The sequence below is a fragment of the Rhinolophus sinicus genome, linkage group LG02 (genome assembly GCF_036562045.2).
Source record: "Rhinolophus sinicus isolate RSC01 linkage group LG02, ASM3656204v1, whole genome shotgun sequence".
Classification (NCBI taxonomy): Eukaryota; Metazoa; Chordata; class Mammalia; order Chiroptera; family Rhinolophidae; genus Rhinolophus; species Rhinolophus sinicus.
Window position 1 is genome coordinate 186,552,253 of NC_133752.1, and position 144,179 is coordinate 186,696,431.

The 144,179-nt window shown below is 45.3% G+C and overlaps 1 protein-coding gene and 1 pseudogene across 1 annotated transcript; one reads left to right on the forward strand and one right to left on the reverse strand.

Moving 5' to 3' along the window:
- Window positions 1-35,116: 35,116 nt before the first annotated feature.
- On the reverse strand, window positions 35,117-108,969 carry NUAK1 (NUAK family kinase 1). Its single transcript, XM_019728450.2, has 7 exons — window positions 107,800-108,969; window positions 75,626-75,746; window positions 58,512-58,663; window positions 55,785-55,850; window positions 44,544-44,663; window positions 42,589-42,721; window positions 35,117-39,693 (listed from the first exon to the last, which is right to left on the reverse strand). The coding sequence occupies exons 1-7, from the start codon at window positions 108,055-108,057 to the stop codon at window positions 38,540-38,542; spliced, it is 2,004 nt and encodes a 667-aa protein (XP_019584009.2). The 5' UTR covers window positions 108,058-108,969; the 3' UTR covers window positions 35,117-38,539.
- A 15,548-nt stretch (window positions 108,970-124,517) lies between these two features.
- Window positions 124,518-125,888, forward strand: LOC109445820 (non-POU domain-containing octamer-binding protein; annotated as a pseudogene).
- The last annotated feature ends 18,291 nt before the right edge of the window (window positions 125,889-144,179 follow it).

The window sequence follows — 144,179 nt, forward strand, 5'->3', positions numbered from 1 at the left end:
CAATGCCGGAGACGTAGGCAGGAACCAGAGAGGCCAGAGGCGGGGACTAGCCTAAGAATACACAGAAGTTAGTGGCACAGCTGGAATTAGACCCTGCCCCTGGGAGAGCCGGGCAGTTCTTCTCATTAGGCTGTACTGTACTAAGAAGTCAATAAATAAAATCTATAACTTACAGTTGCCTCCAAAACAACTTGTGATTCTTCCTACAAATGATCTCACCTGAATTCTTACTTTTCACAGCTTCTTCCCACCTCACAGCACCCACCACAGAGCATTTCTGATACTGACACTGTCAGCTAAAAACAAACTGGAAAAGAGACTCATAGGAGTAAGGAGAACCTTACAGGTATGTTCACGTCAGTCAGCTTAAAGTAGAAGGAACAGAGCACTTGAAGTCAAACAGTCTCTGCTCAGTATAGGTCTCCTCCACTTCCTAGCTGTGTGACTAAGGGCAATTTTCTTAACTTCTCTGTGCCTCCTCTGTAAACAGAGGTATGCCCATAATGCTACCTTGCTGGATCATTTCAAACTAAAATGGATAACATGGAAAGTGCCTAGGGCATACCTGACACAGAGTAGGTGCTCCGTCATGGCCAGTTTCCTCTCATCTCTTCCCACACACTCTCCCTTTCACAACAGAATGAAATATCAAGTAAAGATGTATTGGCCAAATAATCAACTCCATTCGTCTGGCTTTTCTCAGCCCACTTGCTTCACATGATTATTTCTACGAGGCTAATACCTCATTACAATAACACTGCACTCTAATACCAGTGGGTCCATAAACAGGGGCCCAACTAAAATAAAACCATTATAATCATGGCTCAGATTTAATCACTGGCTAGTGGGCTCTCCAGTGGTTTGACCAAGAGCCAGGCAATAGTCAAATAATCACACTACAGATGCTGGGATAGCAAATCGGCTTATATTTAAACAGTGGCAAAGACCCAAACTACAGTGGGGAGAAAAGAGAGATGAGGAGGGGGCGATGCAGCCTTGTACAACCTTGGAATTTCCCTTCCACAGCCTCCCAAGTTAATTGGCCCATAAAATAACCAGGCTTGTTAATGAATAATGGGCTCATTCCCGAGAGGCACCTAGGTCAGGCGTTTGCTCGGGGCCTGCTGGCTGTTGACTCTGCTCTTAGAGCTGAAAAGGATCCCAAGGGTGACATGAAGGCAGAGGCAATGATCTCCATCCCACTGATCACTCACAGACACGCAGTTACTCACGAAGCAGATCCTGAGTCATACAACCAATAATGATAAGGAAGGAGAGGCAGATCGGTTTGGGGGATGGGGCTGAAGCTTTGAGAAACACAAGACAAAACTGCGTATATAAAATATGCTCGGCCATCCAACACCACCTTGCATGGAAGAGTGCTCACCCCAATACCACCCAACCCAAGAAGTGGCTCAGGGGGAGGTGAAGTAAATGGAGAGAGCAGTCTTAGCCACTGCAGTTACAAAAGCATACGGCTATGTGACTATGAAGCTAGAGCTGCTCCTGGGCCAAGAAGAGGCCCCAAAGCTTCGTTCACTTCATGGTAAACCCACCTCTCATGAGGAACGAAGACCATGAACTTCTGAGTTTTCCACAGTTTGCTTCCTGATTTCATTCCATCAAACCAAGAACCCTAGTGCTTCCTAACTTTGGAGGTGGGCCTCCACAAAGAACATGGCCTAACCAGGCATGGTGAGCATAGTACACCTGAGGCTGAGTGTCTGAGGGCACATCAGACTGTTTCCAAAACCAAAACATCAATCGCTTTTTAATTATCCAGGTTTCTTCAGTCCTCCCTGATCTCCACAAAATATTGTGTATTTGAAAACTAGGTGCTCGGTACTTTATGCAATAGGCAGACATTGAAGCCCCAAATTCTTCCAAGGAACCGGGACATTCAAAGAGAATTGTGGGTTATACAGACCCTCAGTGGAGCAGGTGGTCAGTGGCTGGTTAGGAGTGTGGGCTTTTAAATTAGATGGATTTGGGCTCACGTTCTGACTCTGCCACTTACTACCTCTGTGACCTTAGGTAATGTCTTTAACTGCCTTCAACCTTGGTTGTCTCTTAGGTAAAACTGAGGTAACAATAATACCTGCTTCACAGAGGTGGAAAAGAAACTAACTAAATAATTCACATAAAGCACTTAGCCCAGTTTCTGACACATCATCATAGGAAACTGAGATTCACAGGGATTAAGAATAAACCTACTTTCCTTCCTATTATGAAATGAATGTTTGTCCCCCACCCCCATCCCCAAATGCATATGTTGAAGGCCCAGCTTCTAATGTGACTGTATTTGGAGATAGGACTTTACAGAGATAATTAGGGTTACATGAGGCCATAAGGGTGGGACCCCAATCCAAAGGAATTAGTGTCCTTGTAGGAAGAGACACCAGAAAGCTTTCCACCATGTGAAGACATGGGAGAAGGCAGTCATCTATAAGCCACGAAGAGGGCCCTCACCAAACACTGATCCTCCCAGGCTTTGATCTGGGACTTCCAGCTTCCAGAACTATGAGAAAATAAATGTCTCTTGTTTAAACTCAGTCTATGGTATGGTGTTAGGGGAGCTTCCGTGGATCAGTCCTCCCCATAGATAAAAATTACTGACCAGTATGTCCTGTATGTATTCTGTTCTCCAGCATAAATAACATCTCCAATTTCCTTACTGATTCTTCGTAAGAATAAAATGTACCAGCGAGGTGAGTCTCTCTAGAATCCAGTTAAATAGATTGGCTCTAATAGACTGATAAAATATATCGATGGCTGTCTTAAACATTTGTGTCCAACATTGAACTTCCTCTTCCCAAACGTGATCAGACCAAAAGGAAGGCAACAGCCAGGGACACTTTAGGCTGGTCCTTCCAAACTGGGTTCTCAGGTCCCAAGAAAGAAATAGACATGCATAAATGACTTCCAGTGACAGCCTTACTGCAAGGATCCTTGGAAATGTGATGTGGAGGGAGAGACCAGCACACTCAACATCAACAGTAGGATAATTTCATATTATTCCTTCTACTCTGAGATAGTTTCAAAGCGATGGGAAACATTGCCCACCAAGGCTCAGAAAGCAACTAAAGTCAAGGACCCATTTCCCCTAAATGGAACCAGCATTTGTTCTTCCCATAGTGAACATATATTTTGACTGTCCAGGATCCATTCCATTTGGGAATGCACTCCTCTCCCCACTCCAAGTGCTACCTGGGGGCTGCCAACCCCCACGCCCGCTCCAGTTGCAGTCGTGGGTCAGTGATCCAGGATGGCCAATGTGAACATTTTCACTCTCCAGCCACAGTGATTAGACAAGAAGTGAACACATGACCTGAGCCACACAAATCGGTCTTCACTGAGACATTTTTGCTAAAGCAATCTGAGAAGATAACTTCCTGTTATGGGGATTCTTGAGAGGGCATGAGGTCATGGTTTCTAGTGGTCATCTTCCTCCATCACAGGGAGTGAAGCTGTCTGTAGGGGGAGAGAATGAGGCCAGTGCAGAGAAGGGGAAAGAGCAAAGAGATGAAGAAATAGAGTTCACTCTAAAGATGGTTGAGGTCTGGATCCAGCTATGCCTGAAAGCTATTTGGACTTCCCAGTTATGTAAGCCAACAAATTTTATTTTTTCGTTAAGCTAATTTGACTTGGATGATTTTTTTTCCCTGTCACTTATATCAAAAAGAGCCCTAATACACTTCCCATTCTGTACATGACTGGACATTTTTAGCACCATTTGGTCAGGCGGATCACTATTGGACAGCATTCTCCCACATTACCTCAAATTCAAAAGTAGCCAGTCCCCCTTGCTGCTTCATGTGCTGGCCACCCAGTCCTTAGCTGCCAGGTGGCATGGTGGCATCACGCCTACAGACCTCTGCAAAGCATGCTGCCCACACCACAGCATTTAAAGCAGGAGAAGCCAAGTTGGGGCCGCTCTGCTTAAGTCTAGTCCAGACACCTTTAAACCTGCAAACACAGTTAACTGAAGGAAAGGTAATGGAGTCTGCCAGCCAAGCAGGTTCTACGAGAGAAAGGAGTTGAAGTTTTCTTGTCAGACCAGACTTCCAAAGCTGGTTCTGTGTCTCCAGTGTTTGCTCTGGAGAGAGATGTAGTTTGTCTGTCTTGGCTTGTCTGTGTGCTGAAGGGAGGGAGAGGTATAAGGAGCCAACACCTCTATCCACAGGACACAGATAAGTGGAGTCAGCTTGATTTGAAGGGTGTCCAACCCCCGTGACATGGGACTAGAGGGCACCGGCTCCTGGGGGAAAAGCATATGCCCACATACGTGTGTGACAGCCCAGTGCAAATGAGACAGAGCCTCTCCTAGGCCCACATGCACGTCAGAGCCCTGAACTTGTTGCTGACAGCCCAGATGGGAAACAAGAAACCAGAGCTTGATGGCATTTCCTTCCCCCTCGTCCTGTGATGTGCTTTCACAGATGTCAGCTCATGTGAGTCTCACACCAAGCTTGAAGACAGAGGGGATGGACAGAGCAGGAGTGAGTCTCTTCCATGTTTTATGTGGGGAGACCGAGGTTAAGTGAGATCAAGTTGCTTTCTCAAAGCCACGCGGTCTGTCCCGTGCCTCACTTTCCCTACCTCAGCCTTTTCTAGTATATTGGCCACTGATCCATTCACCGGCGAAACCCATGAAACCTTCAGCAATCCCCGTGGTATCCTGTCTGACCAGCCCTGGATTGAGGCAGGAATTTCTTTAGTTCGCACACAAACATCTCTCCCCACATGTACACATTCCTACACATATACATATACACACATATACTCATTTACATGTTCACACGGATGTACATATATACTATACATTCATGCATATAGGCTAATCACAAACATATGGAGAGACCCATGCAGACACACGCGCACACACACACACTCACCTGTGTGAAGGTTAATCCCTGGCACTCGCCTTAGGCAAGTTCACAATAGTGTGACCCCCTTAGAACTAATGCCTGCATTCCTCCATTGAGCTGAGTCATCCGGACTGCAAATCCTTCCTCTAAACCCGCCAGATTCCAGCGATTTCATCCAGGATCAAGAACTGAGTTTTTGTCCTCACTTACAGCCTCTCACAGATGCTCCAGGGCTGTCGTTGTCACAACAGCTGGACTAAAATCTGTCACTAACATATGTGGAAAGGCAACAGAGAGGACATATGGTCCAGTGGAAAGACCAGGGACTGGTCCACTTGTGCCAAAGTTAGACAAGCAGAGCACACATATAACAAGCCGTAGGCCATATTCACTAAGATAGATGATAAATCCCAAATAAATATTAACAGATCAGACTTAGCATTATAATAAAAGAAATTAAAAAATCATAAGACATATATTACTGTAATTCACTAACTATCTCATTCAAAAATATTTAGTGTGTTGTTTGAACACTTACTCTTTGCCAATGCACAATATTGGTTCAAGGACGGAGCAATACAACAAAATAGATGGATGAATATAACTAAGCCTACAAGCATATTAATGGATCAGGCAATTCCAGAGACAGACCCATGTATGGGATATACGCTAATGATAAAGGTGACAATTTAAATCAGAAGGGGAAAGGAAAGACTAATACATGGTATTGACATGACTTCTCATTTACAAGGGAAAAAAAATAAAACTAGATCCTACTCAATGCCATTCAAAAAAATAGATCCCAGATACATTAGACTTCAACACAAAAACCAAAACTACAAAGTATGCCCCATCACAATGAATTCAAATATAACACGACCAGCGATTGGCAATTAATTCTCATCTTCAATGCAATAACACTGACTCCCACATTTTAAGTGACAATATTTTGGGCCCCACTTCTGGCAATCAGATGGGATTATACCAGAGGAGAGCACAGGAGATTATTTTCACAACCTTGGGATGGGGGAAGACCTTCCTACGTAAGACACAAAACTCAGAAGCTGTAAAAGAATGTCTGACAGATACGTATGACTACATTAGAATTTAAAGCCATGTCAAATGAACACTAACAAGTGAAGTTCAAAGATGAAACACTACAAATAATCCAAACATTTTTCAATAGAGAAATCATTCATACATTTGATTACATAATTATCATACAACCATTTCATGGAATGTTAAGTAGTGGTTACAAGAAAAATGATGCAAAGTTATATATACAAGTATGGAAAAATTTCCATGACATAGAGCTAAGTGTCAAAAATGAGTCACAGAACTGGCTAAATAGATAGATACCATTCACGTTTAAAAAGTGTGTGTGAAAATTGTGATGAAACTTCATACAAAACGACTACTCTCATTCGTAATGAACTGTTAATGGTGGTTACCTCTGAGGAGGAAAGTGAGGTCAATCGGTGAGGGATGAATTTCACTTTCACTCTATAAACTTCTGAATTGTTGAGTTTTTACAAAAAGACGTCTCTGTGCATTTCATTGTGTAATATGTAGGAGGTAAAGAGAATCGTAACATTTGAAATCAGATAGGCAGTCATCCTGGCTCCAATGTATATTAGCTTTGTGACCTGTGGCAAATTGCTCAGTCAAAATGGAGCAATAATGCATAGCTTATAACAATGTTATGAGCATTGAATAAGGTAAGATAAAACTACTGTTTATCGAGCACCTGCTGTATACCAGGCTTTTCAAATGCACTATTGCCTTTTTTTCTTTTTCTTTTTTAATTTTATTAGTTTCAGGTGCACAAGACAAAGCAATTCTTAGACATTTATCATTTATATCCCTCACACTGTGTGAACCCCCCACCCCATCCACTGTCCCTCTGACATCACACAGAGCCATTACATTTCCACTATTGCCTTTTAAATAAACTATTACACTGCACTGTAGTAGCAGCCTCTAAGGTAGCTATTATCGGTGTTTTGCATATAAGGAGACTAAGCCCCTGAGAGGTGAAATAACTTGCCCAAGGTCACAGCGCAGGGGGAAACCTGGATCTTTTCACTCTAAAATCAGTGCCAGTCCCTCCCATGTTCGCCAGTCAAGATCCTCCCATTGTCTCTCTCAGAGGGGTGGTGCTTACACTGGGCTAAGGCACCACCCCAGAATAAACCTTAGACCAGCTAGCCCCCAGCCTAACCCCTGCAGAAAGGGGACCAGGAATTACTGACTCACAGCCTCCGCCGATTGCTCATACGCAGTGTCTGGAAGCGCCCATCTCCCACTTCCTCTGAAATAGATAACGATAGCTATTTTAGCCTGAAATGCCACTGGCATAAACACACAAAGAATAATAAATCTGGACTGAAAAAAAAAAAAAGAAAAAAAAAAAAGCCTTGTAAAAGAATAATCAGGGACTTGCATTGTAAAACTCCCAATCCCGATACTGCCAGCTGGGACCCTCACTCTAGGGACCCCCAGCCAAAGACAGGAGAAGAAGAGAGGACCAGGGACACATGCCACATATAGTGGGGGGCTCATTAGAAACTTCAGTGGCAGAAGCTGAACACACATTTAAGACCAGAAATGGCTAACTGGATATTTGAATTGTTGACAGCAGGGTACACAATCTGATTCCTCTCTGTGAACCCCAAATGTTCAGTGACGTCTAATATACCTACAACTATTAACCAACCCCTTTTAAGGACTTACTAATGCCAGGAACAGTTTTAGGGATTTCCACAAATTAACCGACTTAATCCCCACAACAACTCAATTATTACCCCAATTTTCCAGATGAGGAAACAGAGGCACAGAGAAGTTAGGTAGGTTGTCCAAGGTCCCAAAACTAGTAAGTGACAGGCCCTGGGCAGTCTGACTTCAGAGTCCACGTCATTAACCATCACCCCACACTGTCTCTCAAATGCTTGGCATGGTAGGGGTGCAGGGTGGTTTGCATTGAGATCAGTGAATGAGCTAAAAGTCAAGTCTGGGTTTATGTAGCACAGAGAGCTTAGCCTCAAGGCAAAAATGGTCTTGAGAATGTCAAGAATACTCAGAAGTCTGGAGCAGAGAGCTGGGCTGCTCAGAAACGGAATGAGGTTTCAACGCTATCTTATCTGGATCTCAAGGGTTCCGGAGACACAGCTGCTGTCTGGGTTATGTGTCTGAAGGACTTTACCACTTCCTCACCCCCAGATCTTTCTAGGGGGGTCAAGAAGACCTAATGTGTGCGGGGCCTGGCATCCTCCGGTCCCTGGCAGCTGGGCTCCTCCCTTCCAGGTCCCCTTCAGGTCCCAGTTCTAATGCACCCTTGTCCTTGCTTAGTTGTGCTGGGATTCAAAGGATTCAGTCTCAGCTCTGCTCCACTGCCCCAAGGGCAAAATACATCTAGAACTTTTGATATAAATACGGAAGTCGGGTAAACTCAGCCATATTCTTGATTTGGGCCAATTGGAGAACATGGGGAATGCTCCCTGGCTAATGGGTGTCCTACGAGTTTCCCTGAAGTCCAGCCCAGTGCCATACAATAGAACCTTCTGTGATAATGAAAGTTCTCCGCTGTCCACAAGCCACATGTGGTGACTGAGCAGTTGAAATGTAGCTGGTGCAACTAATGGAATGAATTCTTAATTTGTGTTGAATTTTAATTCAAATAGCTTCATATGGCAAGTGGCTACTGTATTGGACACCACAAGTCTAGACTTTGGAGCACATCCCCTGAGGAAGACCAGACCACACAGCAGCAAGAAGGGGAATTGCTGTCTCATACCAATTCAGCCTGTATTCATTTCCTATTGCTACTGTAACAAATTACCAAAACTTAGTGGCTCAAATCAACACACATTTATTATCTGGATGTCAGAAACCCAACACATTTTTATTTCACTGGGCTAAAATCATGGTGTCACAGGCCTGCATTACTTTCTAGACACTCTAGGGGAGAATCTTTCCTTGTCTCATAGCCCCTTCCTCCACCTTCAAAGCCAGCAGTAGGACATCTTCAAATCTTTCTTTCCTCATCGCATCACCTTCCCTCTTATAAGGACCCTGTGGTACCAGATAACCCAGGATAAGCTTCCCTTCTCAATATCCTTAATGTAATCACACCCGCAAAGTCCCTTTTGTCATGTAAGATAACATATTCAGAGACTATGGGGACCAGGATGTGGACATCTTTGGGGGTGGAGGTCATTTTTCTCCCTACGGCAAGCTCTGCACTGGGACAGGAAGAGATGGACTTCCAGATGTGCCTCTAAAGCCTGCCTCTGGGCCCTGATCCAACGCTGTTCACCCCATTGTGGGCTGGAGTTAGAGGAGAATGCAGGGCCGGTACCCTGCTCAACTTCAGGGGTACCATTTGCTCCCTTCATGCAAATAGGATGCATGGAGTACACAGCCGGAGTATTGCAGTACACAACCTGAACAGCTGTAAGTGGGGACTCTGGGAGAAAGCTTCTATCCTGCAGACAAGCCATCAAGGGGAAAGAGAGCAAAGGCGAGCATCCATCCTCAGTTCCTTATCCATTTAGCCAATCAGATTAGGCCCTCGTCATCCCTTGGGGGAAGATTAGGTGAGCAAAAGGTAAGAAATGCTTTACCTTCAAATGCTTTTATCTCCTGGAAAGTGGGGCAAAAGTTCCTCATGGAAACATGAGGATAAAGGAAGAAGTTACTCCTAAAGGGTTATCTGGCTCAAAGCATCCAGCTACCAGTTGGCTGGAGTAAAGATTCCTCCCCACACCACAACACACCCCACACTCTGGACTGACACAGCTGGAAGACTGATAAGACCAAAAGTCCCTCACCAAGATCACCGCTTACAACTGGCCCACAAAAATGTCCTGTGGGGTTGGCCTTTCCCTACTGGGAAGAACTGAGAGAAATCAGCATGCTTTACAGCTCTCTCTGTCTTTGTCCAGTTACTCATACCCGCCCTTCCAGAAAGAAGAGGATTTGTAATTTTAGCCACAATTTTCCCCTCTACCAAGTACCCGTAACAGAATTTTTCTGGCTCTATCCTGACAGTCAGGAATCTCCAACTATCATTAGATTCCCCCAGCGAGTTCTGAGAATCCTCGGGTCTCTGTGAAAATTAGAAATAACATCTCTAAGATGTCGGAGACCTCATAGCTGCTCACATAAATGATAGCTGCCCACAATGGCAAGTGTACGGAGGAATAAATTGCTATTTTATTTAACTGTTAAAGAGGGCCTACTCTATGCCAGCCACTGGGCTGATTGATGACTGTCATGAGTCATCTTGGTGATCATATCATGATCAAGACAGAGGGATTGCTGTTATTCCCACTGGACAAATGGCTGGGGTTGCCCAATGTAGCAAATAAAAACACAGGATGCTTATTTAAACGTGAATTTCAGACAAACAATGGATCATGTTTCAGTATAAATGTGTCCCATACAATATTTGAGACATATTCATGCTTCACAAAAAAATGAAGCACAATGAAGTTACTGTTTTACAGTGAAATGTGCATTAGGTACCTAACAGATGCCAGGCACGGCCTAGTAAACAAATGTAATAAGACAGAATCTTAGCCCTTGAGGAATATTGTTCCCTTCATGGAGAGCATTATGGGTCAGGGTCAGTCTTTCTGGAGGAAATTTGGCAATGACGATGTAAGGCCTTAGAAATATTCTGCTTCTTTGACCTAGAAATTCTACTGCATGTGACTTTCTGACGTATTAGTTAATTTTCTAAGTCTTTAACATGTTTCATAATTTTTTGCACAGCAGGCCACAATTGTAAAACATCAATACTTCCATCAAGACAAAGAAAACAAAGAAATTTTATGGACTCATGTCCTTATGGTGGTGATTGGGAACTATTATGAAATGAATTGTGTCCCCCCCACCCCCAAAAAAAAAAAAAAATATGTTGGAGGCCTAACACCCAGTATCTCAGAATGTGATATTATTTGGAGAGATAAACAAGTTAAAATGAGGTCATCAGGGTAGGCCCTAATTCAATATGACTGGTCTTTCTGAAAAGGGGAAATTTGGACACAGAGACACACACAAAAGAGAGATGAGGTGAAGAGACACCGGGAGACGGTGCCCATCTAGAAGCCTGGGACACATCTTTTGTTCACAGCCCTCAGAAGGAACCAGCCCTGAAGACACCTCAATTTTGGACTTCTGGCCTACAGAACTTTGAGACAATGAATGTCTGTCCTTTAGGCACTCGGTTTATGGTATCTTGTTACAGCAGCCCTAGCAAACTAATGTAAGGACATCTTAGCTCATTTTCAAATTTGGGAATGAAATTGATCATGAGTTTCTTTTTCTTTCTTTTTCAATTTGGCGCATGATTTGAAATCTGTCTACCACCCTGGGTTAAACAAATTGTAGTACAATAGAAAACTTTGCAGCTAAAGCTATAGAAAAATATTAGTATGGCAAGCTATTCCCATCTATTGCTAAATAAAAAAGTGTGGAGTCAAATGCCTAATTCAAATACTGTCTTCATTACTCACTGCTATGCCAGCTTATTTAACCTCTCTGTGACTTAGTTTCCTTGTGTCTAAATCAGAGATGGTCATATTAGTACCTACCCCACAGTGTTATTATGAGGATTAAGTAAGCTAGACTATACAAGACATTAGAATAGTACCTGCACGTCGAAAGTCCTTTATAACTATTAGCTATTATTACAGTTTGCAGTGTAGTTTGATTCCATGTTTGTAAAAATCATATGTATGTATATATACATAAAATTTATATGATTCATATATATATATAATTTATACACGTATATAATTTATATCAATATATCAGGATCTATAAATATTTTAAAATCCTAAATAAATAACAGTGACTAGTTCTGGAGGGTGGAATTACAGGTGATTTCTATTTTCTTCTTTTTGTTCATATTTATTACTATTCTATAAGAGGCATGTGTTATATACATAACACATCTTCATAGATGTCTTTATTACTTTAAAAATATGTCTTTTGACATTCCTAAGATTACATTGCAACATAGTAACACACAAGGAGTTGACCAAAGGCCAGTTAACAGAAGGATATCTTCATCCCCTGTAACCTGGGCTGGGGTTTTTGATGTCAGGAAGAGACCTGCAAGTTTGTCATTGGCAGGTTCAGCTCTTCTTCCTGTTCTTGGTCAGGTTGCCATGGGGAGGGCAGGTGTGGATAAAAAAGGGAAGCACCCATTGATCACAGCCCGTGAACAGGGAAGATAGGTGATATGACTTTTGATGATTCCTCCCTCAGTATATGATGTGTGTCTACACGAAGAAGGTCTCAGTTATTTACTCACTTGTGTTTATGCATCAAGAAACATTGATTAAGTACCTGCTACACACCAGGACCTGTGTTAAGGATAAAAATACAGTTCAGATGTCATCCCTGACCTCAGAAAGCTCCCAGACCAATGCTGAAGACAGGTGGCAGAGGCTACGCCATAAGCGGTGACAATACCTAGAGCTTAAGCAATGACCCACGCAGGGACGCAAAGACCCTCAGGAAGGCCAACCAAGCCACAGAAGCTGTGCGCAGAATCTCTTCTCAAAAACTCCTCAGAGCCTGTTTGGCTGATTCTGAGATTTTGTACCTCATATCTAATCCCCAATCTGGGAGAAGAGTCAGACATTGTCCTTGACATTTTGTTCTTTGATATTTATACAACCAGCAGAAGAGATGAACTCAGACATCTGAGAACGAAAGCATTCCCATCCCACAAAACACAAGTCTTCCACTTTTTTGATGCAGGTGTACCCCTGCCAGGTTAATAATAGCTAATAAAAAACATTTGTCAAGTTCTTTGCAAATCCGATAAAAGGCATTGTAACAGATCCTGTCCAACGTTGAGAGATACCATAATGTCCAATAGCAAGCAATAATAACTGGATAGCATCCTATAAACTCACTCCAGAATCTCAGGCCTCAGCCAAGAACATTCCACTGCTTCACCTCATTGTCTCCCGCGGGCCCTGCCTTCCTCCCAAAGGCTGAGCCATCAACTTCTGAAGCCTGTGCTGCCTATTAGCCTTAAGATGCCCACAAGACAGAGGGAGAGAGAGCCTCTGAAGCTGAGGCACGTCAGAAAAGAAAACCTTTCTGGAGCCTGGGAAGGAGGAGATTAACAAGTCCTCGTCACCACCACCATCACTGCCACCATCATCATTCTCTACCTCAGGAGATGATGTTGAGAACCAACTACGAGCTCAACCCTCCTGAGGCTACAACATAAGCAACACAGAAGAGGATTCTGCCCCCACGGAACTTTCATCCTCATGGAAGAGAAGCAACAAAAAAATGTTCAGAAAATTCCAGATGCTGATACATATTATAAAACAGAGAAGTTTGGGTGAGGGAAAGCTTAGAGAAGGAGAGGAGAGGAAGCACCCTTGGAGGGGAGAGCCTAGAGGTATAAAGAAGCCATGAGGCTGAAGATTCGTGAGGAGAGTTCTCCACACAGAGGGAGCACCACATGCCAAGGCTCTGAAGTGGGAACGGGTTGTCATGTTGGAGGGGCCGAAAGACCAGTGTGTTCGCACCGTGTGCAGTAAACCACAGAAAGAGGACAGGAGATGGGATGGGCGAGAGACGAGCGGCCAGATCACGTGGAGCTTATAGACCGACTGTGACAGGGACGATGGATTTAGCTCACTACTTTATGGAGCACCTGTTATGTTCCAGGCTTTTTACAGACACCACCTCTTTAGAGCCTCATCCTAATCACAAAAACATAGAGCAGCATAGAGAGGGTATGGGGTGTGTTTTGTATCCCACAGTAAATGGCAGACCTGGAATGTCAACCCACATTTGTCAGACTCCAAAGCCCGTGCCACTAACCACCACACCACGCTTGGTAAAAGAAACGGATTTTAGCGGTTACACTGCCTCTGTGTGTTCACCTCTCCTCCTTCCTCCTCACAACGCCCCCGCAACTGCTTGTCCCTCCTCATTTCCCTCAAACATCTGTGGTATGTGAACAATGTGAGGGTCAGGGCCAGACAGCTGCCCTAGACCCTTACTGATCTCAGCGCCCAGGACTCTGCACCAACAAGCATCCTGCATGTTGGGGTGTGAGCCCCTTCCTTCCCCTCCTGACGTGCCTTCCATGCGGAGATCCCTAGGGTAAGCTCTCAGCTTCTCTGTTCCCTCTCTCACCTCCCCCAGGGGAGAAGGGCTGACTTAAGCTGATTGGTAAGATTGAAAGGAAACCCTTATCCCTTCCCTCCCCTCCTCTCACCTCTCCTTTTCTTCCCTTCCTCTTGGGAACACGTTGCCCACCTGGAACACCCATTCTGCTCTCCTACCTCTTGGCAGGCTTGGACCTCACTGGGGAAGGCGGGCCAGAGCTGCGTATGGCTGGTGGGTAAATCTATCTATTCCAGGGTTAGCGTTAGGATACCCACAAGTCTGCCATCTGATCCACAGCTAACTCACCTCCTGCTGCTTTTAGAGGAACAAATAGTGCGGGAACACTTTTTAGGGGAACAATTAATGTGTGAGGGTGTGGTGCCAGTATTAGGCACCCACTGCATGCCACCATCATCAATGGGCCTCTGCTTAGGTTCCCTGAGCCATGTTTGCACGTTGGTAACAGTTGGGTGATTGTGAGAACCGCCTGAACAAGATGGTGAATGGCAAGGTGGCCCATAACCCATAAAGCTCTATGAATAAGGGTGGAGGGAGGAGAACATGATTAATATAAAGATGCAGACGCCTGGGCATAAGAGTCAGACCTCAGAATCAGGAGTATCCAGAGAGTGTGATGAGAAGATGGCACAGAAAGTGGCGAGGGACAGCATGCTCTCAGCAGTGCATAGCAGAAGGAGCAGGGGCTTTGGAGTTAGAGACCTGGGCCAGACAATTGGCAGCTCCACTAACTAGCTGTGACTTAACCTCTTGGTCAGTTTCCTCATCTGTGAAATGCATGAGGCATCTGTTGTACCCGCCCTGTATCCATGGCCCCTTTCTGGTAACAACCTCCTGATTTCCCTTGTGGAACCACCAGTCCCCACTCTCAGGCCATGTCGTGGAGCTGACCTCACCCCCATGTCCAATGTGGGCATCTGACAGAGACCTGTATGGCTCAAGCATGAGACTCCCACAGCCACAGCGGGTTGTTTAGAAATGAACAGGTGAATCTATTCACATTCTGAGACCTTTATGGAAACTCTCAACCAAAAATGTCTCCAGACCCTGACAAATGTTACCTGGTTGGGGGGGAGGAGGGGTAGAATCATCCCAGCTGTAAACTACTGATAGACCAAAGTCATGACTGTTCAATCCGTTGAATAATCTTGGAAGTAAAATGTGAAACGCAAGGACCCCAACATTTTCAAGAAGAAATGCAAGTATGAAGTTTGGAGACAGCTTGGAAATGCAAATTACATGCTAGTGGTGAGAGCAGTCACATGGGTAAAAAATTAAACAAAGCTTAACACCAAGTACGCCAACACTGCTTACCAAATGCTGATGAGAATCTGTGATTGGCTATCAGGGCCAGCAATTCCTAAAATGCAATTTTATCATGTAATCAGAAAAATGTACATATCTGAATCTAAGTAGCAGGAAACGCATATTTGCTATTATTTAACATATAGTTTGTTCAGAAGACAATATCTTTCAAAACATGGGAAGAAAGAGAATAAGAGAAAGCCCCCAGGCATTGAATAGTGTGAAACTCTGCTTTGGTCCAATCTAGTTGTTTTTAATGAAAGTGGAAAATCATGGGAGCCAACCTGGACAAGATATCCCCTCACAAATGCATTACGTTTTTCGATGTGTGGGTTGAACTTCCCAAAGAACTTCTCACTGTGGCAGAGGAGTTGGCCAACCGTCCTAGATATGGAAACATTTGCATGGAGCCCCACAAAATGAGCATGTGACCAGCAGGGAGATGTAGAGAAAGCAGAAGAACAAAAGCACCAGCCTCCTGCATCCTGCCCAGGCTTGGGCAACAGCAGAAGGAAAGGCTGGCTTGGCCAGTTCACACGGACCACCCACATGACCCATGCACATTTGCAGAAGGAAATGAAATCCTGGCTGTGGTCATGTGCTTATTTACTGATCTTCCCTCCAAGACGACAACCTTCTCTTTGTATCTCCAGTGCCCAGCACCTTTCTTGCCATGTAGTAAGCACACCATAAATGGTCCTGGCTCTTACTGGCAAACTTAGGGACCCTATCTAGGCTTCATTGCCTTATCTGTAACAATGAGTAAATTCGAAAGTATTAATAAAACTCTCTGCCACATGGAAAGGTGAATGATTACAGACATTTCAGAATGCAATCTATCAGCCCCGAGTGAAATTAAATGAGTATATGCCCTCTTGGATGCATATATCCCAGAGAAATTCTGGTTTACGGTAACAGTTTATGGTAATGGGTGATGCCAGGGGAAATAACAAAGTTTAATGTAATGATTGTGGTCTCTGGAATGCAATGCAGCCAAAAGAGCAACAAACTATACATCCCTAGCACATTGTGGATAGATTTCAGAGGTGCAGTGTTAACATACAAAACAAGCAAGCATCCAGGAGCATATGAAAGACCTAAAACCTCACTCATAAAAAGAAAAAATGCAGATTAAATCTGTACTGAGATACCATTTCTCATCTATTAAATTTTTAATAATATAAAAGTATTATTTCACTCTTGGCAGGACTGCAGATTAACTGGCATCTCATACCTTGAAAATGTCTCACAAAGGGTTGTAGCATTTCTGCAAATGCACCTCCAGAAATACAACATATGCCCAGGGACATACACCGTGCCATTGTCTGTCATAATAAAAGAATGGAAGCGACCTGAATTTCCAACAGTAAGAAACTGGTTGAGGAGACACTTGCACACAATGGAGAACTAAGCAATTCTAAGAATAATGAAGAAGATCTCTATATACTGATTGAAAGTAACTCCAGGATATATTGTTAAGTGAAAGAAAACCAAGGTGTAAAATGCTGTTTATATATGCACCACATTTCATGTAGTAAGAAAGAGAAAGAACAATATATATACATATATGTGTTTATTTTTGCCAAAAAAAAAAAAAAATGATGCCACAAAGGAAAAACAGAAACTAATAATAATGGCATGGGGCCAGAAATAGGATGGAGGGGTAGGGATGAACGGGAGATATCTCCAAGTGGAATTTTAAATTTAGTTTTGTCTTTTGAACTATGTGTGATATTCAAAAAATAAATTAAACCAAAAAGAACGAAAAACGATAAACCCAAAATTGAAAACAAACTTTCGAACACAACATCCTATTTATCGTTAGTGGGCTATAGTCTAAGAACCACAAGAATAAGAATTCTGCAGAGAAATCTCAAACTTCACTCAGTAGCTCTATTGTTAGTAATATTTGTAATTTAAAAAAAAAAACACGTAGTATTGAGTGAGAAAATAAGGAAAGAATAAGATGTATGACACAATACCATTGTGAAAATTAAAAACCCATATTTTACAAAGACACATCCATATTTAAGGACATATGAGTATATGTGTATCCCATTAGGATGAGTACCTATCGAAGGGAGAGAGAATGGACATGGGTATTTTGAAGAAATTGGGGGGAAATAAAACAAGGGAGAGTCTTTGCAAGGACTAATGATGACGAAGTGCTCTGAGCTGAGACGTGTGACACAAAATTCTCTGAAAGGTAGAGAATTTTCAGAGAAAGGTAGTACAGATATTAAATAAATAAAATCATTGGTCTAACGAGTAATTGCTGAGGTTTCTCCCAGCTCTCTAATCTAAGTTTAAATAAAGAAAAATAAAAGACCATGAGCTAAATGAAGGCATTCTTCTGCTCCCAGAACTCAGCACAATGCCTGGCTTACGATAGGTGCGCATTAAATGTTTACTGAATAGATGCCGGTCAGCTATGAATTGCATTTGACTGTTACTAATACAGATGGAACTTCATAAGAAAGAAACTTATTTCCCTCACGCACAAAAGATGTCTAGTAGAGGTAGGTAGTCCAGGGTAAGCATGGTGGACTCATGGTCATTAGGGACACAGACATTTCTCTTTCAGTTCCACTGACCTCATCCTATGACTTTTGTCCTCAAGGTCACTTCATGATCAAACGTGAATACCAGGTTGCCAGGCATTTCATCTACATTACAGGCCAGATGAAGGGGAAAATGGGAAAGACCAAAGGGAAAGAAGCATAGTTTGTTTGCTCTCTTTGAAGGAAATTTTCCAGAAGCGCCAAACAACTTGCGATTGCATTTCATTTGATATCACCTAGTCACTTGGTCACACCTAGTTATAAGTGCCCAGTAAGGAAAGCTTAGAAACATTGTCCTTTATTCTGAAGGATGTGGCCAGCTGGAAGTGAGGGTTTGTTACTGAGAAGAGATAGTTAACAGGAATTGGATAAGCAGCTAGTAGCTTCTGCAATAGAAAAAGGAAACTAAGACTTTTGAGTACAACCTAAGTGCTAAGTGGTTAACAGAGTTTCCATGCGTATCACGTGGCCATATTGCATGGGACACAATACTAAAAATTATCTGAAATATGTTGCTTACCTGAAACTCAAATTTAATTGACAATGCTATATATTTGTTGATGAAATCTAGCAAACCTACACCCTCAGGATGTGATACAAGCTAACAGTTGCCTGGGAATCTGTGTGGCTTAGTGGTAAAGCAAGCAGACACCAGGGTTCAAACCCCCATTTGTGATATGAACTGGAACAATCTCTTAGTCTCTTCCTATGCTTCAGTTTCTTCACTTGCAAATGATGATAACAATAGCCTCCATCTTTCAGGGTGTCGCTGTGAAGACTGGATGAGCTACATGAGCAAAGTACCTAGGACAGAGCGTATCTACATAGAGCCAGGAAGTGGGTTTGTGACAAAGGACCCAGTTCATCGCCTTGTCGTCTCTCCTGACTTCAGACTCCGGTAGGTTGTGGTCCAGTAACATGTGTTACCACTGACCCTCTATGCTTCACAGTCATTACTATTACTAATAAGGATGATTAATCATAATGGCAGTAATTGCAATCACCCATCCACCCCACTTCACAACATATGACAATAATCTCCCCCGTATCGGCTCATGTTCTCCAGTCTCCATTTCATCATCTGTAAAGTACCTGGCACATAGTAGATGGTCAATAATCCTTCTGCTTAATTTCTATACTTGCTAAATTAGATATTTGTGCAACAAATATCGAATATGTATACATTATTTCATACATATTTGAATACGGGCTGTATATTTGTATCTACTGAATACATATGTTTATATGAATATTTATCATAAATAAATGCCTAAATGAACCAACTCTTGTCAGTGCTACTAGTCACCCTCACGGATGGCTTTTATTGGGTCACCCCGAGGCACTTTTGAATCGGGGTTTGCTCTCTGGGGAGTCTGAGCTTGACGTGTTTCCATTTAGCCTGGCCCTCACACCAGTAGAGTAACTCAAACCTCTTTTAATCACTGGCCTGTGTCTGGAGTCAGGAATAAGCTCAGAGTCAGGAATAAGCTCTAAATGAGAGCCTTTTGTGTGTTCTTTCTGGTGTTGGCCTTGCTCAGAGGAGAGGCTATAGGGCAGGAGGAGAGAAGTGTATTCAGGATGCTAGATGGGGCTTGGAGGGCTGATCATGCCAGGTGGATCCCACGACCCACGGGAGGCTGTGATTGGTGTCTGTCCTATCCCGACAGAATCCTGGGTGACTGACATTCCCAGGACAGTCCCATTTCCTTTGTAATGCCCAGTGGGGACAGACAGTAAAGGGGAACAGAGAGCAAATATCTCATGTGAGTGGGAAGGACAGAAAGAAAGGTGAAGTTTGCCAACGGTGGTGTCACCAGAAGAGCCTCAGGCATCCTTCATCTAAATCTGAGGTTGACAGAGGGCAGGCCATGTCACACAATAAACAGTAACAAAAGGAGACCAACTCAGAACAGATGTTAAAAGGCATATTTCACCAAATAGGGAAAATAAAGTTCTGCCATACCTGGGCCTCACAAGCAAATGGGTTGGCACTGCGGCTGGCCTGCTACAGTTCCCTTTCAACACATCTACCCAGAGTCCTCTGAACCAAGGACCAAAGGGAATCCACTTATCTCTTCTTTCCTCGGAAGGGATCTTGACCTTCACCCAGCAGAAGTCACAGCTGAGAGGGCCCGAGTGATGTGCTTAAGATCCAAGTGACCTGGGTTCAAGTTTCAGCTCTCCCCGGTACAAACTCAGGACCTCCAGAAAGGAGCTTCACCTCTTTGGGGCCTCAATTTCCTCATCTATTCTATGGGGATAATAGTAGATCCTGATGGGTTATAATGTGGATTAAATGAGATGGTATAGGATGATTTGTCACTTGTCATGGGTCATTTCTTGGCTGCCCAAAATTTGAATCTCTGGGCCTGTGACCCAGGCCAGAGCACTCAGACACACCTGCCCAGGATTCCAGATCTCAAAGTAGCATCCACAGAAGCAGAGAAGAGGGAAAATTCATCCTGGCAATTCCAACCAGGACCATCTCATCATATTCTAGGGCAGCAGTGCCCAGTAGTTGGAGGTCAGACCTGGCAGTGGTACCAAGCATCCACAGAAGCAATGTTCAGCCATAGTAGCTGCCACGGTCTTCACAACAAATTGGCTCTGTAGCCTGATTCTGGCTGAGTTCTGACCACCTTGCTTCCTTTACATTCCCCAGCCTTTCGTTTTCCATGCGTTATTTCCCAGGCTCCCTGGAGGTTCTGGGAATTGCCCCATATTCTTTGATAAGTTCCTTTTCTGCTTAGATCAGCTGGGTTTCCTTTCTGTTGCTTGCAACCCAGAGTCCTATCTGGCACAACAGTGGGAAGGACTTGCCATGATGCCCGGTCAGCAGCAGGTGTGTAACGCAGACTCATTTCCCTCAGAATTAGTTTTCTGTTCGTATGAGTTTGCTAGGGCAGCCATAACAAAATACCACCAATTGAGGGGCATAAAGAAACAACACCCACTTGTTAGCTCACAACTCTGTAGTTCAGACATCTGGCTTGACGTGGCTGAACTGCTCAGGGGCTCATGAGGCCAAAAGCAAGGTGCCAACAGAGCTGCATGCCTTTCTGGAATCTCTGGCAGAGGAACCCACTTCCAAGCTCATTCAGTATTGACAAAATTCAGTTCCTGGTAGCTGTAGGACGGAGGTGCCCATTTTCTGGACCTGTGGCCCCCCTCCATCTTCAAGCCAGCAACAGCCGTTGACGCCTTCTCATACTTCAAATCTCTCTGACTTTCCGTCTGCCTTCTGCTGCTGCTGCTAAGGGTTTATGTGGTTACACTGAGCCCACCTGGGTAATCCAGGCTAATTACCCGATCTTGAGGTCAACTGATTCTAATCTAAATTACATCTGCAATGATGGTTGTGTTATTTGTTTGTTTTTTCCATTAAGACTGGAGTCTTGTGGGGCCACAAGTATGCCCTCCTAAAGCCACCTTCACCACCTCAAATCTCTTTCCTTGCTCAGACTGTTGGTACCGCCTTGAAGTGAAGTCTGACCTGCTTTTTAGAAAGACTCGGTGTCAGTGTGCAGAAGGGAGGGCAGAAGGAAGAGGCAGTCAGGGAAATCAGCTCACGTGAGAGATGATAAGGATGAGAAGCACGGCCATGGCCGTGGAAGCACGCCTGACATTGAGAGTGAGCATCGAGAAACCAACAGGAGACAGGGAGGGAGAAGGAGAGGTGAGGCTGGAAACATCCTGCCCACCCTGGAGCCATTAAGCAACATAGAAAACCATCTAGGAAGAGAAGTGGGTTTACCAGGTGGGAACAAAGTGATTTTGATGGGAAGGCCTGAAGATTATTAAAGCGAAAATTCCTCCCTAGGCCCTGGGAGGAGCCAGAGGGAATGTGAGATAAAAGCCAAAGCAAAAAGTAGTGAAAGCAAAGGAGAGAGAGGGAGTAGGAACTCAGAGGGAGTGGGAAGTCCAGGGGAGGAAGCATGAGAAGCGTCTGACATACGAACAGCCCTGCTAGGGGGACAGAGTCTGCTGGCTGCACCCACTGCGACATGTGATTTTACGTTCCCATCTGCTGCATAATCAGACCTGTCAGTCTCTGTCTGCTTCCAAAGCACGAGGCTTTTAGCTTCCCCGAGCTGCAGCCCAGCACCGGCCTACTCTCCTGATTTTGCAGAGATAAAATTGGCTTTGGGACTTTATGGAACTCCAGATGGCACTCTGGGATTCCTGCCCACATGCCTCATGCTTCCCGTGCCCCAGGGATCACCGCCACCTGGATCCTCCTCCATTCCTGCCTGCAGTCTCCAAAAGTCATACACAGCAGCCTCCTCCTTATCTCCTTCTCATTCCTCCCTGCCTCTTCTTCCCCTGCTCCGTGATACACTGGAAAGTTCTGGAACCCAACAGTCCTGGGTTAGTACCTTCAATAGCTGTGTGGCCTCGAGCAAGTTACATAACCTCTCTGAGCTTCAGGTATTCACACATAGAATGGAATCAGTAATACCTGTCTCAATAGGCCCATTGTGAGTAAATTGCTCAGTACATTATCTGGCTCGAAGGAGAAACTCAATCAATATCACTCCCCATCCTCCAGCCTGGCACACAGGCCCATAGATCACTTTTCAGGGGCAAGAAGGTACAGCCAAAGGCTCTGGGGCCAGAATGACTATGGTGAGCCTGAGCTTTATAGTGAGGGGGCTGAGAAGTGTCTTACGGATATAATCTTGGACCCCTATCGAACCTCTCTGAGCCTCGGTTTCCTCATCTAGAAAACAGGGCCAGTAAAGCGTGTGCCTCTGCTGAGGAGCTCCCATTCACCCTTCCAGATGGACTCTCTGCCTTTCTCCACCTGCTCTGGGCCATTGGAAGGTGAGCTGTGTCAACTACATCAACATGGATATTCCTGCCATCTGGCTGCAGTTGAAGTTCAGCTGAAGGGGGGCCCTGGGAGAAGAGCGAGGCCAAGGTTGTCATTCCTTCCCTTTCGGGTCACTGTCAAGCAGAGCACGTGTGTCCATTGCCAGCCCCAGGGGAGGACTCTAAACACTTCTGCCCATTGCCTCTTGGTTTTGGAGTCGCCAAGAAGAACACAAGTACTAGATGGAAGTCAAGTACTAGATGGAACAATGCTTTGCTTACACAGTGAAGAGATGGAACCAGATCAGCTTCAATAGTGGGGTTGGGTCCCTCATGGCCAGCCGGTCTCTCTCAGCAACTGAGGCAGGTGATTGGCCTACACACACCCATCTTGTGCCCGAAGCAGAAGGAACCTATCCCTTTCCCCAATGTAGGACAGATACAACAGACGCCATACGACACACATACTGTAGACCAAAGGGTACTCATTGTACCTGAAACAGGGAAAAATATTCCCACACTCGGCAACAAGCCCGACAAGCTCTTTATCTCTTAGTGAGGAGGTGCTCCAGGCCCCAGAAAACCCATTCTTACACGGCCGAGTGGAGGTTGAAAGACTGCATCCAGGGGACTGCTTTTCCCAACAGCCACCTCGGACGGACTGCTTCCCCTGATGACAGCTCCTGTCAAGGAGGCCCTCTCAATACAGCTCTGTCCTTCCAGAGCCCAGGAACTGACACCTGCCTCACTCCCCTGCAGCTGCCCTACTCCTTGCCCATACCTTTGAAGACTGTTCTTTTATAAAACGCAGAACTTATCCTGTTTTGTGCCAGGATCCTGCCTAAAACTAGTAAGGAATGAATGAACTCATGTATGTCAAGGGCTTAGAAAATTTTCTGGCGTAAACACTAAATAACGGCTAGCTCTGAAAATGATGTTATTTTGTAGGGTTTTCATGAGAATTTAATGAGTGCTTAGTAGCATGTGTGACACAGGAAGGTCCCAATCTATGAGAGTATTAGGAGAGTGTTTATTCCCCCCTTTTTAACAAAGGGAGGAAACTCCTTTGCTACTTAACAAAAGAGAATATTGTTAAGAGGGACATAGCTCATCCTTCTCTTTACCTCTGTCTCCTTGGCACAGAGCGATAATCTGGCTGGGGAGACCAGGAGAAAAGGCACAGGGCAAGCTCACCCAAGGTCTTTAGAGGTCACTCTCTTGCCCACAGGGGTCCCAGGTTCTTCCCTTGATCCCAGGCGAGGCGCCCTGTGCAGGGGAAGCTGTGTTCCTCCAGCTTCTCTGACTCTCACTACTAGAAAAGTTTACTTGAATAGAAAAGGAGCAAAAGCCCAGTATGGCCTAGGGCCCAAGTCATAGCCCCTACTTGTGCTTTACCAGGAATAAAGCTAATAACAAAGCTAACACCTGGGTTGGTTTGTCAATAGGGTCAGAACCTGAAGCAGAAAAGGTGAAATTATTTATTACCCTATCAATCCTAAACTAGAAGTTGGTCGTATAGTATTTTAATTATTATCATTATCCTGCATTGGGTCCAATATTTGGGTCCAGGAGAAAGAGACATCCAGCTAGTTAGAGTGGGTGAAGAGATCCCCCTGCGGTGTGGAAGGCAATGAAAGCGAGGTGATGTCCCACTGGAGTCCCATTGCTGTGGGAGGGACAGTTTCCCAAAGGAAGTAGAATGACCAAAAAGAGCAGATGTCCACTAGAGAGCCATAAGGGGCACAAAAGCTACTAGAATGGAAACTAAAGTAAGGAGTAAGGAATTCTCTTACTAAGATTAATACATTCTTCTCTCTCCCTTCCCCTCCCCCTTCCTCTTCATCTTTTCTCCTCCCTCCCCTTCCCCTTCCCCCCTCGCTTTTGTTCCCCCTTCCCCTCCCTCCCTCTCCCTCTCTCTGTCTCACATATACACATGAGGAAGAGGTTTCAAACAGTCCCTAGGGTCCTTACAGGGGAAAATGGCCATGAAGATCTATCCCCGTATTACTCGGGGGACAGAGCTAAAGTCTCTTGTTACATCAAGAGGAAAAGAAAAACCACGAACTGAAGCATAAACTTCCTAATTATGAGGACCCTGATTGGCGGGCAGTGAATACTCATCATTCTCCAATAGACCGTAAGCTTCAGGAAGCCTTCAATAAATAACCTGTTATATTGACACGAATAAAGTTAAGAGGGAGTAGGAAGAGCTGAGGCAGGAGAGATGAAAAGAGAGGGGGGAAAAGAGATTGTTTCTGATGTCCCTTTGTATCTAACTCTTACCCAGATACTGAAATTGAACCACCACAATGAGCTAAGTATCATATTCCCAAAAAATCTGCCAGACATTCCTGCCATTTCAGCTTTATTGAATTACTATGTAGTGCAGCCTTAGAAATATAAATCATGGAGAAGCAGGAAATGCATTTATTTCATTAACCCATCAAGCTTTCATTTAAGGTCTGCTGGTGCCTCTTACAACAGCCTTGCAACCTCTCCCTGCAAATACATTGCATTTTGTTTTCCAGCAGCAGGAAACCTGACAACAGGACATCACTTAACTCCTCCTCTTCCTCAAAAGCCCTTTCTTTCCAATTTAGCTGCCCAGATGGAGTAGAGAGCTTTCAGATGGGGACATCTGTGTGTCCTTTTGTTTGTCATTTCTCAGTCTTCCAGGCAGTAGTTGGCCAGACTTGCTTTTCACTTCCATCCCAATCAACCCTCCACAAAGAGGAACTCCCAAGACTGGCAACAAACATCTGGATGACATGCAAGAGCCCACATGACCTTTGGCACAAAAACGTGGTGCTCAGTGGAGAGGCGGCACATGCAAAATGCTTTATTGATGGCCGAGTAATGAAGACAGAGATCGTTTGGCCACAGCAAGCAACTTTGCATGTTTAGGATTGGAAGCCCCGGAGTCAGATGCCCTGAGTTCAGAGTCAGGCCATGGACTTACCAGCTGGATGACTTGAGCCCATGACTTCCCTTCTCCAAGCTTCCGTTTCCTCAGCAGTATTAATGTTTACCTCCAGGGCCTATTGAGAGGGTGCTTCAGGAAAAAGCTGAGTGTGGCAGACCTGTAACCTACAAAACATCACTCAGCTTTGCTATGATTATGACACTTAGACCAAAGAAGGCAAGAGACATACACTTAAATGGCTCAGCTTGAGGCCAAATTTCAGAGTCTGCCCTTGCCACCTTTCCTGTGAAAATTCCCCTGTTTTCTCATCCCGTCCCATTTCCCAGGGGGCCTATGTTGTTCTCCATTCTTATTCTCAGTTAGCACTTAATAAATCTCTCCTGAAACTTTAATGGTTGGCTAAGGTTTAGCTGACAGTGGCTCAACGTGTAATTCCTCCTAGGAGTATTGACATTTATTTTAATAGGGAAGGAGGCCCTAACTTCTCTCCTAACGGCTCAGAAGCTCCACCAGGATCCAGGGAGACATCTGCAAATGTCCCCATCTGGGCCTTTCCCACATGATCATGAGCATGAAGGTTTGGGAGAGACAGCAAGGAGAGAGAAAAACCTATTGAGAGTTACCTCTTACCCTCCAACATGAAGAAAAGCTTAGTGCCTGGAATGTGGTGGGTGTTCCATAAAGAACCTTGAATGGATGAATACATGATAGAACTAATGAATGAGTGAACAAATAAATGAAGAGCTGCCCCATGCATTCTCTACTCACTCACAAAGAAGAAAAGAAATGAAAGCTCCCTTTGTCAGGGCACGTCTGAGAGGTAGCCAACTATAACAGCACACTCCCTGGCTAGTCCTTTTTACGGGAATTGCCAGCAAGCAAAACAACCAATTTGCTTTTTACTGATTGGAGTTTTACCTGCCTTCTTTCTGGAATGTGATTTTTTTTAAAAGGGGGTGAGGTGGGGAGGAGAACAGGATCTGGATAATGGTAAAAGGCAGAGGCTTCAAAGTCTGCCATATCTGAGTTTAAGACTCAGTTCTGCCAATAATTATTTTTGTGATTGAGCAAATGAATTCACTTCAATTTTTATTTCTATCCATGAAGGAGAAGCTCCTATGGGAAGTCCCTTGCCCCACTGTGAAAACAAGCTACAAGACAGAAAAAAATATGTGGAACAAATATTTTCAGACATTAGACAGCAAGCAACATAGGAGTATGATCCCAGCCGAAGGGGGAAAAAAAATTAGGGAAGCCCTATAATCATCCCAGCTTAACCTGGGAGAAGTTTCTGGTGAGAATCACCAGGAGGGGGAACCCAAACAGAGCAAGTGACAGAGATCAGGGAGACCAAGGCAGCTAGATTTGGGGGCACAGAGTCCCGGAAAGGATGCCACTACACAAAGAAAGAATCCCAGAAATCTGCATGGGGACACTCTGAGTCTTTAACTAAATACTAATCTGCTAATGTGTAGGGAGAAAGTCTATGAAGCTAGGCAAAGAAAAATAACAACAAAATAATCCTTGGGGAGCTGTAAGCCAAACAATTTTCAGACCTAACCAAGAACTGGAAATGTCAAGTTCCCACCAGCCAGAGTAAAGAGACATTGTTGAATGTATAGAAAAGAAGAAGGGAAAAAAAGATAGATAGATAGATAGATAGATAGATAGATAGATAGATAGATAGATAGATAGATATAGATATAGATATAGATATAGATATAGATATATAGATATATAGATATATAGATAGATATAGATAGGTAAATCTCTCTCTCTCTCTCTCTCTCTCTCTATATATATATATATATATATATATATATATATATATATATATACACACACACACACACCGAATGGAATATTTAGGGATGAAAAACACAATATCTGATGTCTGAAATAAAATTTCACAAGATGGAACTTAGAACAGATTAAACACTACCAAAGAAAAGATGGGTAAACTTGAAAACACACCAAAAAATCCAAAGGAATCATGGAGAGAAAAAACAGAAGAAGAGCAGAGCTTCACTGTCACAAAAATAACAACATCAGGTGGTGGTAAGACAATGGAAGAAATACAGTAGGACAAAGGAAATCAGGAGGAAAGCAGAGTGAGAAACAGGATTTTTTAGAGTGGTCAGGGAAAACTTCATTGAGTAGGTGACACTTAAGCAGAAGCCCTACAGCTGTGTATTGAAAAAGACTTCAGCCAGAGGAAGGAGCAAGTGCAAAGGCCTCAAGTAAGGAGAACACTTGAGGGGTTCAAGAAACAATGAGGGCCAGGGTGGCTGGACAGAGGGAGTCATAGGAAGAATGGCTAGAGCTGATGTAAAGAAGTAGCCAGGGGTATCCCAAGCCACAGAACCCAATTGTGGAACTTAGGGAGAGTTTTGTTTTGTTTTGTGTTTCCTTTGTAATGTGCAACGTGTAGTCTAAGGACTGCTGAAAATCCCCCAAGGCCTTTTGCAATTACACATCAGATTTTCTTCATATACTTCAAGCAAAACAACATATAACATGGTATTGAATGCAGAAGAAGCAGATATGAGAATCCAGCTAAGTATATAGATAAAAGCATCTATTTATATGTTGTCTGTCTCCTCCCCACAACCATTGGAAGTTATCTCCACGATGTTAAGGGCCATCTCTATCTTTTCCCTGCTGACTCCTCTGAACCTGTCTATAACAATATATGCAATATATATGTGCTGATTGAATCAATGTTAAAAGTGTGGCAAGAAGCAGAGGTAGAGGATTTCTGATACCAAAAGAAATAGGGAACAACGCTATAAAAAGTAACCAATATATATCCATTTCATTCATACAGTGAAAAACCACTGTGGAGTGCTTTGGAGTAGCTATTTCCCTTTGTGCGACATTGGGGGAGACCACTAAGCCTAGCATGGTGCTGGAGGACACACATACGGCTCACAAGAGCCAACTGATATATTTCCAGGAATTTTGCTAGCTCATTGATAGCACATTGTTATCTTGAACTCGATCAATGTGGGAGAATTTACACTATGGAAATGGGCAAACTCTATAAATCAATGCATCGCCTCACACCTCCCTCTCCCCCCATACCCCACTGCACTGACTCCAGAGAGCCATTTGCTAAGCATTTACCAGCACACCACTGACTAAAGCTATACAGACCAGTGCTGTGTTTGGAAATTTTCTAGCCATGAATTTCACTCTTCAAACAAAAATGTTTCAAGAGGCACAACACACAGATAAATGGAACAATTCAGATTAAAGTGTGGGTTAGTTTTCTAAACCCCAGCAGCTCAGGTTTCTTTCTCTCCCCTCTCCTTGACCCAGGTGGGTACTCTTTAAGATGATTCCAAGAACACAGTTTGCAAATCACTGTCCCAATCCAACACCTCCCTTTGCAGATGAGAAAAAAAATGGAGTCCAGAAAGAGGAGACAACTGGGTCAAGATCACAAACGCCAAAACTAAGGTCTCCCAACTTGGCATTGACATCTATGTTGTACTAAGACCTCTGATTTCCTCTAGCTTGAAAAGACGATTCCCAACTTTTTATTAGGCACTGGGTCAGAAAATAAGGTCGCCCAGAGCAGGGAAACTGTGCAGGCTAATCCAGGGTCCAGGCTTGGAAGTCACAGCAGTGTTCACATTCGAAGAATGAGTGTGAGGCTAAAAACCAAGGCAAGCAAGACTTCAAGGGGCAGGAGAAGGCAGACATGGTTCAGCAGGTGAGATGGAGGGAGGAACAAAGCCCTGAGGGTCAGGACACTGGCTGTGAGGAACGTGGTTGGCACTGGCAATGGTGGCAAGACCACGAGTTGATCCATCAGGACGGAAGACGCAAGGACAGGAAAGACCTCAGGTGCAACAGTCAAAGCACCAATGGGAAACTGCACTGGAACCTTAGAGGATGACTTGTCTCTTTTGATCTGTTCCTTCGCTTGGGAATCCTCTTCTCAACGAGGGGGACTCCTATTAGTTACAACTTAACCTCATTAGCAACATTATCTTACTATTCTGGATCCCCAAAGGACTTGAGCATGTGGTTCTGAGTTGTCACTCTAAAAGGGGGGCAATCTTTCCCAAGCCCCCATGTCTCTTTCCTTCGTCATCAGGATACCCAGCTATATGTGTTTATGAGAAGCCAGTCTAAGAAGCGGCCACTGCCAGGGACCATCTGTACTTCATAGGGACTGAACCCATAACTGTGGCCTCTTTGGAGCTGACCAGCAGGCCTGGCTCTGAGGTCTGCATCTGGCTTTCTGCTTTGCTCACATCCTTTTGTCTGAGCTCCAAAGCCTGATGGCTGAAGCTTCTGGAATGCCCTAGGCACTGCTGAATCAGATGTTTTTCAGTTTCAGTGATTCACGAATTCCAACTTTCAGAACTTTCTCAGGTTAGTGATTTTTTTGGAGCCTCTTTTCTCCAGCTGCCTCCAAAATGAACTGTTCCCCACTCTCCCCATTTCTCCTCACTGTGAGAGGTTCCTCTGGAAGTCCGGTTTGGGATCATGCCTGTGTCATCACCTTGCTCTGGGCTTTGAAGATGTGGCAATACTCTGTTTTTTTGTATGATCGGAGCTGCTGTTGCAATGCCTGACCCCAGGCAGGTTCATACAGCCCAGCCTGGCATCCTGGATTTCCATATGGCTCCAAGCAGTTGCTTTGAGCAATCAGCCCTCTAAAAGCAGGGTCTCCAGAGGCCCATCAGCACAGGAAATGGCATGTGGAGCCCTGTTGGGGATGCATGGGAATACACAGCTTTGGACAGGAAGACTCAGCCATTGAAGGTCCACTGTCCCTCTACTGAGTTCTGAGCCACAGTAGGTGCTCAGAATGGAGAAAGACTCTCTCCTCCATCCCATTCGACTCAAGAGGAAACAGGAAACCTGAGTCAACTCCATTAGTTCCATCTGCTGAGACTGGATCTTCTAGAACCTAACACCAATGGGGTACAGGGGACGGTTGCTCTCTCCATATTTGTTTGGAGAGTGCATTGACTTGGGCCAGTATCTTCATTCCTGAGTGTATCTGTTTCACTCCTGCAGGAAAATACCATTTACATGAACAAGGATGGTGACAGGATGGGGCTTATGATCAAGGAGCCTGACTCGAAGAAGGATCAACTCAAGGGCACAACAGAGCAATTAAGATCTTGGGCTTGGAAGCCAGTCAGCCAGGCCTTTATTTGAATCCAGCTCCACATTAACAGTTGGGCAACTTGGGCAAGTTACTGCACATTTCCAACCCTCAGTTTTCTCATCTGTAGAAATGGAGATAAGGGAACATGAAGAGCATTAAAAGAGATAATGTGTGTCAAGGGCAGATACACTGCCTGCAGCTCAGTAAGAACTCAGTTAATATTAATAATAATGCTTTTTTATTTATGCTGGGGCCTTTCCATGGGAAACAGACATACGTTGTGACAGAGACACTGTTATATGTCCATCTGATTCCATGTTATTTTCCACTTTGGCCTTGAAGACTATCCAGGAAGTTAGGTTGGAGTCAGATGACTGAGTTCTGGCCAATGGGATGTGGGTAAAAATGAGGTACATCAATTATATCCCGGCCTGATTCTTTAAAGATCTTGACCTGTGCTTTTTCTCTCCCTCCTTTGCACAGCTAAAAATGAAGGACCCTAAGATGGCAGAACCACAGGACGGAAGAAACTTGGATCCCCAAGTGTCTGCATGGAGACGACATGACAAGGAAAGCTGCCCAACCTCTATTGAAATTGGTGAGAGTAAGATATAATTGTTTATCATATTGAGCCAGACATTCAGGGCTTATTTGTCACTTCTGCATAACATAGCCTATCCACACTAATTCATGAATGAATTATTAGGAAGTAGATGAGGGAACCAGCTGATCAAGAAACAATGGATATTCCCAGTCAGGTGGAGATGGCACCATAAACTTTTAATCAGTAGGAAAATAATTGTCTCAATTAAAACACAAAATTGATGGCCAATTTTCCACACAATTCCCTGCTGCAACCAGACAGCTGTGATAGCTTGGGGCAATTTTGGTGACATGGCAGCCTTAATGTGCACTTTCTGATCTTTATAGAGCATCACCTTTGCCCCAGTTCCATGGCCCAAACTTGGTAGAATTCTGTGGATCAAAAACATCCTCTCCATAAATTTCAGTAAGTTGGCAGTGAATTTCTGCAGTGGAAACATATTCTCATTTAAAATGGCATGTATCTTGTCTGGGGACCACCTGTTGAAAGAAGCAGCCATTTGTAATTATGGGTACACAATGTCAAATGATCACAGCCAGTTCACATTAGAACGTGGCCACATGTTTAGCAAAGCACCAAACTAGACCATGGTTGTCTTATGCCAATGGACTGGAAATTAATCCTGTAATGCTGTTTTGGAGACCCGAGGGCTTTTGCTTATACTGTTCCTGCTGCCTGGAATATTCATGCTGCATACAGCTATTACTTCATCTTCAGACCTCTACCCACAGGGCAGCTCTTCAGAGATGTCTTCCCTGACTACTCTTTCTATGAGAGGTCCTCCCTCACTTAATTCTCCATCTTTGCATGCTATCCATTTCCTTCATAGCACTTATTACAATCTGTAGTTGGGGGGGAGCATTGTTTATTTACTCATTTATTATCCATTTCTCCCACTAGGCCTAAGCAACCGTGAAGTCCACCCTCTCTCTAAAATTCCAGATATATGAGCTAAGAAAGCCCCTGTAGTGCTAAAACCAGTTTCAGCTGGATTTTCTCATATGCTAGCTCATTTCACAGCTAAAACCTTCTTAACAAATATATTTCCCCTATAGCGTTATGTTGTCTTCCTGATATACCGTCTGTATAAATTTAAAAACTTCTGTGTGTCAGGCCCTGCATTAGGCACTTTATTTCATTTAATTTCACAATACCTCTGAAAGTTAGGGATGATTTCATGCTATTTTATAGATGAGGAAACTGAGACCCAAAAGGTGTAACTTTTTGTTTTGTTGGTTCTGCACCCCTTCTTTTTGGGGTGCTGCCCTCCCCACCCCGTGTGATTCTGAAGGAGCTGTCATTCAAGTATACCACAAGGGCGGGCACATGATCTAGGCTGGCCAATCAGGGCATCTCTCCACCGGAACTCTGTGTCTGGGCCAGAGGGAGACACATGATCCCAGCAAAGCCAATCACAGTGCTTCCTTGTCACATAAATGCTAGGATAGTAAGAGTCTCTTTCTGAATCTAGGGTCACACGTGAAAAGGACCTCATAACCCTGTTACTAGAAGACGCTATCTTGCTGCCATGCAGTGAGAGCCTACCTAAGAATGAAATCCACATTTAATGAGAGTGAGTGAAAAAGACGCCAATGGCATCACTTGAACCCCTGGATCCAGCTGTGCCTGAGACATACACCTTGGACTTCTCAGTTACATGAAGCAGTAAGTTCATCTTGTTACTTAACATGGTCTGAGTTGGGTTTCTGCCGCTTGCCCCTGAATGAGGAATGAAATGAGCACCATGTAGAAGCTCAATAAACATTAGTTCTCAATTTTCCTCCTTAAAGGAACCACTTCCCATAACCTCACAGATCTATCAGTTGACAACATATTAACTGTGCTACTCCAGCCACCCCTATTTTTCCTCACTACCCCTATATGTCACATTTGGTCCAGCCCCTCGCCGTGCATATGCTATTCCCTCTATCTGGCTGCAGAATTATGTCTTTCCAAAGGGGCTTACTTTTAAGTAAATGTCCCTAGTCCCTTACCCTGAAAATGACTGACAGGCCCATTTGCTAATAGTGGCAGGGACCACAGCAAGAATTACAAGCCTCCAAGCGAGGTAGATTGCCTCTAAAATGTCCTATTTTAAAAGTCAATGGATATTACCCTGTAAAGAAAGGACTATGGTTTCCCAGTCAGGTTGAGTTTTATACTCAAGGGAACTTCATAGAAATTCTCTCACTCCATCACAGCCCTGTTATCAGTTGGGTAAGGCAGAAATCAATGTACCCAGCAGATAAATGAGAAAACTAAGGCCAAAAGATGCAAAGCAATTTGACTCAAGAGCAATCACATCCAAACTGGAGCTGGAATTCTTCCCACCTCAGCCCAGCTTGAGAGGCATGGACGTGTCCTAATTTTGGCAGGCCACAATTATAAGCACCCATTCCCCAACCCTCTGCCATAGCTGGTACCCAGTCAATTTAGCCAATGAAGCCCCATCATATTAGGTTGACAGATAAAATATACGATGCCCACTTAAACTTGAATTTCAGATAATCTTGTTTTTTGTTTTTTGTTTTTTGTTTTTCAGTATAAGCCTGACCCAAATATTGCATGAGACATACTTATACTAAAAAAATATTTCCTCCGGGTGGCCAGATGGCTCAGTTGGTTAGAGCTCAAGCTCTAAATAACAAGGTTGCCGGTTCAATTCCTGTATGGGATGGTGGGCTGCGCTCCCTGCAATTAAAGATTGAAAACGGCAACAGGACTTGGAGCTGAGCTGCGCCCTCCACAACTAGATTGAAGGACAATGACTTGGAGCTGATGGGCCCTGGAGAAACACAATGTCCCCCAATATTCACCAATAAAATTTATTTAAAAAAATTAAAAAGTGTATATATATATATATATATATATATATATATATATATATATATCCATTATTTAACTGAGTGACCTGTAGTTTTATTTGCTGAATGTGACAATGCTACATCAGGTGTTCTCCAAGTAGACCAGATAAGGGGTGAAAGTTGCAATTTCTTTGGAAAGTCAGATTATTCAAACCCTAACACTGCTCTTCAGTACAGAGCATGACTGTGAGGTTTGATACTCAGATTGGGTTTGATGTCCCTTGATAGTGTGACTGAGATCCAAGAACTCCTCAATCTTACCCTATTATTCATCCCTCTTTCCCGGAGCTTCCTGGAGTATCTGTTTGCACAAGGAACAATGGCAAAATGGGACTCAGGAAGCCATTTTATTATAGGCAGAGCAGTGGCCCTCCCCATTAGGAAACATGGCCCATTGACCAAATTAGCAATTTATCAGCCCTTGGCATAGAGGGGCGTGCCAGGGACGGGAGCAGGCAGAGGAAGCTGAGGTGTGGGCACAGAGCCTGGCTAAGTGTTAACCTCTGATGCTGTCTCTAGTCCAGGTTGAAGGAATCAGGTTAGTAGTCTCTTTCAGAAACCAGAACTGAGAACGTGTAAATTTGAAAGCTAATGGGATAAACCAAGGTGGGTCATACAATCAGCGAGAAGAAAGCCAGGCTACTAAGCAAGAAGAATAAAGTTGGTATGAATAAAGAGAAGCACAGAAGACCTGTAGTTCTCTTAGATCCCACTACTCCAGTTCTTGGTTTTAGCTGCATTTCCTCTTCTGAGAACTTTAAATAAATTCCCCTTTTTGTGCTTAAGTTAGCTTGGATGGGTTTCTGTTACTTATATCCATTCTGTCACTTACTTAACTAAGAGAAAAACAACCAAATAAAGAAGCGAGGTCCCAGTTCAGTTCAGTTCATTGCAATTTATTTAATTTAAAAATAAAAACAGAAACAAAAAAACCGAAAAACAAAACAAAAATCAGTTTCCAATGAAAATACAAACACTTTGGGTGGTTATCCAGCATTTTTTGTTTTTTGTTTTTTGTTTTTTTCCCTGTAGGCTGTTCTGGGCTCAAACCAATCAAATGAGTGAAAACCAATTTTGACTGGAGCCATAAAGCATGTTGCACCAATTAAATTATACCAATATATTATTATAATACCTTTGAAATGCCTTTCAGACCAATAAATTAAAAAAAAAGACAAATTCAAATAAAAAAGTCAACTTTTTATTACCCAAAAAAATAGAAATTAAATAAAAGTCACAACACGGATTTAAAAAAAAAAAATGTGCAGTCAAGTTTCTCTCTCTCTCTCTCTTTTTTTTTTTTCTTCTAGGAATGATACCATGCCAGTTAATCCCTACATTTCCAGTTTGGCAATAAGCAGTCAGTCAATCATTCACATTTGTACTCAAGACAGCAGGCCTGGGCAACACTCACCTCAATTTCACCCTGAAAAGTGCTCCCTGTCATCAGAAGAAGCAGCACCTTATAACAGGGATGGAAATTCAGAGAGTACTTAACATTTTCATTTCACCTGGAGTCTTGAAGCACTTCCTGAAAACTGATCATGCCTTGAAATTTACCTGTAAAAAGAAGTATAATTCTACTCCTTTGGCAGATGTGTAAACTAAGACACTGAAAAGCCCACAGAGGCAAGGAAAGGACCAGGAGAGCTGACATCGAATCTCCTGCTTGGTCCACCAGGTCATAAAAGTGTCTCTCACTTGTAATTCATGGAAATGAATGAAACATGACTTCCTTGGCTGGGGATTGGCTGGTAGGGACAACAGGACTTAATCGGGAAGCAGGGGACTGCTTTTCAGAGTTTTTCCCTCTATTCCACATTTTTCCTTGAAAAGACAGAGTGAATATCACATCTGGAATGAGAGGATTTAGCAGAATGTCAGAACTAGGCAGGGCCTGAGCGACCAGCTAGCTAATCCACCCCTCCAGCCCTCACTGAAGGGAAAACTTAGCCCCCAACACACTGCAGGCCACCAGCTAGTTAGCAGCACACCAGGACTCAACTCAGAATCTCTGCCTCTGAGTAGAGGACTGTCTTCGCCACAATCCACTGTCTGGGTTTACTGATAAAAGAGAACGTGCGCACGCGCGCGCGCATTGGTGTGTTTTTTTGGGGGGGGGAGGGGTGTAGAATAACTTCCCTCTTAGTGTCATTTTTATTGAAAGATTTCGAGAAGGCTGGAAAATATTAAACAGAGGCAATCACTTGGCAAAAGGAAAAAAACACACCACATCAACCAGTTGGTAGGTGTTATACTGACAGCTACCAACTAGGCCAGCTGCCATGCATGAGGGACCAGCACTGTGGCGGTACAGGCTGTGTAGAAAAGGCTGCACAAAATGAGGAGCAGGGAGTTCAAAGATTGCAAAATGTCCTCCTTGCATCCACATCCCCTCCACACACAATTTGCTACCTACAGATATTTTTCCCTTTGAACCTATATTGGAGCTCACGAAGGAGGTGGAACTGACTGAAAGGAAACTGAGAAGCTTCCCACAATACATGACTCACTCAACCTGAAGGAATACACAAGCCAAAACCCCAGAACTGGTGGCAAGGGGACAAATGGAGCCATCTCCTAGGGAAAGGGCAGTTTCATTCTAATTAATGTTCTCAATGCCTTATGGTGAATTTTTTCTCATCTCCCTGTGAACTACTGTCTGTTGGTTTTCCCAAAAATACCCTCAAGACTAGTCCTCCTTATATATCAAGGTGGTGACCAGAAGTCAGCCATCTTGAAACAAGGGTTTCTGGGCCAGTAGAACCTGAAGTCATCCAAAATACCCAAACAAAACCATTAATTCCAAACCCCGTATCTGAAGATGTCCCACTGTGGGAGTGACATCTTGTCACCTGTAATTTGGGTGTCTAGAAGTTAAATATGTTACTTTTGAGAGTCCTATCACATCGCTTCTCTGCCTCCTCCGGAACCATCTGGATGACTTCTAGGGAAATGTTCCCTTTCCTGTATGCTTTCTCCTAACCCACTCTGTTCTTTCAACACCTTATTCATTTGCATGGATGGAACTTTCTTCTTCCCCAGAGCCAAGAAGTTCAAACCCATGACACAGACAACCTAGATTTGGGGCGAAAGTACCTTCTGCCTGACTTTCCTTTCCTCATCCAAATATTCCACCTACACACTAACTCCCTCCAAGCAAACTCGCCTACCTCTGAGGATTCCATACTTGGTGGATGGAGAACCGTCTGCTATCAGTCAACAGTCAGTGGTTGAGCCAGTTATTTCTTTGGAGACTATGGACAGTATCACATCCAATTTAGAGCATTCATGCAGGTGGAAACGAACCCAAGAGGTGGTATTCCAGTTAATATTGAAACATGAAAGAAATCGACAAGTGGCCCCTTTGTGGGTGTGGGTCAATTTCCATTCATCTGCACAAGGACAACAGAGAGTCCCACGCTCTGTTATACACTCAAGTTTTGACCTCCGACACCATCTTTCTTCCTGCCCACTCTTAGGAGGTTGTGCTGAAGAGCAAAACAGACCTCAGGAAAAAAGCCAAAAAACTCACCATGGGCTGACTCTAAGTCCTTAGCAGAGTTCAAAGCATTCTCTCTCTGACCAAGGCCCTGTCTTGCCACACCAGCGGCCTGAAAGAGATAACGCAGATCCCACAGAATGCCCTAACCTAATTCCCAGGGCTTAGCCAGGTCAAGGATGGCAACTACGTGGCATGAGTGCTACTGCCCCCCTCCCCATCCCCATGGCAGCCATGACTATTCAATCACAGTACTCCTTCCCATGTGTCTGGGCTACTCAAACCAGCACCTTCAGCAGCCACTATCAATCCATCACCGATTCAAGCTCAGGTTGCTGAAATCTAGTTGCCAACCCCATGCGGTCAGACCAAGCTTGCTAACACAAGGAGAAGGAGCAAGCTCTAAGCTCACCCAAAGCCAAGGGTCTCTCTTGTTCCTCCTCCTCCGGAAGCATCTGGACGACTCTAGGGAAATGCTCCTTCTGCCATATGCTTCCTCCCCACCCTCTAAGAGCTGGCCAACACCGTCTCCCCTGGATAGATGGTCTTCTAGGAGGTGCCATAAAGCTAATGCCAATTAGGAGCCAAATTCTGACTGGCAGTTGACAGGACTGGCAAAGAGCCCACTTCTCCCTTTTAGGGGCTGGCCCAAGGCTGCAAACTTGGCCAAGCGACATGGCACCAATCCTTTTTCAGTTTACTATCAAGGCCAGCAAAGAGGTAACCAGCTCATTAGCACAAGTCCTTGCTCCCCTCTCTCCCTCGTACCCACCCCCAACCCACCCTTGCACCCCGGAGGAGCTAGTTGAGCTTGTTGCAGATCTCTAGCGCTTTCTTATAGACCTGAGTCACGTCATCCATGTCTGTGAGGAGGGAGAAGCTGCTGTCTCCCAGCCGGTTCCGGTACCGCTTCAGGTACTGGGGCCGGGGCCGGTTTTGGAGCCCCTCAAAGTCCTGGATCTGGAGGAAATTTTCGGCAGAGACACAGCTGCGGATGCGCTGGCGGGTGGGGCGATTCTCCTGCAAATCCAGCAAGTCAAAGGAGTCACTGGACAGGACGCTGTCATCACTGATGACACTGGAAGGCCGGCTGTAGCTCCGGGAGAGGCCCTCGGCGGGGACGCCAGGCTCCAGCAAGGATTCCAGTGTGGGCATTTCGGGGCTGGCGAGGGCTGGGTCCATGGTGCCTGTGGAGTATTTGCTGCTGTGCTTCAGGATGCCCTTCCTGCGGCAGGAGAGGCTGTGGACAGTCACCCTGGTGGGGTCTGGGGGGCTGGGAGACGGGATGCTGTTCCCCATCCCGTCATTACTGTCCAACAGCTCGGAAGACTCACTGCGCTCCGGAGAGGAGTAGTAACCCGATTCTCTCTGCTGGGTCTTTTTCAAGATGCCTTTCTTGGGCATGGTGGCTGACTGTTTGGGGCTGAGTTTACCTGGCACCTCTGCCTCGGGGGAGCTTGGGAGGGGCACACCAGTCCGGCACAAGTCCTGCTCCATCTTGAAAGCAGAGGGTAAGGCAGGACTGACGACGCCTTCCATGAAGCCGGTGCTGTGACAGCGGTGCTCACTGTTGCTTCGCTTCTTCAGGATTCCTTTGGGCCTCTTGGAACTCAACTTGGATGGGCTCTCGGGCATCGAGTCCTGGCCGGACTGGGCAAAGTCATTCTCTTTCTTGGACTTCTTCAGTGACCGCTGCCGCTCCAGCATGACCTCAGAGGCCCCAGGTTTGGCCAGGCCCTTCATTTTGGCTTCGGCCTCAGCCTGCAGCCCCGTGGAACGGTGGTGCCAGTCAATAATGCGAGCCAGGAGCGGGGACTCGGAGTTGTGAAGGGCGTCGCAGTCGCAGACGCTGCTCTTGTAGCCCCAGTTTACCCACCAGTGGTTGGCGATGTCCTCGATGGTGGCCCTGCGATCAGGGTTCACCATCAGCATCCACCGAATGAGTCCTCGAGCATCTATGGGACAAGAAACAACAGGAAGATGCATCACATGGGAGCGCTTGGCGTTGTGACAGGGCTGACACTCCAGGACTGGCTCAGGAGACACGCTCACTTTCAGAAACCTCCCGTTGGAGCCCTGGTCCAGCCAAGTCTGCCAGACTATACCCCAAAGGCATCATCAAGACTCAGAACCATAGGCCAGTGCGTCATCACATCCTGGCATGTTTTTCCGTATGAGTGAAGGAATGTCATGTACTACTGAGCTGTCCATCAACTCCGGTCTTTATAATATGGGCAAGGCCAGGTACCCAGGAAAGAATCTAGACCCAACCGCAAACAGGGCACCACCATGCCCTTGGTGGATATCATTTTACCAAAAAGGAAAACAGGTGTCGATTGCCATGGCTTTGTTTAGTCCTCCAAAGGTCGGCTTGCATAAACGCACAGTGCTCTGTCACGAAAAGGAACTCTGGGGCTGAGACGGTGAGAAAAAGCCCCCTCCTCAGAGCGGGAAAGACAGAGAAGGGTACAGAGGAGCTCATACGTGGCACACCAGGGCAGTGAGAGGGGCCATACCCGAGGTTGGCCTTAGCCAGATTCTGAGACCCACACCCAGGGAGCTCACCTCCTTTCCCTCTCTGACATAAGCCAGTGTGCTGAGCTCTCATATCAGGGAGCTGATCTACGTCTGCTACGTGCTTACAGCCTGCCTGAAAAACTCCATTTGCAAATTTCTGCTGCCAGAGAATTAAGGGGAAGCCCCAAAGGGACGTCAAGGAAGACACAGGAACCGACTGACTCTCATAGCTTATAAACTGACTTTTAAGATCAAGCTGTGCTCTCCCGATGGGGACTAAATTATATCCTGGGAAGGCACCGCCTCCCCTTAGCTGCCATGCAGGCTAATGAGTCATTGGCAAGGGGGCCAGGGTGAGCTACACCCCTGAAAAGTACAGGAAGATCATTCATTCAGTCAGTCATTCAACAAATATTTTCTAATCCCCTGTAAGGTGCCAGGAACTGTGTTGACACCAGTCAGCTGGTGAGGCAAATAAGACTACCAAAGAGGTCACCCTGGAATTTCTCAAAGAAAAAAAAGTTGGCTTATTAAAAAATAAAGATGCATATATATGTAATATATACATATATATACACAAACATATACAACAGTCAATCCTCATTATTCACAGATTCTGTATTTGTAAATTCACCTACTCACTAAAATGTATTGGTAACCCAAAAAAATCAATATTCAGGGTGCTTTTCCAGTCATTTGAGTACATTTGTAGAGTGGCAAAAAACGTGAGTTGCCCCAACAGGCATGTGTGCTCCCAGCTGAGACCCAACAAGGGGACAACAGCCTGTCTTCTTGCTTCTGCTCTCATACTAACAAGTGTCCTTTTCACGGTCTATTTAGTCGGTGTTTTTCACATTTTTGTACTTTTTGTTGGTGATTTCACTTTTTAAAATAGTCCCCAAGCATAGTGCTGAAGTGCTAGCCAGTGTCCCTAAGTACAAGAAGGCTGTGATGTGCCTTGTGGAGGAAATGTGTGTGCCAGATAAGCTTCATTCAGGCATGCGTTACCGTGTTGACCACGAGGTCGATGTTCATGAATGAACAATGTATTTTAAGTGAGGTATCTTTAAACAGAAACATACGTAAAACAAGGTTATGTATTGGCCGGTTGACAAAAACATTGTGACCAGAGGCTCACGGGATTTGAGCCCTGTATTTCCGCTAAGAGCAATGCTTCAGTAACTCCATGTTCATAGCAACTTTATAGAACATAAGTATCATGAGTAATGAGAATCAATGATACGTGTCACGTACGTGTGTGTATACATATATAGTACATATATATGTATATGTGTGTGTATATATATATGTGTGTGAGTATATATATATATATATATATATATATATATATATACATACACACACACATACATATATATATATATATATATATATATATATATATATATATATATATGGAGGGTCCGTGTTAACTATATTCCAAAGATGGCCACCTGCACACACTGTTTTACATGCACACATGGCACTCTCCCATCAAGAGATAGAGCTTATGGCCTCGGTTGCTTTGACCAATAGAACATGGCGGAAGTGACATTATCTGGCTCTTCCAAGTGCAAACATGAAGAAGGCCTAGCAGCTTCTTCCTCCTCCTTCTTAGAGCCCTGAGTTGCCACATAAGAAGTCCAGGCTCCCTCCTGGACTGAGCGGCCTGGGGAGTTACCTCACGGAAAGAGAATCCACACGGAGGTGTCCCATAATCAGCTCCAACCCCAGCTGCCATCTCATTGCAGCTGTAGGAGAAATCCCAGGCACGGACAGCACGGCAGCAGCTAACCCAGGGACTCGAGAGATGTGGTTACATGGTTGTTGTTTAAACCACTGAGTTTGTCTGGGGTGATGGGATACAGCCATTGTGTAGATAACAGACAACGAAACAGCACCCATGGGCCATACCTCAGGCAGTGGCATAGTAATGCAAAGGGCATTTACAGTCCAGCCCTGGTAGTCTAGTGAGGGCATTTTATATGTCCACGTGAACTGGAAGGGACTTCATGCACTACCTTTCTCAAAATTTTAATTTTTAGTGGAGAAAATGAATCCAAACAGAGTCAGGGACTTGCCCAAGTTCACTCAACAAGCAAACAGCACTCTTAGCCCACTTGCTGTGTAGAATGCTTCTCCTGAAAATTTCATCTGGGGAGGTTTGGGTGAAGCAGGCTAACAAGCCAGCTTTGCCAGGAGGCAAAGACATGGAGAGAAGAAAGAGGAAAAGCAGGAGACTCCTTACGCACACTAAACAGAAGCAGAAAGCGTGAGCCAGGGCAGGTAACCTGAACACTCCTACCCGACCTCTGACCCTCCCCGGCACGCACCTGAGGGCTGCGTGGGCTCTCGGTACTCTCCGCTGCTGATCTGCCGAATGAGGTTTTTGTGATCGAAACCATCGAATGGCATTGTTCCATAAACGAGAGTGTAAAGCAACACGCCCAGGGCCCAGCTGTCCACCTGGAGCAGAGAGATAGGACATACAGGAGCTGGGAAGCAGATTCCGGATGCCTCCCAAACCATTAGCATCACACAGTGAGCAGCCACCCCCGGCGACCCCAGGAACTAATTTAGTACCTGGCAGACAGGTTCCCATGCAGCCTGACAACTGATATGCAGTGCAGCTGGGCATTTCCATTTCAAACCAAGACCTAACCTACATAAGAACTTTTCAAATAGATTATCTTCCTTGATCCTCATTATAATTTTGTGAAACAGGCAGAGCCTGGATTATTTTCAAACCTACTTGACAGGTGAGAATACTGAGTCACAAGGAGCGAAATGGTTTCTCCAGAGGCCTCACCCCAGTGCTGGAAGTAAAACTGGGACCCAGGGCTCTTTACTCCTAATCCAGGAATCAGTTCCTTCCTGTATCCTCTTCAAGTGGATCAGGGGTGGCAAACCCAAATGCTTACAAGAGCCAGGCAGACAACAAACATGAACAAAACAAGAGAAAATTTGGGGGACAACAGGGAGTGTTGGGGACAGAGACAAACTGCAGAGTGCATTCACCCATCTTAAGCAGGCAGCCTCCCCTAGGCTCCTTGCTGCCACATAGCAGTGTAGGCCCAGCACTGTTAAATCCTTTGGTTCTTTAAGAGATGTGAGAAACCAAATTTTTATGTGAAATCTCTCAGTTATTAAATGCGTGTTCAATTTTTTGTAGAAAGACTAGCATGGCCAAATAAAACACGCTTGCTGGCCAGATCACAGGCTGCCAGCTTGTAACCTCGGAAACAGATCCTGGAAGATCAAAGAAGCGTTCATTATCTATGATAAATTTACAGTGTCGAGTTTCTACAGTTTTGTAAATTGAATCCTATGCTCCTCCCTTGCATTCTTCCTTCAGAAAGACTCTCTCTTCACTGTAATTGGTAGAGGCTTTTGGCATCCTTCTCTTCAGCCTCCAACCCTGCCCCCAAACACTCTCAAACAGATAAATATTTTGGAAGGAAACATTTCAATCCACTGAGCAGCTGCTATTTAAGGATACTGAGTGGATGAATCTCTCCGTAAAAAGAACCATCCTTTTCAAAAAGAATAGTCACTTGCAACTCACCCAGTTTCAAAATAACATTGTTCACATACGTATCTTTTACAGTGGCCATGAAAGCTTTAGCCATACAGAGAAATGCATTTCTCGTGAATTTAGAAGATGAAATTAAAATGTTTTTCCTTACTCAAAAAATACTTGCTGTCAAAAATATTTGCAAAAAAAATATTCACTCTCAGAGATAGGGGTATTTTGGTTTGCTGTTTTGTCTGTTTTGTTATAATGAGGAAAAACTGAAAATAATCTGATTGTCAATCTTGGGAAGTGATTAAATTAAGGTATATTTATTCACACAGTAAAACATTGTGTCATCATTAAAAACCATGTTTTCAATAACGAATTCAGAAAATGTCGCAATATAACATTAAGTTAAAAAAAGGCAAGATACATGTACACACAGATATACATAAACAGTGATCTCAATTATTTTTTAAATGCACAGATTGACACTGGAAAATATCTTTTAAAAAGTCACAAAAATATTAAGTGGTTATCTTTTGTGGCTCGATCGCAGGTAAGTTTATTTTCTCTTTTACGCTTTCTTGGATTTTTCAAATTTTCTCACAGCTGTGTATGTTACAGTCTTTATAATCATGTAAGGAAAAGTTTTCTTTGCTTTTTTTTTTTTTTTTAAGTATTTCCTGGATCCAGTTCTTGCCCTCCTCCCTTTTCTTCCCCCAAGCTCCTCCACCTGCTCCACCATAAATACACAACAGGCAACCTGCTCACCTCTGGCCCTCGGTAAGGCCTCCCGTTGACAATTTCAGGAGATGCATAAAGTGGACTCCCACAAAACGTTTGCAAGAACTTGTCCTTTTGGTACAGGTTAGAAAGCCCAAAGTCAGCAATCTACAAAGGCAAGTGAGATCCGGAGATGTGTGTCAGTGGTACAGTAAGTGTCTGCATTGGATCAGCTCACACCACACAACAATAGAGCAGCTGAGCGACGCCCAGGTGGGTCTGCCAGCTGGGTCGTCCTTTTCTCTCCAGCCCTGGGTCTTCATAAAAGGACCAGTCAGTACGACTGGGCCAGTGATTCCCAACTGCAGCCCTTGGCATCCAAAACAAGTTCTGTCATCTCTGCAAACTACATGCTCTAGTCTTACTTAAAATTACTCCGTACATGGACTCTCTAGCTTCACTTCGGTTTTGACTTGCCTGAGAAATATCCACAAAATCACAGGTTTGATGTTTCTGATGAACATTAAATTGCATAACTATTCATTTGAAATTTGTCAACCTGCGGCCGACTGAAAATCACACTGCACCACCGTGGTGTGCTATCACACTTTGGAAAACCCTGACCTGTGAACCTGACACCACCACCTTTTTATCCACCCATGCTCTGACCAGAACTGTAGTTTGCCCACATTGTGACCAGAGAGGAAAAGAACTCAGGGCACTGGGTTTTGAGTCATTATATTTCAGCCCAAACTCTACCACTAACCATCTATGTGACATGGAGCAAGTCACAGAGCCTCAGCTTACCCACCAGAAAATGGGCACCTAGGATCCCTGTACTGTTCTAGGTCACAGGATTATGTGAGGATGATAAGAAGAAAGATGAACCGGGATGAGACCCTGAATGCAAAAGTGCTTTATAACCTTCAAGTCTTCAAGTTCCACGCAAATGTTTGACCTAACCTGGGTTCTCCGGTCTTGCTTCTCTTGTATTACACAACCTTTTGTAATACAAGAGAAGCAGAATGACCCTTGGAGTCATTCTCTTTTCCTGTGGTCTCTTGAAGTGTTTTATTTATTATCCTTTATGGCAACACTCTTCCATCTATCTATCTATCTATGTATCTCTATATAAATCTTTTCACATATATACATATAATGTGTATATATGTATGTACATATCACCTACATATCACATATGTACATATAATGTATATACCAGGGGTGCCAAAAAACAGTATACACATTTTAAGCAACGTTAACACTTTGTCAACATTGCTCAAGCGGTAGTTCACCGTAATCAGAAGTGTCTGGACGCTGATGGTAACCACTTTGAGCACCTCTTGTAATTGCAGAAGTCAAACATGACTTGTATTCATCTTTTGTGATCAGTATATATTAATAGTTTTTTCCTTTCTAAAAACGTGTATACATTTTTTGGCACCCTCTGTATGTGTATATATTATCAAATATATCACACATATACATACAATGTATATATAATACGTGTATGTACATATATGCATATGCATATATAAATATATTAAATTTGCCTCGGCTATTAGACTCTGAGTCCCCTGAGGCAGGCGGTAGATTCTACATCTTCCCCTTATCTTTGTGTCATCCACTGCTTAGCACCTGCACTCACCCAAGAAACACTTGTCACTAGAATAGACATTATATCTTGAAGTGCACAAAATAATTAGTAGATAATACAAAATAATAATAAACTTAGTTACCACTTATTGAACAACTTCCAATTATCAGGCACTGTTTTAAGCACTTTATACTCTCTAATCTCATCCTATCTAAAACCCTATTTACACAACAATGTGACTGTATTTCATGGCACTGGAACTGTATACCTGAAAAGAATTAAAATATTATGTTATGGATATTTTACCAGAATATTTTTAAAAACCCATTTAACAGATTAGGGAACTGAGGTTTAGGGAGATCTGGTTATTAATCTCAGGAGAGCTAACTAGTAAGTGTCAATGTAAACCTCTGCGTCTCTAAGGCTTCAAAGCACTTTGCCACATTGCCCCTGGGTAACAGCAAATTTCACTCCACGCTAAGCCTTTCCCTTCCATCCTTGCAAGTGGGCTTCTGCCATTTCCCAAGCTGATTTCCATTTGAGGCTTATAAGCAGGCTGAGTGATTCACGTGCCCAGAGAGCAGCCCAGCCTGACCGCAAACGCACTGAAGCTGTTTTGAACACAGCTCCCAGAATAAGCCTATTTCGTAAAAGTCATCCCTGAATGAATGGAATGTCATTGATAGTAGCTGGTGAAAACCCACCCTCAGGAAACGCATTCTTGGGGCTCAGATTGCACTTAATTGCCCTGAATTCCACTTTCTTATCAAGGTCCCTGATTCACTTGCAGGAAGTTGGCTGGAAGCTCGATGAAGTGTGCCTTGTCAATCAGAAGAGGAAACAAATGGCTGCAGCCCTTGGACATCCCAAGAAGTTGCAGGCTTCGTCCTCGTCGACTGCAGCTAAGGCAGGAACTGCACAGCACGGTGCACGTCCTGAGGAAAATACATTCCTTCCCACCCCAAATGTCTGTGGCATCTGGGGTGCCTATGAGCTTCCAAATACACATACGTGTGAGAGGCACCCACTAGCTCCACGTGCAAATCTCCGCACGCACCCACTGGGAGTTCTCCAAGTCTGGGCATCCTTACTTTCTTTGTAACCCTTCTGAGAAGTGTGTTTATGTTGTACCCAATCCCATCCTCGCAGACTGATGTTTATCAGACTCTCCCAGTAAAACTGTCATTGCCACTGACAGAAGATTAATTGAAGTCTAGATTAGTCCATGTTCTTGGCACTTCAACGGAAAAGCCATATTAATCAACACATACAGGCACACATAGTTCTCAAACCTTGAGTCACTTAAACTTGGGCTGCAGCTCTAAGGTTTCATGCCGTGAAGCTTATATCAACTATAAGAGGGGAAATGGCCACTGGTTATGAAACTTCTGAAAGCCTCAGTTTTCTCATCTGTAAAGTGGAGACAGGAATAGTATCTACCCCCACAGGGTCATGGTGAAAATTAGATGACACAATGGACGTAAAGGGCTTAGTAACTGGCACAGAGTTGAAGCTCAATAAATATTTGCTTCCCACCTTTAAATCCACATAGGTAACTTTAGTAACTTCATGATACTCAAAATAATACTAGTTTTCCATTGAAGGAAATTACATGAGGCTTCCTTTTCAAATAAATATAATTTTTAAAAGTGAACTGAACTAAAAATATTAAGTAAAACAGCACAGAAGAGACTAGGAAAAGGCAAAATCCAAGAAGACAGTGAAAGAAATCTGGGAAATTTGGGAAAACTGAAATTTGGGGAATAATAATTTTTAAAGTAAAACAAAATAACCAAATAATAAAACAAAAAATAATAAAACAAAAATAACCGAATCCCAGAAATGGTTTCAACCTGAAAGAGCCCTAAGACGTGAGCTAATCGTGCACCTTGCTCTTTAACTGAAGCAACTAGAGGTCAGAGGACTTGAGAAGCTTGGCTGAAGGTCACAGAGACAGAACAACCGTGAGTGTCAGGTTCCCAACCTGTGTGCTTTCTCTGTAACAGAACATCAGTTGTGTAGAGATGGTGACTCTCTGCCAAGGAGGCATCTGGGCTTTGCTTGTAAAGTTGTATTTTGCTGACACACCAGTCACCTTTGGAGAGAGGTTAACTACTTTGCATTTTTGCTGGTGATGGATTGTTCCCCTGCCCCATACTGGTTCAGAACCACCCTCTGTCCCCACACTGGACTATTCAGTTCCGCCTGGACTCTGAAAAGGAAACTGGGAAGTCTTTAATTTTTGGAGTTTTTGTTGTTATCAAGACTTTGTAGCTTGCTGGATAAAAATCAGAGTTAGAAGATAAACTACGAAATGATTATTCACATTTCAAAAGAATTAACTTCACTATGACAGTTAACCTTGAAGACACTGTGCTAATTGAGACAAGCCAGACACAAGAGGATAATATTATATGATTCCACTTACATGGGGTACCTAGAGAAGTCTAGTTCATAGAGACAGAAGGTAGAGTGGTGGTCATCGGGGGTTGGGGGGGAGGAATGGGGAGTTGTTTTTTCATGGGGACAGACTTTCAGTTGGGGAAGATGCAAAAGTCCTGGAGATGGGAAGTGGTGATGGTTGCACAACCATGTAAATGTACTTAACGCCACTGAACCGTATACCCGAAAATGGTAAACTTTATGATACATAGATTTCACTACCATTAAAAAAAGGATGAACCTCAGATCACATGAATAATTACTGTGAGCTCATTCGATGAAAAAGGAAGTATCAGCTTGCTGACAGTTAACCACTGGGAAAGGCTGCTGAGGACAATGAGAATATAAGCAATGGTCTGAGAGTCATTTGCAGTGTCTAAGAGGAAGTGCAGTGGGCTGGACAGACCAGAGGTTTAGGAGTCAGAAGAACCTGGGGCTCGCTTTGGCCTTAGCACTACTAGGTGATTGGTGGGACCTGCCAAGTCACTCAATTTCCTCATCTGCAAAATGGGAATAAAAGACCCCACCTCATAGAGGTGTTGTGAGGATCAGAGAACACTCATGTAAAGCCCTGGAATAGTCTTGGTCCCAGTAGACTCTGTAAATTACAGCCACTACGATAATGCCGATGGTTTGGTTTACTTAACATTGCTTGCTAAGCAAGACAAAGTTAGAACTGAATGCTCTAAGCCACTGCCCACCAAAGAGCCAAGAGAAATCATCATCATCCATTTCTAAAATAAGCATGTCTGACATGAGAGTCTGTACTGCTTGACGGGAAAAATAAGGGATGTAGGGATGTAGGGCCTGAGTGTTTGAGTTCAAATCCTGGCCTCACCTCTTCGCAGTACTAGCTGTAGGCACCTTAGTTAATCCCTCGTTCCTCCACTGAGGTCCCTGGGCCAGCAGCACCAGCACCAGCTGGGAGCAAGCACATCAGTAACTGACATTTCCAGGCCCCACCCCAGGCCTGCTGAGTCAGGGGCTATATTTTAACAAGATCCCCAGAGGGTTCACCCAGTACGCTGAAAAAAAAACTGGTGTGATAATAATAATGTAACTTAATCAGTAATTTTGTAAAGATTATGTAGGGTGCCTGATGGGTACTGGATTTATTGGGGGTATCACTTCATAGATTGTGCAGATGCCTGACCACTGTGCTATGTACCCAAAGCTGATGTAGAATAATATTGAATGTCAACTATAACATATATATATTACAGCATAGGGAATATAAAGTACAGCATAGGGAATATACAGCTATATATGATGTCAGAGGGGTAGTAGACTTGAGGGGATTACTGTGAGGGGTGTAAATGTCTAATCATTATGATGTTTTGTACACATCATATAAAGTATATAAAAAAATTAAATTAAATTAAAAAATAATAATAATGTAACTTACCTTGCCAGGCTGATATAAAATCAAATGAACTGATAGATAGAACTCTCAGACAGTAAGCTTTCAATAAATGTTAGCAATTACTACTTTAACCTCTCTGAGTCTCTTTCCATTACTGGAAAATGAAATTGCAACAGTACCAACCACATGGTGCTGTGAAAACCAAAATTAGATTAAATGAGATAATAATAACAACAGTAGCAGCATTACTAAATGCCAGTTGCTGCTCTGTGAGCATTACATATATTAATGTATTAAATCCTCACAACAAAACTATGAAGAGGGTACCATTATTATTCCCATTTTGCAGATGAGGAAACTGAGGCCCAGAGTGGTTAAAGTGGCTGGCCTGAGCTGTGGGAGAAGAGCTGCCTTGGCTATAAAGTTCCACATAAAGGGGAGTTATTGCTCTCAGGTGGCTGAGGAGGAAATGGGCTTTCTGTGGAACTCTTCAGGAAGACAGCAATCCCATCCAGGAAGACACACTCCATAGCTCCTTTCCGGCCTTGGAGTTAATTGCTTTACCCATGACAGCCTCACTCCTGAGTTGTCAGGAAGTGAAGGTAGGGAGTGGAACAATGAGCAGAAGTGAATGGGGTCAGCTTTCATCTTGAAAAGAGCTAAGCTCACACCGAGAGAGAGAGACAGCGACAAAGAGAGAGAGACAGAGAGAGAGAGACATATGCTGGAAATGATCGATTCCATGTGATCTGGGGAAGCTCTTAACTGAGGGCACATCCAAGAAGCAGCCTTTCAGGAGACAGTAATGAGCAACCTGTCCCAGCTCACTACACATTCAACTCTGGCATCCCTGCACTTGAAGAGTCTCTCCCAGGGACAGCTGAACACAGGCTCCCTACAGACCAGTAAGGCCAACTGAAGCAAGGACCAAAAAGTGTCCTCATGTGATGCTTTCTTGGATTTAGGGCAAATTTAGGTGGGAGCAGTAAAGGGTAGAATTTATCAGGTGCCTGGTCTTTAGAGTCATATAGCCATAGGTTTGTGGCCAGCTCCATCACTTATTAACTGTAGGAGCCTCCTCATCTGTAAAATGGGAGTAATCAGACATACCCTGGTGGAAACATTCTGAGAACCAAATGAAATAAAGCATGTGGAAGGTTTGGATCAGGGCTCTGGATTTCAGCACAGGCTCAATAAAGGTTAAATTTCCTTTTTTAGCTTCCATGCCCTGTTCATGTGCCTGCTGCTCCTTCCCCTTGGAAGACCATTACAGTGCTTTCTGTTGAACTCCTACCCATCCTTCAAAACCCAGTTCAATCACCACTTCCTCAGCAAAGGCTTTCTGGTCCATCCAACTGATAGATCCACCACTTCCTGCTCAGCACTTCCACAGCATATTACACAGAGTACTAAGAGGCACATAGCAGGGCAATCAGGCCCTGCCAAGGGACAAGGAGCTGGGAAGCCTTCCTGGAAGAAGAGGCATTCAAGCTGAGACTCAAAAAAAGGAATAGGCAAAGAGCACAGGGAAGAGCATCCTAGGCAGAGGGAACCATGCATGCAAAGGCCAGGAATCCAGAGAAAACTTGTTGGATTTGAGGAGTTCAAGACCTACACAAGGGGTCTTCTCTGACCATCCTATCTAAAATAGCACCTGCCATTCTCCAACTTCACCCTGCATAGATTTTCATCACCACTGGACAATTACATTACATATTGCCTTGCTTATTGTTTGGGTCCCCATCTGAAATTCTCAGTCCATTAGGGCAGGTACCTTATCTTCCTCATTTACCTCTATCCTTCTCATGGCTCGTGATGAGTGATGACTTAACAAGTGCTAGATTCTGAGCTCCAAGAAGACAAAGACCTCACCATCTGGTTCACTATTAAGTCCCCAGCATGCAGCACAGGCCCAGGCACCCAGTAGAAACTTAGTAAATATTTGCGGTCAAATAAATAGTGCCCTAGGACAGACTCAATTTGCTGAATGAGTTAAGTGCAAGAATGGATGACTGAATGCAGGGATGCATGGGTATATATGTAGACACACACATAAATGGATAAATGAACAAAAAAAATGAATGGATTAATTAGTGCATGAATGCACATTCTCACATTCATATACTCAAAGCCCAGAGGCCCATGTGCTGAGCTGCCCCACTTGGTCTCGCTAAGGCTCAGAGGTTCCTATCGCGCCTTAGCCCGGTCCATTCAAAGCTTCTTTTCTTATCGGCAGCAGCTGAGATTCCATTGTCATCAGGGGCAATGAGCCATTTGCCCTATGGCCCTCTACTCTGAGCCCTGGGAGCTCACCAAATTCCCAGCCCTCTTTGAGGAGGTCGGCTGACCCTGGTGCCTGGACCTCTTCTCATTGTAAAGCATTTTTACAGGAGCCTCCTATGGGAATTGTCGGCATTCCATTCTCCCAGAGAGTGGGATGTGAATCTGGCCCGTTTTTATTAATTGCAAATTAATGCTACACTGGGTGTCTATTTTAGTAGACATGCTTCTCCACAGAGTACGGAATGCGACCCAAAGAAGCACATTTCTCTCATTCTTTCTGCTGACCGACTGTGTGAATATTTTTAGAAGCCACACCCTCTCGCAGTGGCCAGATAATTTCCAATGCCAGATGTGCTCTTTGCAAATCAACATCAAGCAAGGAAGGTGAGAGGAACAAGCTGGATGGCTCATACCAAAACTGCAATGATGTGTAACCAGTTTAAATCAGTAGCAATTTTATAGGCTTGGTGGGCAAAAGCCCTCTACCCTTAGAACAGGGAAGATGCACCCACATTTAGAGGCACAAGAGGGGGCTCCAAGAGGCACCTCGCTGCTCATATCCCATTGCTTGGTAACAGGCCATCGATGTCAACAGTCCCCCGGGCCAGACACTGATGTCATGGGCTTTCCGGAACATGAAGGCCAGCTTGTGGCCGTGTGTCTGTGCCTGCCTGCCTTTGTCACAAGTGATCTTTCTAAATATGTTTTCAGCAAAACGCTGACTCAGGAAGAGCTGAGCATATACAGCCGGAAGACAAATCAACACCAGCTGAAACACATTTTAAAAAACCTTGGAAGTGGGTGTGAGATAATAAAAAGAGAATTTGCCTGGAAGTCAAACATGTGAGTTCTAATCCCGGCTGTCATCCCTTCACTCCAAAATCAAACAACTTAAATGCACCTACTGTGTGACAGGCACTGTGACACACACTGGGGAAACAAAAACACAATAGTTTAGTCTATACTGATTCATTGTGTGTGATCTTGGGCACATCATTTAGACTTTTTGGGCCACAATCGTTAAAACAAGGGATTGGAAAATGACCACCAAGGTTCTTTCAAGGTGTAGGGTTCTCAGATCCTAGTAGCATTCCTTGAACAAGCAGAAGAAAGGATTAGTGTCAGAGAGTGGGAAGCAGTGGTTTCTGTTTGGGATGCGTGTGTGTTTTACCTTGGTAAATGCCAAAGGAGAAACTTTAAAGGATTAAGCATCCTAAAAAAAAAGATATGACCAAACCTTTAATTTCTATCATGTGCTACGTGTCTGTTATTTCCCTGTGAATGGACAGGGATCCTAGATTGAAAGACTTGGTCCTGGGAACTGAGGAGACCCAACATCGTGGCCCTAGTGCTTATGCAAATGACCTATTCTCCTGGGCTCCTACCTATTGCTCCCAGTATAGCTGCTTTCAGAATTCTAACCATTCTTCTCCATTGGGCAATTCTATGACTCCGTAGGAAGCTATGTGTCTTATCACTTCTGGGACTACGTTATGGGAGCAAGAGGTCACGCTGTACTACAGAACTCAATCCTCAAGCGAGAGGCTCACATTCCAGGCCTTGTAAAGACTACATTTAGTTCTGAGAGCTCTGGGGGCAGGTGGCAGGAAGAATCTGCAGAGAAGGTGACTAGGGTGAATGACACAAACCCTTCGAATGTGCCCCTCAGTTCAAAACCCAATTCTCTAGCCATGGCCTGACCACCACTCCCCAGGCCCCAGGTACCTGTAGGGCAGCTCACTTCCTGTCCGGTTTCCTCCCCAGTGGCCAGCCATTTAAGCAGGCACCTTGGATACTGAGTCAGTGCTAAGTACTTTGACTATTTATTGTCTAAAATCCTCCTGTCTCATCGAATCCCCAGGACTGGGCACAGGGCATGGCACACGGTCACTGCTCAGGAAATACTCATTGGGGAAAAAAAATGAACAAATCAACAAGAATCCCCAGAGAAAGGGACTGGCCTCCCTACTGGACAAACGAGGAAACTGAGGCTTAGACAGGCGAGTAATTTATCCAAAATACAGCTCTTAGTAAGAGGCAGGGCTGCAATTCAAACCCAAGCTATCCAACTCCAAAGTCTCCACTCTTAACCTTGACTCATTGCCCAGTGCTCAGTAATTTATATAGCTAAACACAGAGTATCTCATTTAGCCCTCAAAACAAGCCTATGGGCATTACTGTTACCCCATTTTATAGAGGAAGATATAGGGTGAAGTGGCTTTGCCAATGCCAAGCAGCTAGTAAGCCATCCAGGATGGGGTTTTCTAACTCTGCAGCTAGTCAGTCTCTTTCTCAAATACTCCAGCCACTTTGCCAGAAGTGCAAAGAGATTTCACTTCCTGTTCCTAGAGAAAACTGCTTTGGCCAACTGTTTCCTCCTTATCCTAAGGACTACACAAAAACATGTGACCATGGTCAACCACTTACAGGAACAAGAGGTCACCCGGACAGGGCTTCAAGGGGCCTCTCAAAGGGTGATGATAACTAATGGTGGCCACCATGATCTGCAAACAGGATCCAACCACCAAAGCAACTAGGTCCTTCCAAGCAAGGAAATCGTCTCCCCATGATACCCCCCTGCAACTGAGAGCAACAACAACAAAAAAGGACGATGCAAGGTCGTTCCCATGCTTTGTCCGGGGACCAGGGCTGAGGCGCTCACGTCACTAATGGCCAATTAGAGGGATCCCCTGGTGCCTCGAGTACGAAGGCCCTTCCTAATGAAACCCATGCAGCGAGTGCCGTTTATTTTGAAACCGTATTTGCTTATTTTGCAGATGTGATCAAAAGGACATTCAGAGTGCTCTGCAGGAGGCACTTGAACCCTGTCGGCCAGGAGAACTTTCTCCAGCTCCAGCAGCAGCCAGCAATAATACTCTCCGTAAAAGTAAATTCTATCACTTGACAGTAAGGTCTTTCCCAACAGCAACCACCATCATTTCAGTCAGTTTCCCAGTTCCACAGCTGGTTTCTGGGGGGGGGGAAGAGTTGAGAGGGAGAAGTTGGAGACATGGGGTGGGAGTGGGACAGAAAAGTGGCCAAAAAAGAGCTCCAGCTCTAAAATAATTTGGAGCCCAAGAGCAAATTGAGCATGGGCTCAGGCATCAGACAGACATGGGTTCAAACCCCACCTCCACTACCTACCACTATGTTACCTCAGGTAAGTTAACTTCTCTGTGCCAGTTTCCCTATCTGTGCATTGATGTAAATAACAGTACCCATTTCACAGGACTGTTGTAAAGATTGAACTTACGTTTTATCAGACAACTATGATATGAAATACACATGCAATGTGTTATTATTGTATTTTTATGGTGATGATTGTAGATTGTGAACTTCCTGAGGACTGGGGCTGTTATTTTAGTCACCTTTTTATCCCAACGTGAAGAACAATGTATGGCAGGTAGCTGCAGATGGGTAAATGCTTACTGAATTTAATGGTTTGAACTGAACTGAGGGCTCAAGCCCATAATGCTCCCCACCCATCTGACAGGGAAGGAAGTGGCCGCCTTATTTCCAGGCTGCAGTTTAGAGCGGCTTGAGCCCCCGCTGGCTGCCCCCCCCCCCAGGCCGTGCGTATCAATCCACGAGGCAAGAGGTTTACCTTAATATTGCAGTTGTCATCGAGCAGTATATTTTCCAGCTTCAAGTCCCGGTGGACCACACCATTCTGAAAGGAAAAGACAGGCAGGGAACTTAATGGGAGTGGTTGGGATGAGAGAAAGAGGAAGGCGGAGGGAGAGCAAGGGGAAATATGTGACAGATGAAAGAAATGCACCAGCCCGGTGGTCTTCGCCTCCATCTTTCAGGGCTGCTTTCACTGTCATGAAGCTCCCGCCAGCGACCAGGGACAGAATAGCATTAGTCACTTGCTGTGTGGTTAAGGGAAAAATGACTGGAATCCATTCTCCCCCAGAGCCTGTAAAACAGCAGGGGGATCCTTTGTCGGAATGTCATTCCACTGTGTGAAAGCAATGTAGTCCCAGGCGGCAGCAAACAATGTCTGCCTGTGATGTGATTCCCAGGGAAGAAGCAGATTTCTCTGCTGGGGACTCAGAACGACAGTAATAACAAGGCTCACAGACCATGCTTGTCTGTCTGTCTGTCTGTCTGTCTGTCTGCCTGCCTGCCTGTCTGCCTCTCTGTCTGCCCACCTCCCCAATGCTGGAAAGGGGCCTGATCCAATCTGTTTTGACCCATGAAATCAATCCAGATCTGTTCTGAGGATAACAAAGGCACTCCCAGGGGTGGGAAGATTCTGAAAGTCCCTTTCTACTTAAAAGGACTCAATGTGGGATGAAGGGTGAAGGGGGGAGAGGCAGATGAGACCGTAGCCACTGGGTTGACCAAAGCAGGTGGCTGCCATACTGGGTGACCTTCCCATTCAGGCAAACTTTAGAAAGGCTGGAAGCTGAACTGCAGTGACAAGCAGACAGCCAGCTGAAAGGTAAAAACAGTCATTAGCCAAGAGGCTAGGCTGTTGGTCTATACAGCATTAACAATGGGTGTGCTGAATCCTCTTTTAAAACTCAATGATATTTTAAGGGGGTGGGTGGGCATAGGGAGAGACGTGAAACAGAAAGAACCAACTATTTGGGGCTGGGCAGATCAATAGCAGGGAATAAGTTTTTAGCATCATTCTGTGTAAAGGACATTTGCATTGAAGCTACTCTTTTAAGCAAAAGAACTGGTTAGAAATTCTTTGCCTTTCATTTAAGACTTCTTTAGTTCAGAATCTGCCCTTTCACAGTTGGTTCTTTATTGTTTATTTTCCTTCCCATTTGACAACTCCTAACATCGCCAAAAGCTCTGACTGGAGGGGTGAAAACATATATTTCTACTACTCTTTTTCTAACCCAAATCTTCAAGGATGTGTTTTGAAATCAGAAATGCACAAACCAAGGCTCCTGGAGGCAAGATACAGGAATCCAAGGTACCTGATTTTGTTTCGTTTTATGCATTGGGGGGGGAGTCTGGTTTACATTGCTGCAATAAGATGGAATGAGTCTAATAAAGTCCCACTCATATGAAACCCAAGTATTCACACACTTCAAATAATGAAAACCCAGTGCTTTACGATGATGTGTGATAATAAAATATTGTATGACCTGAATCAGCAGTGTCTTTCTGAGTGAGCAAAGAGAAGTCAAATAATGTTCACATGGGTGAAGGGGTTTCGATTTGAGTAATCATTTTCTAATTACTTCCAGAGCCACTATGAATTAACCAGAATGTTTAACAAACCAGAAGGCCCCACAATGTGACCCTATGTATGAAGAAGGTGACTCTCCTTTGGATGCCATGTTGGATGGTGTCACTGTTGTCCTCAACAGCGAGTGATGTTCAAAGTAGGGTAGTTCTGCAGAAAAGTATGAATGGGATGGAAACCAGGGCTTGTTAATTCTAAGATGAGTATTAACAATCATGGCTGAAATATGGCTTGCAATTATCTGTGGCTTGCATTTCCTTCTCCAGAGACCAAGGGTGGCTAAACTGTGGCTGTATTAAGAGCACATCCCATTAGGTGTGTTAAAATAAAACATATGTGAGCATCTGTAGGTAATGTATGTGGATGTAATCAATGCAACAAAAGGGATCAAGACAATGAAAGGTTCAGGACATTATGGCCCAGTAATCCCACTTCTAGAATTTCTCTTAAGTAAATGACTCAAATGAGAGGAAAAGGTTAATATATAAAGATGGTGATCACAATTTATAATAAGCAGAAACTGGAGCCAGCCTAAATGTCCAAAAATCACAATAATTAGAAAAGTGTTTAGTAACATAGGAAAATGTTTAGAAATAGTGAGGGAAGAATACTGAGTAAAAAAGTACTCAGTACTTTTATTAAAATACTGAGTGCAATGTGTTACTCTGGGTTGGATCCTGGAACAGAGAAAGGCCATTGGTGGAAAAACTGGAGAAATCCAAATAAAATCTGGAGTCTCGTTAATAGTAATGTGCAAATGTTGGTGTCTCCGTTTTAACAAATGTACTACAATAATGTCAAATGGTACCACTAGGGTCAACCAAGTGAGGGGTTTATGGGGAACTCTCTGTACTAGCTTGGAAGCTGCTGTAAGTCCAAAATGACTCAAAATAAAAAGTTTAAACAGAAAACAAATGGTAGGAGTAGGAGGAAGGAGACTGGAAAGGAACAAACAAAAATGTCAATCGTGGGTTATCCCCAGATCCTGGAATTACGGCGAGTGGTAATTTTCTTCTTTCCATGTTATACACTTTCCATATATACTACAATGAACAGACATCACCTTTAGAAACGTGACAAAAAAACCATGTGGTGCCATAATCACGGGGCCAGTCTCTGTACCTTGTGACAATAGTGCACGGCGGAGACGATCTGCCTGAAGAAGTGTCTGGTCTCCCTCTCGCTGAGGCGTCGCCGCTCGCTGATGTAATCGTACAGCTCCCCTTTGCTTGCATACTCCATGATGATCACAATCTTATCTTTGTTCTCAAACACTGCGGTGGGGGACAGCAATACACAGATGTCCTGTTTATCCAACAAGCTCACTTATGACTACAGAGAGCGCGAGAGAGGACGATGGAGATGTCCCTGGGTGCGGGGTAAACAGCTACCGGTCAGCACACAAGTCAGCCATTCATCGTGACAAGGAGTTGAGCAAGTTTTCCAGCCAGGTGGACAATGACGTCCTCACTGTTGTCACTGGACACACCTTTGTAATGTGAAGGGAATGAGCCTCTCTCTTCTGAGGACCCTACTCCCTTTAACCAAGATCCTTTCTCCCAAGTCCCTCCCCTGAGAACCCCTCCCCTATAGACAGGATAATAATGGGTATTAACCAACATGACTACCATTCATTTATTAACCATTTGATATGGACCAGCTACCTGGACCTCGTAACTTATGCTAACCCCAAAGTGAATGGCTGGTCACCTCTTTGCTCAAAATTGTCCAGACTTTCCATGAAATAAAACCCCCGAAGTTCCGAATGTGGCCCACCAGGTCCTACATGAGCCTGCAGACCCTTCTTAGCCCTATTATACATCTCGTCTGTGTATTTATTTTGTCTCCCCCACTAGAATGTAAATGTGGGTCAGGCTACTTCATTCCCTGATGTATCCCCAGCACTCGGAGTGCTATTTGGCAAAGGGACTCAATTAATATTTATTAACTGATAAACTTAAAACTTCATAAATGCATTCTGGATAATCACAGTAACTAACTACATAGCATTAAATGCTTCTCTCCCCCCAACTCTGATGTTCTCTAGCAGCGATTTGCAAACTCTGCTGGATTGAGTCCTTGGAGTTCAAGGCAGATGACAGGGGTGGGGGGAGGGGTGGAGCGAGGGGAGGCCACGAAGGACAGGCCACGAAGGACAGGCTCTCGGTCCTCAGCAGCATCTCAACTAAAGCAAGTCCACTGTTATCTGTTTCGTATTTGGGGCTTTCACACAAAAAAAGTCCTTTGAGTAAAAATAAATAAATAAATAATAACTGTTTTGAAATCAATCACTCCCAAGGGATATGGTATCAAAACATTTGTAGGGTACTCAAGACCCTCCCGGAAGGGCCCCTGCCTTCCTCCCTGCATCCCTCCTTCTTCCCTATGCCCACCAATGCAGGACTGTTTGCTGTTTCTTACACACACACACACACACACACACACACACACACACACACACTGTTGTTTCCCACCTCCATGCTCTTCCCTCTGCCTTCACTCCTACCTGTCTTACCTGCCAGGGAAACTCCAATTCATCAGTCAAAAACGAACTCAAACATGGCTGCCAGTTTGCCTCCCTTCTGCCTCTCACTATACTAAGCGAGCCTTGCATCACAGCAGTTTCAAACTGCGTGGATTTATTTGCTGGTTTACATATCCAGTTCCTCTGCCTGGACTTTGAGAGGTGAAAACAAAAAAATGTAGTTTTGGAATCAGACACTGCTGTGCAGGATTCCTGGATCTATAATATCTCTTGCTTGCTGTGTGACTCTGGGGGAGTTGCTTGCCCTCTCTGTGCTTCAGTTTAGTCAACTATAAAAATGTGAATGATATTAGTAAGTTTGTCTTAGAACTGCTGGGAGGATCTATTGATATTAGGTATGTCAAATGCTTAGAACAAGTCCTGCGCCTACAGCATGCCCTCAATAATGTTAGCTATTACTGTTGGTATCAATATTATTGGACCCCCGGGGCCTAGCATTGAACCAGATGCACACACACACACACACACACACACACACACACACACAGTCTTAATGAGAACTGAGTTGAACTGGAATGTGCTCCAGGGCTGGGTTCCCTGTCCTCCCACACCTTGTCACTGGCTGCTAGAAGGTCAGGCCCCTTCAGTTCCTTTTGGGCTCCTTCAAGTCCAGCCAAACCTCTCTGATAAAATGAAGGGGGAAGAGGAGAGCAGGGAGGAAGAGGAGCGAGAACAGCCAGATAACGTTGGCTGCTCCTGCATCTGCAGCTCTGGCTCCTGCCAGGGATTTCAACCTGGTGTATACTTTTCACTAACAGTAAACTTTGCAAATTGGAAAAGCTGCTTCAGGATGCATGGCTCAGCCTCCAAAAATGATAGCGTGCTATACCTGGAGAGGGCAGAGAGTTTTCTCATTGTAAAAAGGTGAGAAAGGAAGAAAGAGGGAAAGAACTTTGAGAGGGAAAGAAACAAGGAGCCTCACAACCCAAAAAGTCTGATGCCAAAGACTTAAGGAGAACAAAGCCAGAGGTCCCTACAGTGACTATCAGAAGGTCTGGGTCATTTGACTCAGTCAAAGAACGGCTTCAGCGACTGGCTTCTTCCCTTTCCCACTGGCTGACTTGGTATCGAGGACATATAAGCACAGTTCAGTTCAACACAGTTCAGGACACCAAATACTTTACTAAGCAGCTTCCATCAGTAAGTCCTGCTGGGCCTACCTCTAAAATATATACTGATTCTGTCCACCTGTCTCATGTCCCCGGCCACTTCTTGCTCCGAATCCCCATCCTCTCTGGTCTCCCGTCTTTCCCTCTTGCCCCTCTGCAGGCTGCATTTGGAGGGAGCTGGGGAACAGTTACAAATGCACGTTCCATGGGGCACTAGTCCTGCAAGATGTTCTGGAGGAAAAAAGCGTTCCATGGCCAAACACAGGTAACGTATTTAGAAAAGGCTAATATTTGATCGCCCTTGGAGAGTCTTGTTTCTTTAACTCAGAGTTTTGCAGGCTGATTTGGTCATTTCAATATTCCTATTGACATCCAGAGGAACTAACGAGGAGCCAGTGTGGGAAGCACTGGATGGAGGAGATGACAGCCTAGTGATAAAATCGGCCCCTCACTCTTGCAGGCGGGGCTGCTGGGCAGCCAGGTGATAGAACTGTCCAAACGGCCAGGCCTGGCTCTGAGACCCCACCCCTCCCACAAGAAGCAACTGGAGTCTCACAGTCAAGGCCCTGAATGTCACCCTAGATTAGGTAAATGCAAACACAGTTCTAGCATCAGTGGATGCTTGGAACATCAATGATTCATCAAGGAGGCCGTGCGGTGTCACACTTGAAACTTCTGAAGCCTGCCCTAATAGCAACAGCATTTACTGAAGGCCTACTATGTGCGGGCACTGTGCTAATAGCATTTTGCATGAATTATGTCCTATGGCTTTGGTCCTATGAGTGTCCCCATTCTACACGTGAGAAAGCCTGGGTACGGTGAGGTTAATAACTGCCATGGCCCAGAGCGCATACAAGGCAGAGCCAGGCCTGGGCCCACATTCTAACTGTACCCTCCATGCTCTCAGCCACTAACTATTATTCAACTCCATTGACCCTTCCTGAACTTCAGTCTTCTCACCCGTCAAGTGAGGCTCACAATCTCCTCACCCCGTTGCGGGAGATTCAGTAAATTCTGGGGCCCAGCACCCTCAGCGCGGTGCTTCGGCCAGCGCTCAATAAATGGAAGCTAACCTCATAATTATTTCATCTGCCTCTTCGGCAGCTCTGGCAAAACAAAAGCCTATGACTTTCCCCGCTGGCCCCGCTCTTTAAAACATGTGGCTGCCACAGAGCCACAGGATTTTCAAGCAGGAACAACCTTAGAGATCAACTATTATTTTTCCAGAATAGCCCAGGGCTTAGAACGTGTAAGAGCGATGCCTTGGGAATCTGTCCTAAAGAATGACCGCCTTCAGCACCCTGGGCCCAAGGCTCCCCGCCCAGAGTAAGGTCACTATCAGCGAAGTGACAGGAACTTCACTCTTGGCCATTCTTGTGGCAAAAAGGGCTGCTTCCCTTGGGCACTTTTACAACTGGTTATTTATAAGCCCAAAAATCTTGTCTGTGTTTATGTTATTAGTCACTAAGCAAAAGCTTATTTTCCACCAGTTGGGAAGGGTTTCCTTTCTAAAAAATGAAAGCCTGTGTCTCTTGGCCAAGCAGTTTTACCCAGAAGCCCAGTGGCTCCAGAGTGGTGAGGAAAACTATGGCCCTTGCCATGCCAGGCCTACCAGGAAAATGAAAGCCCTGAATAGAAACTTACCTCAGCTGGAATCAGCCCACAGCACTGGGGTTCATGTCTATTTGGTGCAGATCTGGGTTTTTAGTGCAGCAACAAATGTTTATGCAGTACCCACTATGTGGATGGCACTGGGGATACTGAAGGAAGTCTTTACGAGGTTAATGAGGGGAGGAAAGGCAGGCCTGCAGAAGGGGTGACGAGAGTGAGGACCACCATAAGCGGAACTGCCAGTAGGTGGCAGGTGATGGGGATTCAGAGACGAGAAAGAAGAAGCAGGCCACGAATGCAACACAGAGGCCTTGACTGCCCACAGGGAGCTCTGCAGAAGGAGTCAGACCCACGACCACACACTGTCAAGAACAATAAATAGATGGCACAAAGGACAGGTTAGCATGCAGGACCTATGAAATAGTCCAGGGCTTACTTCTCCCCCAAAACCTTCTCAGACAGTGAGACCTTCCCTAGGAGGCTTACTCATAACAATTGCTAACACTTACTGACCAATTACTACACGCCATGGAGGGTCACATTTGATACTAACAATCCTACGAGATAGGTATTAATGCTATTCCTACTTCATAAATAGGGAACCAGCACTTGGATCAAGGAACAATACGGCCAGCACCCTGCAAGCACCCCCCATGTCCTCTTTCTGTCACTGTCCATCTCCCCAAGTGTGTGTGTGTGTGTGTGTGTGTGTGTGTGTGTGTGTATTTATATGCCAATATCAATCATGACTATGATAAATAGAAGCCAATATCATAGATTAGTTCTAGATTTCAAGTTTTCTAAAAAATGGAATCGTGCGGTGTAGACATTCTTTTGTGTTTGGCTTCATTAGCTTATCGTTGCATTTGTAAGAATAATCCATGTTGTTCTATGTGGTCAGAGCCTGTTCACCCTCATTGCTGTAGAGTACTCCATCTGGCCACTGTATCGTGCTGCAGTTATCTGCCCTACTGCTGAGAGACATTTGGGTTGTTTCCAGGTGAGGGTCATTATAAACAGTATTGCAGTGACTGTGCTTGTGGGTGTCTTTTTATGCATTTCTGTTAGGCAGATACCCAGTAAGGATTTGATCCCAAATTTGTGAGATTCAAGAGCTTGTATTCTTGCCACAAGTCCCCACTGCTTTCCTTCAACATCCGCTTACTCTCCTTACATAATACTCAATAAAGAGTCTCCGTCCTTAAAGAGAACCAACATCACTACCTTTTCTGAAAATGCTCTTTATCAGCCTATCTGAAGCATTTATGTGAGCATTTTGCTATGTGTTAAAGCGGATATGAATGTAGTATTAAGGCACAGTCGTGGTCCTTGAGGAGTTGCCATCCAGTTGAATAAACTTAGTATTTATAAATCAAGTGCTCACCTGTACGATACAGGCTTTAAATGCCTAAATGATCAGAAAGAAAGAACGGTGAGGTAACTTGAATGGGCCTGAAAAGATTCCTAGAGAAAACAAGCGTAGAACAGAACCATCACAAATAACTTGGGTTTTGTTTGCATGAGAGGGTTTTACCATTGTTTCAGCATATCCTAAAATAGCCAAACTCTCTTCATTTTCTTCTACTGTCCTCCAGAAGGCCCTTCTTCCCAGACACTAACTTGAATTATTTTTCTTGTTTTCTGTTTATTTTCCATTTCAAAGGAAAGCGGGGACTGGTTGCTACAGCAACAGCTACTTCTCCAAATTAATTCTGAATTTCATCAGATGTTCAGTTTGACAGTCCAGTTCTGCCTTCTGATTTGTCTGGCTTTCACAACCACGCTAATTACCCAACTCCTAACGATTCCCTTCTGTTGCCCTCGGGGTTAATAACACAACTCAAATAACTTGAGAAAATGCATATTATAAAAACAATGCTCTGGCCTGGGAGAAACGCTGATGAGTGAGGAGATCTTGCGATTTTTAACCATCATCCACCAGCCACTTTAGAGCCAAAGATAGGAGAGCATTTAGGAAGAAAATGGGCTTGAGGAGAGGGTGGAAACTGATTTACAGGATGCGCTGTGAAGAGCAGGTTATGAAAAACGGAGGATATCTTTCTGGTTTACATGTAACCTCAAGAAAGGAAGATTAGTTTGTGGGTTTTAAGCAAGAAGGCCAAGGGCCTAGAGTGAACCAGTCCGAATTCTCTTCATACCTCTGCCTTCCATCAACTCCATCTCCTAAATTAGTTCCAGGATGCTGCCATTCCTTCCATGGTGTTGCCTCCCCACATGGCAGCATTTTTATTACTTCCCTAAAACCTCAGACAGAAGTACCGTTCTGTTCCTCAGGGGTGCTCTTTTATTAAAGGTCAGTAGAATCCTCACAGAAAGTAGCTTATTTTCCATCTCAGAAATGGAGTGATCTTTCCTTTGCAAGAATTATCTGCAACCTAATTAGGTCACTTAGTCAATACACGATTCATTCTTCAAGAGTTTCCTCCCCAGAACTAAATTTCAAACACCTCATGGGCTCACAGCTTCACAAAATGGTCCTCTGAGCCTTTAAGTCTGAAAGTCTAGGGCAGTGAGAGTGAGAAAATTAAACTGGACTGGCAGCTCTCCCACTGTCCCTGAGTTGGTCAGAGTTGACTCAATGTATTTCCTGGGTTGAACAATGAAAGGTACTTTAGTTCGCTAATTGTCTTTTCTTAAACCAAAACTCTTTCTGGATGTTGGTTGGCATGCCCAAGGAAAACCATAGCCAACCAGGCCACCCACTGCCAGCAGTGGATGCCACAGAAGGCAGAAGAAATGGTAAGAAAGTGTACAAGCTACCTGCAGAAGAGGGGATAGCAAGAAGGTTTACCAAGAACCGTGAATCCCTGCTAAGATCATTACTGTTATTTGGGGGCCCAAAATGAAGTCCTAAGAGGGCAGGGGACCTGGCCAGGATAGGGAGAGAAGTTGCATGGGAGACGGGCTCAAGGGCACCACGTTTTACCAGCCATTGGGCTCCACCCTCCTTCCACCACCATCCCTGGGGCATTTCCATGAAAACAAGCAGAGGTCTCAGGTAATGGGCTCAGTCAACCATCACCACACACTCACCAGCTGTGCCCACAGACTCCTTGATCATTCCCTCTATTGCTGTCTCAGCCTTTGTCACACACACACACACACACACACACACACACACACACACTCGCTCACACAATCCTGAATCTGAGAGAGCACAGACAATTGATCAGAACGTCTCAGAAGCACCCCAGGATAAAAGCTAAGGCTCTTGTACTTGGCACACAGCGAACTTCTGAACAAAAGCATGCTCCCCGAATTGGGGCAATGAAGAGGGTAGAAATCCCCGTCCTGGGAACACAGCCTTAGTCTTCCCCTCCCTACAGGGGCTCATCACACCCTTAACACCAGGTAGTGGAAAAGCCAGGCCTGTGATTATCATACCTCTACATGTAGCCACTGCTAGACCCACCATGTATGGCTCAGGAGTATCTTGTCAACTCTAAATTCCAGTCCCCCTCATTGGGCAACAGAGCAAAGTGCTTAAGAGCCCGACTCCCAGAGCCAAGACACCTGGGTTCAAATCCAGGCTCTGCTACTTACCAGCTGAGTGACCTTGGCAAGTTACCTAACCTTTCCGTGCCTCAGTTTCTTCATCTGTTAATATGAAGACTATGTATCCTCATTGTAAAGATGATTACAGGACATAGTAGCGAGCACTCTTTTAAGTGTTAGCCTGTTATTATTAGGCCGCCAGTCTCAGTGTCAGAAAGGAGAACAAATGAAGACATGCCTGGATCAAATCCAGGATGATTAAAGATATGTATTGGCAGACTCTGTGCCTGAGATTACATTTGTGCCCTAGAGGGACAGGAGGGAGGTGGGAGAATGGAAGAGACAGTAAACTGAAACTCAAAGCCAGCAAAGCCCCAGATAGAGGCAAGCCCAACTCTCTTCACTAGGGCCCATCCATTCCTCAGTCCCAAGTGGGGCTCCAAAGCACAGCTCTGAAACTCAGAGCCGTATCTAAGCGATGAACCCACTGTCAGGAATCAGGGTGGACGGTAGACCCTCTTCTCTACTCTAGGCGCCTTCCGAAGTGCATGCTGTTGATTGCCTGGGGCAAGGTAACAGAGCCCTCCCCGTCAATCTCCAAAGAGCCTACATATTAAACGACAACACGGTTCCATTTTTTCCCCCTTGAAAAATTAGCTTCAAGTACAAGTGGTATTATCTGAGGCACTAGAAATATTGAATTCCAGGAAACCCACGAGGGCGAGGCAGGACAAGCAGGGAGTAGCATTCGTTGTTAGTTGTTTTATTTCTAATCTCCAGCCTCTAGAAAAATGACTTGGGTGTAATCAAATGAAAACAATGAAAATAATACACTGGAAGGTCAAATAGCTAACTTAATAGGAAACTCATTAGAAACGTGGCTGGACAGACACAACTGAAGTGCTCATTCATGTGATTAAAAGTGAAGAAAGCTCTCTGGTGCTGTGTTATTAACAGGGGGTGAGTTCTTCACTTGGATCCAGTCTGCAGAGACTTCATGTGGAACTTGTGAATCTGGCAGCAAAGGGAGTGTGTTAAAAGGCTCAGCAATTTGCCATGGGTTCAAAAGAGTAAACACAAGCATAATACACCACTTTGCCAAGTTCAACAAACTGTTTCACGGGGCTCTGAGTCCCTGATGAGGGCAGCAACCAAACAGCGAAGTAAGTAAGCCCCAGCCCAAAGGTATCACTCACTGCTCGCTGGTGACTGCTGCCAGATACTCGTTCTTCCCTGGAATTCACTGATGACAAATGGTCAGAATGAGATGAGTTTCTAGAGCACAACTCTCATTTCCCCTTAGTTGCAAGATTAGGTCCATATTTCTCAGCCTGCCCAATTAAATCTGAATCCCGAGGGGTGAGGCCGAGACACCAGCATTTTTTATAACTGCCCCATGAGATTCTAATGTGTATCCAGCACTCGGAGTCACGGATCTAGGCAATTTGGCTTCAACTTTCTCTTCGAGCACCTCCCAATAGAAGTTTCTACTCCAGCCTGAAAGGACCTCTCAGAGCCCTAAAGATCGATCGCAAGAGGAATAATATTTATTGAGCATGTACCCAGAACTGTGCTTAGCAATTCTATTCATTATCTGAGTTAATCTTCACAACCTTATCTATAAAGTAACTGGCTATTGGTCCCATTTTATAGATAAGACAACTGAGCCTCAAAGAGGTTAAGTCACTAGCTCAAGGTCACGCAGTAGCAATTGGCAGAGCCATTGGCTCATTCAAATCCAAGCATATTTGGACAATAAATACAAAGGGTGCCAAAAAGATGTATACACATTTTAAGAAAGGAAAAAACTATTAAAATAGAAATACTCAATATATACCGATAACCAAAGATGACTACAAGTCACGTTTGACTTCTGCAATTACAAGAGGTGCTCAAAGTGGTTGCCATCAGTGTAATTTTAATACAGTTTTTTCCTTCTTTAAAATGTGTGTAATCCTTTGGGCACCCTCTGTATATACTCACCCTACCAGAGCAGTGTCTGGGACATAAGTGCTCTATAAATTTTTGTTAAAGGAATGAATGATTGAATAAATGATTAAATAGGGAGTGAGTGAATGAATGAAAACAGTGGCTAGTATTAATGACCAACAAACCTTAGTAGATCAGTTCAGCCACCCTTGCATTTGGCCTAAATCAAGATTTGCTTGCTGCCTGAGAAACCTGAACTAGGACACTTGAGCCTGAGAAGAACAAGGTAAACTGCTTCCACTGCAGGTATTTTTAAATAACTGATGCTAGCAATGCAGCCCTGCTTTGGTTTCTTACCTCCTGAGCAAGGGTTTCTCAAATACAAGTGGTTCTCAAGCTTGAGAGTGCATGGGAACACTGGGCCCCACCCCGGGAGGTTCGGATTCAGATGGGGGGGCGGGGCAGGTGATATTCAGGTAGCTGGCCCCTGGACCACTCTCTGAGAACCAGAACCGCTACTCGAATGCAGTATTAGGCAGTTTATCAAGGTCCTGCCATTCTCAAGGGGTTACTTTCCAGGGGCAGCAATAGTTTCTGACTCCAGAACCTCTGCTGGGTCTTATGGAAACATCTTGCACTGGCCCCACTGCCCCTGGCCACAAGTGAAGGGGAAGGAGAAGGCAAAGGTAGAATGCACTGTCATTCAAGCCTGAAGCACACAATCCAGATTAACAGCTGTGGGCTTTTCCACAGAACCTGTCTTAGTTTCTCCTCTGCATCTCTGGCTGGATGTTTAGAGCAGTGTGTTTTTTCACCAGGAGGCAAGAACAATATCCCCCTCCAAAAAGATTTATTAGAACCTTAGGAGGCACAGGTAGCTTGAAAAAGCATATTGTAATGCATACTTCTAGAAAGATGGGAGGAGCTTTTGACTGATTGTAAACTCATCCAAAGTGTCTTTATGGTAGGAATTTGGAGAATTTTCTAGAATACAGAATCGTTTATGTCTTCTCGTAGGCAGAAGGTTTAAGGCTCCCAGGGCAAGGGCATAAGACTCACGTGCTTATCAAAGAAGTCATGTTTGTTTACTTGGGTTTGTTATTTTAAGTTGGAGAAACTCTTCCTAAGGCAAGAGATCACAGCTGACAAATGCCAACTAGGCTTCCTACTTTGTCCCAGATAGGAGCCATGCTGAAAGGGGTGGCCAGTTCTAGCATATCACAATGCAAAGGGCCAATAAAGAGATGTAATCTTGCAGGGCCAGGAAGAGAGATATCCAGGAACAAAAACCAAGGGCATAAAAGTGAAGGCACAGGCCCAATCTCCCCCACTCCCCCGCCTTTTCGCTTTTACCTGCAGGACGGTTACCAGATGGGGTGCTAAGGTTCCCTAAAGTGTGGCAAGATGTTCATTCTCATGATTGTGCAGATTGGGTCTCCTAGGCTTTCAAAGGGGAAATGGGGGTGAGACAACATGCCTTTGATGTTTGAACTCCGATCCTGAAATCAGAACCTTAGGCAAAAACTGTTTTTATCTCTTCCATCCTCGGCAACCACGTTGAAAGCTCTGGCGGGCACCACTTCCTTTTCAGCTGCTCTTTCCATATTGTCAATTACCTCCCCGCTGAGCGAATGGAATTCCTTTGACTGAAAACAGGGGTCCAGCTCTGAGATGGTGCCAGAGATTTCTTCCTTTTTCTCTCAATTAGGTTACCCAGTATCACAACTGGAAGGGGTATTTCCATCCTCTTTTATTTGACTTAGCATTACAAGCCAGTTCTGGTGTGTGTTGACACAGAGTTAACAGATTTGAGGGTTAATCACCGTCCCCCCTCGGTCAACAGGAGAGTAACCCCAGGGTCCAGTTCAAGAAACATTTGAAAGGAATTCTTTTTGAGACTTGGTGAACAGCAGCGTTGAATCAGTGAGGTCCCAGATTTTATGGGCCTGCAGGTATTATGAATAATATATAATAACTTACACTTCCATGGACTTTCATGTAGAAAACACTTGCCCGAGGAGTGTACTGGATTCGGACCCCAAACTTCTTCCTGAGATGTATGCAGAAATATTTTCTAAAATACCCACAGAGTTGGGGTTTAATGCTCCTACATATTTAAGACAGCAACCTCTGTGACAGGCAGAAATTCTCTGCATCACGAGGTCTAGGACAATGCCCCCAATTAGGGGTCACCGCAGACCACCAGATGGCTTGGTCAGTTTTAGGAGCACCAGCTTCGGAGTGTCCCTGATTGGCTTTGACTCTCAGTCCCACCACCTATTAGCTGATGTAACCTTGGGAAAAACTAAATTTTCCTCACCATAAAATGGGGATGTTAATAGTGTGTATATCATGGATGTAAGGATTAAATGAGATCACACATATGCTCTTTCTAGCACAGGGTAAACACTCAACAACTCCTCGCTATTATTATTTGAGAGTGTAAATTTTAAAAGGCTGTTTCTCTCATCAAAACCAATGGCTTGCCCTCATTCTTGGTGTACAATCCACACTCCCTCCTTTAGCCACTGTAATCAAGATCTGACTCTCTCCTGACACCATCCTACTCACTCATCCCCTCAGCCTTGCAAGCCCTCTGTCACGTCTACCAACACAACCTCCTTCCCTCCTCTGAGCATTTGTACATACTGTTCCCTTTGCCTGGAATGCCAGGTCTTTGAAGGACTCACTCCCTGCTCCATTCGGGTCTCAGATCAAAAATCGCTTATCTGTCCACTTGTCTACTCACTGAATGGCAGCTCCATGGGGCCAGAGCTTGTCTTGTTCACCCCTGGATTCCTAGAGCCTAGAACAGGACCTGGTACATACGAGTATTAAGCACTTACTTAGTATTTTTTTTTTAAATGAATGAATAACTTTTTCTCTGAAACTAGTATCTCAATATCACCAGATAATACAGACCAAGATGGTGCCTTCCTGTCATGGAAGCCTGAAGTTCCTAAACATACAGGGTAGGTGCATCATTGCTTTGTCATGTTGCTGTTCTTATTGTTGCTGCTGGTGTGTGTGTGTGTGTGTGTGTGTGTGTGTGTGTGTGTGTGTATGTGTGTTTTAAATCATAAAGGTCATTGTTGAAAAAGAAATTATAAATTTCTTTAATAGCTTCTATTCACTTGGCTAACAGCCAAACACCCACTTAGATGTCTTGGCATTGATTTTTCATTAAGCAAATTAATGTATTTCCGCACTCAGCTAAGGCTCTTGATTGGCGTGTCAAACAACCAATCAGCTTCCAGAGAGAAGGTTCCCTTTCACTCTGTGAGGGGCAGAGAGACCAGCCCCTATCACAAACTCAGATCCCACCACCACTGCTGCCACCTCAGGGTCCCGGGGTTGAAAAGGACAGAGAAGGCCAGTCTGAGGGGAATGCCTGGGGCAGAGAGGTGGGCTGCAGAGCCAGCTAAACAAGACCCAAGGTCAGAAATAAAGGGCTGAGGCCTGCCAGAGGTAAAAAACAAATGGGGTCAGGGGTCCTGTGGCCCAAGACCACCACTAGCTGTGACACCCAAGTGTCATGAGCTGAATTGGATTCCCCCAAAATTCATATGTTAAAGTGCTGACTCCTAATACCTCAGAACGTGATCCTATATGGATAAAGGGCCTTTGAAAAAATAATTAAGGTTAAATGAGGTCATTAGGGTGGGCCCTAATCCAGTACGACTGGTGTCCTTATAAAAAGGGGAAATTTCTACGCAGACCTGTACAGAGGGAAGATGATGTGAAGACACAGGGAGAAGATGGCCATCTACAAGCCAAGAGGTCTTAGCAGAAAGCAATCCTGCTGACACCTTGATCTTGGACTTTTAGCCTCCAGAACTGTGAGACAATACATTTCTATTGTTTAAGCCACCCAATCTGTGGCACTTGGTTGTGGCCGCCCTAGCAAACTAATACACCCAGCAAACCATTAACCTTCCAGAGCCTGTTTCCACAACTGCAAAACGGGAACACCTAGGCTGCCCACCACACAGATTTGCTGTGGGGATCAAATGAGACTAGACGTGGGAGAGCTTTGTCAACTACGCAGAATTCTACTGATGACATCAGGATAGCTAACTTCAATTTCAGAGTGGGGTCTTGGGGTCCTAGGCACCAAAGCAGGCAAAGTCTGGGGCTTGTGGGGTCACAGGTGGAGGTGTTGGAGCTGGAACAGCGCATGGCGATCTCCTGCTCCTAACCCTGGGAGAGGGAGGGGAGCTGCCCTCCCGCACAGTTATTTAGTGGATGTGGGAGAAACAGAACTTGCGTGGGAGAAGGGAACGAGAACAAAACAGAAGCTATACATCCCTAGGAAATTAAAAAGGAAAAGGGGCCACATTTAGGTCCCTGTGGGTTTTCTTAGCGAAAACAATACCTTTGATTTGTATGGTACTCCTGATGGCAGTGGGGATTTTTTTTAACATGAGAGTCTGATGAAAGCTATGCACTCTCTCCCCAGAAAAAGAAATAACCCACACACTTACCACATACAACATTAGATACCAGCATGGTCCTATCCTGCAACGATGGAAAGGTTCTATATCTACAATGTCCAATATGGCAGCCACTAGACACGGTGGCTGATGCGCACTTGAAATGTGGCTAATGCGACTGAGGAACTGAATTTTTAACTTTTTCATTTCAATTAATTTGAAATACCCATCTGTGGCTATCGGCTTCTGTATCCTACAATGTAGTGATATACGATTTCAGAGGATTAACAGACCCCCTGCAGCTCACTCATGAAACCCCCTTGCCAGTGAACCCCAGGTTAAGAACCACTTATGATGATTACAGTGTTTTCAAACTAATTCTCTTTTTTGAGCTTACTAGCCCATGTATCATCTCATTTAACCCTACAAACAACCCTGAGAGAGGTAGGACGGTTATCCCAATTTTACTGGTGCGGTTACTGAGGCACTGGGAGGCCCGCCATCTTTCCCAAAGTCTCGTGTCTAGGCCACCATGGAGGATTTGGGACTGACACCCAAGACTGCCTGACGTGAGAACTCGAACTCCTTTCCTGACTCCCTAAAACCAGTTCCTAGGGTTTTATGAACTGAGATGAATGGAGGCCCAAGCTCCCACCTGAGGCCTTGATGGAAATTATTTCCAGTCTCCCAAAGAACTTTAATTCACGCTAGTACCCATCTTTAAAGTTCTAAGCAAGGGTTTCTCTTCTTCTTGAAGCCTCCAGCAGGGGCTGGACTGAGGCCAGTTGTCTGACCTTGGTAATACAATGTTCTTCCTTCAAGGTTCATCGCTGGCCTTCGCTTGGAAGGGAGACAAATTCCTGTTCCCCATTCAGTGAGTAGGATTCCCAAGGCCAAAGAGGGCACAAGGCTAGTGAAGTCAGGCTTCTCTATGGCAGCCTTCAGCTACCACAGACGCCTCCCAAAGGAAGAACCTGGGACTTTGCTGTGAGAACAGCCTCTCTGCCTTCCTGATAAAGAAGGCTCCTGCTCTAGGCCAAGAAATCCCAAACACAGAAGTGCTCCCAGAGCACGAGGACCACCCCAGTCTACGCCATACACGTCTCATCCATCACTACTGCCTTCCGGTTTCCATAATAAACGGGCCACATGCAGCAAGAACACTCAGAATTTAATAAAACTGACTCTCCTCCTGCGTTTTGTATCGCTACTCACTTCTAACTTCTAATTCCCCTCATTCGCCAGGCAGATTCAGATTTGTTTTGTCAGCCCGAAATTCTCCTTTCGCCAATTTTTCTTCACAAAAACTCTTCCAAGGCCCAGCCCGGATGCCACACAGCTCCAATGAAAACTTCCAACTCCCAGGCCTCCATGGTCCCAGAACATGTTGTGTATACATCCCCGTAATACATTTTCTATCACACCTGGCATCACTTCTTGATCATGAAATCCACAGCGTGTTCCTCTTTAAATGTCTAACCGTGTTTCTCGCAGTGCATAACAAGAAGTAGGCACTCAGTCGATCCGTGGTGCCCAAGCTGTTAAAACACAGAAGGCTGGGTCCCACCCCCAGAGATGCTGACTGAGCAGGTCCTGGGGAAGGCCCAGAAATCTGCATTTCTAACAATCCCAATGTATGCTGGGGCTGCCCGTCCAGAGACAGGCACTTTGAGAATCACTGCAAGAGATGTTTGTGGAATGAAGAGATGACTGAATGAATGAAACTTTCCCTTAAAAATCCTATCCCCAAGAACTCCAAAAATGAGCTTTAGAAGAATCAAGACAAACGGTATTACCAACATTCACTTCTGGGTGAGGAGCGAAAATCAGCAGGGAACCAGAAGAAGGAGAATTTTAAATATCAGAAAGACTCGAGAGTTACCATCTGGTTTTCTCTTAGCCCTGACTGTGTAACTTCTTATAATCAGGCCAGAAATTAAAACTAGGTTCCTTTTTCTGACTCAATCATACATTAAAAACTATTCTGGACAAACACTCTGACCAGGGAAGTCCAAGACTTAGAATTTTTCATAAGAAAATAATCAGAAATGAATGTAAAAATGATGTCCAAGGAAGGTCACTAAAGCACTATTTATAATAACCAGAAATTTGAAACAACTTAAATGTTTGACAAAAGGAATTAGAGTCCATACGTTATGGTATTTCCATAAATGGAATACTATAAAGCCTTTTAAAATGTCCTTATAAGGGAATATTTACTGATATAGGAAGAGATGCATAGTATAAAAAAATGGAAAAAGAAATCAAGCTGAAAAAACAGTATAAACAGTATGAGCTAACTTTGAATAAAGACTGCATACAGATGTAGAGCAGTAGATAAAAATATAAATATGCATAGAGAGCTATTTATCAAAGTAGGAGCTAGAATAGAAATTATATTTTAATTTTTACATTTGTATTTTAATCATTTCTGCAGTAAATATATTGTTTGTGTAATTGTTTTCCAGGACATTTCAAAAAAATGATATGCTGTGGGAAGTTAATACTCTCCATTTCTTCCCAGGAGAAACCAAAGAGTTAAAGCATGGGCATTTTTACAAGCTTCCCCCCACTCCACCCTTCCACAAACACCAACTACAAGGGACTCCATTGGTAAAGCAAGCATCTGTTGCATCAACAGATCCTTCTTCTTTCTCGAAGTTTCCTGGACCTGCTCAAAGGTAATTCCTCACTCTACGAGCCTAACTTTGAGTCACTTGTGACACCACCCAACCCCTAGCATCAGCTTTGGAACATGACATTTACAATGTATCCTCCGTCACTTGGTCACCCAACAAACTGCCATTTTTCAGAAATCACACTATCTCATACTGGCTTTCCATAGGCAGGTTGCTTAGCAACCGCCAAGGAACTGGGAAGATGGAAGATATTTTATGACCAAATTGAGCCGTGATACGTGTGTCTGGTTGCATTCAAGGTAACCAAATAAAAGATAACACTCATCTATTTTTGCATCATGAGGAAAAATATACTTGGCTCCTGCCCAGAAGGGCAATTACCTAAAAATCTTGGCACGCCCCATGGTATGAGAAATGGTAACCGATACGGGGGTGAAAAAAAAAAATCACTGACCTTCATAAATACTGATGATATGAGGATGGTTGAGGGATGACATGATCTCAATCTCTCGTCTGATGTGAACCATGTCTTGTTCATCCTTAATTTTGTCCTTACGAATGGATTTTATAGCAACCTATAAAGTCAGGAAATGAAATGTTACTCGGCGAACTAAACAGACGCAAATCAGCTATTGGGGGAGTTTGGAAAATAAATACAGATGTTACTTGTTGGCAGAGCCGACAATAACCAAAACAAAGCTTCGAAATACCCCCTGTCATGTCTTTCATTTATAGCAGAAACACCCTTCTCCCGACAACAGAAAACATCAGGTTTTAACAGCCTGGGGTTTGGGATGGTGGATTTTTTTTTTTTTTTTTCATATAGCGGAGGCTGCTTCACGTGACCAGATTCATTTACTCTAGGAAGCCTGATCCTTTGAAAAAAGAAAAAAAAGAGCACTCAGTTTACAGGGTATCAATGATTAAGCATGAATAGGTGAAATTAGTATCACTCAGCTCCACCGTGCAGCTGGCGGTGATGGCTACAAAAAGCCTAGTTGCCTGCCCAATCTAGAGGCCAGTTCTGCTCAAACCTTGGGTTTTAAGCTCCAGGTTATACTGTGTTTACGCAATTGCTCAGAAGCCAAATCCTTCCTCTTGCTCAAGGCACTGTCAATAGCACATGATGTGACCAAAAGGCTCTGCCAGAGAAAAATCAGGGTAAAACCGAGGGAGTGACAGCTCGACTCCCTGCCCTGCCCCAGTTGATTCCAAAAGCTCCATACCAATGTCTCCTGCAAATACAAACCATTGAGAATTGCCAGGGCCAACACACAGAGCAATTACTCAAAAGAAATCCATAAATAAAAAGGCACTAAATGACAATGGGAATCCAATAAGGAAAAATATACTGAGGGTGCCAAAAAAAATGTATACACATGACTTGTATTCATCTTTTGTTATCGGTCTATATTGAGTATTATAATTTTAATAGTTTTTTCCTTTCTTAAAATATGTATATATATATTTTTGGCACCCTCTGTATTTGCCAATGGATTCATCTTTGCTCATGAACAAGTTGGTTGGCAATTTAATTCTCCTTGGTTCTAGGGGGACAAAAACTACTTTGGTGGGAAAGGTATCCATGGGTAACAAGGAAGCCCGCCAACCAATTTGCTGGCAGCTCCAAAAACCTGCTTCGTCCCCTCCAGACTGGTGCTTCTGCGGCCTCCACTCACCGAGACCACCCTTTCACAGATAAAAGGCGGTTAAACCATCCTCTGGATTACAAAGGCATTAAGTGCTCTGGAGAAAAATAAAAAGTCCTTATTATCAGCAGCGCAGTACCACACCTTACTATCGCAGGGTGAACAAACCCTAGTCAGCTCCAGCAGGATGATACGCACTCCTGTGAACAATCGCAGCTTCCGGCTTGTGCCAGGTCCTGACCAAACACTATACATGGAAACATTTCTAAAATACAGTGAGGCCACCAATGACTCAACAAGAATGGGGAAACTATTTTTATTATTGTTTTTGCTATTTACTGACCTCCCCAAAACAGATTAGGTCAGCTAGCAGCTTCTTGTATTTCTCCTTTGCAGAAACTTCCCCAAGGGAAATCGACTCAGTATTTGTGCCGTTCCTTGACTCTACACTAGTGGGAATCTTAGTCACTGCTTTATCTCCAGTGCTTTACACTGCGCTTGGCACGTGGCAGACCTGAGAAAACACTTAGTGTGGGCAGGCAGGCATGGAGACAGACAGAAAGGGAAGGAGAGCCGAGAAGGAAGGGAGGAGGGAGGGGTTGATGTTCTTCGGTGATGAGAGCCCAGACCAGAGACGAGATAGTGGAATTGGAGCAAAAAAGGAAGGACCACTCCTGCCAAACACAGCAAGACAGGCACGATTGTAAGATGACTCAGGATTTCTTTGACATCCTACCTACATGGGTAATCGAGGACTGGAGAAAGCAGAGAGAAAACACAGGACGTCCTGCTGGATAAAAGGAGGTTGCACAAAGATGAATGAGCTTCCAGCTACAAGGCCCCTTTTCACCACAGTGCCAGGCTCAGAACTACCCCAGACCTTCAAGACAGCCCCATTCAGTTTGTAGCAAGAAAAGCTTCCGTATGCTGACGTCAAATGTAAAGATATGCTTGGAAGGCTTTATTTTATCTGAGCAGGGCCTGCGATCCTGAAAGCTGGTTCTTGGAGGAAGCAGACAGTGAACACACACAGACAGGAGGATGTGGGTAGTAGCTACTGGACCAACTCCTACATTCCTCCCTGAACTAAAGACGGCCTAGGGGAGAAACCACCCGTTTGATTATGCAGCAGGCTGAACTTGGCCTCCAGGAAGCCCTATTGTCAAATGACAATAAGAATACATTCTTTTACCATCCAGGGTCAGGGGAGGGTGACGACATTCCGGGGGATAAGAAAATAAGCCCACTTGTCAATTCCCCCCAACAGTGGAGCCAGAGGCCGAGGGTCCCACGGTGCATTTGCCAGGGGGATGCTTCCAGCCCAGTGTGAAAAGGGGAATGCCCACATTCTAATAAAACCCCACTCAGCACTGAGGAAACTAAATGAGCTCCATAAATGTTAATAAGCATGGTGGTTGTCCTCCCACAAAAGCTTCCCTCTTCTGACAATGAATCTTCTATTGAAAATGTAAGAGGGCTCATTCTGCGCCCGATTTCAAAGGGATGGCGGGAAGTCAGGAGGAGACAAATGCTAGAAATCACTTAGAACTGTGTAACTGCCAAGATCATGAGGAAGGCTTTCAGTTCAACTCCCAAGAGCAGTGAAATGACTCACCCAAGGTCGTAGAGCCAGTTAATGGCAAACCACAAAAACAATAACGATAGGAATAATAGCAGGCACTCATGGAACACCTAATATGTAGTATGGACACCGTGCTGAGTGCTTTGCACACCCCAGAGCTTTAGACCCTTCTCATCATTCAAGGTTCAGCTTCACGCCACCCCTTGGAGAAGGCCGTCTCTGACACCTCTAGCTGATAAGCCCCCCCCCCCCCCCAGCCACTTCCTTCTCTCTACACTTTTCCTCATTTTATTTTTATCTTCTTTGGGCCATTTTCCACCATCTGAAATTATCTTGCGTCTTTGTTTGCCTATGGGCCAAATCCAGCTCCAGTCCTGTTTCTGTAGGACCCAGAGAGCCAAGAGTGGTGGTCACACTTTTAGAGTTGTTTAAAAAGGAGGAGGAGATCAACAAATGTAGCTCCTGCAATGTAATATAGCACCTGCTTCATGAAGTTGAAGGATAAACTGAGCCAGGGCACAGTGAAGCAGTATTACATAATGGTTAGGGATATGGCTTCGAGCGCTGGCGAAATCCCTCACGAGCTGTGTGACTTTGGACAGGTTACATAACCTCTCTGTTTTCCAGTTTCCTGCTCTTTCAAGTAGGGGAATAACTACCTACCGCATGGGTCCCTCCCTATGAGGATTACATGTTAGGTGCTTAGCATGTGCCTGGCCCGGGGTAAGTGCCCAATAAATCTCAGCCATGTTTAACCCAGAGAATGTCTCATACTTATGGCCTTCCTTCCTTCCTTTTATCCTCAGAACAAACTTGACTTCCTGCGGGTTCCTCATGGGACAGCAAGCGAAGGCCTTGGAAATGGAGACCGGGTTTCCTCCCAAAGTACATAAAGGGCAGGAGAGTATCCCTGCTGGGTCTTTAAATTGGACCCTCATCTGAAATGTCAGGAAGCTCAGAGCCACTGAGGCCTACCATAATCATCACAGCATCTAAGTGTGAGCCCAGACAGAAGGGTGGACAACTTGAACCCTGGACCACCTTTCCCCATCTCCTTCTCATGGCTGCCCATCAAGGGAACAGGGGAATAAGACCTTCCTCCTCCTTAGCATCAAAAGTCTGACTCAGGATATCTGCTTCAGCCTTTCTGGATCTTGATTGTTCATTCCCTTACTCCTTAGAGCACCTACCAGGTACCAAGCATAGTGCTGAGACAACCCAAAAGGCAGCCAACAATATTCTGTCCCAGCCCTCAAGACAGGAGGCGGTGGGGAGAAGGGCAAGAAGCACAAGTGACACAAAGAACTACATAAGTTCCCTCATGGCCAAGGGCTACCAAAGACACGCGCAGAGATGCTAGCATGATGGAGAAAAGCTCCTCTCCGGTTTTCTTCCATCCTCACCCACATCTACAGAGACAGGCGAAGGTAAGGAAAGGCCCAGCAGGAAGAGATTACCAAATGTCTGAAATCATACACCCTCAAAAAAAAAGAAAAAGAATCCAATTTGTTCCTGCATGAGTCACACAGATTTCACTCCACCTTCAAAATGACTGGAGCCGGGAACTCAGGTGTTTGAGCCCGACACACAGCACAGTCACTTTCATAAATGTCCCACGTCTAGACGGCACCGTGTGCCTTATAAAACGGTCTGCTTTTAAATAAGGCCACCCTACAGTTTAATGTTTAAACCGTATGCAGCAAGCAGCAGGTCTGGCCGTGGATCTGCAAACTCTACCCTGTAGTGCCTGCCTGTTTAAGAGGCAAACAGCCCAACCAATTTTCACCCCTTGTTAAATGTAACAGGCCCAGGTTCCTCTTCCACAGAAGCAGTTTTTCCTTTTTTTGAATAATCACCAACACCACCTACTCTGCAACCTGCCACAGAGGCCGCTATGAATATTAAGAGCTCAGTGATCTAGGCAGGGTTAATGGGGAAGCAGAGCAGCATGGTGAAAGCTCAGGTTTTTACTGGCTGGGTGAGCTTAAGCGAGCCTGAACCTCACAGGTCTCAGTTTCCTCACCTGTAAAATGGGGTTAGCAAGTGCTACCTCCTGGGGCTGTTGTAAGGAGTGAAAATGATGTAATTAAACTTCTTGGCACACAGTAGGTGTTCAATGAACGGTGGTGACTATAAATGAGTCCTATCAGACACAGGGTCCTAGACCATATTTTAGGAATGATGAACCCACAGCAAATCATCTCTCCCCTCCCTGTTTCCCCCACACATCTTCCCCCTCCCCGCATTTATACTGAGGCAACGGCAGGTTAAAATTAAAATTCATATTCAGCCTGCATACTCACATACAGCAGGGCAGACAGCTGTCTTCCTGGCCTGCTTTGGGGAGAGAGGAAAATTCTAGGCAGGTTGTATTTCAGGCTCTCACCAGGAGAATCACAGCCCTCTTCCCTCTACAGTCATGTCCCACAGATGCTCATTCACTGCCATATGTCGGCGGCCTTCAGGGAGTGTTCTGGAACAGTGCCGCTCAAAAAGGGGTCATGGGCATCTTGCTAATATGCAGATTCGGAATCCAAAGGTCAAAGGTGGGGCCTGGGATTCTGCATTTCTAGCAAGATCCCAGGGGATGCCAATGAGGCAGGTCCAGGGACCACCCTTTGCGGAGCAAGACCTTAGTGCTCTGCTCTTGGCCTTGACATATCCATATTTTTAAATCAGTGGCAATAGCTTAACAGCAGTGACTAACGATTCATTAAGTGTTAACCATGTGCCAGTGGGCCTTACCTTATTTACTCCTAACGACAGCCCCATTTTACAGGGGTGGAAACTGAGGCACGGAGAAGATAAATATTGCCCAAATTAGCTCCATGTAAAAGATGGAGCTAAGACTTGAACCCAGGCAAGCTGAGCCTAAAGGCTGCTGATTCTTGAGACTGTGCATAAAGTTGGAATGGACAGCACATATGGCAGGTGACAGACTCTCTCAAAGGACCCCAGTCTCCCAAGTCCAGTGTAATGGGTCCCCTCCAAGCAGATGAAGTTTTACAGGGTCATATGTGAGGTCCCAGGAGGTGGCACTGGGGGAGTAAGCAGCAGGGAAGACGCACGGCCATAAACACGGCATTAGCATCACTTCGTGAGAACAAGTTTGCATTATCTGGCCACAGGAGCTGGCAGCTTCCCTGCCATTCACAAGATGTGATCTCACATCCAGCCACATTCTACGGGAGCTGCAGGGCACTGAGTCAGAGGCAGAACAGGGACCTTTCTAACCAAAAGGCCAACGGCCACTTGCAGTGGAAACAGGCAGCCAAGTTGGAGGCCAGCGTACGGGCTCCTGCTCTTGTCCGGTTGATGGTCAGAGTTTGGACAAGGCACAGCTCCATTGGGGCCACACAGGTCCAAATCTCCCCAGGATCACCAAATGGCTTTCACTCAGAAAGGCTGTGCCGGGCCAGCACCCTGGTGATGCCACCCAGGAGGCCGTTTTGCAGCCAAAGATCCTAATTCCATGACCCCCCAGCTCTCTGAGCAGCCTGGCCAACTCAGGACAACATCCTAACAAGTTGCCATGATGCAACTGGCCCCACAGGGACCCGAGCCAGCAACGCCGCGGGGCCCACGGGCTTCTTCCTCTCCGGACTGTTGATTCATGTTGTTACATGGATGTTTTTTCAGACAGAAGCAGGTTGGAAGCCAAGAGTTGTATCATCAGGCTCTGAGAAGAGCCACCCCGATGCCAAGGAGCACAGCCTGTGTAAGAAAGAGCTTTTTCTTCACAGAATGGCCTCACACCACTCACCACCACCCGTCCTTCAATCTTGTAAGAAGTTCTGAACTACAGAATCCTCTAGAACTCAGTTCTCAATCCTCTCCATCCCAAAACTCCCCATCAGAGATGATGTTTCCTCAGGTGATACTGATTATTCTCCTGCCATGAAAAAAAAAAATGTGTTCTATTTCCAGAATTTAAGCAGCAAATCAGATTTTGATTTGGCGGTGCCAGGGCCTGCTTAGGAGGACCGCAGAGAGGCCTGGGACGTTTTTATTTACACATATACTCCGTCCTTGCTCTCCGTCCCCTCCCCCTTCAAGGACTGAGCTAAGACTGTCATTACTGCATGTGGGGATGCCTCCTGGGAAGTGGAATTAATGACGAAGACGCCATGTGCAGATGTGCACTCCCTGTAGGGTGGGCGTTGGGGTTTGTAAACACAAGATAGTGGCCATGGCTGAACGAGCAGCGAAAAGAAGGCCGATGGGAAATTAATACCAGTAGCAATGCCAAAAGCAAGCAACAAAGCAGCTCGGAGCACACAATTAGATTCTTGGAGAGAGCAATCTTCCAAAAGGTGGTGAGCGCACCGCTTGCATTAGATCCCCTGGTTGGGGAAAAAGGGGAAACTGATTGTCAAAATGCAGATTTCAGGGCCCAGCCCCCAGATCTACTGAATTGGAGCGTGTGGGGCAAGCTGGTATCAGCATTTCTTACAAGCTTCCCAGGTGACGCTGTTGCACTCTGAAGTTTGAGAAATGCCATCTTAAACCACAGTCCATGAAGCCATGACGGCCCTTATTATTCTGTGACTTAAATATGACACCGTCATATCAAACATTAGGTGATGAGTGAAAATTAATGAGCTGCCCCTCTATATAGAGGGGAATTATAAACACGCTGCTTCCTGAAGGGGACTCCATGAACCAAATTAATTTACCCCTTGGCAAATGAAAGGCTTGTTCCCAGCAGTCGTTCCTCTCATCCGAGCCCGAGGCGGGCCTGTGGATGCTGGAAGGGCATGGAAGCTGGCTGCCGATGGATCACTCCATGCTCGGCACACAACCTGGGGCTCCCACGCCTGGTAAAAGTGAATGTGTGCAAAGGAGGCGAGGGGAAGTGAGCTCCCGAGCCTCACGTCCTGCTCTGCTTTGTGAGAGAGGGTCTGGCTGCAGCTGCGAGGAGCCTTCTTACCAGGATCCTCTGAAGTCTCTCCAGGCTCTGCTCCAATAAACACCCCTAAGGCTCCCTGCATGAAAAGGCGTCTAGTAGCACCGGAGACGCTACACTGGCAACCAGAGTCACAGAAAGACGAAAAATGCAAAGCTGTGGGCAAGCAGCTATTTATTTTTCGACTTTCACGTTTCCAAAAGCCAAATGCAACACCACCTCCGAATTCTCAACTGCCACGGCTCTTCTTCTAGGTAACAAGTACCCTGGAGACGGAGGGAAAGGGATGGACCGGAGGGCTGAGGTTACTTAGAAGCTGGACAACCTCAGCTGGTAGCAGCCTGTGGCTCTGATGCTGTTTATAACACGGATTGGATAAGCTTAGGGTTGTGCAACCTTTATTTATCAGCCTCCAAGCCCAGCAGAGTCCCAGCCAGAACTGCTAACAAACCCAGCATCACCACTTAGGCCCTGTTCACAGCATCGGTCACAGCAACTTGGCCCAGGTGCCCCCTCAGAGAGGTCCTCAGGGAAGCACGTTACAGCCTCAGTCTCCTCATCTACAAATGAGGGTGACCAGAGCACCAACCCCACAAGGCTGCCGTGGGGCTCGTAGCAGATGGTATATACAATGGAGGGCAGAGAAGACCAACGGTCACTGGCATAGGATAAGTGAGTACCATTACCATCAGCAGATGTTAGAGCTGCAAGGATCTCAGAATGTCCTATTGCCACCTCAACTCCCCCATTTTCCAGATGAAGAAACTGAGTCCAGAGGAGATTAAAGCACAGTCCAGGTTCATGCAGTTAACAGTAGTACTGCAATTGCACCAGGAGTCCTGAGTCTCACTTACTCCAGGCTGGGGTTAACACTCTGGGTAAGGAGTCCTAACCAAATTCCACAGCCTAAGCCAGCAGCAGGACAGAAACTGCCAGAGAAAGGTTCCACATTTACATACGAGGCGGGCTCCAGGGCAGCAAAATCCCGAAACTGATATATTATTAATGCACCGAGATGGGCAGTGACAGGTACTCCTAAATGTGCTGGCAAATTATGACCGCAGCGTGGGGTGTTATTTCAGCTTCATCTAATGCTAGGGGCCTGTCCTCACACAAACATGCTGGGGACACTGTTTTCAGTCCATTTCAGTCCAAACCTTGTTCCAATTTCTGAAGCCTGATTTGATATCATACGTGAATAGGCACACGAAGTTTTTACCCCATTATTTCTTAATTCACTGAAAACATCGCTTTTAAATATTAACTTCAGGTTGCTACTGAATCACTGACCTTGGGAACAATGAACAAGGGACACAAAAAGCCTAAGGAACGAAATGAGTTTTCCAAAGAGAAAGGAAATCAGTCAATTGAATTTAGCTGATCCAGGTGAGAACAAAAGGAAAAAAAAGTTTTTAACTTCTTAAGATGGTAAAATACATGTAACATGCAAAAAAAAAGGTGGGGGGCATGACTTTAAATTTTAATTCATATTTTAACCATGGGGGACTTTATAGCTAAGGGAAAGAGATGATTCTTTAGAAGTTATTTTTATCCTGACAGATTCACTCTTACTCAGAAAACTGATTTATGGCAATGAGAGCATGCAAAGACCTATCAGCTAGGGAAGGAACAATAACCCAGGCTGCAATTTGTCCCCCTGGAGGCCTCATTCATCATCTCCTCACAAGCAGAAGCTTCTTTTCCTTCCAAGGGAAGCTCTCATTGTCCATTACCGAGAGAGTTAACAGACTGGTTCCTGCTCCACAGCCCAATTGCAACATCCATCTGGATGCTTATCAGCCCTCTAATTCCCGCCCCACAAACCTGCCTGGGAGGCCTGTCACAGCAGCACCTCCGGCTACAAACGTCCAGCCCCCCCAAGGAGCGTGCTCCGTCCGGGCACTTTCTGCCACCCATCAGGCAGGTTGCCTCCGTGAGCTTTATCCAACACCTGTCACTCAGTTCCTACGCTGGGAGAGACTGGGGCAGGGGTCTGCGGTCAGTACAGGGACCCCAGGAGCAGCCTGGCAGAGGAGTGTGTTCATATCCCCGATACCTGTGTTTGTCCTTCTGTCTGCCAGCATCCCTCCACACCCTATCATCTGCAACTAACTCCTTCAGCTGACCCGCTCCCCCACGTCCACCCCCACCGTGCATATACAGGACCCCTTTCATAACCTCACTCATGGCTCTTGTAGGGCTTCATTCGCACCGGGACCTCTTCTGTCTCCTTCACTACATCCCGTCTAGTGCCTAGCAGGCACCTGGTATATAGTAAATGCTAAAAAGCTATTGCTGAAACGGACCCCAAGTATTTAAAAGGACCCTTCACATAAATGCTAAATGAAGTAATTCAGACAAAGAAAGACAAGTGCTGTATGATCACACCCGTGAATCTAAAAAAGCCAAATTCATAGAAACAGAGTAGATTGGTGGTTGCCAGGAGCAGGGGGGGTGGGGGTGGGGGTGGGGGAAATGGGGAGATGTTGGTCAAAGGGTAAAAACTTCCAGCGATACGATGAACAAGTTCTGGGGATCTAACGCACAGCACGGTGAGTACAGTTAACAATATTGTGTTATACACTTGGAAGTTTTAAGAGAGTAGATCTTAAATACTATCACCACACACACATAAAATGATAGTTTTTGTGTAAGGGGATGAAAGGGGTGGAGGTATGAACCAACCTTATCGTGGTAATTATTTCTCAATATATATGTGTATCAAACCATTACTCTATACACCTTAAACTTACGTATGTCATATATCTAAAGTCAGTCATAGCTCAATAAAGCTGGGTGGGAAAGGACTCTTAAAAAAAAAGAAAGCCATAGCAGGACATTTCATCATCCCACAGCCACCTGCCACCAAGTCTTCTTTTACTTGCTAATCTCTCAAGCGTTGAATCCTTATGTGTCCCGAAATCACTGAGCCTGAACTTGCTGGTCTTTAAAATGAGATAATAAGAGCGCCCACTCCAGAAGGGCTGGGAGAGAATTCACGACAGCTAAAAGTAATCGTAACAATCACCAGTTATCAAGCGCTTAGTATACGCCAGGCACTGTGCACCGTTGCGTTAAACATCTCAACCTCTCATTAAATTCTTGCAAAAACATGATTGTTTCTGCTTTCTCAATGAATATAAACTGACTCTGAGGAAGATTAAATAACTCGCCCTGGGGCACACAACTAATGAATTGGAGAGCTGGATCTCACTAAACCCAAAGACCATACTCTTAACCTCTGTACCACTCCGACGAAGCAAGCCGTACTTTGCCTGACACATGGTCGGTGTCTGATGGATATGAGCTCAGTCGGAGTCTCTGGAGATGAAGGCCCACCAAAGCCACACAGACCTGCCCCCACCCTAAGTCTTTTTTTAAGCTAAAATCTGAATCACTTCCATCTTCACTGGTGTTCCTTGCTGCTCTCTGTGAGGCCAGCCCATGCAGCTGAGCAGAAGGCAGCACTGGACAGGAGGGTCTGGGAGGCATGTCCCTAAAATGATGCAATAATGAGTCAATTCTCCAGTCAGCAATTTTGGGAAATCTACTCCGAAAAAAGCATTGATACAGGTGCAGTAAAACATGACTCAGACCTACCTAACCTTCAAGTTGCTTACAATCCAACTGGAAAGGGTAGCGGACATGGAGGCTCCTCTCTGACCTGCACGCATCCAACTTTCTACGAGTAGGAACATCCTGACTTTGCGCTGGGGAGTAGCCCTACCCCATTGGATGCAGTTTTAAAGAGACTGTCAGTCAGGATAATTAATTCACTCTTCCCACGCCAATGGGTGGACCTCTGATCCTAGAGTTTGCCTAAGGAGATACTCTTTCGCCAGAATTGAATTTTGAGTGGTCTGAAAATGGCAGAGGCATTCATTCCAACAACAATCTCTGAAAAGACAATTTATTATTACTTCGTCCTACCTAGATCCTCGGGGCTTCCGTGGGTCTTGTCTTTTGCCAAGCCTGGCCCTATGGGATACACCACACCACATAAATTCATTTTCTCCTTAAATGAGTCAAAGAGTCCATTTCTATCACTTGCCACCAAGACCCTTCTACTGGGAAACGTCAATGAGTCGATGTGGGAAGAGAAAACAAAGTTACTGAGCAGGTTACTAAGAACAAGGTTACCTGCTATGTTGTGGGCTACAGAAGCCAAAGAGGGCTCCAGGGAGCAGGTGGGACCTGAGATGGAACCAGAAGATACACAGGCTTTGGCACAAAGAGACTATCAGTTAAGGTACTTCACCCTCCTTGTGCCAATGGGGAGACACGTGACCCTAGAGTTTGGCCAAGGAGAAGCTCTTTGTAGGACTCTAAGACACTTCCCAGCCAAGTGTGCTTTTGTGAGATCACAGGTGAACTGGTGTACCTGTGCAGAGGTGGGGCCTCCCGATAAGTCCCTCTGTGAACGGCTCCCATGTCCACCTGTGTTTCACTCACTCCTAAGTAAGACCAGACTGAGGTCTCACTTTGCTCAGTTATTCACTTTTCCATCCCCAAAAAGAGCCAGGAAAGTATCTCCACTGTCCCTTTTGCTCACTATTTCACTCGAGGTACTAGTCGAAATGCCATCACCAGGTCCCATCCAGATACAGTGCTTACAATAATTTCCTTTCACACCACAATAAAGCTATATTAAACCGTTGTGGTATTTTGTCTTTTTTTCTTTCTTAATCTGGCTCACTGCAGGTTCAGTAAGGATCATTTTGACCAATCTTACAGAAAGGTGCAGGAAGTCTAGCCATATTCTCTGCCAATAATGTTCACACCTCTAAAAGAGTTACCAGTTGTTATGGACTGAATTGTGTCCACCCCTCCCCAAATTACTATGTTGAAGCCCTAACCCCAGGCATGACTGTTTTTGGAGATGGGCCCTTTAAAGAGTTAATTAAGGTTAAATGAGGTCATAAGGGTGGGGCCCTGATCCAACAGGGTTAAATGTCCTTATAAGAAGAGGAAGAGACACCCAAAGCATGTGCACACCAAGGAAAGGCCATGTGGGGACACAGCAAGCAGGCAGCCATCTGCAAACCAGGAAAAGAGCTCCCACCAGAAACCAACCCTGCTGGCACCTTCATCTTGGACTTACAGCCTCCAGAATTATAGGAAAGTAAACTTCTGTTGTTTACGCCACTCAGTCTGTGGTTGGTCTCTCTGTTATGGCAGGCTGAGCAGACTGACACACCAATCATTCATTGTCCACGCCCCCTAAATCGTAGTCAACATATAACCTAACAAAAGGGAGGGTAATTCAGGGTCCATACCAGGCAGAGTGAGCAGAGAATGCAGGACAGGAACCCTAATTGCTTTGTTCCCCCCATGTCCCTAATATCTAGGAGAGATTGGCACCCCAGCAGACATTCAATAAATACATGTTGAGTTGAACTGAATCCAATACGATGAATATCCTAAGTCTTAATTTTCACAAGAATGATTCCTTTCTCACCCATCAACCCACCACCACCAACCTGGCCCAGTATATACAAGTTGCTGAATTCAGTCAACCTGCACGGATGATATCCTGGATTCCACTCTGGTCCATATTGCTTTTGAACTTGTGGATAAGACCACAAACCCATAGATGCGATACCACGGAGTGAATGACCACCTCCTATGTATACAATGCCACCCCACTGTATTTTACTCTCCTCACCATCCCTCAGTCAGGCAGAAGAGGGGAACTGAAACTGGGAAAAAGAACTAACTCTCCAAATCCCCCACAGGTCCTAAAGTCAACACCCAAGTTGCAACCCAGGTACTTGGATTCTGTGGCCAATGCTGCTTCCGCTGGCCCACACCTATTTCCACATTTCATCAAATCTATGGAAACATGGGGTAAAGAACAAACACCCTGAGTCCTGGCCTTGTGATACTTCCTTTCTCTGAAGCTTAAGCCTTGGGGAAAACTAAACTCAGATATCGGACGGTTCAAACGTCATCAACAATCTGGCCAGGGAGCTAATCAGAACAATTTGAGAGCTCGGCTAAACAAGGACACCCCTTCCTGGATCAAGCATTGTCTTTATGGCACCACTTCATACGAACCATTCCCTTACAACAAAACTGTCAAATCCAGCAACCACAGGCCAGAAACATCCCAGCTGAACCCCGCCAAGCTGCTTTCTGATGTACTGTACACAGAAATACCAATATTCCCCAGATGTTCTCCATGTAAAACATTTGGTTTGAGACACAGCCCTTCTTTCCTCAAAACTCTTACATTTGTTTAATGGACTCATACAGTTCAGCTAAAATATCCTGGAGCAAATATCTGAAGCCAGCCCAGCTCAGATGCAAACATCCCATCTGCAGAAAAGACAAACAAGTAAATAAGACAAACCTCCCCAAGATTTATGCTCCCTGCATCTTTAAGAAGGTCATAAAATGTAAGCAATGTACAGATAGTAACGTATGTTGCTTTCAAGTGTGTTTCTGCGCCCGTCTCCATATTAATCTAAGACTGATGTTCCAACAGAGAGTAGGTCTGGCATGCTGAAGACGAGGCTACATTCTGCTTCTTCCTCCCTCAGAAAAGAAGTTAAAAAAAAAAAAATCTGTCACCTGAGCAACGTAGATGATCGAGGTAAAGGTAGGTTTTTTCTAGATCCAGTTATACATATGTACCAGTAGCTCCTTATTCCAAAGCCACTTTCTAGAACACAGGTGGCGAAATGGGAAATGCACTGGACCTTGAGTCAAGAGACCCAGCTTGGCCACATACTAAGTGGGTGAGCCTGGCCTGTCCCACTCCCGGAAAGTGGCTCATCCTATTACATGAGAAGACGGAACTTCACTAGATTAACTGTCAGGGACCATTCCGCTGTGAAGACAACATGAATAAGGCAAATAAACCATTAGAAAAGCCACCCCAAGAAATGTCATCAAATCCATGCACTGAGCCCCCACAGATGGTCACCCATAGTTTTCCTACTAACAGTTCTAACAAGCTTGGTCACAGCAAATCTGTGGGGAAGTGGAAAAATAGAACTAGAAAGCCAGTGAAGACAACCTCACTGACAGAATCAGACAGGACAACTAACTTGACCTTCAATCTTGTCTTGAGAGTTTTCAGAATTGAGCACACATTATTTTTGCTTTAAGGAAAAGAAGACTCTTACCATTTAAAAAGGGCACCGAAAGGAATGAAAGCTGATAAGGGGGCAGACAGACAAACTCGAAACAGCAGACATGAGAATTCCAAAACACAGTACTGAGAATCATTTAGAAGTTCCCCAAAAACATAAAGACGAAGTTTAACTATCTTTAAGATACTCTGTTTTAAGAAGGCAAGAAAAGTGCAACCACTTGAGAAAGATTTCCATAATACATGGTTACAATTTTTTAAAAGCTTGGCTCTAAACGGCTGAGATTCAATGACCTGGAAAGATATATTTTGAGCTCTCCATTAAGTTATAACAGATCAAATTATATTAGTATTTCCACTTAACCAGTCAGTGCATCAGATTAACCAATGTTTTCCATTTCCTTGACTGAGAATAATGGCAGGTTGAAGAGCAGGTACTGTTGGGCTACCCCACACCCTTCTGTTCAGTTAGCCAACTACCCACCGCCATCCCAGCCAAGCCAACTGCTCCAATATGGCACCCACCACAGTCCATGGGACACCTCATTCTCCAACAAGGCCAGCAAATCTGGCATGATTGTAACTTTCTCCATTCTAAGGATAAAATTCCCCAGATTTCAGACTTGTGTTTACTCTCTCATCACTGCCAAGAAAATGCAATCAGATAACACATTAAAAACGCTCAGTAGTCTGCCCAACATACAGTATATGCTCCCAAACCGCTTTTTTAATTACAATTATTAACAAGTAGGCCTTATACGAGATGTGTATAAGTCAGAACACGACAGTGAGGCTGAGAGGTTGATGTCAGAGGGCAAAGTGAGATGGGAGTTGGGAGACAGTGAACAGCTGTAGCCTCTCTTAAGAGGACATTTCAGGTCACCCCACTAAAAGAAGTCCCTTCAAATGTACTTCTGTAGCCCCCAAGGAATCAATTTTGTAGGATGGAATTATTTCCCTGAAATAAACAGACACACAAAGGTCGCTACAACTGGGGCCTAAAAAGAAAACATGCTGGCTGCCGATTTACGGGCAGCCTCTGATGCAACAGAGCAAAAGGTCCTGGCCCACGTCCAGGTCCAGTGGGATGGCTTTGGATACACCAGTCCTCCCTGGAGAAAGCACATGGGGGGGCAAGGGTGGGGGAGAGGATTCGCCTTCCTGTGGGCAAGGTCCCTCCCAGCTTGACCAGTCATCGATGTGGACACCTTCAGGCGTGCAGACCCTTGGACCTCGGCAGTCAGCACGCTTTAGCCAGCACCTTTCAACTCCCGCAGTGCAATGCAGTAACCAAGAGCGCAGTTTAAAAATACTGATATCGGGGCCCCATCCCCAGAGAGCTTTAGAAAGGTCCCCAGTTACGTTAATGCTCAGCCAGGACTGAGAACCAGTGGGGTGGCAGGAAGAGTCACAGTGGGGCAGAGAGACCTGAATTTTGAACTCGGGTGTTACCTTGGTTACTTGAGCAGGTCAGTTACTCTTCCTGACCATCAGCTTCGTTACTGCAAAATGGGGCTAAGAGTCACCACACGTCACAGAGTTGCTGTGACATGAGATGACACATATAAACTGCTTCATTCAGTATGTCTTGCAGAAGGCACACACTAGGTATTCTAAAAATATCCACTCCTTTCCCTTTCACCCTCCTTCTTTCAAAGTTCTCCCAAGTGGGTCAGCAGTTCTGGGCACTCCCATCTCAAGGGGTCTCCTGCCTTGCTAAGTGGTTAACAAAGAAAGATACATCCTTCCTTATGTTGAACCCCCACCACATATACAAAACACACACACACACACACACACACACACACACACACACACACCCTGAACCTCTGCTGGGTGAAACAGATATATTCTACAGCAAAACTATGTGAAAATTGAGTCACAAGTAACAAAATGAAGGAACTCCTAGTTTTTAAGATTTGCTTTGCTTTTCCTGCCTAGAAGAAAACCTATCTTAGTTGTGACCCTTTCTCTGGCTATGTCTCTGTCCCCCCATTAGGCCAGGTGCAAGGCTCTTCCACCTGGGAGCACCACATAGGGCTGGTACATAGCAGGGCCAAGGAAAAGCCCGCCTAATGAATGAATGATGTTCCTTGAGGCCCGGCATGGGCATTTGTAGATCAACGGAGCTCATAATGCCCACACGTGTTAATCCCCCAAACAGGCATTTCATCCATACACCTGAACTTCGATTCTGAGCAACGGGCAGGAACGGAGATGAAGACCCGTGTGGTATTTGGGAGGCAGCTGCTCAAGTTCAGTGACCATGAGCAGCAGTGTCACAGCTCTTCAGGGTCTGAGCAGAGCAAACATGGGCAACTGACTTGATTTTCCATGCTTCAGTTTATCCCCTGTAAAATGGGGATAATAATGGTAGGTACCTTTTAGAGTTATCATAAGGATGAATTCAGGTCAGTGATTTAACATGCTTAGTCTCTCACCTGGCACAACCATGCAACTGTGTACTAGTATTACTATTTATTACTCCATGGGAGGATACAAGGCAAAGAGACCTCAAGCTTCAGGTCCAATATAAGGGTCCGGGGTCTTAAGGCCCTCCAGCAATTACAAGATGTGGACCGAAGAAAGTGGGGTAGTGTATCCCCAAGTAAATACAACTAGCTCCCCCTTGCTGTGTTTCTCAAAGTACAGACCATGGAGCAACCCCTTCTTCAGCTTTTTAACCAACACTTCAAGTGACTACGAGGTCTGACAATTAAGTTCGTGAACTCGCTGCACCGATGTTGCTAACCTTTTTTGATATCAGAGGGATTATTCATTATGAATTCGTACCAACTGGACACACAGTTACCCAAGTTTACTACTTAGAAGTGCTGGAAAGGCTGCGTGAAAAAGTTAGACAAAAACAACCTGAACTTTTCGCCAACAATTCATGGCTCTTGCATCACAACAACGCACCAGCTCACACGGCACTGTCTGTGAGGGAGTTTTGAGCCAGTAAACAAATAACTGTATTGGAACACCTTCCCCACTCACCTGATCTGGCCCCCAATGACTTCTTTCTTTATCTAAAGATAAGGGAAATATTGAAAGGAAAACATTTTGATGACATTCAGGACATCAAAGGTAATACGAGGACAGCTCTGATGGCCATTCCAGAAAAAGAGTTCCCAAATTGCTTTGAAGGGTAAACTAGGCACGGGCGTCGGTGCACAGCTTCCCAAGGGGAGTACATCGGAGGGGACCATAATGATATTCAGCAACAAGGTATGTAGCACTTTTCTAGGATGAGTTCTTGAACTTAATTGTCCACTTGAGATGTTAGTTAAAAGGCTGAAGATTCTCCAGGTCCCCCTGAGTCCCACCCCAGCCCTGCTGGATCAGACTCTCTGGGGTGGGTGCCAGGGACGGTGCATTTTAACAGACACACCCAGGAGATTCACATGTCCCCTGCACACTTAAGAACCATTAGAATTGGATAAGCTCCTACTCTAGAGAACCGTGTCTGTCTGCTCATCACATCTCCAGAGCCTCGCACAACGTCACCTAGTATGTGCTCAACAGATATCAGATGAATCCATCCAGTCAATAGTTCAACTCTAGAAGTATTCATTCAATTTTTTTTTTTTGCAAGACCCTCTATGTGTTAGGCACATGCAAAGCAATGCTGAACAGACAGACAACTTCATTCATTCATTCTAAAAATCTTTACTGGGTGCTTACTATATACCAGGCACTGTGCTAGACACTGGCAATACAGTAAAGATGGTGAATGCGGTTGCTAAGAGATAATTACAGTTAGTGACAAGTGCTACATATGGAGCTAATAATGCAAGGGCAAGGGTGGAGTGTGTCACTGCAATCATGAAACTCAGCCTCTAGAGCAGGGCTGTCCTTCAGAACGTTCTATGATGATGGAAATGATCTTTACTGCACTGTCCAATCAATGGTAGCTACGTGTCACAGAGGGTTATTAAATGCTTAAAAATGTAACTAGTATAACCAAGGAACTGAAGTTTTCATTTTATTTCATTGTATTAAGTTTTCATTTTAATAGCCACATGTGTCCATGAGAGACAGTGCAGATCTAGACGCAGAAAGAGATAAGTAAACTGGAAATTATAACACAAGGCAATATGTGCTATGGGCTGGGGGCGAAGGGGGGGGCGGGAAGGGGGGGGCATAGAGCACCATGTGTTATCAAATGCCTCTTACCCAATTACCAGATGCCCTAATGTTCTCTGGCTCTGGGAATGGAAGGAACAAGGTCAGGTACAACTTGGGCTGGAATTTTTATAGCCCATGATCAGTTGGAAGTGGTATGCAGCCTAGCCAAACCCTAGATACTGTGGTTAAAGAACACACCAGTGTCCGAAAAGCCTGCCCACAGCTGCCAGAGAGATCTCTTTCTTCCCCATCATTCCGCTGATGGTCATTTTGTCCTTGGCGAGAATGTCCCACTGGGCCCGAGACACTGCATGGATTTTATGAGATGTCTTCGCTTCAGGCATAAGTACAAATACAAGCCTCCTAAATTCCACCGGAAAATTGGTGGCTAATCCAAACATTTCATAAAATTAGAACTCATTGTGGGGCTGAAAGGAATTCAGACTGTGCCGCCACCAGAGAAATGCAAAATATTTGTTATAATTTTTTCCTTCATGAGCTGTTTTAAGAAGCAAGTGTTTTTCCTACTTGAAGCAAAAGAGGGGGGGAAATGGGAAAAATTTTGTTTTTGTTTTTATTCTGTGGTTTGCAAAAAGCATCACCAAATGAAAAATCGAGGAATCCTGCCTGACTCCCGAACCCTTCAGCGAGCAGAAATAATAAACCCTCCCAATCTTGGCTGCATCTTGCCTTTATAAAGATGGTATTTTTCCTGGAAAAAATGGCACTTTGGTGCTTTAATTTTCTTCTTGGGCTTTAGCCCCAGAATTTTTATATCCTGATACTTCACTAGCAAGAGAGACAAGGCAATCATTCATTCAGGTACGCATGCCTGCCTATCCCCAATATTTACTTGCCAAGCACTGTGTTAGGCACTTGGTACCCATCCGTAGGCAAAACCGATGGAAATCCCTGCCCCGGTGGAACACACCTTCTAGCGGTGGAAGACAAAGAAGGAAGGATTCAGTGTCTGCCACTTGGAAACAGTTTGGGGAGGAGACATGAGGGCTCACCAAACGCAAACTCGGGAAGGGGCTGGAATCAGATGGACTGCAAGAGAGCAGAAACCTCATCTGTCTCATCCTCACTCTCGCCCTATCGCCTAGCGCAGAGTGGCGTGTGACACATAGCAGGCACTCAACAAATATTTGTTGAATGAATAATGAATCATAAAACAAAAATCAGGCCCGGAGCTCTCATCTTACAGATCAGTTAGTTGTAGCGTTGTAGCCATGGGAAGAACGCTTCTTGCCCGAGGTCACACAGCACAAGTTGTGGCAATGGTGGGACAGGCCCCCAAGTCTCTTGACAACAGCCTTAGACTCATGACCCTCCACAGCCATTTAGCAAATATTTAGTGCATTCTTATTGTGTGCCAAGCACTGAACTAGCACTGGGAGGACATACATAAGTAAGACACAGAAAAATCAGGATCATGGGACGAAGTGCATCAAATGGCTATTTTCACAAGCCTGGAGACAACCTTCTCTGAGCTTTACATGTGGGTTCCACGAGTGTCTACCATCCACTGTGTGGGTGAAGAAACAAAGCAAGAAGCTACAAAAGCTTACAAGGCTCCATACCCACGAGAGGCCATGGAGTCCAGCGGTCACGGCCATGACTCAGAAGTCAGTCAACCCAGCTCTAAATCCCAGCTCTGTGATTTTGGGCCAGTCACTCAATCTCTCTAAGCCTCTCCTTCCTCAAGTGCAAAATGAACGCAATAATAATACAGGCTCAGAGGACAGAAGGCATGTAAAGTAGGCAGAACAGTGCCCGGTACACACTTGTCACTCACTAACTGTTTCCTGCTATTAGGACTGTTAGCAAAAGGGTCCTCCTTCTGCTCCGGACCTTCCTACACACTCACGAAGGTGGACATGATTAGTGGAGATTCACTTAATTCCTCCCCTCTCTAGGATTTCTGCTACCAGCAGCTTGCACACCCACTCACACACTGGTTTCTTCCCTGAGCATTCCGATTGATTCTGCCTGGGAAACAGACATCAATTAACCATGAGGAAGACACAACGTGGGGTTCTCCCTGGAGTGAGCATATAACTGCCCTGCCTTTCTGTCCAAACACATTCTCCTGCTGGGCTCTGAGCTCGGTAGATCAGCGGAGTGTCAGCCTCTTCCGTCCCACGACTTCTGCAACTGGAGGACGAGTTCCCTTTCAGGTCAACTAAGAACCATACAAAGCAATTATTTGCATCAAGGACCACTGAGAGTATCTCTAAGGTGGCAGGCGTCTTTTTAAACTGATACTGAGAGAGTCAAGGCTGGATTAATGGATGTACGTGATACAAAGGGATGGAATTCTGGGAGATTTGAAAAAAAAAGTCCACAAAAAAGAATCAGTCTCTTAAATGGATCAGCCAGAGGGGAGAGTGTGGACCACAAAGCAAAGGATTTAAAAACGACACAGGGATAGTAGGTACACGTCGTAGGACCAAGCAGTGGCTGAGCTCCTTTGGGACAGAGGTCATAGCTCATTTCTTGGTGTCCCCCCAGAGCCCCTACAGTGCCTGGCACAGAGAAGGAGCTCAACACATACCTGAATAAATCTTTTTAAATGTGCGACCGGGGAAAGGCACTTGCCACTCAAAAAAATAACAGAGATAATTCTACTCCTTCTTGGGAAGCGGTGTCTCGGGTCACAGCTGAGAACTCAAGCAGACTGAGTTTCATTCCTGCCACCACCCCCAGGTTACAAAGTGTGGCCTTCTGCAGTAAAGGGGATGGTGACAGCATCTCTCTCATAGGCTGGGTCCAAGGCCGACGAGGAAGTCAGTGAGATGATACAGGTAACGCACTTACCCCCAGATCTGGCAAATACACCATGTTTCCCCGAAAATAAGACCTACCCGGAAAATTAGCCCTAGCATGATTTTTCAGGAGGACATCCCCTGAACATAAGCCCTAATGCGTCTTTTGGAGCAAAAATTAATATAAGACCCGGTCTTATTTTTGGGGAAACACAGCAGTGTTCCCTAAACGTGAGCTTGACTGATTGATTGACTGATTTCACCTTTAAGGATGAAACAGTAGTAAACTTATTAGTTAAGCCTGCCTTTTAAATGAGGCTGCCAAAAACATCCCTTGCCCTGGGGAGAGGACCCCTCTTTAGTCTTTTCCTCATTCCTGGAGTCTTACCTCCACCCCACCTGTCACCAGGATGAAGGACCCAGGCTAAATGGATGCTGAATGTCCTAATCACTGTTGAAGTCACAGGGAGAAATTGGCATCTACAGGAAGACCCAAGTGCACAGCCGCGAACAGAGGCAGCTACAGGGCTCTGGCTTCATTGGGACCAAGAGCAAAGCCTCCTACACACTAAGTATCTAAGAAATGAACAAAAATCCTTCCAGGCAACTCAGTAGAACATGAGCTTGCCCTCCTCTAAATCCTAAATAATAATGGCTAACATTTATTGAGAATTGGCTACATGTCAGGCTTTGTTCTCAGCACCCTCCCTGAATCTTTATGACAACTAGGAGGTAGGTTCTACTATTATCACCCCATTTTACAGATGAGAAAACTGATAGGTTCTCTGAAAGCGAGAGTTTTCTGATTCACACAGAGCCTAGTTCAGAAGCCTCCCCACAGACATGCTTACAGAAGCAGCGCCTGCCTTGAGCTGAGTGAGAACGCACTGGCATCCTAGAACCGGGGAGCAGGGAAGGTGAGAGCCCCCCCACCCCCCCACAGCCTGACACTCCACATAGGAAGACTCTCCTTACACTTGACAAAGCCTGCACCAAACAATCTCAAAAGGGTTTTGAGAGCTGAATGTACTTCCCCTTCCCCACAACAAGGAGGTCTTCTGCCAAAACCAGGCCACAGGAAATGAAGTCCCCATCTTACCCACTCCTTTCAGCAAATCCCAGGATTCTGTTCCTATGAGCTGGCCGGGACTTTGGAGAACATTTTGTCTCAGCCCCTCAATGTACAGGTGAAGAAAGGGGGTTCCACACCAGGGCCCCTACTGTGAAATGACAACATCCAGCAAGGATTCCTTCCAATCTGCAGTCTGCTAGCTGCCTTTGTGGCTGTTGAGCCACAGGAATAGAAGGAGCTTGACACAAGGAAATGGGGAGGGAATGGGCCCTTAGGAAATACTAAGAGAAGCGGCTCCCTTTTTTTAAAACTGGGAAATTGCCCTTGGGCCAAATTCAAGTGGAGCCCTGAGTCACTAGAATGCCACCAGCCCCCTCCCCTTCCAGGGAAGGAGGGGAACCTACCACAGAGGCCTCTTAGCACTTTCCCACTGGAAATCTCATGCTGCCTCTCAATATGTCTAATGAAAGTAAACAAGTGGGATTCTTTTCTCAAGTTTAAAGGGTAAATCACGATGGTGTTTCTTCCAGACATACATTACCTCCTGCACTCCAGCCAGTTTACAATTCTTTAAGTACTTGACTTACAACCCAGGGATAAAATGTTTTGAAAGTCTTGCAAATGCATTTTGCATCTAAAGCTTGCCTGCTCTGCAGAGATGATCACCAGCTTTCTCAGATGGGAGGCTGGAGTCTTGGGGAAGTGGGGAGCAACCCAAGGAGGCCGCAGAGCAGTGGACAGCAGCCTCCATGGGTGGGGGACAGGTTCCCTTCTCCTCTCCAGGCCCACAGATCATAGATGTCCTCACGCTGGTGAGGAGGAGGGTGAACCAGGAAAGGAAGACAATGGAGTCCCAAGGGGCCTTCCCTGCTGCCACCCATCCTCACAGAACTCCCCCTACTCGGGATTGCTGGTGCACTCTTCATGTAGCTGGTTGTTCGTTTGTTCATGCATGCATTCATGCATTCATCCATTCATACTTGCAGGGCACCTACTACATGCCTGGGACCAGGCTATAGGCCAGTATGCAGAGGTGAGTAAGTCAGACAGTTCCCCTGCTTCCGTTCCAATGGAGGACGAAGGGGAGGGTGTATACAGACCTACCATGAAACCCACATGGTTTACATGCTCCAAAGGGAACGGACACAGGGCCAAGACAGAGGAATAAGGAAGTGAGAGTTCAGACGCCCAGGCAGGAGCCTTGAAGGATATGGCAAATTCAGAGTTTAGTCCCCTGGCACCCCGTGAGGTTTTAAGCCGGGAGAGCCATGATCCAAGATAGAAAGGTTGCCAGGTACTCGATGCTAGTACGTCTCACCAAAATAATAATACCAGGTATAGTTTTCAAGATCCCACTATGCACCAAGCTCTGCGTTGGAAGCTTCAACACCCTGCTTCTCATGGCACTCCCACTTGGTCGCCGCATTTTGTAGATGAGAAAACAGAAGGTTGCAGCTTGCCCAGTTCCACGAGCTGCCAAGTTGCAGGCAGGAATTTGAACCCACATCTGTCTGATTCCACAGCCGTGATTTCTTCCTCTGCACCTCATTACCTGGCATAGTTCTCAGCTTATTCCAGATGTGTTCATTACCCACACCAACGAAATTCTCGGTATCTCAGTGGCAGGATGTGTCATATTCTCTGAAATGCCCCACAGTCCTGGGCACTTTCGTAAGCACTCATTAAATATATCTGGTTTATTGCTAAAGTGCAAATGTGTGCCAGCCCTCAGGGTACGCTGTGTCTTCGTCATGGGGACTCTTCAGCCACAGAGTAGTGACAAGCGGTAGCTAATAAGAACCATAATGAAAGCCAGCACCAGGGCTGCAAAACAGGGATGTACGCAGGTCATACACACACCAGGCACTCAGTGGAGGGACAAGTGACTGGCCTCCAGCCCACACTATTGTCATAGAGCCACCAGTTTGGGGGGGTTGCTTCAGGCCAGGAGAGGAGCCTTGTCAAACACATCCACCTAGAGAAAGGTCTTTTTCTAATTTGTACAAATGTGCCTTTTAGACTAGCAATGGCCCTGGCTGCATTTATTGCATGCCTACTATGCGCCAAGCATGGGGCAAAGCCTTAGCTACTGCACTTGAATCCTCTCAACAATCCCTAAAATAAGAAGTATTATGAGCCCTAGATGAAAAAACAGGGTTTAAATGAGATTGGTGACTAGCCCACGGTCACACAGCTGTCGAGGATGGGACCCAGGCAGTCTGACTCCAGGGCACTTTCTTTTGCCCATGGCAGACAGGACCATGCTTCCCACTTTTTCACACAAAATGTGCGTGAAAGTTCTGTGAACCCACAGGTTAGAATCTTGGGGGCCAGAGAGAGATGAGTTTTAACCCCATTCCACTTTCTAACCACCTCCCCAGGCACAGTTGCTTTTTATAACAGCTTCATTGAGATCTAATTCACACACCATCATTTCACACATTTAAAATGTAGAAGTGAGGGTCTTCAGTATATTCACAGAGCTGTGCGCTCTTCATCACGACCAATTTTTCAACGCTTTAATCCCCAAAAAGAAACCCCCATTAGTAGCCACGCCCCATTTACTTCCAACACACCCCAGCCCTAGGCAACCACTAATCCACTAATTTCTGTCTCTATGGATTTGTCTATTTGGGATACTTCACAGAGATGGAATCATACATTATATATGACTTTCTGTAACTGGCTTCTTCACTTAGCATGATGATTTCAAGGTTCAGCCATGCTGTAACATGCACCAGTACTCTATTCCTTTTTATTCCTGAATAATATTCCTGAAATATTCCATAAATAAAACTATGGAATTGATTATAAATAACAATCTGTAAGTAAAATGAATATACATTTTATCCATTCATCAGCTGATGGGCCATTGGGTTGCTTCTACTTTGGGGCTTTTATAAATAATGTTGCAGTGAACATTTGTGTGCACGTTTCTGGGTGGGCATGTGTTTGCATTTCTCCTGGGCAGACCCAGGAGTGGAATTGCCTGGCTCCGGTTTAACATGTAGTCAAAAGTTTACTGAAGAGCCTCGCTGTGAAGTCAACATCTGGCTGCTCCTGGGCCGTTTCCAGAGAATTTTATCAATACAGCCAGACTCCCCTCACGGGTGGGTCATCTTGGCCCAGCCCCTCCCTTTCTGGGGCCTGGGATCTTCTCATTCCTGCACTATACAGTGTCGTCTGGGCCAGTGCGATGATAAATGCACTCTGCTTTAAAGCAGATACTTCACAAATCATAACTTACAGATGCTCGAGGACTTTCATGTGGGAAAGACAAATGAGACTTACGCTGTCTGACTCCAGAGCCACTGAGGACAGGAAGCCATGGCCAGGAAGCTGACAAGCCCTGGACAGATGTCTCTCTCTCCCTAACGAGTGCATAAGCACATGTAACAGAAAGGGAACTTGTGCAGGGGAGGGTCTGCCTGGCTCTGCAGACTTTGCTACGTAACCCGCCATTCATTTCCAGCCATTGTCTTTTCTTCCCAGCAAATCAAAAAGCTCCTTGAGGTCAGAAACAACGACCTATAGCCTTGACACCTCCTAAAATATCCCCTGGCTCAACTGTTTTCACTTCAGTTCCATCCTACAGGCCTTTGTTGAGCACCTACTATGTGCTTGCACTATGTTAGGCGTCAATGGTAGGTTCCAGAGGTTAGACAGGGCTTACCAACAGAACAGACAAAATACCTGACTCAACCTTATCTCCTGTTACTTCCCATGAGGAAGCGATGCCACGAAGACCTGGCACGTAGTGTGGGTGCATTTCTGTCTGCGAGCAGAGAAGTGTACCAGCTGACCTCCTGAGGCCCCCTAAGGATTCTAGAATCTGAGGCTGCTTACGCAACGAAGAACTCAGTGTGTGTCCAGGTGGAGAGCCCCTCAACCTGATTCATTAAACTAAGTCATGGCCCAGCAAGCAGCTAGTTTGTCAGAAGCAGACATGTCTCTCCCACAACACGGTTCCGATCCTTATCTTCTCATACCTCAACTCTTGCAAAAATCTCTAGGCTCGCCTCCCTGCTCCGTGCCAGCCCGCCAGACTGATGGGCTCAGGGCCCCACTGGGATCAGAAACCAGCCCAGCCCCCAAGAGCAAGGGAGATGGTCAAGGTCTCTGCATTCGTGTTGCCTGGGTCCAAACCCCGGCTCTGCAGCTGCAAGTACCTTGGGCCAGCTAGTGAACCTCTCTGTGACTCAGTTCCTTCATCTGAAAAATGAGATGCTTACAGAATTATTAGGAGGATGAAATCCAAAATGGGTACCCAGCATGTTATAAGTACTCAAGAAGTATTAGCTGTTACGATGATGATGATGACGACGATGATGATGATATCCCCCCCCCCCATCCTATCTTACCCATCTTGCCTCCTATTGCATCCCAGCACAAACCCTGCATTATAAGGAGTCTGGCCTGCTCACCCTGGAATCTGCCTTCTGGCTGAAATGCCCCATTTTTCAGTCTTCTGAAACTCAAATTAAGGGTCATCATCAACGCACTTGCCCTCCCTAATCCTATAGTACGTCATGGCTATTCTCTATATCCCCTTCCTGAACAATGAGAGCCCCCCACCCAGGAACAGAATCACCCCATGGCTGGTCTTCTGGCACCAGGTACAGAGTACCAGACCCAAATCCAGAGGTGACCAGCTGGGCAACATAAGGAAGGTTCTCCATTCCTCTAGCAGCGATGGGTTTCAACACAGACTTGTTTGACACTGACCAGCTGTATAACCCCGGGCAAGTTACTTCACCTCCGTGTCACTTTCCCCATCTGTTAAATGGGTCTAACTAGAGGGCATACCTCCTAGGGTTGTTGAGAGGATTAGAGAAAATGTCTGTAAAGTACCGAGTACAGTGTGACACAGCCCAGGCTCTGAAAAATATCAGCTGGTGGTAATAATAGCAGCAGTGCAAATACGGGATGGGGTTTTCCTGTCCAGGATCAAATTCAGTATTATGAACTAAATGTCCATGAGCTACATTCTGATTTGAAAATCACCTGCCATAATCCAGTCCTGTATGAAAGCGGAACCCGTGGCCTAGCAATTGCTTACTCTGTCTCTTCCACCACACGGAACATTCCTTGTCTATGCCTCAGCATTTAACATGGGAAAAAGCATATGGCAGACGGTAATAAATCTTGGTTGAACTGAGCAGAATTAGTTCAATATTTGTAAGTACATTTCATCTTTGCTACTAGATCATAAGGTCTTTAAGAGTGAGGATCATGTCTTACTCTGGTAAAGATTAAATGAGCGATGGAAAAAATACTAAACTATGAGTTGTGCCTTAGACCCCGCTCCGTCACTCACCAGCTGTGTAACCTCCGAAAAGTCACTTAACACTTCTGTGCATTACTTTTCCCACCTCAAGAAGGTGAAGTTTGGACTGATGTTTGCCAAGATCCCTTACTCCCTGAAACTGGGTTTGGCTCTTAGCAGAAACATGGCACCTCAGCCACCATGCTTATGACAGCCACACATGCCCAGGTTTGGCAGGTCAGCTTATTCATTTGCCCCCCTGATTTGCAGTTCTCTGGCACCAGGCTATGAAAAACTGGGCCAGTGATTCAAACATCCATTTTGGGTCCAATCAGTTCCTTTGCTAAATGAGGATGGCCCATCTCTCACACTAGAGCTCTAGTATGTGGGGGCACATCTGTCCACTGGTCCTGCCACCCCTTCCCAGAGACCTTGCCTCCTGCTCACACCACACCACATACTGTTCAGAAGAGATGACTTGGTACAGAAGGAAAGTCGAACTTGGTCTTTGGTGGTGAGGTGATCACATGGCACCTCTCCCCAAAATATTGTTTGTTTTTGGTCTTTGTTGTTTTTGGCAATACTTTGTGCAGCCTGCCAGTCCAGGGAGCTTGGCTCAAAGAGAATGCATGCCATGTTATGACAAAGGGGCTCGCTCAACAGCCTTGCCCAAAATTGCAGCAAAACAAGAGTTGTGCAATAAACAAAGGCTAAATTCAAGGCTTTAGAAATATGCTCAGAGCCTGTCAGAATCTGGCTGTCTTGGCTTCCTATGGCGCACTTCCCTAATTAACCTAGCATTCTCTAATTAACCTGAAAAGTTGATTATTTTTCCCACCTTTCTCTGAATGGTACTAGGCTAACTGTCCGATGCATCATGCCCTTTTGATGGTCTTAAAATCTAAATGAAAATCCAAGTGAGATTTGGAAAAAAAAAGTCTGCGAAGAGAGGAAACTAAAATTGATTAATTTCCCTTTTTGAGGCTTTCTGTAGATAATTTTATTCAAATTTTCACAACAAATCTATGAAGTTGGCACTCTTAGTAGCCCATTTTACAGATGAGGAAGCTGAGGTTTCAAAAAGCTACATAGCTTGGGCAAGGTGACAAAGCTAGAAAGGGATGGGTCAGGATTTGAATGTAAGCCAGAGCTCTTAGTCCTTCTGCAAGAGTGGATCGTTGTTGGGTTTGTTAATCTCTGGAAGAAGCCACTTTTGAGTCCATGTTTTGTGGACTCAGGCAGTGGCCACAAGACCACATTTGGGATTGAAGGCTATCTGGACCACGAGGAGGACTGGACCAGCTGACTCCAACGCTGCAACTCTGTCGGAACTGCCTTTCACAGAATACAGAATATGATGCCCTACCATGTTTTGTTTGAGTTAGAAGGTCCTTCCAGACGTGCAATTGAAAGCTGTAACATTCTTGTTTTTAAACACTTCTGTCTCAGGAGTGCTGATTTCACAGCATCTCATGCAGCACCTGACTTGAGCCACTCACACTGGCACAGCAGCTTAAAGCCACTGCTCTCCTTCAGAAGTGCTCTAAAAGCACTTCTAAATGAAAATGAAACATCACTGCAGAATTCTCCATGAAGCTCAAAAAAAAACACAGAATTGTGCCTCAATTCTCCTCGATTGCACCTCAAGCGCAAGTTATGGCTATTTCATGTATCCTTGGAACCAGAAGAAAACTCCTGGTTTATACTTGAGATGAAAATTTCTTGCTGCTCTTGACAGATTGAGTCACCAAGCACTGTATGGGCAAAAACAATTTGCTGACCACTTAGTTGTTGTTGGTTTATTTTCTGTTCAGTCAGGCACAGGGAATTTTCCACCTGACAATTCCTGTTTCTCACTTAAGTTCTTACACCATCTGTGGGCAGTGTGCTCAGCAGGGGGAGGACTCAAGGCCAAGGAGGAGTTCCCTTCACAGAACTTCAGTTTTCCCGTCTATTTAATGCAAGGTTTTCACCAGATGATTTTGCTACCATTCTAAGCTTATCTACCCAGTAGAAAGCAGTTTGAAAATTGCCAGTTTGGGGGCGTAGGTCTTCTATAAGATTCAAAAATCTCTGTATAATTTTTGAGTAAAACAAGAGATTGGGCTGAAACTAATAGCACAATGGGAAACCAAACTAAGGCTGGACAATAACAGCAGAACACCTATGGCTGAGAAATGAACCTCTTCTGTTCTCAGGGCGCCCCCTCGTGGCCATTCGTGTAAATTCCGACGGAATGTTCAGAGTTTCTGCAAATAAAGGGAGACACCCACCAAAAGAGAAAGGCAGGCTCCCCCCTACTGATGCAATCCCTTTCACTCTAACCTACTCTGTTGTTCAGACAGCCAGACCAATGCCTGACAGGAAGCCCCAGTGAAGCTAATAAAGGCGTCTGCCATAAGACAAGCTTTCATTCTTTCAGTTGGCGGTAGCTCCCCAGCATTCAGGCTTCTGCGTCCCCTCACAGATCCCAGACACACCCTTACCACTCAACCCCTCACAAGCTCACATCCTCAACCTGCAACTCCAGCTCCGTCTGTTTTTCATTATTCTGCTTTCCAACTTCCCAGCGCGATTCTTCAACAGCTATTAAGACAACATGAGCAAGGAGCTAAGCTTAGTTTTTGCTTATTCAACATCCAGCCTGGGGAATATCACCTCAGAAGAAAAGCATGAATGAAGTGCACTTTTCTCAGCCTCTTCTTCCACAAACCTGAAAGTGTGTTCCTCAAAGGACATTTTTACAACCACCCCCTCCTTCAAATTTTCAACCTACAAAACTGGCACCTGCCCAGAGTGAATTCTCACCTACTTGCCTGCTACAGAATTTGTTTATTGGAGCCAGTTTAAAAATACAGTGCACAATGTCTCAAATTTCCAACAAACCTATAACAGACTTTTAAAAGCTATAGGATAAAGTTCTATCAACGCAAACAATGAAGCCTAGAATGAGGGAGTTATCCAGGTATCCAAATATTTGAGAATTAGGGTGCTGAACTTTCTGATTGGTGTCCCATTTTTTTCCACAGGGCTGTCTCTGCATAAACACAAAAGAAAAATACCAACATCAACCTACCACTTCATTCAACAATTCATTTTGCTATTTCCCTGTGGTTATTTGTTAAGTTTATAAGCAATCCTGGACCCCTATACACCTCCCCAAAAGTGCCCCATAATTAGTTCCTGACTTTGGCCCTAAATCGATTAAAATAATATCTGATATGCTTCAAATCAAAGAACCGTGTTAATTTTCTGCCACACCACATAAAATCTTTCTGCAATAGTCAGTCACTTTGAACCCAACCCTCTAGCCACAAGCAGTGTGGATTTCAGGGGCCTGTTCTGCAGGAAGGAAAATGACAACAAACCAAGGTGGGGACAACCCAGAGACCCCAAGTTGCTCCTTGGGGCTGTGCAAATGGTGTTGAGACCCTGGCAGGGTTTCAGCTGTCACAAAGAGTGGGGCGGCTGGGCCAGACCCCTAAAGCAATTTAGTAGCCCTGCAGCCAGGACCTGAAATGTAATTGCGTCTGCTGCAAGTTGGCATGTGTGTGGCTCCCCATGCCCTGGGCATTTCAGTCCTCCCAGAAGCCAGTCGCAAACTGTCACAACCTTCAGGCATGCGGCTGCCTTTACTTTTGCTCCCTCACCTTCTCTCTGAAAAACAGGCAGGAGTCCCTCGACCCTTGCAGCGACAGCAGCAGCAGGGTGATGGGGAGTACAAGTTGGGGGATACAGGGGGGTCCCACTCCTCTACAGGACACGGGACTTGGGGAGCCAGCTCTGAGCTGAGGACGTGGGTCTGTTTGGAGTTAGAGCAATAAGGCATTCCAGGGCATGGTCTGAATGCGTGCCCGCGAGGAAGACCCCGACGGTCCCAACATTGCAAAGTGTTTGCAAATCATAAACACTACTTTGCTGCTGGGATAAAAACCCCTAAAATATGCGCAGACAGGATGTAACAAGTGTTTCGGGAGAGAAACACGCCTGAGTCACGGGGAGCTGGGGGGAGAGTGAGGACTCTGTCTAGGGGTTCCCGGGAAGCCCCCTCTCAGACAAGAGCGCCTCAGTGCCCAAGACCCCCGCCCTGCATGCCCTCAGTCTCCAGCAGCGTCCAGCCAAATCGGCGCCCCCCGCCCTCCGCGGGTTTTCCCCACTCACCACACGGCCCGAAAACCTCTCGGTAGCCCTCTTGACTTTGCCGTAGGTGCCTTTACCCAGGGTCTCCTGCAGTTCGTAGCGGTGCTTCAAGTTGTGCTTGTGGTGATGCCGTTTCACCCCGTGCGGCTTCCTGGGTTCCGGGGCCGCCGCCGCCGCGGGGGCTGCGGTCGCCCCCGCCACCGCCTCCGGGGGAGAGCCTGGCGCCCCCGGCCCCAAGTAGGGGCCGTCCCGGACCGCGGGCGCAGCGGCCCCCTCCATGTCCAAACGCGGGGCGAGCCGGGCTGGAGAGGGCAGGACTGGGCACAGCGCTCTGCGTGTCGGGGTCCCCGCTGAGGGAAGCCGGGGTGCGCTCAATGTCGCCCCCGCAGCATTGGGGAGGCGGCCGGATTCCGCTTGGGCTGCGGCTGGGTCACTGGCAGCGGCGGGGACTGCACATCTGGCGCACCGGGCGCGCACGGTCCGCGCACCGCCCACCCGCCGCCGCGAGCTGCGGAGCGTTGGACGAGGTGGCGGCGGTGGCAGCGGAGGCGGTGGTGTTTGCAGGAGGGAGGGGAGAGGGGTGGCTCCGAGCGCAGGAGGGGAGTGTTATGTGGGCGCCGCGCCCCCCGACCCCTCCCCGAGAGGACGGGCAGACCCGGCGGGGGCGGGGCGGCGCGCTGGCCGGGCCGGGAGGGAGGGGGAGTGAGGGGCGGCGCGGCCGGGGCTTCCCCCACCTCCCCGCCGCCACCGGGGGCTCGGGGCCACCCCAAGCTAGAAGGGGGATGGGTGCGTGTCGCGAATCGCCCTTTGTGCTGCGCGGTGTAGGCCGCAGCGGCGACCAGGGGGCTTTGTCCTCGTACGGCGGGACAGGGACGGGGGGCTTCCAAGCCCGGGCGCCCCCTCCCCGGCCTCGCCCGCCGCAGCTACCGCGGGCCCTCTGCCGCGGCCGCAGCCTCCTGCTCCAGCCGCTCGGCCTCCCTTTCTGCTCGCGCCCGGGCGGCGGCAGCAGCTCGCGGAGCCCCGGGGCCCGGCAAAGGAGAGCGCTCCGAGCTGAGGGCCGCTGGGGCCCGCTCGCGATCCAGCCGGGGGCGCCCCGAGCCCAGGCGCCCCTTCATTCTTTTAGGTGTCGCCGCGGCAGCCAGTCCGGAGCTGGGGGAGACGCTGGGGGAGGGGAGGCAGGGCGGGTGTTGGGTTACAGGCGATGAGTCACGGGCCCCCTCCCGCCGCATGCGCACCCCTCCCGCCCCGCCAGGGCGCGCACCCTCGCCTCGCAGGCCTCTACCTCCAGCTGGGGGAGGACTGCCAGCCTGGGGCAGCTGTGCGCCCCAGAGAACACCAAGAGGCGCGCTTTGACCCGGGCTCCGCGCCCTCCCCGAAGAAAGGAGAAAGGGAGGCTCGGAGGCTGAACCTGGGGCCTGCCGCCCGACTACCGGCCCTCCATCACCATCCAGGATTCCGGCCCGGGCAGCCGCCTGGGAGAGGGAGAAAGATGGCATGGAAGAGATGGGGCGCTAGAGGCGCCAGGACAGAGCTGGGCGCCCACCCTGCCCGCCAAGGCTGCCTTCGGAGGTGGGCAAGTCAGGGACCCCAGATGGAGCAGGGCCCGGGGCCTGCTGGGCAGGAAGCAACTTGCAGGCCTACTGGCCCCTTGGGCCTTGGGAGTTTTCCTTTAACTAAAGAGGCTAGATCCTGGAGATGGTAACAGCAACTGCATCCCACTGCAGCGAGGTAGACCCCCCCCCCGCCCCCCCCCCGCCCCCACCCCGTCTCCTAAGAATCGGCAAGGAAAAATAAAGAAGGCAAGAGAAAAAGAGGCCTTAGGAAAATTTTTTTTTTTTTTTATAAATGGTGCTGTATACCAAACGGGGATAGGAAGAATGAGGTATGAAGAATGTCTGGTGCATTCTGTAGATTCCCTGGTGGTTCTTTACGTTTTCACTAGTGAGCCGAGCTCCTTCCTCTGCAGCTCTCAGGTTCACCACTTCTGCATTCCTACTGTCTTCACTCTTGTCTACCCCTATCACCTTACCCTGGACTCCTGCAAGGGCATGTCCTCCCTGTAAGCCCCCTCCCTGCTGCCAGAGTAATGGCCTAAAACTCTGCAGTCATCACCTCCTCCATCTCTGTTCCTCTGCCACACGCCAGTGCTTGGTTTTCTTATCTGTCCAAACTTCTCTTATACTGCAGCTTGACATAAACCCCTCTGCCACTTCCTGCCTTCCCCAGGAGCACACAACTGGCTATTGCATAATACAAACACAAAGGCCATGTTTATTCAGTTCCTATTCTGTCCTCCACACTTGCAGTACCTCCCTGTCCCCCTCCTGAAACCGTATTCTGCTTTTATACAAAGTCTGTAGACATTGTGTGTGTAGAATAGAGTCTGAGTGAGGTAGCATGCAGGTTGAGCCTGGCTTCCCGGTGGATAGGCTATGTGACCTTGGTCAAATGTCTTAACCTCTCAGAGCTTCAAACCTCTCTTCTTCAAATATGGATTAGCAGGTCTGTTTTAGAAGTGAACAAATTGTGTCTATAGTGGTAATTAAAATTGTTCACCAGATATTTTCTGGTTCTTTCCCACCCTGGGGAGGTGGTAGGAATCCACTACCTTATCCTCTTGAAATTAGATGTGGCCATACGACTTGCTGAGGCCAATGGAATGAGAGCAGACGTGATAAACATTGCTTTTCAGAAATTTTTAAGTGCCAATGGGCAAATCCCCATATCCTGACAATTCTGAAAGTACCATCTTGGCAATCCTATCTTGACAACCATGGAAGTACAGAGCCTCCCCCAGCCAGCCTGGGTCTCTGTAAAGATGGCAGAGCTGTCCCACTAACCTGCATTGGAAAAGTAGTGTGAGCAAATATCAAACTTGGATAGCGTTAAGCCAGGGAGATTTAGGGGGTTGTTTGTCACAGCAGCATAACCTAGCTTATCCTAGCTGATACTGCGGCTCCTGAGCGCATGGGGCATCATTAGTATTCACAGACTGAAGAGCACCTACCATAGGCTGGTACCATTTTATGACAATAAACCATCTTCTGTAAAGTGGTTGTAATAATCCCTATTTTCACCTGAGGAGATCGTATCATAAAGATTAAGTAATTTGCCTGGGATTACACAGGTTGTAAAAGCAGCGCCTGGATTTAAACCCGACCTATCCAGTTCCAAAGCTCATGTTCTTCCTCTTCCACATACACTGTGCCGCCTCTCCTTAAATGGGAAGGATGGAAACACCCCATACAATGCCTGGCACACAATCATGCCCAAGCACTGGGAGTTCCTCTCCAGACTGAATTCCTATAGCATTTATAATTTGGACCACACTTCAGCACAATGTTATCATGCATTGCATTCAAGTGTTTTCCATAAAGCATTTCCTCCAACAAGATCCCAGACTCCTTGATTTAGAGCTTGCATTCCGGAGTCAGACTGCCTGAGTTCAAGTCCCTGTCCCATCACTACTAATGGACCATCTTGGACAATTCCTCTCCCCGACTATGCCTCAGCTCTCGCAACTGCAAAATGGCAATGGTAATAACATAGGTGTTATTGGTGATGGTAATAGTAGTATGTCCCATGGGGTTGGTGTGAGGATTAAGGGATATAATATATACACTCAATAAATCATCAGGGGAGATGATCTATGATGACCCCTCTGGTGCTGACAATTCTTGACTCATTTGTAGATTTCAGTTTTACTTTCATTCTTTTTCTCCTTTCTTTGCGTGCATGTGAAGAGGATGGAGTAAGATGACATTTGGCAACAGTTCCATTTGCTTTGTTTTCTCTGTCCTAAACTTTCTACTGAAAAATAAGATAGCTTCTTCCTGAGGGAAACAAAACAGCGGGGATTCATTGGAAGGTTCTATTCTTGAGAAGAGAAACTGAAATGTGATAAATTCCCCGTCAACAGGGAAAGCACTGGCAGGCCTCCAGAAGCAGAAAACAACACTGTGCCACCCTGGAAAGAGTGGCCACCAGAAAGTCCAGAATGTAAATATGTTGCATACAGGACCATGCGGGAGTCATGTGGGAGAAAACCTCTGATTGACTACAACAGAAGAGACTTTGGGTTTGACAAAGGTTAAACGGGGGGTTCTGGGCAGGGTGGAGAGAGATATAAAGAGCTTTCCTCTACATTTTGCTCCCTGAATGGGCGGGTGCATTCAACCATATTAGCTAAGTGCGAACCATGGTTCCATCATGAGTCTAGGTACTGGGGATCCAAAAGTGAACAAAAACAAAGTCCCTATCTTCATTAGGTTTACAGATAGACAATGAGCCATGGACAGAGAAATGTATTACATGTCAGGTAATGGTGAGGGTTAGCAGGAAGAACAAAGCAGATTAAGGAGGTACAGAATGATGAGGGTGGCAAGGAGAAGACTTTCTGATAAAGTGACATTTGTGCAAAGGCCCCAAGGAAGGAAGGGAGTGTACAACCTGGATATCTGGGGGACAATAGGTTAGCTGGGGGAAGAGCCTCCCAGGCCTAGGGCATAGTAAGTGCAAAGGCCCTGGGGCAGTAATATCCATGACATGTTTCTGAAATAGTGAGGAGGTCATTGTGAGTGGAGTGAAATAGGAGAATAGTAGGAGTTGAGGCCAGAGAGTTAACAAAGGACCAAATCATGTAGGGCTTTGTGAAATGATGTAAGAACCTTTGAGTTGGGCAGGGTTTTATTCTGAGTCAGGCAGGAAGCCACTGGCCAATTCTGATTAGAGCAGTGACATAATCAGACTTGGGTTTGAAAAGGATCCTCCTAGCCACTGTATTGAAAATAGACTTGGGGAGAGAAGGATGGGATTTGGGAATAAGGGATAGTATGACAAATGCTAAGGAGTGGTGACTACATAACGCAAGAACTACAGCACTTTGGTCAGTCTCCTGAGTGCCATCCTGTCTCAATCTAGTCACGATAGTTTGATCCTAAAACACATCTGACCCTGTGTCTCCCTCTCCCAAGACTCTGCTGATCTCCAGTGGCCTTCAGAACAAAGTCCAGACCCCTTAGCCTGACACCCAGGGTAGCATGATAAGATCAGGAGAGCATTGACATTAGCATCAGATTAGAATCCGGATTAGAATCCTGCCCTTCCTGTTCACCAGCTGTGTGACTTTCCCCAAGTCACTGGACCTCTCTGACCTGGATTTTCCTCTCGTGCTGACCTGCATGTCAGCTCCCTGCTATATATTCAGCACCCGGAACAGTGCCTAGCACATAGTAGGCACTCAACAAATATGTGTGAAATCGATGAATGAGCTAATGTAGGAGAAAGCATTAGGCATAGTGGCCAGCACAAGGTGCCCTGCAAATGCACCTTTCTCTTGCTGAGTAATGCTCACTTCCCTTTTAAAAAAAATTTTTTTTATTAGTTTCATGGTACAAAACACTGTAATAGACATTTATCTTTTATACCCCTCACAAAGTGATAACCCCCCTCCCCGAATCTGCTACCCCTCTGTCATCGCATAGAGCCATTACATTTCCACTGTCTCTATTCCTTATGCTGTACTCCGCTTCTTGTGACTATACATACGTATACATTTATATATATATAAAATTATAGTTGACATTCATTATTATTCAGCTTCAGCTTCAGGTGTACAGTGCAGTGATCAGGCATCTACATCATCCCTGAGGTGGTCTCCCTAATAAGACAAGTGTCCACTGGATACCCTACAAAATCTTTACAACATTATTGATCACATTCCCCAAATTGATTTTCATAACCCCATAGTAATCTTGTGGTTACTGACTGTGCTTTCTAATCCCCTCACCTTACCCCTTACCCCTTTGCCCCCTCCCATCTAGTTTTTCCCTCAGGAAAACCCTCAGTTTTTCCCTCAGGAAAACCCTCAGTTTTTCCTCTATGTCTCTGAGACTGTTTCTGATTAGTTCATTCATTTATTCTTTTCTTTAGATTCCACATATAAGTGAGATCATATGGTATTTGTCTTTCTCTGTCTGACTTATTTCACTTAGCATAACGTTCTCTGGGTCCATCCATGTTGTTGCAAATGGTAAGATTTTGTTCTTCTTTATGGCTGCGTAATATTCCCTTGTATAAATGTACCACAGTTTCCTAATCCAGTCGTCTACCGATGGGCATTTCGCTTGTTCCCATGTCTTGGCTATTGTGAATAGCGCTGCAATAAACATAGGGGTGCATAGATTTTTTTCGAATTAGCGTTTTGGAATTCTCTGGATAAATACCCAAAAGTGGGATTGCTGGGTCATAAGGTAGTTCCATTTTCAATTTTTGCTCACTTCCCTTTGCCGGAATGGTCTGACCCTAACTGTACTGATTTGTAGCCACACCACCTTCTCCCACCAAGCATCCTACATCAGGGGCACTTCTCATGGTTTCATGCCTCTCTGCCTTTGCATACACTGTGCCCAATGCCTGGGACACGCCCTCACTTATCCTCCAGATGACAAACTCCTACTCATTGTGGAGACCTAGCTTAAGACGTCACCTCTCCTTTGATCCTGCATTAGAACTGAAGGCTCAGTTCTCTGTCCCCAGAGCACTCTGTTCCTGGGTCTATTATAGCATTTACCTCATAGTATTACAATTATGTGACTATGTGCCCAGCTCTGCCCAGTTGCCTGGGAGCCCAGGATGGTCAGGTCTAAAACATTGCTGTCCAATAAAAATATAATGTGAACTACAGATACCACTTTAACTTTTCTAGCAGCCGCATTAAAACAGGTTTAAAAAAGGAATTAATTTTAATAATGTATTTTATTTAACCTAGTATGTCCAATATAAAAATTCATTGATGACGTATTTTACATTCTTTTTGTACTGCCTTCGAAATTCCTTGTTCATTGTACTCTTAAATCTCAACTCCAAGCTAAGTTTTTAATGGTTGAACTGAAATGTAATCCTAGTAAAACAATAAAGTTGTACTTAACAGAAAAAGATTTCACACTGCTCCAGGGTTTCTTAATTTAAAAGTTAGTTAATTGCACAAAATTAAAATTTTAGTTCCCCAGCCACAGAGCCACAGTCCAAGTGCTCAATAGTCACATGTGGCTAGTGGCTATTGTATCCAACAGTACATACTTAGATCTTATTCTTGTTTCTAATGAAAGTATAGATCTGGTTTATAATGGGTGCCATATAAACATAGGATGGATGGATGGATGGATGGATGGATGGATGGATGGATGGATGGAGTATGGATGGATGAATGAATTTTATTACTTTTACTTCCTCCCTATTTTACTCTCCTATTTATGACTCTGGAAATGAATAGTCCAGGAAAGAGAAAATAAACTTAAGGGAAAGGTGAATCCATAGAAATCTTCCTTGTACTCCCAATTTTTCAATTTGTCCCACTGGGCAAAGGTCAAATGTATCAAAGTTTTACTCCTTGACCCATGCAGCACCTTCACCTCTGCTCAGATGCCATCTTGTCAGTGTGGTCTTTCCTGACCATCCCATTTAAAACTGCAGCTCACCTCCTCCTCCCTTCCCCCACCACTGGTTCTCCTTACCCACTTTCCTTGCTTTATTCGCCATTGTATTTATCAGCCTGTAATGCACAATATAATCTACTCATTTGTTGTGTTTGTCTAGACAAAGCAGGGACTTTTCTCTATATCATTCGCTCACGAATCCTCAGTACCTGGTCTATAATAAGTGCTCAATAACTATTTGTGGAAAAAATAAATGGGTGAATGAATAGTTTGAACCCAGCTCTTTCATCTGCTAGCTCTAAAAATCCCAGAAAGTAATTAAAGATTAAACCTCAGTTCCCTCATCTGTAAAATGGGTATCCTAGTAATAGTTATCTTACAGAGTTGAGTGACATGGCCCTACAGGGTTAATGCTTACCTTATAGAACTAAATAAGATAAAGTCTATGATGTGTTTAGCATAGTACCTACATAGCCACGTAGTAAGCACTGATAAAATGGTAGCTGCTATTATTACTATTTAAATAATATTAGTAGATTTAATCTATCAGGTCTATAACACGTAAACAATATCAGGTCTATAGCCCTGTAAAGCAATTTCAATTTCCCAAGTAACTCAGTCCCAAACAAACAAACAAAAAAAACTAGGTCAGGGGAAAATAGTCTTGAGATCTAGAGTTCCTACATAATTGCCTATATTTACCTGTACTGTTTTGATTTGTGTTTCTAACCATGGGATACAGGTCGCTCAGCCCTGCCCTGCCAAGATGCAGGGCAGCTCAGTGTCAGGTCATGCATCCGTTACGTTTATTGTCACCAGGGACTTCGGCTCTAAAAGCAGGCACAAGAGGGAGAGCATTCCAGGATGTCAGCAGCCTGTCGTTGACAGCAGAAGCTCTTGGCTCACCTGCTATGGAGCAGTCACACGGTCCTTTGATAGCCCAGGTCCTGGCAGCTGGGCCCAAGTGGAGCCAGGCTGCCCAGGCAGCCAGCGCGTGAGGTAGAGTGAGCTGCCTTCCCGGCAGAGGAGGCACGTGCCCCAAATTCCTCTCAAGGGCCTGCTTCTCCGGCTCCCTCTCCAGCCTCGTCCTTTGAAACCCTTGATTTAACAGCCACATTTTCAATCTGCCCTTCCCTTCATGATCTCTGCATCCACCTGTTCACTCATTCATTCACCCAACAAATGTTACTTGAGGATCTATGAGATGCAATCCTTGTGCCAGGAGTGGGGATAGATAAAGAGAAATATAGGCCAACTCATGACCCCTGCTGTACCCCAATAAGTTTAATAAAACATTTTTTAAAAGGAGTAATATAGGACAATCTCTGCCCTCAGGAACTTTCTAACACTTTCCATTGGTATCATGCTTTACAGTTTACAAAACGTTTTCACACAAGTGGTCTCTCTTAATTCTCATGATATCTTACTTGGGAGTCGGTATTTTCATGTTCCCCACATTTCACTTGATGTGCTAAGAGACGCCGCCTTATCTGCCGTCTCGCGGCTCACACATGGAGAGCCAGGACTCAAAACTCAGGTATTTGGGCTACACCGCAGCTCGTATCCAAGCAACACCACATCTCACAAACAACAGTTCTATAAAAGTCACAAAAAGTCAGCTCCCTGAAAGATAAAGGCCGTTTGACTGTATATCTAACGGCTCTAAAAAGAAATTGCACGTTCTACATGGAGAGAAGCGGACCCCCTCCCCAGCACAACAGAAAGTCCCAGACGTTTGGACGAATGAGAAGCCTCTCCAGATCCGTCTTTCCGTGGCCATACACGCACCTCCAATACATACAAGCACCTCACTCGGGCTTCCTGAAACCTTAGCACACAGAGCCCCAACTGTCCAAATTAACAGGATGTGGACAAATGCTGGAAACACACACACAGGTATGAACCACACCGCCTTCTCCCATTTCTAGGGTTCCTACCTTTAAACCTGAAGTTCTCTGGGAGAAACATCCAGGTGGCTTGATGAGAACAAACGTCTTCCCACAGCGCCACCAAGTGGCTGAGTCAGTCTCTGCCGACTCAAAGCTCCACGAAACAGGCGGAAGAAATGAAATTTGCTTCAAGGCAAGGCACGAGATACTGAGAAATAGAACTTGGCACAATGGAGGTGGGTTGGAGAAATTCAGGGGAGATTTAGGAGGTGTGGATGTCCTCAGGACAGGCAGAAGACAAGCAGTCATAGCTGTTTATCAGAAAGCAATTTGGCAGAAAGGATGAGGGCTGCACCTGGCCAACCCCTTGCCTTTTTATAGATGGGAAAACTGAGGTTAGAGTCCTGATCTCCCAACTCCTCATCCTGCACACTTTCCCTCACATTGTGCAGTCTCTCTGGGCCTCGGTTTCCCCATATATAAGATGAGGATAATGACACTCTTCATCATAGGGGCAGTGTCAAATTTTTCAAAAAGCACATTTGTGAAAGGCGTTTGTAAAATACTTTGTTTGTGGTTACTTGTGGGGTCTCCATCTCCTTTCTATACTGACATGGAATGCACAGAGTTTTCAGCCTCCAGATTAGAGTACTGTGAACCAAAAGGAAGAGTCAGAGAAAGGACAGGACAAAGGACCCCAGCCTGGCTTCGGCTTGGCCTTCTGCTCTTTCAAAAAGGGCAGCCGCTTCAATGTTCTTTCAAAAGGGCAGCTGATTGTATTCTGGGTGCCTTCATTAGGCCAGACGGGCATTTAGGGAAATTAATGTGTCCTTGGGGTATTTCCACCCAGCAGTCCCTTTCCAGCCTTGCACTCTGCTTCTCACCTCTGGCCTTCTCCGGTTACCATCGGGCTTTCTCTGTATCAGGCAGATGGCAGGTGATGAGTGGACGCTGGCCCGAGGGACTAGATCCCTACACTGACAAAGAATGAGCCGTGGACAGTGGACAGTCACCCAGGCAATTCATGAACAGAGGCAAGGATCGGCTGCTGAGGCCGGAGACAGTGAGCAGCCCACTGTCCACAGCAAGACACAGCAATTATCCAGTGACTCTGGGCCCCAATACCTTTACCTAAAATGTCCCAGCAGCTCTTACCAAATTGCTTGGGTCATGGGCCTACCTGCTGGCTCAGATCTCCATTTGATTGTGGGCTCCTTGGCATCCAGCTGCATCTAGCTAGAATGAACCTGGCCAAAGTTGAAAGGAATGAAGCACAGAGGAAGTCCAATGAAGGAGAGGCCATGGATGTTGAGAATGGAAGCTCTGAAGTTAGACCTGGGTCAAATCCCACTCCTTCATTGCTGGCTGTGTGACATTGAGCAAATTGCTTAAGTTCTCCAGTCCTCTGTTTATGCATGTACAAAATGGGAACAATACCTAACAATTTAATTTGGGGAGGATTATATTAAAGTAGCCTTCGAATATATGGTGATGGAAGGAGAACGGACTCTAGGTGGTGAACACACAATGTGATCTATAGATGATGTATTACAGAATCGTACACCTGAAATCTAGGTAACTTTACTAACAATTGTCACCCCAATAAACTTTAATTAAAAAACAAAGTAGCCTTGTCTGGCACATATATAAGGGCTCAATTTAAAAGGGGCATTGTTGTTTTTTTTACTATTGGGGCAGCATTTTCAATGTAGGCATTTTGGTAGCCCTTTGCCTCTCAGATCAGAACTGCAAAGAATTACTTGCTAAATGTGACTGAATGGGTAAATGGATGAACTGACGAGCACAAGAGCAGCGTGCTTCATTCTGTCTAATAACGTCCAGAAGAGTTATGCTATTGAGTTATTTTGTCCAATTTACAGTTGAGTAATATGAATCCCACAGCTATTCCCCTTCTTGAATCAACTTCCCCACTCCTTGAATCTAGGCTAGCTTTATGCCTTATTCGCTTGGCCAATAAAATGCAGTGGAAATGATGTCCAGCCAGTTCCAAGCTTGGACCTCAAGGCGCTTGTTCACTTTCTCTCTCTCCCTCTCTCTCTCTCTCTTGGCCTTGGGCCTCTGCCACAGGAAAAAGCCTGGGCTGGTCCAGCCTGTTGGAGAATGGGAGGCCACATGGAGCAGAGATGAGCCAACCCAGCTGAGGCCATCCTAGACCAGCCAGGCCATCTAGCAGCTGACCACAGATGCATGATCCCAGCGGCCATAAGTCCTACCTGGCACAAATAAGAGAAATAACGAGTCACACACAATCTCAAGAGCAAAATAAATGGCTGTTGTTGTAAGCCACCGATTTTTTATAGTCATTTGTTACACAGCAAAAGCTAACTAATATAATTGGCAATCCTGGATAGTGAGAGTTGCCGTGACCATGTTCAGACTTTCTTAAGGATGAAATGAGGCAACAACCAGCTCACCTGCTGCCCTGGTCCGTTAGGTCCAAGACCCCAGTTCTCTTCCCTTTTGCCCTCTCTCCAAAGACTAGTCACATGGTCTGCAAGATGAGAAAGGACCACAGTGGTTCCCAATACTCTGTGGAAATAAGCCAAGCAGGCAAACAGGTCTTTCATTCCAGTCTCCAAGGGTTTTAATACACCAGCTCTCAACCCCTGACATAAATCTTGCTCTACCAAGAAGTGACTATTGTGTATCCCAGAATCAGAACATTTCAAAGGAATGTTCAGTGAATAAAACAAAGTGCCAGGAAAACCTCTTATGTAACTCAAAGGAACTGAAATCAATCCCTTTGGAAGTGACTTGGGCCTTAGAGAGGACACTTGTCTGTTTTTCTGGCTGGTGATTGAGGACTCAGAATTTCTAGAAAGGGATGAGCAGAACCTTGCTGTTCTCTCACCAATTCTTGGCCCCTGTGTCCCCAAGCTGTCGATTTTCAGCTAATGGGCTCTATCTCAATAAACTGAGATGGTTCTGATCCCCTTAGGAGAGAGGGGCTGTCTTTTTTATCAGCTTCTTAATTGCTCTACAGCGTTTATATAACCCAAGTCAAGAGCCTCAAGATGCATTTCTAGGAGTGCAAGTAGGAGGCCAGAGACAAGAAGCCCTTTTTTAGGATTAGCCTAGTAAGCTGGCACCATGTTAGGCCCTGGAAATAAAATGGTGAAAAGACACAGGACCTGCCTTCCAGAAGAAAAAGGAAGCAGGAAAAGAAGACAAAGAGGAGGGATCTTAGAACTAACACGGGTTTTGTTTCTTCAGTTAGTGTTTTTTGGTTTCTTTTGTTTGACGCTTTCATGTACTGAGAACCTGGCACTGTGCTGGGCTTGAGAAGAAAAGAGCGTTAAGAAAATAACCCGGATGCACTTTCAGAAAGATAATAGTAATTGTTGTTAATAATAATACTGTCAATAGAACTTCCTTGGTTTGGTTTGGTTTTGCTACGTTTTGTGGCAAAATATACATAATATAAAATATTGTTATTTTATTCATTTTTAAGTGTTGGGTTCAGGTGTATTAAGTAAAGTCACATTGTTCTGCCACTGATCTCCAGAATTTTTTCATCTTCCCCAACTGAAACTCTGTACCCATTAAACACTAGCTCCCCACTCTGCTCTCCTCAAAACCCCTGGCCAACTCCATTCTACTTTTTGTCTCTATGACATTGACTGGCTGATTTCACTGAGCATTCTGTCTTCAAGGTTGATCCATGTTATAGCTTTTGTCAAAATATCAATCCTTTGTAAAGCTGAATAATGCACTATGGTATGTACAGGCCACATGGTGTTTAACCATTCATCCATCAATGGTTGCTTCCACCTTTTGGCTATGGTAATTAATGCTGCCACGAACATGAATATGAAAATATCTCTTCACGTTCCTCCTTTCATTTCTTTTGGGTATGTACCCAGAAATGGAATTGCTGGATCAGATGGTGATTCTGTTTAATTGTTTGCGGAACCACCGTACTGTTTCCCACAGTGGCTGCCCCATTTTACATTCCCACTAGCAGTGCACAAGGGATCCATTTTCTCCACATCCTCTTCAACACATTATTTTCTGGTTTCTTTAATAATATCTGTCCTAATGGGTGTGAGGTAATATCTCATTGTGGTTTTAATTTGCATTTTTCTTAATGATTAGAGATGTTGAGCATCTTCTCCTTTGCTTATTGGCTATTCATATATCTTCTTTGGACCAATGTCTATTCAAATCCGTTGGTTTTGTTTTTCATGACCATATGCTGCTTTCATGTTTTGTTCCAGGCATTCTAGCAAGCTCCACAGACACATTACAGCATTTAACCTCACTACAAGGGAAGGAGGGATTATTATTCCTATTTTACAGGTGAGGAAACTGAGGCTCTTCTCATGCCTTGCAACCTAGGAAGGGACAGAGAGATCTGCGGCAGGCCTGGCTGCATTTCACAGAGTGGAGACCTGGGGAAAGGCATCCAGGAGGGGAAACCAAGTGCATACCTGGCCCGGGAGAGATGGTCTTTGTGTCTTATGCATCCCCTTTGTGCCTTTTGCAGCACTTTCCTTCTCCTCTTTCTTCCTTCCCTTCTCTCTTCTCTCCTTTCAGGTCTAAGCTCCTAAATGTCTCCTCCCTTCCTGCCAACATCTGATAAATTCTTAGCACCTCAGTGAGAATGGCTCCCTCCCCGGGAGGATTTTCATTTTCAAAGGCATGAACTGGGAGAGAAGTGCCCAGAAAGACCCTCTGGAGGGTCACCCCTAAGGGAAATCCTCACTGGGAAAGCTAAATCTAACATGGGGTGAGCAGACCAAAGAAGAGGGGGGCCAGCCAGCTCCAGCCCTACCCCCATGACCTGGTGACCAGGAAATGTTACCCAACTAGTATTCACTAGTTCTCAATACAAGGAATTGCTGGCATAGCTATGAAGTAACTGAGTACCTACTATGTGCCAGGCACTTTACACATATGTAGTCACTCATCTAATCTTCCCAACCACCAGTGGTCCTATTGGGAGATGAGGAAACTGACCCTCAGAGGTAAAGTAACAGGCTCAAACTCCCACAGCTGTTAAGTGCCCCAGTCAGCACTCCATCTCAAGTGGTCTGTTCCAAAGCCTGCACCTAGCAACTATTTCACACTGCCTCCAATTTTCTCCTAGAAGAATTTAGAGACAGAGGTACATGGTAGATAGATGATAGATGATAGATAGATGATAGATAGGAGAGAGACAGAGAGAGAGAGAGAGAGAGAGAGAGAGAGAGAGAGAGAGAGACAGAGACAGAGAGAGAGAGAGACAGAGAGAGATAATAGACAGACAGGGGAAGGGGCTTTTTCTCCATTTCTGCTTGATTTTACTTCCTTGTGGAGTAGCTCCACCATCAAAGTCAGTTTCTCTCTGGCTCCTCATTCACTCCTCCCCAGGGCAGGAAGTTCCTGTTGTCTATTTGTTTGCCCCTCCCACCCAACACAAATCCATTCTGTTCTTTCTCTGGCCCAGAGAAACTGACCCCTGTGGGCTACACCCCTTGCCCTCTGGCTTTCAGTTGGGCACAGCCAATGGGAGGCATCAGAAAAGGTCAGAGGGTGAGAAGTGCCCTATAGCTGGCAGTTTCTGGATCCATCCATGGCCATGGATCTTGCCCTACAGCCCCCTCCACAGCTACAGCTTCCCCAAATTAAAAACTTCCACTTTCCTAGAATCTTTAGGGGCGGTAAGTCCTTCCAGTTGTTGCTAGCATTAGAGTACCACACCACTGCGACACAGGTGTGTCGACTCTGCCCACACCTGTGATGCTCCCTCCTCTTCATTTACATCTTCCCGGAGAGCTCCTCACTATCTCTGGAGGTTCAGACATCAGACAGCAAACAGGGCTGCTTTTGTTAAATCCTACACATACACACACACACGCATACACACACATGTTTACCCGTGCACACCCATACATATTCACATATACACATGCACACACATATACCCCATGCGCACACATGCACACATGCATACACATATAAACATACATACACACACATTCATATACACACGTGCACACACACACATATGCACCAAATACTGGGAGAACATGAGCCAAAATGCTCAGTGTTTTTCTCTGGGCAACAAGATTACAGGTGATTGTATCTTGCTTTTTCTTTAAGCATCTCTATATTTTCTATGACTTTATTTTTGTAATTTTTTTTTATTTCCAAAAAAATGCTGATCCATTGAGAGTGTGTGGGGTGGATATATTTAGGGGTCAGGAGGTTCTTCTCGTTTCCCCTGAAATCACAGGATGACAATGGGGGGCCTCCCCTGCCTTTGCAAACACCTCTCCCCAAGCCCTCCCATGGCCATCACTGAGCACCGAGCCAGTCTCTGCTCTCTCGCCAAGGCCACCCTGAGCATAGGACAGGCCCTCAAGAGCCCTCGCATGCCCCCCGAGTGACTAGAAGTGTCAGCTAGCCCTCTGCCTGCGCCCTTGTCCCTTAGTAGCCCACGCTCTCAGGTGTGGAGAATCCCTTCAACCCCCTGCTCCCCATCTGTAGGAGGAGCAAAACCTGAGAACACCTTGGATTTCCCAGGCAGCCTAGATGAAATTAAGAGTCAAGATCATCAGGCAAGAAAGGCAAATGCCCCTCACCCAGGCCAAGGCTGGGCCCACAGAGCCCACCAGCCCTTACCAGACTTGTGCATGAGAAAAATATGTTTCCCATGCCCCGGGTCCTCCTTCCATCCCCTCTCTGTCACCCCACCCTACTCCACATGTGCTCAGTTCAGTTCTCTCTCAGGACCTGCTCTGAGATCGCAGACATTCTGAGGCAACAATAGCAGGTCAGATGGAAAAGTGTTGCCGCTCCCAGGGGTATTTACATCTTAAATAGAGGAATCATAGAAACACAACCCGAAAGAGGGCCTTTATCAGAGGAATTCAGGCAGCGGTTGGTTGGCGCAGTCTGTTGAGAAGCAGAGGATGTCATGCTGCCCTCGCACCAGACCATAATCCACTTTCTTCTGCATTTCAAAGTAGGGTCAAGCAGGGTTAGATGGGTCACTGCCCCTGGCTGCTTTTGAGCAGCAGCTAATCTAACAAGGATCTAGCAACACCAGTTATTGAAACGTGAAAGAGGGCCCAAGCAAATGAGTGCAATCTTTCCACCCCACTCCCCAGCTCCCCTAAGTCTCTGAATTAGCTGCAGTCAACAGCCTCTGTAGGCAGAAAGGGGAGAGGTGGTGGGTAAACAGCCCCTGTGCTCTGCACCTAGCAGTCTCTTAATTTGCGGTGTGATGTTAGGCAACATACTAAACCTCTCTGAGCCTTGTGTCACAATTGCCAATATGAAGAGGTTGGATTAGGTCGCTGTTACTCCGAGGAGAGAAAATAGTCAGTAGAGGAGAAATCAAGGATAGAGAAGACCGGGAGGTACTTGGCTATCTTCCATCCAGGTTGAGGGCACAAAACCGCAGAGCAATACAACCTTAAACTTGAAGCCAAACCAGGCCCCAAAGAAGCGTCATCAGCATCACCACAAGCAGCACCAGCAGCAGCCATTCCCGCCACCAATGCCTGCAAATGGGCAACAAGCCAGCAGCCAGAATGAAAGCTTGACTATTGACCTGAGGAATTTTAGGAAACCAGGAGAGCAGACCGTCACCCAACATAACCGGCTCTTTGTGGGCGATCTTCCTCCTGACATCCCTGAGGAGGAAATGAGGAAACCTTTTGAGAAATATGGGAAGATGGGCAAAGTCTTCATCCATAAGGACAAGGGCTTTGGCTTTATCCGACTGGAAACACGATCCCTAGCGGAGGTTGCCAACGTGTAGCTGGACAACATGCCTGTCCGTGGCAAGCAGCTGCGTGGGCACTTTGCCTGCCATGGCGCATCCCTTATGATCCAAAACCTTCCTCAGTGAGTGTCCAACGAGCTCCCGGAGGGAGCCTCTTCTGTGTTCAGCCAGGTGGAGAGGGCTGTGATCATTGTGGATGACCAAGGAGGGCTCTCAGGAAAAGGCGTTGTTGGATTCTCAGGGAAGCTCGCTGCACAGAAAGCTTTGAACCAATGCAGTGAAGGCTCCTGCCTGCTAACCACATTGCCTCGCCTTGTGACTGCGGAGCCCATGGACCAGTGAGATGATGAGGAGGGTCTTCCAGAGAAGCTGGTTATAAAGAACCAGCAATTTCACAAGGCGCAAGGGCAGCCACCTGGATTTGCATGGCTTGGTTCCTTTGAGTATGAGAATGTATGCCATGGGCTGGAAGGCACTCACGGAGATGGAGAAAAGCAGCATGACCAAGTGGACCGCAATGCCAAGGAAGATGGTGAGAAGCTGGAGATGGAGATGGAGGCCGCCTGCCATAAACACCAGGTCATGGTAATGAGGCAGGATGTGATGCAGCATCAAGAAGACTTCGGAGGATAGAAGAACTGCACAACCAACAAGTGCAAAAATGAAAGCTGCTGGAGCTCAGGCAGGAGGAGGAGCTCAGAGGCCGTGAGGAAGAGATGCAGCGACCACGGGAACAAATGATTTGGTGACAGCAGGAAGGATTCAAGGGAGCCTTCCCTGATGCGAGAGAGCAGGAGATTTGGATGGGCCGACGGCTGTGGGAGGCACCTTGGACATAAACAAGTGAGGCGCCACGCCCCCTGCTCCTGTGCCAACTGGTACCCCAGCTCCTCCAGGACCTGCCACTATGATGCCAGATGGAACCTGGGGATTGACCCCACTGACAACTGAATGCTTTGGCCAAGCTGCTGCAATGGCGGGACCCCCCCTGCATTCAACCATGCAGTTCCTGAGGCTGAATTCTCTCCAAACAAACGTCGCCAATACTAATAAATTTGCAATGTCTAGTTTCCCAACACCCTTAAAAGAAGGACCCTTTTTGGACTAGCCAGAATTCTACCCTGGAGAAGTGTAAGGGATTCCTCCCGTAGTTAGGTCTCCCATGCTGGTACTACTCTAAGGAGTATGCTGGAGGCAGAAAGCAAGGGAGGGGCCATACTTAACAAATCAATTCTGTGTGATATGTCTATTAACTAATCAAATCTGTGTGGTGCATTCCTGAAGTCTCGTGATTATTGAGGGCCCAGGGGTGGAGGGTATTGTGGCAAAATGGATCCAGTTAGAGCCCCCATTAATCTTGACCATTCCATTCTGTGTTCATCCTGTCCTATATGAGTCCTCATTCTTAAATCCCCCAACCCAGAGACACTGCCATATATACTACAAAGAACAAACCTCCCCCAGTGACCTTAGCCTCATCCCCCATTCACTCCCTGGTGGGAATTCAGGCAAATGTCCAAAGAGGTCCCAGACGGCACACATACCATTCTGTTATATCCCATACATTACCCCCTTCGTGCCCATTTTCTCTTAGAGATTGTCATTTTAGTATATCTTTTAAAAATCTTGTATTAACTTGCCTCCCTCTTTTTCTTGGGTAAGTACAACCCAGGAATGGTCCTTTAGTGTCTGACGCTGCTTTTCTTGATAGGCCCAGTACAATCTTGAGAACAGGGGTGCTATATGCTGAAGGTCCGACCGTAGCTCTTAGCCTTGCCTATCTTGGGTAGTTATGCTATGCATTTTTATTGGTGTACCATATTTGATATGTCCCTGATACCTTTGGAGTTTTTCTGAGAAATGGAGCAGTCATGCAGCATCAACTTATTAAAATATGTTTTAAGCCTTTAAAAAAAAAGGAAAAACTGAAAAGAGGTTGGATTAGATGACTCTAAGGTCACCTCCAGCTCCAGTATGCTGTGATCCCTCTCCCTTCCCTCTTCCTCCCTCTCCCCCTCTCCCACTCCCTCACATATACACACATTCCCCTGCCCCAAAGAATGCATATCAAGACAAAGGCAGAGAGTTTGGCTCAATGCAGCCCAGAGTCTCCTGGGAACTGCTATAAGTCTGCAGCTCACATTTGGCCAACCGTGGCCAGCTGTCTTAGGGACTGAAAGAGCTTCTCTTCCCAGGTCAACAAAAGGTCCCGGCCTAAATAAAAGGCCTGCCCCATGCTCAGCTAGTTGAGTTGCTCTGCCTGCATCCAGGATTAACCAAGGCTCCTCACTGGCTCTCTGGTTTCAAAACAAAACTTTGAAAGAGAACTGCATTCAGTGGAAAATCCCCCAGTAACAAGGCCCCTGGGAGCATTATGGAACACCATCTGTCAAGCATCGCTTCGCACAACCTGTGACCAAAACAACCTTTTAATGTCAATACCAATCATGATAATCGCACCTCGTGTATTTAGACAGCGCTGCTGACCTTTCAAAGCCCTTCATCTGGGCTCAATTTGGCCTTGTGCAACTTTCTGAAGTAGGCGGAGCAAGGGATTTTTTAAATAACTTAGTCCTGTGTTAGAGATGAGGAAATTGAAGCCCAAAAAATAACAGAGGTAAGAAGAGAGACATTCGGAGCTGGAACTAAGTCCCCTAAGCAGAGTTCACTGAGTTTCCCCAAACCTGTGCATCCCAGCTGCCATCTGCAGAGGCTGCCCAGCTGGCTGCCTCACAACCATCACAACCACCACAATGACGTTAGAAATCTTGGCTGTAACCCCAAATAAGTATTTGTTAGTTTCCCTAGTGATGCACAGGTTTGGGACCACTGCCCACTACACTGCATTCACAGAATCTGGCAATCCTGGAAACTCCAGGCTAGAACCGTGCTTCCCCAAAAATAAGACCGGGTCTTATACTAATTTTTGCCCCAAAAGACGCTGTAATGCGGGAGACCCTGCTTGCTGCGCCATGTGTTGTGTGGGGCAGTCTGCGGGGTCTCTGGTCCCGCTCCTCACACAAGAACACAGGATATGGTGAGGCCAAAAAGGAACACCCACGGAGCCATAGGTAGGGGAGTCATACCACTATATTCTCGCTGGCGGCACTATAGTCTCACTGGAGGCTGGATCCACACTGTCCGCAACCTGCCGTCCAAACTGCAATCCGTGCTTGCCAGCCACCATCTTCTTGCTAGCCCCTATTTTTCTGCTAGCGTAGCCACAGCAGTTATATTAGTGGCCAATAGCTCACTGGTTACAACTGACGGCCAACTAGCCACAGCTGATGGCCATCCAATCACAGTTGATGGCCATGTACTTACTACCTGAGCCAGCACCTTTCCACGTGAAGCCGAGAGCCTGGAAACTGCACTCCTGGCTCTGTCCCCACAGATGCTTTAGGGCTTATGTTCAGGGGATGTCATCCTGAAAAAGTCATGCTAGGGCTTATTTTCCGGTTAGGTCTTATTTTCGGGGAAACACAGAAAGATCATTCGAGCTCATTGAGTGTGATCACCTACCTGCTCAGTACAAATCACTCTGCAGCCTCCCCAGGTGCTCAGCTTGTCGGTTCAGCAGCAGTGACAGAGACCACAAATAGTAACAACTTGAATAAAGGAGTTTAGTCTTCCTCCAATCACAATCCAGGTATAAACAGTACAGGGAGGCTAGGGCAGCTCCTTGGGGTCAGGGACATGGGATTCTTTTCTGCTTTGGGTTCTTTAGAGTAAGTTGCAGTTTAGGCCCCTATAAGCAGACTCCAAGATGGAGGTTAGCATGCAGGGTCCATACCTGTGGAAAAGGGTACCTGCTGGATTGAGCAGAGGGAGGAGCTGGGCTCTGACATGGTCACACACAAGGCCTCCGTCAACCCCTTGGGGAGCCCTGAAGCTGCAATGACCTTTCAGAGTTGTTCAAGTGGAGATGAGGCCTTTATACTCATGCATATGGACCCTGTACCTTCAGAAAAGCAATAAATGTTTTCTAGGCAGTAGTAGCTGGTGGTTACATTGTGCCCACGCTGGAGTCAGACAGACCTGAGTTCGAATCTTAGCTCTGTCTCTTATTACTTATGTGTCTTGGGAAAATGGAGCAATGTCTCTGAGCCTCAGTTTTCCTCATAGGGGGTAACAATGTCCCCCTCAAAGAGTTGCTGGGAGGATGAAATGAATTCATGGGTACATGGCACAGTGCCTAACTTACAGAAATCAAGGTGATTAACGGTGTAAAACACCAGGTTGGGTCATGGCAGTAAGCACACTGCCTGCTACTGAAGGGTGTCTTTAATGCTTGTTGACTGACTTCTGCCCCCAGGGCCCCAGCCCAAGAACCCTGACCCAAGCCGCGCCAGCTGCATTTTGTCTTTCTAAAATTTGTAATTAGTATTCAGAAATTCTGGTTCTCCTCCGTTTGTGCTTGGACAATAGGTGAGGGTGATAGGTAAGATGATAACAGCTGAGGTCGCTGTTTTATGTTCTGCTCTGGGAGGAGGGAAAAAAAAAAAAACAGAGGGCAGAGTGGGAAGCAGAGATGAGAAGCAACTAGAGAGGGGGTGGGGGAGGGGAGGACAGGATGAGGAAAAGTGAAGGAGGACAAAGAGAAAGAGAGGGAAAGAAAGCACACACACTTTGTTTTTATAAGACACCCCAGGATCCTCCCATTGAATGCCCCTGTTTGCTGAGGTGGCTTGGTGAGCCTGATCTAAGACGCCATTCTTCTAGGTCTCTCCTCACCTCACTGATTCTTCTATTCCTAGGATGCATAGGTTAAATGCATCCTAGTAGTTCCTCCTTTGATAGCTGAAGACGTGAGATTTAGAGAGGGTGAGTGTCTCGTCAAGGGCACACATCTGGTGAGCCTTGGAGTCAGGACTCAAACCCCAGTCCATCTGTCTCCCTGTGGAATGAGCATGGATCCAGGATTCAGAAAACCTTAGTTGGACGGGTAGTTTTGCCATTCACCAGCCATATGATCTAATCCAGTCACTCAATTACTTGAGTGCCCTACTTGCCTATTCTGTAAAATGGGAATAACTTGTTATTTTAATAATTTCCTCCCCTACTCTCAGGTTATTAATGAAATACTATATGTGAACCCACTTTTTAAACTGCAAAGCACTGTGTAGTTACTAGCCATTATTCATTTATATATCTTGGTATATCTTTGCTCATCTTATGAGATTTTTAAGGTGAAAATCCCATAGATAGGGGCCATATTGACTTGAATGCCCGAAAAGCACCAGAAAGTCTGTTGGTCCTTGGAAAATATTAAATAACTCCAAGTTGAGAGAGCACAGACACATTTATTTCTCTAAAGCAGAGGACACAGATTTTATGAGGAAAATAAATATATTAAAAAATTACTCAATTTCTGAACTCACGTTCCCAACTGTTTTTCAGAAACACTGTGGATGGTATTTGGGGTGATTAACAAATAAGAAATAATTTATGTGAGTGTCTGTGTGTTGCTTCTTAAAGGAGCTATTAAAAACATCGCCGAATAGCATGTGTTTTTCCATTCTCTTGGAAAGCAAGAAATATAGAGCTGTTTTTACTCAAACTTTTCCAAAACAAATCACCTTTGGTGATGGAAAATGTTGCCCTAAGGAGAGAAATTTTCAGAAAAATTATGGTGAGTGAAAAAAAAAAACAGAGCACCAAATAGAAGCCCTATTTAATGAGAACAAGAACCTCGGCCTGCAGGCCTGAATCTGTTTGCACCTGGTGTCACTCAGCTGTCTCCCATCTGCATAGCATGGAAGTCGGACAGACCTGGGTTCATATCCAGCTGTGATTGTTTGATGAGTAGCCTGGGATACGCCATCAACTTTCTAAGCCTCAGTTTCCTCACCTGTAAAAGGAGGATGAAATACTTTCCTCACCGGCTTCTAGAAAGCTTAACTGAGGTTATGTATTTAAAGTAACCACCATGTTGTAAACTTTGAATATATTGTCATTTCTCTGGTTGTGCTGGACATGTATAACCCCCACTGAGCATATAACATTGTCCTTGGTAAAGCATCGTCTTGGTCTAAGAACCACTCTCTTCCTGGTGATGCCTTCTAGAATATTCTAGTCCTTAAAACTGGGGTTTTACGCATCTCATTCTGGGATCTAACAGAACAGGGATTGGATACAGAAAGGTAAAATTTTGTTTTCTCTTTTGTTTGTTGTTCAAAAACATTGCCAAAGGTAAAAGAAAGATGGGAACCCCACTAAACGCAGGACCCCAGTGCCTGAGACATGCGAGGTGGGTGAAGTGGAGAGAAGAAGGAGCTAGGGGGACGTGGACTGAAAACAATGGGAAAAGAGAATTTCAACTTTATCTGTAATTTAAAACTATCATTCATATAGAAATATTTGATGGAAATAAGATAAAATGTTAGCAGCAATTCAAAATGGTGGGTACAGGGGTATTTGTCGTGGTATTCTTTGTACCTTTCTACATTTTTCACTATCAAAATTATTTCCAACTGAACAAATTATTCACTATAATAAAATTTTTTATGGAAAGAACTTCACCATATCCTGGCTACCCTAACAATTGATGTCATTTACATCCTGTTTCTTTTTCTGGCATGACACATGGGCATAGCAATTTTACAGAGTATAATGTGTAATCCATTCCCAATTAGGGATATCCAAGGACGGCAGCTTAGCAGCCCCAGGGTGTGTTTTGTTGGGCAGTTTGTTTAACCTACATAATAGGGCAGAAGCTAGATTGTTCACATTACAAGCAGTAGGGCACCTATTATCTCAAATGTGGCCAGCTTCAGGAATTGTTTTTAGACAGCCTGGTCCTTGAGTTTGTAAGTTCTGCACCATAACATAACATCTTCATTAGTCATTGACTCATCCATTCACTCCAGATGTCTATTGAGCATGTACGCACAGGACTCGAGCCAGGTGGCCACCCTCAAATAACTCAGGGACAAATGTGAGACATGCACACGTAAGCAGCCATGAGAGGCTATGCAAGGTGATGAGGTGTGATGATGGAGAAGCAGAGGGTGCGTGGGGTGGGGGGGCAGCGGGTACCAGGCAGACTTGGGTGTAGGGACCTCTCCCCAGAAGAGGTGATAGCTGGAAAAAGTCTTGAAGAAAAAGTAAGAGTTTGCTGATATTTAAAACTTGGGAGATCATGTTATGTGTTTAAATGCAGATATTTTGGCTTATCTTTCAAAAATACTGGGGAAGAGTCTCACAGGGTGAAAATCAGCTAGACCTGAGAGGAGGGCTGCGTGCCTGAGCAGAGGAGAACATGAGGTGAAGGGGTCCTGCAGCCAAACTTCCTCAGATTCCATTGACACCGTATGACCTGGGACCTTCGCACGCCCCTATGGTGGCTCTCAGCTTTGGGGGGAAGGGTGCACTGGCTCCTCCAGGCAGAGGAGCCTGGATTCAGAGAGGTTCCGTCCCAGAATGGAGACAGAGGTTCTTCCAGAATGGAGACAGATTTCAAACTGTACTCTCCAATAACAAGTCCAGATCTCCTCTCTAGGTCGGAGAAATCCCCCTAATGGTGAAGATAATGGGAAAGGGAGGCCCGTCGGGAGACAGGTTAGGAGGGCAGATCATTTGGTTCTCTTTAGATTATACCTCATAGCCCACTTCCTTCCCTATGGCCTCACAGAGAGGTGTTCCTGGGTAAATGAAGAGAGAGACGAGGCTAGTTGAGATGTTCCCAGACCCAGAGTGAGCTAAAACGAGATGACAGCTGAGAAGGGTAATCTCAGCTATGATTGATTAAAAAAAAAAAAAAAAGCCTTTAGAATGTCTGAAACATTCATACACTTGAACTCAATAAGATCACGCATTTTGTTGTGGTGGTTGTTGTTCAATGCTATCTACAGGCCTCATTCCAGCACTTACCACTGAATCCTTTCAATAGTTCTGGGAGGGAGGCTTTCTAGCCCATATTTTAGAGATGAGTGGTACGGACAGGGCCAGGGGTTAGACAGGAGCCACACTGACGCACACGGAGTCAGTAGATAGTTTATTAAGCACCTACCTACTGTGTTCTTACAGAGCATTTACTATATACAGGGCACTATTCACATATCATCTCACTTAACCCTCATTATGAGTCTGTACATTTTATTATTTCAGTGTTATGGATTAAGAAAATAACTGATTTGACACCATTTTAGAGGTGGAAAACACCTGTAGATTGATTGGCACCGGAACTCACAGTGTATCACAAACTCTGGGATACTTTTTAAAAGTATAATAACTTCTTCGGCCAAGTCCCTCTTCTAGCAAAGTGGCCAGGCTGAGATGCAAACCTTTTTATAACCACTGTGACACATGGTCTTTGCAAGCTATGACATAGGACCCAGAGTTTAGGAGAGCACCTCTAACCTATGAGGTTAATGTCATGAGGAGATCTCACCTGTCCACAGACCCCCACCCCTAATACCCCCCAAACCCAGCACCCCAAACTTGATCTCACCAGCAGTCCTGAGTTTTTATTGAATATTTCTTTATCTCATGTCCACAAAATTAGCTCATAGTTATGGGATATTAGAGTTGGAAGACATCTTAGAGATGACTGGTTCAACCCCTTCATTTGACAAATGAGGAAATTGGCACTCAGAGAAGTTTAGAAACTTGCCCAAGGTCACACAGCTAAGTGGTGCCTCTGGTCTTAACTTTGCTGAGACTAAAACCAGAATGCTTTGGCTTCAAGCCCACTTTCCATTTTTCCCTCTCTACTCTTAATTCTCCCAAGGTTCCATTTCATTCTTCTAAGAAGAAGAATCATTAGTCCCAAATGGGAGAGAGGCAAGTTTTTTTGTCCCCTAAAGATTGTATTTCCAATATTCAAGGGATTATTGCAAATGACAATAAGAAATATTAACTTATTAAAGGAACCCCATATAAAATGAAAAAGTCATTTCTCAGAAACTGGCTTCAAAGTCATTTTTCAGAAATTAGAAAGAACTGAAACAAAGACTAGAAACAGGGCAGGAAAATCACAGTTGATCCAAACAGAACATGTGTAAGGTCGAGGGCACAGCCAGAGGAGGCAGAAATAGCCAGTTTCTTCCAATTACCCCCATTTTCCATCCTCTAATCTAGATAAAGACTGACATTTTATTGGCTTGTCAATCTTTAGGAAACTTAACCCTGTTCTTCACTTTTCAGCTATCTCTCCAGCCCCAGCACTCCAGCCGGAAGACAGCATATGGCCCAGCTAACTCACTTTTCCCCCTGGGGTTCCTCAGCTTTCATTTCACTGCCCACGGAGCCACTCATTTCCCCATTTGGTTATTTTGCATTTTCTGACATCCTTAAAGTCCATGTTCATTCCACCACTCAGAGACTTGGGAGTCAGCCTGAAGTTGGGTTTTAAGTCCTGCAGGACCATCAACTACCTAGGTAACCTTGAATATTTGAGCTCTCTGAGCCTCAGTTTCCCAGTCAATAAAATGGGGATGATAATGTCTAGAATAACCAGCACATAGTAAACACTCAATAAATGCTGGTTTTATTCCCCATGACACCTTGCGTGACACACAATCATCCCTTTGGCTTGGGATACCTCAATAGTAAACATTCAAAGTACCACAAAAGATTCCGGCTACATTAAAACTTAGAGGATACAAAGGGGAATGTAAAAGTATGTTTCCCTTTAACAAAAATCAGAATTGGTAATCCTAAGAAACATAACTGGAGATTGAGTTGGATAAAAATATCAACTAAATGCACTGATAAGTCCTGCAGAAAATCTGTGTCCCTTGTTTAACTAAGCATTTTCTAAACTTATTTGGTCACAGGAACTTTTGTCAAGTGATACCTATTAATTCCTAACGAACCTAATTATCTTAATACACTTTGCGAACTGTTGTTAATTATTTTCAGAGCATTAATAGCTATCACTGGTCAAAGTGACCCCAATGGGTTAGGAGTTTCTATGATTTCATCTGGGCTCACACATACGTGAGAGCCATTGTTGTCCCAAGGAGGAAACAGTCTCTGAGGAGTTGCCCGACCTCACGAGACAGTACAGGCAGAATTTCTACCCAAGTCTGCCCAACTCTGAAGTCGATGGCCTTTCCCTGGCATCGTACACACTCCCAATTTTATCAAATTTCTATCCCCTTCATGCCAACCTGATCTGCAGCTAGTCTTCCTCTCTTTAAGTTCCACTGAATCCAACATTTTTTTTTCCGAAATTCTATGATCAAGCTGAGTTTGCCTTTAGTAAGCAAATGCACACTGTGACTCTGCCCAGACTTCACCTACCTCTGGACCTTTCCTTCACAGAGCATCTCATGGATGTGCTTCTGGAAATACTTCATCAAGGTCTCTATGGGAAGTCTCAGTGGAGGTGGAATTCTGATTGTTTTAACATCATCGCGTCCTGATTTTTCTTTAATATGGGACAGAAGTAGAAGTCAGGGACAGGGTTCCTACCCAGCTCTCTCTCTGTGCACAGGTATGTCATTGAGCAAATCCTCGAGTCTCCTCCTCTCTGGATTTCGGATGTGCCAGCTCTGAAACAAAGGGGATGTACTAGATAGCTAATCTTTGGGGTTCCCAACAAGTATTAGGAAATGAGATAATCTGGGTTTATGATTTCAGAGAGACTTAGGTTCTGAAGTCCAACTACTTGGGTTGGAATCCTGGTTCTACCACTTACTGTGTGACCTTGGGCTAGTTATTTAATCTCTCTGTTCCTCAGTCCCCTCATCTGTCAAATGGGATTAAATCAGAGAAGCTAATTTGAAGGGTAAAGTGATTAGAACATTGCCCAGTGCATTTCAAGTGCTTAATAAATGTTAGTTACCATGATTATTAGCATTAGCTTTGTTGCAAAGTGCTGTCCGAGAGGTTACAAATCCCAAAATGTCCTGGTTCCTGGATAGAGCTGACCTCTCACCCATAAAGCTCATTCCCTCTTCCTTTTTGGTCTCCCCTCCTCCTCTCCCCTGCACCCCCTCCCTTCACTCCCCCACCATCTCAGCCTCAGACACTGAACCCCTCAAAGAGGAGTCTCCAGAGAGCCTAAATGGAAGCCGCCTGCCTGAGGGTAGCGAGGCTGACCTCTCACAGCTGGACTGACTCCGACTGACCAGTGGAGCCACGCAAGGTCTGGGGCAGCAGCAGGGTCACCCAAGACACTGGCTGAGTCGCAAGCCCATTCACTGACATCTAGTGCTCTGCCCGTCCCCAAGCCTCAGGGCTTCTGAGGCCATTGTGAGGGAGGAATTCTCCTGGGATCAGCCACCTGGACCAGGGGCCCTGGCTGCCCAGAGCTGCCCCCAGAAGGGGCTCACACCAACAAGGGGGTTCAGGGCTACATACGGACCCCAGAGGAACTGACGGGGGGAAGAGGGGGCAAAGATGGGGGCGCATTTCTGCCACGAGCTGGACTCTTTAGACAATGGTTAAGTGCAAGGAGGAAACAGGTGAGCTCAAACATGGCCGCACCACTGTGCCGTTCTATACGTCCCCATATCACCTAGCCCCTCCATGCCTCAGCTCACTGAGAGGATGGAATAAAACGACACATAGAAAACGCTCAGAAGACATGGTAAACTCACAATAAATCGTAACTCTTGCTAGCAACAATTACTCATTTATTCATCACAGCAATCCTCTGAGATAGAAATTACTGCCATTTCCATCTTCCTGAGGAGAAAACTGAGGCTCCCAGAGCTCGTAAGTTTTGGAGCGTGGGTTCAAAGCATCTGTGACCCAAACGTCCACCCTGTTGCAGTGTCACACCCTGCCCCGGGTTTCAGACGGCCCCTCTCAAGTATATTCTTTTCTGATGGAGACAAAATCTATAAGGTTTGTCCATTCAGCCAGTATCTGGGATGTGCCAGGCACTGACTATTGGAAGCAAAAGACATCATGTCTACCTCGTCGGACTTATGGTCTATGACTGAGACACACAGATCCAATCAACAGACACAAGGGCGTGTAATTCCCATGGGAGATGAATGCTCTAAAGTTGTGCCGTCTTGTATGGTAGTCATGAGCCACTTGTGATGATTTTAATTCAATTTTGAACTAATTAAAATCCAACAAAATGAACGATTCAGTTCTTCAGTCACATGAGCCAAGTACCTAACAATCCGTGTCACGTGTGGCTGCTATACTGCTCAGCACAAAGAGAGAACATGTCCATCATCACAGGATCTTCTATTCGAAGAGCATTGCTCAAAAGAAAGGGGACCAAAAGTATGAGTTCTGGGGGTTCAGAAATGAAGAGGCTTCCCTGAGGACACATTTGAGCTGAGGGTGAGGGGAAATGCGGTGGTGGAGAAGGTTGGGGAAAGCTGGAACACATTCTAGGCAAGGAGAATAGCACCCATAAAACTTGTGCTGGGAGGGAACCATGTGACCGAAAAGCAAAGAGAGGGAGTGGAGTGATTAATAGCAGAGTCTCCAAGGGGCTGGCTGCCTGGGTTTGAATACCAGATCTGACTCTTCCTAGCTGTGTGTTATTGGACAAGTGACTTGCCTTCTCTATGCCTCACTTTCTCACCTATAAAGTGAGGATAACAATAGTACCTCCCTCCAAGGGCTGTGGTGAGGGACCAAATGAAAGAGCCAGGCACAGGTTTAGCCCTGTATGAGTGTTTGCTGTTATTATTCCTGGCACAAGATGGGGTGGAAAAGATAAGCAGGAGTCTGGCTGTGCGGCCCTTGTGGGTCATAGAAAGAATGTCGGTCTGTATCTTTAAATTAATGGCAAGTCTGAAGGGTTTTAAACGTAGAGGGCAGAGGGTGACAGCGGGCAATGGACAGTCAGCCAGCTGAAGGTGATGGCAGCCTCCCCTCAACACCAGCCAGACACTGGAACGTGGGACAATGGACCCAATATTGCCAGGCCTTCCAATCTTCCAAAAAAGGCTACAAATCTGGATGTTTGTTTAATGTAAAATCTCCTAACTTTTTAAAGTAGGCCTCTTATTCCCACATCTTTAAATATCTTGAGGGACAAACCAGCCACCTGCTAGTACTTCTGGTCTACCCCACAGTATGCAGCTCCCCAAAACTCAATAAACCAAAGTTGATAACTAAAGCCACATCACCTGGTGAGCCAGGTGGCGCCAGCACGAAACCAATAGATTGCCTGGAACAAAAGTGGGACATCAAAAGCGTCATCAAATTAAATCTGAACCAAATTGTTGCACAATTGGGCTGGAAGCCTGCAAGGCTTGAATAAAAGCACCCTGTGATAAAAGTATGCACGAGCTGCACGGCCTTTTTCATTTTTAACCTTTGGTAGTAAAAGAAAAATCTATGAAAACTAGTGTTCTTTTCACTCTTAAGTTGTTAAATGAAGGTATTCTTAGCCCCTCCCTGGAGTCTGTCAGTTCCTTCACCTAAAAAATATATAGGGAGCAGGTGTGCGTTTGGGAGGTCTGTCGTTCATGTCATTTCCTGGTGCCAGCTAATAAAACAAAACCACTTAATTAGGACATGGCATTGGGTGGGAGCAAGAGGGGGGGGGCATAAAGAAGAAAGACTGATTTGATGAATAAAAATGCTTGAATGAAAGCCTTAGGCCTGAACAGAATCAGGTATTTTGGTTCTCATTCTTGAGATCTTAATCTTCATTAACCATTGCTTTTTCATAGCTGTTTTTCTTCCAAAAATATTGCATATCTAATATATGCTAAGAACTGGGATACAGAGCCCTGGGCCCTGTCCTAGGGTAACTTACAGTCAGCCAGGCAGTGATTACTGTTCCTCCAGATTCAAGGAAGAGAGTGAACCAAGCACCTGTTGGGAGGTAAAACATTGTAACAAAGAAAATAAAGAAAAAAATGACTGGTTTCATTATCTTATTAAACCCCTCCTTCCCTATCCATTCCCCCGAGCAGGAAGGAAAGGTGGGCATTGAGATCCTTAGGGAAGATTTTGTGAATATTGGGGAAGCAGAAACTGCCTCTCAAGAAAGAGGCTTCTAGCTATGGCTCAAGCTTGGGAAACATCAATGTAGAAACACTAAACTGCTCTTTAATCGGATGAAGTATGCCAGTTGGGGTGACACTGAATTGAGCTGAAGACTGTTGCTGAGGCTGCAGGCTGCCAGCAAAGGTCCAACCTCCATTCTGTCTTCCCCCATCACCTCCACTCCTCCTGTAAGTAACTAATGGAAGGGCAAGTTATGGGTTGGCTTCCGGTGCCCCTATGTCTCAATCCAGCTTTGAGAGCAGAAAAGGTGAAAGAGTCATGATACCAAGACACACTAAATGCTTCCAGGTCTTAGGTCGGAGGCCTCTAAATTCTACTAGAGCAGAGTTGTTAACCTGTGGTCTGTAGACTGAATTTAGGGACTTCTTGAACTTGAACAAGAAAATAATTTGTATTGATTTTCAATCACCTCTAACTGAAATGAGGCATGTCTTTCTATTTATGAGTAGCGGCAGCAAACCACAATAATATTAGCAGTCCCTGTGATTTTGCCACAAATTACAATCACAGATATTCTCATATCACATTTCATTTGTGGCAGAAAGCTTGAAAGAACATTTATGTGCATCACTACATCAAAACCATGGTAGTTCTTAGACGTACTGCTGGATATTGGCATTTAACGCATGAATATAGAAGTAATTATATTACTATATCACTAATTCATTTCTTTCAATGGTGGTCAAGGCATAAAAAGATTAATGACCCCTGGATTAGGGGATGCAACACAGTTGAAGGACTGATTGCTTTAATTTCAAAGGCGTGAATTAAAACATGCAAAGGAAAAAGGTAGGGGAAAGGTTATTTTGGTCTAGGGAACAGCACTTGGAAAAACATGCTTTTCAGACACTGTAACTATTTGGTGAGGCTGCAGAGGGCCTCACCCTGGGGAGAATAGAGGGGGTTGAGATGTTGAAAGTGTGGCTGGAAGCCCATTCAGCTTGGGCCTCACCATCATAAAGAGCCCCACATTCAGGCTTCCGATCCTACTCATCAAATGAGATTGTACGACCATTGAACTTTTCATGCATGTGTTCAAAGTGTTACTTAACCAAAACAGTTGAAAGATACCACAATCTTCTTAACCTTATTTTGACATGGCTTTATTTTTCTCTTCAAGGCACCTCTCTTGACCTCTGAGGGAGTGACATTGACCAAAAGGAAAGAATTTACTGGAGGTGGGGAAGAAGATGAGGTCATTAGAGTAAACCAGGGTCAGCTCAAAGGGTTGGGATTTGATCCTGAAAATTACAGGCGTTTTCTTTTTTTGAAAGTTTTTTTTTTCAATGTCATGCAAGTGACAGAATCAGTATAATTCTCATTTGCTGATTTCCCTGCCAACATCCGTCCCCTTTCACCTGGCATCAGTAGCTCAGATTTCAAATCACCTCTCTACAAGTCTTAGAGGAAGGGTATGTGACCCAGACCTGGCCCATCAGAGCACAGAATTCCCCAAACCGCACTAATTGATTGAAAGGGAAGCCAGTCACAATAATTCCACAATAATTCTCCCAAGTTGGTCCAATCAGAGTGAATCTTGGGATCTGTGTAAATACACTATTGGTGAAAGAGTGTCTAATTTTTGGCTGGAAGGGTTTGAGCCTAGAGAAGGTAGCTAAGGTATCTATCTTCCTACCATACAAGGCCTGAGAATGAAGCAAAAAAGGGGGAAAATAGAATCAAGAGATGGAGAGATGGAGTCCTGATAATAACACTGCACCTCTGGACAAAGCTAGGCCAAATCTATCCTTGACTTTTCAGTTTAGTAAACTAATAAGCTTTTGTGCCTGTTGAGTTGGGTTTTCTGGAAATTGCAACCCAAAGAGCCCTAATGGATAGAGTCAGATCTGGTTTTAGAATACATATGCCATCTGCTGGGAGAAGAATGGTTGATCAAGGGGACCCTGCAATGGAGGCATGAAGACCCAGCACTGCAGAGTTGCAGGCCGTACTAGTCCACTTCCCTAGGTAAGGCTGCAATAACAGACAACCCCCGGCTTCCAAGAGCCTCCAACAACAAAGGTTTATTTCTCACTCCCATTGCTTCTTGGCTGCAGGCTGACTCTGGCTCTTATTGAGTGAGTTTTGAATAAGACCCACGAGAACTGGGTCTCATCTTCCCCATTCCAGGATCCAGGCTGGGGAGCAGTTCCTATCTTAGTCTCATGGCGGAAAGTCCTAGCACAGTAACTAAAGTACATGAAACTTCTGCTCAAGGGTGGCTCTGTCATGTTTGCCAGCATTCCATTGGCCAAAGCAAGTCTATGGCTAAGCCCAACATGAACGAAAGCACTGAAAGCTGTGTGGTAATGGACAGGGATGTATAATCCTCTTACAAGAAAGGCAGTGAGTAATTAGTAAAGTAACTTGCTCACAATCACACAGGTCGCCAGTGGCAGAGCAACAGCGAGGACGTAGGTCTCCTGGCTCCCAGCCCTGAGCTGCTCCCCTGCAGTTCCCATTTGGCAAGTGAAGAGAGATTGTTCACCGTCCCGTCTTCCTCCTCTTCCATTCACTCACACAGTGTGTTTCCCACACAGAGAGCTGGATGATAGTTGGGGGGAAAGAGTGAAATTCTCCAGAACCGTTCTTTGAGTTTGTTTCTCCCAGGCATCCCATGAAAATAGAAAGTTGGTTTGGGATACTCGAACAGAGCCTTGGAAACAAGCACAAGAAATTACCATTTTGCAACAACTTTTGGACCTACAGATTTAGATTTGGAATTGGGGGGGGTTGAGACCCCTTCCTGTTATTGTGATTTCAATTTTTTTCTTTTTTTTTTTTTAATCAGTTTTTAATCCCGCAGAGGAGAACAAAAAGTAATGGCTATTAAAAACCTAGAAGATGGCAGGCACTGATAGATTTGATACACATGTAAGGAACCTTCATTACGAGAGTCTTCCTGGGTAATTAGGAATTTTAAAAAATATTTCTCAAGTGACATGTTTCTCTCCCCTCTATTCCATTTTATAGCACTCCTGAGAATACACAAACTATAGGAGACACCCTGTTAGTACATGGTACTACTATCTAGAGTTTTGATCAGCCGAATATTCTCTAAGTACAGAAACTGATTACGGACACTAAAAGTTTTGGAGAAGTCACAGTCTGAAAAACCCATTCACATCGGTGCAACCAGGACTCAGCTTCCAGATCTGGATATTGGGGTTTGTGTTCAGCCCCCCAATATCCTGGGATTCTACTGGATCCAGTGACTTGCATCTAGTCCCAGAACCACTTCTAACAAAAACTCCCTCAGTGGAGTCGGGGGTGCCTATGCACCCCAGGCTGAATATTAAAGCCAGGCAGGAACCTTCTCCAGTCTCCCTAGCTGGACCTCTAAGTCACTGATCCAGGAAGAGTGGGTGGGCTAGGCAGCCAGTAATCGTTACTGGTTGAGGGAAATGGATGAATTCTATCCCCTTCGATGGCCCTCACCATCTCTTGCCTCTCTTCCTACCCTCTCCCCTCTGGCTCTACTATTTTCCTTTCACACAGAGTCACCATCGAATCTCTGAGGGCCTCTCTTTACCAAATTTCTTCATTAACTAGTACATTTGCTCTCATCCAACCCTCAAGAAGAGCTCTGTGTGATAGATACTATTACCTCCATTATGCAGATGAGAAATGTGAGACTCAGAAAGGAAACTGATCAATTTTGGCCATGCAATTGTGGAGCCAGCATTTGAAACCACATCTGCCAGACTCCAAAGCCACAGATGCTGAAATTCATTCATTCGCGAATATGGTAAAGCACCTACCATCGCCAAGTCTTGTGTAAAACTGGAAATAAATGGTGGATGAGGCCCAATCCTCATGTAGCTTATTCAAAACTCACTCAACAAATACTGTCTGAGCTCCCACCATGTGCCTGCACCATAGTAGTGTATAAACAACTAGCAAATGCAAATTCACATGCAACTAGCAGTGCAGTTTGCTACGTCTCCTATAGTGGTTAAGAGGTAGATGAGAACAGAGAGAGTGAGAGCCACATTTTCCACCACTTACCTTGTACTGGCTTTGAAAAACCTTAGAATAAGCCTACCCAACCTCACTCTCTCCAATTCTAATCATTCCCTTACTTAGCAGCTCATCAAAAAACAGAGACCTGCAAGGATTTAGGATATACTGGCCTTTGGCCTATTTTTTTTGCAGCTATAGAAAAATGTATTGGAGCAGTGCCTTAGGCCAAAATCCATTTCCATCCAAGAAGCCAGGCAGTATACTTGCAGCTCAGTAATGGGAGGGTGCGGGGAGAAAGTCTGAGATGGTTCTGGAGAAGTCCAGAGATGGCTCTGCAGTCAATTACTGATGGTGAGTGAAAAATGAGGTCAGCTCCCTGACAGCAAGGCCCAAGAGAGGCAGCGAAATACCACAGAACCCCCATTCTCTGTGGCCTGGAGGACACGGCATCTAAAAATAGACACACAATAACACTGGATCTGCTGTGGATTTCACAACTGCTGGCTGAGCACAAAATGTTTGGCTTTGGCCAAGTCAGGATGCAATGAAAACCAGCCGGGAAGCTGAGTTTGACCAAGATCAACATTCACCAGGACAATAGCAACCGCTCTGTCCGTAAGGCCTTGACCATGAAGCTAAATTACTCACAGCCCTAAGTCCCTGTTCAACTTGCTCTGCAGCTTACAGACTTGCCTTGCACACCAGGGACTTTCTAAGACATTTCCTTTCAGGGACACTGAGGCAGAGGAACTTGTGGAAGTTTGCCCTGAGAACTAGAAAATGAGTGAAAAATGTCCATGATTTCAGTGTAAGGGGAAACACAACTGCAAGCGTGGGATGTGGGTGGAATGGGATAAGAAAACATTCTAAAGAGAAAATAATTACAAACACATGAGAGGGAGAAAGGGCATGGTCCAGGCTAGAAATGTGTAAGAAAATAAAATGAAAGCAAGAAAAGATTTGGCATTACATTTGTGGGTTTAAAACCAATTTTAGAGTTGACAATTCTACTCGACCGGCAACTATCTATTTTTATAATTTATGAGATACTGTTCACCGAGTAGGTAGCATGTGCCAGAAGCTGCTCTCTCAACCTTTCGCATGTATTGTTTCATCTAACCCTCACACCAACCTCTAGGGAAGATTATTCCCATTTTTCAGATAAAGAATGTGATTTTTAAAGCTTGAACAGACTTTAACAATTATCTTAACCAGTGGTTCCTAAGCTCACTTGTACATCAGAATTATCTAGGAAACCCTATAGAATCTGGGACACTATTCTAGACACCACCACCCCCAATCAGAATGGAGATAGGAGTGGGTCCAAGGAGCTGTGTTTACAGAGCACCCACTGGTTCTCATATGCAGCCTTTTTTGGAATCCATTTGCCCATCCAACTGACCTCTTTGTTTTCCAGACCTGAGAACGGAAGCCCCGAGT

Bases quoted from the DNA above. Each gene is read 5' to 3' on its own strand.
- NUAK1 (XM_019728450.2), bottom strand. From the start codon at position 108,057: ATGGAGGGGGCCGCTGCGCCCGCGGTCCGGGACGGCCCCTACTTGGGG. The intron at 58,664-75,625 runs GTCAGTGATTTT...CCCCCACCGCAG, and splicing joins TATCATCAGTATTTATGAAG to TGTTTGAGAACAAAGATAAG. The intron at 39,694-42,588 runs GTGCGTGCCGGG...CTTGTCCCATAG, and splicing joins AGAGCCCACGCAGCCCTCAG to ATGCTCGAGGACTCATTCGG.